Genomic DNA, 138,492 nt, shown 5'->3' with positions numbered 1-138,492 from the left:
AGTTCTCTTTTAATCAGTAAAAATGCTGATTTACCAAAGTACTCAGGAAGGAAATGCAAAAAAAGGAATCATCTCCCGGGAGAAGGACTGCGGTAGAGAAGCTTTTATTTCTTCTTTCATCATCTTTTGGGAACTGTTTAAATTTTCTAAATGTGTGCATACATTAACTTTATTTTTTAAATGCCACTGGGATTATCTGTGCAGTGGCATTCCAAGCCATTTTTCATTTTCTTCATGTTTTTCCATATTGAAAAAGAAAACCTTGAAAAATCTCCTGCACTCCAGACAAATGTGTGATGGTTCTGTGCGTGTGTGTGTGTGTGTGTGCGTGTGTGTGATGAACTGCTGTTGCCCATGAGAACCCTCGTAGAATCCACACCCTCCCTCTCTGGGCCTGTTTCGCATCCTTAGGGAAAGAGCTGGGGGAGGTGGGCTGGGGGAAATGGGCTGGGGGAGGTGGGCTGGGAGTACTGCTGGCTGTAAAGGCTAGAAGCTGTAACTTCACTGAGCGCCTGAAGCTCTCTCCAGAGGCAGCCCCATACCGGTCTTGGCCGGCCCCCCTGGTGTGAAGCCAGCTCCTATGCGGCAGGTGAGCTTGGAGGGGGGCTCCAGGTGAGATGGCAGGAGCAGGTCCACTCCTCTGAAACAGTAGGAGCGCAGATGGGGAGGGCTTTGAGCAGATGCTCTGCTGGTGTGAACCAGCTGGACCGAAGCCCACTTTCTAAGTGAGGGCTGAAGGGGTCTCTGAAGGTTGGTGACCCCTGGGCCCAGCCCTTAATAGTCCCCTGGAGCAGGTCTGGAGTCCGGGAACCTGTGAATACGCTCCCATAGGTGTTTATGGCTTACAGATCTGTGTTTCCCGCATGTTAGAAGTAGCACGTGACACGCCCATGTCTGCATCTCCTCCCTCCCTCCCGCCTCTCTTCTTTCAAGATCTGTATTCCAGCAACGACCCCTTCTGGGGCAGAGGCACCAGGGTGAAGAAGATGCTCCACTCCAGGGAGGGTCAGGAGTCCCCGGGGGCACTCTGGAGGGCTTGCCACCTTCCTCCCGGGACAATCCACAAAACTGGTCCTGGGAGAACCAAAGAATTGGCCAGGGTTAGTGGGCCGCAGGCGGGGCGTGGCGGACCACGCTGTGAGTGTGTTTGTTTGTATCCACTTCGCACCTGCGCCCACCTGGGTGCTTGTGTGTGTCTGGGTGTGATGTGGCGAGTGTACGCCTATGGCTGTGGAGTGTGTGTCCCTCCACACGTGCAGCTGCAGGACATCCCGAGAGCATGTGTGCTGTTTGTTGCTGGCCCCCTGGGGCCCTCGAGTGACAGGCCAGCCAGCTGTGGGCTAATGAGATGCTGTGGCTGTGGAGTGACTTCCCTCAGGGCCCATCCTCCCTGGTGGAGCCAACTGCTTCTAGGAGTCCAGAGACGGGAGCAATGATTTCCTTCCACCCAGGGTGTCCAAACATCCCCACTGCTCTCCAAAGGCCCTGCCAACCTGACAAAACCTCTTAGGTCTTGCCTGCGGGGGTGTCTTGGTAGGGTAGGATTCTGTAAAAAGAGGCCACCAAACACTCAGCACAAATAACTTAGTTTATTTCTCCAGCAAGTGGTAGTGTGGGAAGGTGGTCCAGGCTAGCGTGGACGTTCAACAGTGTCCCTGAGCCCCAGGGCTCCCCTTGCTCGTCAGCCACACAGGACACAACCTGAAAACCCTCTTGCCCACTCTTTTGGCCTCAGGTCCCAATCTGGTCTGCCCCAGATCTTTGTTCTCTCACCAAGAGGCCACATGACTTTCCAAACCACAGAGCAAGCTCCCTGAGATGAAGCTCGCCTCTCTCAAAGACACAGGACCACGGTGTGCACTTATCCCCTTGTTATTATTAAATATTAACTGTTTCTCTTTGTGGCTATAGGTTATCTGTCCTCATCCCCAGCCTTGGGCAAAGTACTTTATTCTGTGCCCCCAGTTTCCTCATCAATTATACAGGGATAACCATGGTTCGACTCCGAGGTTTGCTGTACGGATCAAATCCTAGGTTTGCCTCTAGGATCAAATGAGCATAAAGCTTTTAGAATTGAGCCTAACATATGCTCCGTGATATTTTAATAATAATCAGCACTATTATCTCTTTGGATTCTCTCCATCTCTCCATGGGGTGGAAGGGCAAGCATCACTTCATCTTGAGACAAAGAAATGAAGGACCAGTTGCCCAAGGCCACAGCGCCGGCAGGCTGGTGGCTGAGTCTGGACTTAATCCAGATCTGAAACTCAGCGACCTCATGATAAACTTGGGGTTATGATGGAGCCCCCTGGTAGTATTAGGTTGTGAGAGTCCAGTGAAAGTGAAAAGGGTTAGTTGCTTAGTCGTGTCCGACTCTTTGTGACCCCTTGGACTGTAGCCTGTCAGACTCCTCTGTCCGTGGGATTCTCCAGGCAAGAATACTGGAGTGGGTAGCCTTTCCCTTCTCCAGGGAATCTTCCCGACCCAGGGATCAAACCCAAGTCTCCTGAGTTGGAGGCGGTCTGTTTACCATCTAAGCCACTAGGGGAGCTCTGAGAGTTCAGTGCTATCATGCAATCAGGTGACAGGAACGAGGATACCTTTCAAACGTCTGTGCCCTTCCCCTTCATGGGGACCCCCAACCTACAGGCCCGTCACACCTACGCTCTCACACAGCCAGCAGGAATCCCAGCCGCCCTGTGCCTGGCAGCCCTGGGGTCAGCTGCTTCTGTGTGCTGGGTAGGGCAACTGGGCCGACAGAGAAGCCCATTGTCTCTATCCTCTGGGGCTCTATTGTTGGGGCCTCCTCCCAGGGCGCAGCCCCAAGACACTCAGCTGTTGCCCAGCTAGTTCTGGCTTCCCGAGGTGGAGGAGGTGTGGATGTGCAGATAAACAACTGTACCCTGAAGAGTGGATCACCAGTCTGGTTCTACTGATAAGGACACGGAGGCTCAGAGAGGCTGAAGGACTGTGTGCGGAGCGCTTGTCTCAAGTCAGAGCTGCCGGACGAGGCTGGGCAGTGGCCGTGGGGGACCTCGAGGCAGAGAGGTCATGCATCGCATTAGGTCGGAAATGTCAAGGCCAGAACACCCGGGTCCGACCTCACCTCGCTAGTGGAGACAGAGACCCTAGAGCGCAGACGCTCGCCCAGCTGGGGTCGCGGTCACGCAGCCACTCCGCCTCCGAGTCCGCCCGGAAGCCGGGCGTCCCTAGCTCCCAGGATCTCCCGGCCTTGGGACCGCGAAGACAGGCCGGGAGGCCGGGGGCGGGGTATAACGTGATCCCGCCCCCCAAGGGCGGGGCGATTGCTGCCGTTCCAGTTCTGCGACGAGCGGCCCTCCCCCTAAGGGGCGCGGCTTCCGAGCAGGGAGAGATCTCACTGGATGTTTGCCTGAGGAAGGCGGGACTTGGAGCTTGAAGGGCGTTGGGGGCGTGGCCTCCGTCCGCGCCGCCGGAGAGCTCGGCGCGGGACTCCGACCCTCTGTGACGCAGGCCCGAGTGGGGGCGGGGCGGGGCCGAGCCTTCTGAGCTCCGCCCCCAGCGGAGGCGGCCGAGGCCGGGGGCGTGTCCTGGGCGGGGCCGCGCTCCGCCCCGCCCGGTCGCGGAGCGGTGGCGGCGCAGGGAGGGCCCGGCCCCGGGATGTGAGTGTGGCGGGGGCGGGGGCGGGGGCGCGGGCTGGGGCGCCGGCCAGGCCGCGGGGGTTCCCAGGGGTCCCCGCGGGCGGACGCACCGGTGCGCGGGCGGCCGGGCGAGCCCGCCAGGTGCGGGCCCAGGTACGGCGGGCGCTCGGGCCGCTTGGCCCGGGTCAGCGCCCCGCGTGCCGTGGCCAGCCCAGCGCCACTCATCTGCGGCGCACGGGGCGCTGGCCGGGCGGGGGCCCGCGACATGCGCGGCTTGGCGTCTGTCCTCGGGGCCCCCCAGCAGAGCGGAGGCCCCCGCGGTGGCAAGCCAGCTCTCTGTGCCCTGTGCGGCGGCTGCGGAGGTGTGATGGGGGTCAGCTGGCGCGGAGGGCCCGAGGTGACCCCATTCCTGGCTGCGGGTTGGGCCGAGGTGACCCCATCCTTGGCTCCGGGTTGGGCCGCAGCCTGCGTGAGCCCTGAGCTGCTGCTTCTGGGAACTGTCCCCCTCGATCGTCAGGGATAGGGCGCTTTCTGTGCTCCGTTGTTGAGTGCGTTATCTCAGTCCTCCCGACAGACAGCCGCACGTTTTTGCAGCTGAGAAAAGCCAGGCCTAAGGCCACACAGCTGTTGGTTGTAATTGTTGTCATGTGGAGGTGAGGTGCTGAGGCTTACAGCCAGACACACCTGGTCCACATCGGCTGCTCCACAGACCCGGGTGACCTTGGGGTGCCCCTGGTCCCCTCTCTGAGCCTCTGGTGGGATGGTGGTGCCTACACCACCCGGGGCTGCTGCAAGGATTGGGCCCAATGGTTCAGGGAGCTCAGTAAGGAGCCGCTATTTTAGTGTTGTTGCTGTGGCCCTTGTTCTGCTGCCGAGGGAGCCAGTGATGCTGGGTCAGGGCTGTGTGCTCGGTTCGAGCCTGCTGGCGCCAAGGCACAGCTGCTCCCGCACTGAGGCTGTTCGTGTCTGTGCCTGTCTGTCCCCATGCCCACGAAGGCCACACCCAACCCAGCTGTACCAGCATGTGCCGGACTCACGCTGGCCCATCGTGTACTCGCCGCGTTACAACATAACCTTCCTGGGCCTGGAGAAGCTGCACCCCTTTGACGCAGGAAAATGGGGCAAAGTGATCAGCTTCCTGAAAGGTATGGAAGGCCCCACCGGGACCTGCATCTGCCCCCTGCAGCCCCCCGGCTGCCACCACCACCCCCTGCTGCCTTTCCCTCGAGCAAGCTTCAGACCCTCCCCGCTCCAGTCCCAACCCTCAGACTGCCTTCCACCCGAGCTGTCACGAGGATCTTTCCAACACAGACCTCTGAGCTCGACCTGGCCCCATAGCACCCCTTCACTGGCTCCCGTTCCCTGGGGACCTAAGCTCTGTCTCTGCCCCTGGAGACCCAGTAGCAGGGGAGCTGGTTGCCATGGAGCCAGGGAAGCTGACGTTTGGAGGGATGCACTGTCCATACCCCACAACGTCCGAGAATCCTGGAGCTGGACCACCTTTACTCCAACCCCACTGATGAAAAATCTAGGAAACTGGGCCCAGAAAGGTCTGGACCTCAGAGCTCTGGCCTCATCCCATTTATGGCTCGTCCCCTGAGTAGAGTGATGCTGTGGGGAGTGCACTGTTTCAACCGTGGTTTCTAATCCAGGGATGAAAATTCAACCATCACAGTAGACTGGTAAAAAAAAAAAAAGATATTCCAGTTTCCTATATTGGGGGTTCTTTAACTGAGGGAAGTAGGAAGTGTTATGTGAAGTGTTACCTGGCATAGGATGAAGCATTGAATATCTGCATCACACAATGCCTTTGATTACGCCCTGGGGGATGTTTCATTCTGGGGCTAGCCCACCTTTAACACCTAAGCCCATCTCCCTCTTTAACAAATCTAGAGCGAGCCTCCAGCCCTGCACCTTGCAGACAGGAGTCACATTGGAGATGACTGACACTGTTGCCTTTGCAGTTTTTGCTTTTGTTTGTTTTTAGTTTTGGTTACCTTCTGTATTTGGCAGGCGATACTGATTTTCCACCTGCAATAGCGACCAAAGTGCTTATTCAAAGAGAAAGATTATGTAGAAAAGAGGACAAGTGTGCAGCCCTGGGAAGAGCTCTGGTGGGGGGGCGGAGCCAGCCAGCCTCCCCCTGACTGTTCTCTCCTGGGGGTGGAAGCTCGCAGCTGTAACCAGTGCACCTCCAGGGAGTTCCCTCGCCTCCCTGAATGAGGTCCTTCCCTCTCTGCTTCCAGCGGGCCTGAGGCGCTCCGCAGATCGCCCCTTCCTGGGCTCGCGCGTCACCCTGCGTTGCAACTGAAGGGTGCCTTGTCCCCACCACTCTGAGCTGACCATCTTCCCGACTTCGCTTCTGTCTCTGATGAGGATGTGGGTAGAGAGGAGGCAGGGCCACGTGGGGAACGGCCTTGGGTGCTGCCAGGAACAGGGCTGGTCCTTTGGGGGAAGGCAGTAGGGAGCCATGAAATGTTCCGGGCAGGGGGATACTTGCTCTCCGTGGAGCTCTTTGTGGGAAGTGTATGGAACCAGGTGGTGTCTAGGGTCTTCCCAGGTGGCTCCGTGGTAAAGAATCTGCCTGCCAGTGCTGGAGACACGGGTTCGATCCCTGATCTGAAAAGATCCCCTGGAGGGGAAAATAGCAACCCACTCCAGTATTCTTGCCTGGGAAGTCCCGTGGACAGAGGAGCCTGGTGGGCCACAGTCCGTGGGGTCGCAGAGTCGGACATGACTTAGTGACTGAACAACAATAGCAAGCTGGTTTCTAGCAGGGTCGGTTTCTGAGAGTGACACATTAGCACAGGTCCCGTAGATTCTGACCTCGTCCTTCAGTTTCCCTAGGACCAGGGCATCACGGATCCGTTCTCACAGTGCCCTAGACAGAGCACTTCCTCCCCTCTGTCTCATTTCTTCTGTTGCAAAAAGGAGGGAATTTTGTGTGGTGTGTGTGTGTGTGGGGTGACGACACAGCGTGGTGTTTCCCAAACACTAGTCGTTGGGAAACCACTCTTGGGACCTTGCCAGCAACTCATACCACCTGTTCCATTATTTACGTCAGAGGTTTTTATCGACCTAGCCTTCATTTTTAAAAACTTAAATAAGCCTGTTTTAAAAGGGAACATTATGTCATCTCAATGGAAAAAGCCAGTTTCACTTGCCGTAAATAGAAGGTCACGGTAAAAAAAATAAATGCATTGAAAGTAGCAGTGTATTCCAGCTCAGGCAGCTTACTGTTGTGACAGACCGTGAAAGTGATCGCTGCTTGTGAGGGGGTTACAAAAAGGGGGAGGAGCAAGGATCAGGCAAGTGTTAAAAGAGAGGCCCCCGCACACGACACCCCCGTGACATCACCCCAAGGTGGAGGAGACTCAGCCAGGAGAGTTTTTCTCACCTGCATTGATGACGCAGCATTGATGACCCCCGTGCCTCCTGCCTCTGCAAGTTGCCCAGCCACGCCTGAGCTTGCCCCCTGGCTCTCAGTGGCCTGGGCACAGGAGGATCGCTGAGCCCAACGTCCTATGCCCTGGCCCGAGGTCCTGGCGGCTCTCCACACCGGCCTGTGAGGTGGCCCGTTCCGAGACCACCCACAAGCCAGCAGGGGCCGCCTTCTCCTGGGGCTGCGGGAGGGGCTGGGGCTGGATGGAGGCGGGCAGGATTGCACGGTGCCCGCTTTGTGGTTTCAGAGGAGAAGCTGCTGTCAGACGGCACGCTGGTGGAGGCGCGGGAGGCCTCGGACGAGGACCTGCTGGTGGTGCACACGAGGCGCTATCTCAACGAGCTGAAGGTGCGGGGCCTGGGGGCTGCCAGCGGGGGCGGGCCGCAGTCTCGGGGGTCTCCGCTTCTGCCCCTGTTCGGGGGTGGGGGGGGGCGTGTGCGTCTGCGGTCCCCACCGGGAGCCAGGGGCCCTAGGAGGGCGGGCACCAGGGATGCGCGTGGCTGCTTCTGGGGGTCGTGAGCCCCCACCCCTGGGAGTATGAGAGCACAGATGGCCCCTTGATGGGGATTGAACCTGCGCCGGGGTTCAGGTTCAGGGCTTCTGCCTCAGTGACTCGCCATCTGGGCTCTGTGGACAGGCCTCCAGGACCCCTGCTGGGGTGATGGGTGGGGGACCCCAGCTCCTTGTCCCCCTCCAACCACATCTGTTCCACCTTGGCCTATATTGGGCTGAAGTTGAAGATTCTGTTTCGAGGGCTTCTCCTGCTAGAGACTTGTTGGAAACTTGGGCTGAAAGCTAGTTTTTGCGCCCCAGGGCCCAGCTGGGAACGTGCACCAGTGGTCAGGTGGGTGGTGGGTGGTATCGGGGCGAACCCGAGCGCCAGCCCCGCCCAGGCGGTGGCTGCCACCCAGCTCCTCCGTGGGCCTGGCTTTCAAAGAGAAAAATCCAGATCAGTGGGTGACGGCTCCTGATTTCTTAATGTAGCAACTCATGGGAAGGTGTGTGAGTCCGGCCTGCAGGTTGCCTGGGACGACCTCTTTCTAGAAGAGCCACACGGTGCTTCTGAGGGCGGAGGCATTGTTGGGCCCCTTTGTCGGGGCGGAAGGCAGGCAGGGCTGGGGGCGGTGTCAGAACACAGTGGGGCAAGGATGCCCGAGGTTCTCTGCCCCCGGGAGCGTGGGACCCTGACATGTACCTCTGGGCTCCCAGCAGCACTCATCTTAGAGCCAGGGTGGACACCTGAGGTCACCAGGCCCCGCCCCCCCAGGTGGACAAGCCTGCAAAGAGGCCACACCTGCTCACGGCCACCCGGGAGGTCCCGCAGGCCCCGGGGGGACCCCAGACAGGCCTCTGGGCTCCTGGTCACGCCTGCACACCAGCCCAAGCTGTGAGAATTCTAGATGGAGCCGTGGCAGCATGCGTTCCTGAAAGATTACCAGGAAGATGGTGAAACCTGGCTCCCGGGAGAGCGAGCTGTGCGAGGCTCTGGCAGGAAGCCCAGCGCTTGGCTGCCCTGGTTTCCTGGGGCTGAGACATGCGTGGTCACAGTCTACAGCCCAGGGGTGGGGCCAGGAGGACATGCCGGCCAGAGTCCAGAGGGTGAGGGTAGGGCCAGGGAGAGGCCAGGACAGAGGGGGGCCGGGCTGGAGCCAGCACCCGGAGAAAGCTGGGTGGAGCCTGGGCTCCAGGGCCTCTGTTTGGAGGTCCTTTCAGGGAACCATGTAGGGCTGACCGCATGCCTGACCTTGGGCCCCCCAGCACCCCGAAGGCAGCTTTCTATGTGCTACGTGATAATACGAACAAGTATTCACAGGCAGAGTCTCAAGTAGAAAACTGACGTCAAGGGCAGGAGGAGAATTCAGATGTGCCAACGTAACTAAGAGGCCACAGCCGAGCTGCATATCTGGAGCTCCCTAGTGGCCAGAGCAAGAGGAGAAGCATGATGATTTCCATATGACCTGCTAAGGTGAAGAAGTATTCAGTCATGTAACACATCTATATGGAATTCTGACTGTGTGCTGGGTGCCAAAAAAAAAAAAAGCAAGTTTCCCTGCTGCCATGGATTTGCATTTCCTGGTGGAAGACTGAAAATAAAGAAGTAACAGTACAAAAGCATTTCAGAGCACCAAGTGCGACAGAGGGAAAAGAAAGAGGGTCAGTATGCAGAGGTATGCTTGTGGAGTCTGAGTAATCAAGGAGGGCCTCACAGAGGAGGCGAGGTGTGAGCTGAGACCAAAGAGTGGTGAGTAGGTGACACTTGTGGCATTTCAGAGGAAGACGGTTGTAGAGACTCAGGCCTGGAGGGGGAGGGGGTTTCAGCCTCCCATAGGGGAGAGTGGGGGAGTGGGCTGGGCTGGCATCTCGGGGAGGGCATTCTGAGCAAGCAGGAGGAGCAGGGGCAAAGGCCCTGAGGCAGAAGTGTCCCAGCAGCAGTGACACCCCTGGGTTGGAGGGAATGGAAGGGAGATGGTAGGAGGTGGGGTCAGAAAGTGATGAGGGTCAGGACCACTGAGGGCCTGTGGTCACTGCAACTTTGCTCTGAGGGAGCTGGGAGCCCAGGAGTGTTTCAAGCAGGGGGACGTGAGCTGATCTAGGTTTCCAAAGCTTTCTCGGCAGCTGTGATGGGAATAGATGATACCTGGCTATCAGGACGAAATCAGGAGCCCAAGAGGAAGCGGGTGGTTGCCGTGATCCTGGTGAGGGAGCCTGGGCACTTGGACAAGGCTGGAAGCAGCCGTGGCTGGAGGCGGACATGGCAGGACCCGGGGTTTGTTGTGACGTTGGAACAATAGGACTTTCTTGTGCTCAGGTTGGGTGTGGGATCTGGAAGCCAAGGATGTCCTGGAAACTGTGGCCGGAGCCCCAGGGAGTCTGGGCGCAACTTGGGCCTCTGCCGCCCCCACGGTGCCCTGAGTCTGTGAGGGCAGAGACACAGACCCCCGTGCACAGATCACCTCCGGGGGTCCCTAGGAAATGGGACCCCCAGGGTTACAGGAGAGCGTCTCCACTTCTGCAAAACAAACAAACAAACCAAAAAACGGAATTGGGATTTGGGTAGTGATTATGAATCTGTAGATGAATTAGGAGAGAACCACCATCTCACAAGGTTAGGTCTTCCAGCCGACGGACACAGATGTCTTTCCCCTTATTCAGATCTTCTTTAAGTTCTTTCAGCAGCATTTTGTAGTTTCCACTGTACAAGTCTTATACCTGTTTGGTTAATTTATTCTTTTTGATGTCGTTGTAAATGAAATTGCTTTCTTAATTTCCCTTTGGGGGCGGCGGCTTCATCGTCTTTCCTTCTCTGTCCCCTGCTGGCTTGCTGGGAGTGGGAGGGAGGCAGTGGTCAATGTTTTCCTTCAGGGGCTGGTCGCTCCCTTCCAGGGAACAGTCTTCCCTGCTTCCCACATGCTGGGCTGCTGCTGGGCTGGGGTTGGTGTGACAGACAGGTCGAGCCCCTGCCTTCCCATTTCTGGGTCTGCCTCCCCCACACACGTGCACACATATGCCCCCGCTCACTCACACGTGCATACACATGAACATGTGCATATGCACTTGCACACACACACGCGCGCACGCATGCAGCTGTCCAACCAGACCGTGTTCTCCCTCCCCCAGCAAAGCTGTCACATTGCAGGTCAGCACCTCCCCACCAGGCTGCTGTGTGTCCGTGAGGACAGATCAGCTCCATCTCTGGGCCTGGCACCTCCCCAGGCTCTTGGGAAATATCCACCAGGTGCCAGGGCCCCTGCAGAGCTCTGCCTAGGGTTGGTGGAGAGCAGGGTCTGGATCGCGGGTGTTCCCAGCCAGGCAGGAGAGGTCCAGGACCGGAGTGCATGGACACTTGCCCAGGGCCCGGGAGGTCGTAGGGAGGCTGTATCCTGACCTGGGTGCCCCAGGCCCTCCTGCCTCGGCAGCAGGGGACAGACGAGAGCATGCGGCCCCATTTGAAGGGACGGCTGACTCCTGGCGGATGAAGGGGCGTGCTGCGCTGGGGGAGCAGCAGCCCTGGCTGTCCAGTCCCGACTCTGTCGATGACTCGCTGTGACCTTGTGAAGAAGCATCCTCCTTCCTTACCCTCTCTCCCTGCCCCCGCGGGGCCTTGTTGCCCTGGGTGCAGGCCAGGCGGGTTCTGGCTAGGCTCCGCGGTGACCGGTCATCCCCTGCAGTTCTCCTTCTGGACACAAGAGGGCAGCCGAGGGCCTTGGACCATGAGGCCTTTGCGCTGACTTGACTTTGAGAACACGGTGTTGTGAGCATCTCTGTGCTGAGCCTGAAGTTCAGCCGTGGTGTGTGTCGGGGGGGTGGCGTTTCTCACCTGAGGAGCCGCACTTGCCCACAGCCCCCCAGGCACCCGAAGCTGGTCCAGAGGGAATCACTGCCCGTGGGCCCGTGGGGCAGAGGGAGGCCCAGCAGCCCGCGTCTCTCCCCACAGTGGTCCTTTGCTGTCGCCACCATCACAGAGATCCCACCGGTCATCTTCCTGCCCAACTTCCTGGTGCAGAGGAAGGTGCTCAAGCCCCTGCGGACCCAGACGGGAGGGACCATAATGGTAGGTGGGGGTGGGGGGCAGGGGCTGGGCGGGAGCCCCCAGCCCCGGCTCCCTCCCTCTCTGGGCCTTTGCCCACCTGGGGTCTTCCCTCCAGAATGCTGAGTAGTTGAGCAAAATCATAATGTTCTTCAAGGCGGCAACAGGAATTCTTTCTTCCCAAGCTTCTCCCATAGAAAACACTGCTCCTCCCCCAAGACCCCCTGTTAGCGTTACCGTGTTTGCTGGTGTGTAAGAGCTGTCCTTAACCAGCCACAACCCCCACCCAGAGTGTGTCCTAAAACTGTGGCTCTGAGCTTCTCACGTTTCAGATGAAACAAACCCCTGTGACCTCAGCGGTGTATGGCGTCCCCCCCTCGGGGTGGCCGTCACCAATGCTCCAGGCAAAACTGGGCTTCACATCATGTGTCAGCTCAGTTCAGTCACTCAGTCGTGTCCGACTCTCTGCGACCCCATGGACTGTAGCACGCCAGGCCTCCCTGTCTATCATCAACTCCCGGAGTTTACTCCAACTCATGTCCATTGAGTCAGCAATGCCATCCAACCATCTCATCCTCTGTCGTCCCCTTCTCCTCCCGCCCTCAATCTTTCCCAGCATCAGGGTCTTTTCCAGTGAGTCAGCTCTTCTCATCAGGTGGCCAGAGTATCAGAGTTTCAGCTTCAGCATCAGTTCTTCCAATGAAAATTAGCCACAGACAGTGAGGAAAAGAAGCGGAAATGATTGAAATGTACAGTGATCTAACCCAGACCTGGATCAACACTGGCTGACCCTTCCTAGCTTTGCAAATTTGTGCACTTTTAAAGTTTATTAGAATATTCCTGCTCACCCCAGAATGATGAGTTCCTACAAGATTTCAGGACTAAAGCAACAGTATTTCCATGAGCAAAATTTTGTCTGTTTTCCCTTCGAAAGCCACGTGAGAATCCTTGCCAGCTCGTGCAGAAGCCTGAGAACAGAACTTCGGTTCCCTCCAGTTCCCCCCCCACAGTTACACAGGAGTTTACACCTTGCAGGTGGCTCGGTGTAAAGAATCTGCCTGCCAATGCAGGAGCCACAGGAGATGAGGGTTCGATCCCTGGGTCGGGAAGATCCCCTGGAGGAGGGAATGGCAACACACTCCAGTATTCTTGCCTGGGAAGTCCTATGGACCGAGGAGCCTGGTGGGCTACAGTCCACAGGGTCACAGAGTCGGACGCGACTGAGCATGCACACACTGCACTGCACGCCTCATCAGTCAGCCAGTCGGGGGTTTGCCGGGTGGGGGCGGGGTGGTGCCCCCTGTACCCCACCTCACAGCACATCCCCACCTGGGAGCTGGCTGCAAACGGTGTTCATGGAGCCGTGAGTCAGCGAATGAGCGGGTGAAGGGATTGGGCACCTGCCTGCCTCACACTGTGCTTGTTCTCCGAGGCGGGGAAGCTGGCGGTGGACCGTGGCTGGGCCATCAACGTAGGTGAGTGCCCCGGGGCCAGGCCTGGGGCCTGGGGGTGGCCGCTCAGGTGCCGTGACGGCAGAGCTGCCCCCCAACCCAGGGACCCAGGGACCCAGGGGCCCAGGGGCGGTAACCTGCCCCGGGGGGGGGGGGGTCCGTTTGCCTGGCCAGCCTGGAGGCCCAGAGCCGTCCCTGGGAGGACGGAGGGGGCACCCGGGGCGTGCCCTTGCCCGGCCCTGCCCACTCCATGACTGTCCTCGCAGGCGGCGGCTTCCACCACTGCTCCAGCGACCGGGGCGGGGGCTTCTGCGCCTACGCGGACATCACACTTGCCATCAAGGTGCGTCCGAGTGCACATGGCGGGCAGGGTGGGGGGCGATCGCCTCCAAGAGCTTCCCTGGAATCCCCCCCCAGTCTGGTGTTCTCACCCCGCGTTGTCACGGAGGGATTCGAGGTCCGGAATGGGAGAGAGCTCGCCTGGGTCCCTCCGCTGGGCTGAGACTCAAATGCAGATGTGACACCTGCTCTTCTGTGTTGCCTGTGACGGTCCAGAGGCGACAGCCTTCTCCAGGGGCCGGGGACGCCGCTAGATTATTAATAGGCGACGGGGCTTTGCTCCAGGAGAGGGGGGAGGAGACAGGAATCATGATCTTGATGGTGGCGACAGCGGCCGGCATTTGCTGAGGGCCCAGCCCTGTCTGTGGGCCTCACCCCTTCACCCTCAGGGAACGGGGCCGGAGGGGGTGAGGGCACAGCCCGAAGGGGCAGCGCTGGCCGTGACCTCTGCAGCTGTCAGAAGCCAACGCTCCGCCAGCACCCGCGTCTGGGCTCAGGCTGGGGGTCCACGTGGTCCCTGAGGCTCCTGTCTGCACACAGCTTGGAAACGGATGGGGAGGAGGGGGCGGCAGACCCTGGCCATTTGGAGAGGGAAATGCCAGGAGACCTGGCGGGAGGGGAGGGCAGGCGAAGGAAGGGCTTCCCTGAGGAGGCAGCTTTAGGGCCAGGCCCTGTAAGAAGGCAGAGATGGCAAGACGGAGCTCCGGGTGCAGCCGGGAGGGGGTCCCCGCTGCAGACACACACAGGCTCCTCTGAGCCACACGGACCTCCTGGCGGCCTGGGGTCTCCCACAAGCACGGAGGCGCTCCCAGCCCACCCGTCACCTCCCGGGGCCCCTGGGGGGCTGCACCCTCTGGCCCTGGGGGGTCCTCACCTCTCCCCTCTCCTGCCCTGGCCAGTTCCTGTTTGACCGAGTGGAGGGCATCTCCAGAGCCACCATTGTGGACCTCGACGCCCATCAGGTGAGTGCCCGGCGGGGCTGGGGTCCCCCCTCCCCAGGCGGCCTCTGACACATGGCCCCACGTGGTGGGGTTACCTGCCCCCAGGAACACCGCTGAGCCCCAGGCTGGGCACCCCCCGCCCTGCCCAGGCACAGGGGCGTTCCCTGGGGAGTGCTGGGGGGTCCTGGCCTGGCCCCAGGCACCTGCCTGCCATGAGCAGCTTCCTGTGCCCCCCAGGGCAATGGGCATGAGCGCGACTTCATGGGCGACAAGCGTGTGTACATCATGGACGTGTACAACCGCCACATCTACCCCGGGGACCGCTTCGCCAAGCGTGAGTGCCCCCCACCCCAGCGCACCCCCCTGGACTGGGCTCTGTCTGCGGGGCCTTTCCCGCGTGCCGGGCCCTGCAGACATCACTTCACTTCTTGATCCTCAGCGTCCCAGGGAGGGGGAGGCTGTCCCCACTCTCAGGAGACTGAGACTAAAGGGGTCGCTTGACCCACCAAAGACCACGTAACCGCCCCCCACCCCGATAAACACACCGTGAATCCCGCTACTGGGGTGACCACCTGGAGAATAAAGTAGGATTTTCTCCTCGCTGGGCAGCTGTCCGGTCAAAAGCAGGGAAGGACAAAAAAGAAACAGAAAAATATAGAAGTAGAAAATGCAAGATAAGATGGCAGAAATCAGTTCAAACATGAGAGTTGTTAAATAAATGCAAGTGGGTTAAACTCATCAATTAAAAGGCAGAGACTCTTCGATGAAGCTTTGAAGAAAGGGGGACCTGCCGAGCTCGTGGGGAGGGGACGTTTATGCAGGAAGTGCCTTTGGGTCTGCTGTGGGTGACTCAGCCACTCTGTGGCCCCAGGGACCTGTTTCTGAACTGAATCTCGAGTGGACTGGATCCGGACCGGATTCGGACCTGAGGGCACATGGGGTACCCGTGTCTCCGGGCGAGTGCTCGTGGAGGCAGTGAGCTCAGGCACCCAGCGCGGGTCCCTGACCCCCCAGGGCAGTTTCATCTGTGACCCCTCCCCCGCCCACTGTCCTTTGGGCCCCTTGCAGCTCTCACGCTCTTTTACCTTAGTTTAGGGCGGATGAGCAGCTGAGCAGTGCTAGACTCAGGTGGGAGAGCAGGCAGTCCCCCCCAACCCCGTTTCCCGTCTGCACTTTGGGGCATCGCTGTCTCCCCCCGCTCCCCAGAGGCCATCAGGCGGAAGGTGGAGCTGGACTGGGGCACAGAGGACGATGAGTACCTTCAGAAGGTGGAGAGGAACCTGGAGAAAGCGCTCCAGGAGCACCGCCCCGACGTGGTGGTGTACAACGCAGGCACGGACATCCTCGAGGGGGACCGCCTCGGGGGGCTGGCCATCAGTCCGCAGGTGCGTCCGACCCTGGGGCGGGGGCGGGCTCCGCTCTGGGGACTCGGCAGCGACCGGGGAACGTGGCGGCGTGGGTGTTCCTCCTGAGGCCAGAGGGGCTGGGCGGCAGCAGCGTGGAGCGGGGTTCCATCCACAGCAGGACCTCTACCGCCCTGAGGGTCCGGGCCTGCCTGAGCCCGCCTTCCTCGTCCCCCCACCCCAGGGCATCGTGAAGCGGGACGAGCTGGTGTTCCGAATGGTCCGTGGCCGCCAGCTGCCCATCCTCATGGTGACCTCAGGCGGCTACCAGAAGCACACGGCCCGCATCATCGCTGACTCCATCCTTAACCTGTACGGCCTGGGGCTCATCGGGCCCGAGTCCGCCAGTGTCTCGGCTCAGAACTCAGACTCGCCTCTGCTGCCCCCCGAGGTGCCCTGACCACGCCGCCCTCTCGGGGGCTGCCTGCCTGCTGCCCGTCCGCCCACCCACCGGCCCCCCAGCACGTCTCCTCCTCCAGCCAAGGGGCAGGGGGCGCCTCGCGCAGCTCCGCTCACCCCCCGCCCCCCGGGTGTCGGGGGCTCCAGGCCCCTCTGTGAACGGGGCAGAAGGCAGGGCCTGAGTCCCGGCAGGACCCACAGGGGCACGGCCTGACCAGACCCTGCAGAGGTGGCGGTTCTCCCAGGAGGGAGGAGGCAGGTGAGGCTCCGGGTGCAGGGGGTGCCCCCCACGGTGGGGTGCTCTAGTTTTCAACACAGCACGGCCGTTTCAGACTGAGGAGGCTTGCAGGACCTCCCTCCTGCCTCTTCTCCGCCCTCTCCCCCTCCCGCCAGGGGTGGGACGTCCAAGAGGGGCTCAGCCGGTCTCCCAGGCAGCAGGGAGGAGCCCGGGTCCTGGATGTGGGGTCACAGGTGAGGGCGTGCAGGCTCAGGTGGGCTTTCCCGTCTGGCTTCTCCATCAATAAAGGAAGGGCTGGACCCGCTGTCCCCACGCCCCTCCCCGCTCGTGCAGAGGGCGAGCCTGTTCCCCCAGCGTCTTGCTTGTCCAGAGGGAAGGGCAGGCTCGGGGTGGGGGCAGGGGACGACCTCTGGGCTCAAGGACAGGGCAGGCCTGAGCTCTGGAGGCTGGAGGAAAGCGAGGCCCAGCCCAGGAGACCAAGGAGGGGCAGGTGGCCCAGCGGGGTCCTGCAGGCCCCGAGGCCCAGGTGGGGACGCGGTGCTGGTGACTCCAGGCTGGGGTTGCTGGGGGCAAGCAGAGGGTCTCCATCCTGGCCTGCAGTGGGTAGGGGTTGGTGCTGGGGTGGGGCCCAGGTAGGGCTACAGCCTCCACCAGCCTCCGCAAAAATGCCAGGCCTGCCCTGCGCCTGGGGTCCCAGGTGGGCCCTGATCTTGTCCCCGGCTCTACCCTGAAGGGGATGCTCAGGACCCCCCGGGAAGCTGAGGGTGGGCGAGGCATCCAGCGCTCCATGGCCTGGGTGTGTTCTCAGTGATCAGAGTGGGGGGAGGGAAGGTGGGCCGTCCCTGATCAATCCCCTCTGGGACTCTGCTCCTCGCCACTTGGGGTGCCCTGAATTCTCCCTCCTCCTCCCTCACACTCCCTCTGCTGTGGGGGCAGAGGGCGGGTCCCAGGATGACCGAGTGTCACAAACACTTGGACGCCCCACTGCCCCACCCCGCCCCCCGGGCCCTGCACCTGACACCCCTTCTCCTCCCACACGGGCCTGCAACCCCGGGGGGCAGGCGGCGACGGGCTTGTGTCCACGGAGCCTCTGTTCCAGAGAACCATAAAGGCCCTTCCCGATGCAACCCGGCTGCCGTGTGTTCTTCAGGGGAGGAGTCCGTCCCTCCTAAGATCAGAGGAAATAAAGGCTGAAAGTTCACACAGCAGGGGGCCCGGGGCAGCGGCCTGGCGAATGCTAGTGTTTTATTCTGTCCTCAGAGTCCTCTGGAGAAGGAAGGTTGCTGTGCCCACTCTACAGAGGCGGCAACTGAGGTTCACCGAGTTTGCCCCAGGCTGCGCATCTAGTGGGTGGTGGAGCCAGGCTTGACCCCAGCCCTGCCAGATCCCACAGCATGTTCTCAGCTGCCCCTGATTTAGCAGGGGTGAGCGGGGCTGCTCTCCAGACAGAGGGATTTCAGGGGCGGGGGAGGGTGGGGATGGGAAGGTGCCAGGCAAGGAGCGAATGTGGGGATGAGCTGAGCGGGGGCAGAGGGGTTGGGGCAGGTGGGGAGCAGGACCTTGTCCTCAGCCTGGCAGAGCGGCCAGGGCGCCCCCCGTGTCAGGGGCACAGCCTGGGCGGGCAGTGGGTGGCCCCTCGAGGGTCAGTGCCGGGGCAAGGACAAGAGGTGGAGACCTCGGGGTGGTGGGTGGGTCCCGGCGTGGCCTGTGCTGGGTGTGAGGCGGATGCAGGCTGGCAAGGCCGTCATCTCTGTTTACAGGTGTAGATGCGGAGGTGTGCGGTTGGGGGTCGGGGGGTTGCTTGCTCAGAGCGCAGACTGGGAGCTGCAGGGGCAGGAATCCCACCAGGGCCTTGGCTCCGGAATCTGCAACTCTTTCCTCCTCTGTGAGATGGGCCTCGAAGGACGCAGTACTCACCCGGAGGGTGGGCCCAGGACTAAACACCTGGGGGATGTTCGGGACCGTCCGTGACCACGGTGGTGACTCTGCTGCGGGGCAGGGAGGAGAGTCCGGGCTGGTTCCCGTGAGGTGTTTGGGGCCCGTTCTTAGGATGTGTGCTCGTTGCAAATGATCCCCCAAGTTACGAAACCCCAAGGGGAACGTGCCAAGCCCTGGCCAACCGGATGGGCCAGAATGGGGCCAGGCTGGGAGGTCTGAGATCAAACGCATGCTCGGAGGAGAACCTGGGGTCCTGGCAAGCTTGGAAAAGCTCCTGCAAAAAGGAGCCCACGTGGGCGAGCGTGATGCCTGGTGTTGGTGGGAATTTCTGAGCAGGCGGCTCCAGAGCGTCCTGAAGATCTGACCTAAGAGGACCCCCCGCCCCTACCATGCCCCATGCTGGGGAGTGGGCAGGCCCCCGGGCCCCACACCCACCACGTAGGGAGCCCCCCGGGGCCTTCGGAGCCTCCGTCCTCAGCCCTCCTGGTGGCTTGTGTCCTGAACTTGCGAGGCTGGGTGGGCTGTCCAGGGTGACTCTGGAGCCAGCTCAGAGCCAAGCCCCACGTAGCTGCTGCGTGATCGCGTGCCCCCATCGTCCCCGAGACCTCAGCGCCAGGCCCGGCTGGAGGCCTGCGAGTCCTGGGAGATCCTCGAGAGAGAGTTCAGAGCCCCGATCTCGGCTAGGGGCCGGTGTGGGCTCTCAGGCAGCACTGCCCGCCCAGGGCACCACGCCTGAGGCTGGAAGGAAGGGACGTGCCCAGCCTGCCGCCTGGGGTGTAAACACAGGCAGGGCACTGGTAGAGCCCCTCAGCTTCGCAGGACTCCCGGGCAGAACTGAAGGAGATGTGATGCCTCCCCGGCTCCTCCAGGGCCGCCTGCCCTCGAGCTGGTTTCATTTAGCCCAGCCAGCCGCGGCTGGGGACGCCCTGCCCCGAGCCCAGAGCCACCGCAGGGAGGCTGGGTGCCATCTTGGGAGAGATGCCTTCCCAGGACCGTCAGCCAGGCTGCAGGGGGGCAGCGGTTAAGCCGTGAGCGCCCGCCCCTCACTGGTCAGGCCCCGAGTCCCAGCCCTCTGCCCCTGGCTAGCTAGGTGCTTTTACCTCTCTGCCTCAGTGTACCCATCTGCAAAGTGGGAATGATATTCCGCATGGAGGTGGGGGGGTTGTCACGAAAACTCAAAGAGCCAGTATTTGTCGAGCGCTTATAGTGGTATCGAGCCTGGAGCAGACACTCCGTACTACTTACCCATCAGCAGCTGCGTCACTGCCTTACGGACGAGGGGGTCGAGACTCAGAGTGGTCAAGTGACTTGCCCAAGGTCACATGGGCAGCGGAAAAGCCAGGGAACGGACCCGAGGCCGCCTGACTCTGGAATGAGCCCTCCCCACCCCCCAACCAGACTGTCTGGCAAAGGCTCGGAATGACCAGGGTGCAGGAGGGGCAGAGCTGTTCTTTGTGGAGGGACCGCTGGGACACCAGCTCAGGGCTGGTGGTCAATCTGGAAACTGACGCCCCGGGGGCACTGTTAAGGAGCCTGGTGGCCAGCTGGGGACCAGAGCCCAGCCTCCTGGCTTCCGCCCACTGCAGCTTTCCGATGGGGAGCCGGAGAGTCCTGAATGTCACCCCGGCCACCCCCCTGGGCATTTCTGTCCGCACACCTGTCACCACCAGGGTCCAGACACGCTGTCAGGGCACAAGGGAGCCCTGAGCTCTGCCGGCAGGGGCGCGGTCTCTGGAGGAAGGACGTGGGCTTTGTGGCCGGCCAGCCTTGGTCTGAACCTGCTTCACCACTGGCCTCGGAGGGACCCTGGGCAGATGCGTCCCCGCCCACAGGCTGGCCCTCCCTCTGCAGAGGCCCGTGTGAGGGGACGGAAGTGGCCTGGCCTACACGCTCCAGTCACTTGAGGGCAGACTTAGGGTCCAGCGGGAGAGCGTGGGCTGCCCTCCTGGCCTGCTCCCCAGCCTCTTGCTGCACAGACGGGAAATGGACACCTAGAGAGACGGGGCCTCGCTGCACGCGGGAGCTGACTCATCGGGAGGTGGTGGACACGGTGGTTGGAGCTGGACTTTTTTGCCAGCTCTGCGGCCTTGAGTAAGGCCGTCACCATGCTGAGCCCCGATCTCCTCCCCCAGAAGATGCCCTGGTGTCGGCACGTTCTCAGTTAACATTGGCATCCTTCAGGAGGGCACCGGGCCGGATGTTCTCGGGGCCGGGGCATCCGAGATCGTCTCATAGCCTCCGTGCAGCTTCTGGGTTTATGACGCGGGGCGTGCACAGGCGTGTGTTCACTGGCTTCATTCTCAGCACAGCTGTGTCCATGGAGGAGGACATGGGTGCAGAGAGGGTGGGTCTCCAGACACGCCCCCCCGCTCCCCCAGAGCCTGCACCCCGTGTGCTGAAGTGCCCACCCTTGGGTGCCCCATGCCCATGACCTCCCCTCCCAGGTGGGGTGCTAGCGAGGGGGCCTCGGGCATCCAGCTCCGTGGCTCAGGGACGTCCCACCCCTTCCTGAGATTCCCGTTGGGTGCCCTGGCCTTGGAGCTCTGGGGAGGGCTCACACATGAGGGTGCTCCTGAGGGGCCAGGAGGAGGGGGCGGTGGCCCGACCAGAGACCCCTTCCCTGCTGGGACCCCCGAGCCGGGTGCTCACAGCCCACCGGTCGTCGCGGTAACCGATACCCGGGCGGCCAGACGGAGTTATGGTGTGCGGCTGGGAGGCTATTTTGTCTAATACGCCGAGAGGCCTTTGGAAATTCCTGGAGCCCATCTGGTCCTAGTTACTCCACAATATTGCTGTCTCTTCAGCTCGCAGACAAGGGAACACTTTTATTTCTCCTCTCGGAGCTCAGGAATGTGCCGAAAACACAGGCCGGCGGATGCCCATCTGGTTCCCGAGGTCTTCAGTCACGTGAGGACCCGCCGTCGTTTCAAAGGCTGTGGCTCCTTCCCCAGGAATCTTGCGATGCTGCGGGGGGTGAGGCCTGGGACAGGGTGCCGGCTGTGTGATGTGTTCCCGGACCCCAGGCTCTCATCTGCGCGGCTGAGATGGGCGCGCCTGGTGGTGGGGCTGGGGGGCACGCTAGCCTGGCACGTGGTGGGCATCTAGCAGTGCTGGCTTCCCCAAGAGCTCCTCGAAGCTGAGACAGTTCATTGACCAATCCGAGCGCCGGTAGCCTCTGTCCAGTGGAAGCTTCAACTCTGACGGATAAGTCATTCTTGACAGCCCGGCCTGCCCACAGCCAATCCCAGAACTAGAAGGCAAGCAAATAGAGAGGGTCCCTGCCTAACCCATCCCTCTGGAGTCCAGGCCAGACCACTCCTGCTCTCTTGCCTGGGCTGGAGCCTGACTCTTGATTCCCGGAGAGCTGGTCCCCGGGGGTCCCTTGGGGCTCCCGCTGCTACCGCACCCGGAGCCTGGTGAGGCTGTTCAGTGCCCCCGCTCACACACCCCTGCCTGGCCCGGCTCCCTCTTGGCTGCGGCCCCCGACGAGTGTTTAGAGCGGCTGGCACCCTCCTCCCCTTCCTAGAGGAGCTCCCACCCCTCCAGCCCGGGCTGTAACAGTCACGGTCCCCTGCCCGCCCCCCGGCCTAGCCCCCACTGTCCCGAGACTACAGTGTGATCCAAGGTCAGATGCTCCTGGAGGGTGCACCTCTCCACCCCTCAACTTGGACGTGCCCACGGACTTGCTTCATGAACCGTGAGCTCAGTGCCTTGCGTGTCTCCCGGGGACACTTTCCCAGCCAGTGGGCGACACTCCGTGTGCCTCCCTCTTGCAGCGATGGCAGGAACATATTTTGAGCTGCGGCATCTGTCAGTCTGGGTCCCTGAAAGCCCCAGGTGAGCAGAGCCCCCTGGGCAGACAGGGGTGGATGTTCAGAGTGAGGAAGAAATAAATCACTGCTGAGGTTCTACATGGCGCGTTGCGTGGCACGACCTTGCCCATCCTGACACCCATCCCCTGCCTCTGACCACGGAGAAGGTTCAGTGATGCAGTGTGACTCCGGCTGGACCAGAGTCCTTACCTAGACTTTTATATCTGGGGGCAGGAGGGGAAGGGAATTTGTCTCACAAGTCACAGAGCAGCCTGATTTCAACCACAAGGATAAAGCCTGTCTAAGGTCCCAGAGAATGACATGGAGGGAGAAAAGGATAAAACATGATGGAGACACGAGGAAGCCTGGTGGCGTCGAGATGGGTCGTCATGGACAGCTGTGCAAGTTGCGCTGTTCACGGGGGCATCAGGGTAGATGTATTTGCCAGGATACTTTTCCAGCAGGTGGCGGTAAAGCATCTCAAGGAAGTGGAGCCTTGCTGCACTCGGCACAAAACTTCATCCAGGCTGGCAGCCTTGCGGTGTCAGATCCCTGATTTCCGTCCTAGAGCCCCCAGAGCGTCCAGAGCTCAAGGAAGTCTCGATGGCGCTTGTTCCCGCCATGAATTCCCCTTGTTGTTAAGCCCTGCTCACAGCAGAGTCATCCATGGCCCATTCACTGGCAAGAGGCATCGAGCTTGTCAGCCGCTTTCCAAGCAGAGCCTGGGTGCTTCTAGAAGCAACTCAGCTATGACAGGAGAGGAGACAGAACAACCACTAAAGGGAAACACAAGAGGAGCAACAGCCAAGCAGCAGTTTGGGGCCATTTGTGTAGACGCGAGTAGCCCTCGCTCCCTCCATCGGCACTAGGTGCTCTGTTGTGCTGTAGCCTGGACTCGACTGGCTGGCCTGGTCGTTTTTCTGTAGGGTCACAGAGGAGACATTGTGTGGGCTTCACTTCCTCTTGAACGGTTAAGTATAACTGTGTTGTTGCTTAAAAAGGACAGACCAAAATTATCCGCAGAGGGTGTATGTGTGTGTGGCTTGAGCTAGGTAAACAATGTATCATTGTAAAAGGATGCTGTTGGCCGAGGTCCAGCCCCTCAGCTGTCCCCAGCACAGGAGGGGGATGCCCCCTGGCCAGGGCCCTAACCCCACTCTGCCCGGCTCATGAGGACTCCCTCCTAGGACTCGAAATGCAGGGAGTTTCAGGGAAAGGTTTGGGAGAGACAGTGGGTCTTCCCTGATGGCTCAGCGGGTGAAGAATCCATCTGCCATGCAGGAGACACAGGAGATATGGGTTCCATCACGGGGTCGGGAAGATCCCTGGAGGAGGAAATGGCAACCCACTCCAGTATTCTGGCCTGAAAAATCCCATGAACGGAGAAGCCTGGCGGGTTACCGTCCAACAGTTCGCAGAGTCGGACATGACTGAGCGACTGAGAACGCAAGCTTGTAGGCTGACGTCGGACCATCAGGGTGCCCGGGGGGCAGTCTTGGCATTGCCTTTCCCGGCGAGATGACTCCAGACAAGCCCCTGCCCCTGCCCATTCGGTGCTGCAGCGACCAGGAGTGGGAAAGCTGACACCCACCTGCGGGGTCCTCAGGAGTGTCCAGTGGGCGTGCGAGGGGCCCAGCATGTGGGGGGTGCTCAGCACACCACAGGACCCAGGGTGTGGCTGGTGGGCGCAGGGCCCAGGGCCCCTGACGTGGGTCCCCGCGTGCCCATGGCAAGTTGCTTCACCTCTGGGAGCCTGGGTTTCCTGGTCCGTCAAGTGGTGGCTTCCCAGGGTGCAAGGAACAACCAGGCCTTTTCTGCTTCCCTGCCGGGCAGCAAGGGGGTGGGGATGGGGGAGTCTGCGTCCCCTGCATCAGCCCCAGAACAGGGCCTGCAGATAGGCAGTGGGTCCTCCGGAAGCACTGCGTTTGTGTTCTGGTCTGCGCCCCCGGGCTGCAGGAGATGGGCTGGGAGCGGTCTTTGCCAGGCCAGCCTAGAGACCCCCTCCCCACCCCCCATCTGGGAGGGGGCCCCCTGGCGCCCCCGAATCCTGAGAAAGTGCCCCATCCCCCACCCCCGGCCAGGCCCTCCCCAGGGCTCCCCGGCAGGCTGCTTGGCACCTCTGGTGCAGGGAGGGGGAGCCCTGGGCCCCGCCAGCAGCCCTGGGCCAACACCACAATTGTTTTTCCACCTGGAGCTTCCAAGGGGCGGCTGGCAGCCAAGCGGGGGGGGGCTCGGGTGAGCCGCCAGCGGGCGCGGGAGGAGCTGAGCTTCAGTTGCTCCGTCCACAGAGAGAAGTGGATGGTGCAGGTTGGCACCCACTGTCGCTTGACCCGGGGTGCCTGACCAAACCGCCCTCGGCTCTCCGTTTCATCCGTGAAATGGGGACATCTCAGCCTGGCTGGGGGGCCCCATGCAAAGGCCTTAGAACAGCGCCTGGCCCTGGACGAAGGCTCCAGAAATGCGTTGCGTGATCCTTACAGTTATAGAGCATCATTCCTGCGGGTTGCTGTCCTGATGCTGACGCCGCGTCTGCGGTGAAGCAGGTTGGTCCCGTCTCTGAGCCGCTGTGTGTGTAGGGAAGCCGTGAGCCCACAGACACCCCTGCCATCCCACCGGTCCCTTCCCCTCTTCCTGCCTTTAGCCTGGAGGCTGCCCCCAAAAGTGTAAGAGACAGGCCACCTGCCGGCCCCTCTGCTGCAGACGTGGGGGACCTATGGATATCTCCACATCCCAGCAGCCTCTGTTCGGATTTCGACATCCAGGCCAGGGCTGGGGGCAGGGCGGCCCCGCAGCTGTGAGGTCCAGTGGGGCTGAGGGGCGGCCACTCAGGTCCCCGGGGCCCGGCTGTGAGAACAAGCTGTCCCCACCCACCTGGCCGCCGTCCCTCGCTGTTGTTTGGAGGAGACACAGGTCATCACATGCCGGTGGCCCCACCCTGCCTGCCCCTTGGCTCCCCCAGCCCCTTGGCCTGGGACAGCCCCTGGCTGACCGAGTCTGACCCTGTGGTCAGTGATGCAGGCCGGGCACTCTCCCCCGGCCTCCTCGTGGAAACCAGGGGCATGGAGCCGTCGGTCTCCACGTGCCCTCCCAGCTCCGGGCCTGGGAGAGGAGGATGGGGTGTGGGGGTGGGGGCCGGGGGAGGGGGCACTCAGGCTGTTATACTCCCGGTGGCATTTGAGAGGCCCTTTTAGGGAAGAAGATGCGCAGGTGGGTGTGCACGTCTGTCAGTGGGATGTGCCTCACCCTTCATCCATCCTGACCCAGCTGGGCCTAGGCTGAGAAGCAGCTGCCGGGCTGTGGAAGAACCATGCACCCCAGAAAGGGACGAGGCCTCAGGAAGGGGAGGGGAGAGTCATTAATACTGGCCGGGGGAGCTTGTCCCAGGCCAGTCGGATCCCGGGGAGGACCCCACCGGGGAGGCAGGGGCATCTCCAGGAGCCCGGCTGCAGGGCTTGATGATGAACACGACCCAGCAGGGAGATGGTAGCTGCGTCTGGGGCCCCAGGGTCACTGGCTCTGCGGGGCCCGCCTGCCGATGGGAGGAGGCGCAGGGCCCAGGCAGGGAGGGGCCGACTTGAGGGGCGTTGCAGAGGCCAGGCCCTGGTTCCAGTCCTGCCTGGACCTCGTCCCAGCTGTGTGACGGTGAGCAGGGCCCTTCTCCCCTCTGACTCCCCGCTCCTCGTCCACAAAGCCGAGGAGGAACGCCCCCAACATGTGCAACTTGGCCCTGGCGTTCCCCAGCGGCCGGCAGGCAGGCAGGGCTCTGAGCCCCTGGCCGCCTTGGGCCTCCTGCTTTGTCCAGGAGGCTGGAGGATGCGGCCCTGGGCACTGATTGCACTGGCTCCAGCTCCCAAGACCCTGGAAGCCGCCAGGTCAGTTCCAGGATGGGTGCTCTGCCCATGGGAACTTGGGTCCATCCCAGGAATGAGAGGGCAGAGCTCTGCCAAGCTCCCTCTGACCCGGGACGGACAGTGGGCCCTGCCTGCCTGTCCAGCGCCAGCGGCTGCCAGCCAGGGTCTACAGCAGACAGTGGTCCTCCACCTCGAGGGCTGGAAAGGGGAGCCAGGGAAGCCTGCAGGCTGTGAGCAAATGTCTCCCCAAAAGACACCTGGAACTGAGCTGAATCGGGAGCTCCCTGTGGCGGCTGGACACATGGACCGGGCGGGAGGGGGGCACCCGCTGGGAGTGAGGAGGGGGCGTCCCGCCGGGCTTGACAGTCAGGTGCAGGGCCAGGGGGCTGGGGCCAGGTATCCGGGGCTGGGGCCATGGCTCCAGGGGCCAGCCTGCGGCCCCTCAGAGCCATCTGAGATGCCCGCTGGGAAAGGGGGGCCCCGCGCAGACACAGCAAGCAGGCTCAGGATTGGTGGGGGCACGCCCCCCGCGCCCTTGTAGACGCAGCTGCCCCATCTGTCCTCAGAGCTGGTGCCTCCCGGGAGTCCGGATAGGCAGCCCCCTTGGGGAGAGGCTGGCTCCCAGCACTGCCCTTGAACTTGACCTTGAGCCCCTCTGCCCTCACCGGTGACTCCAGCCTTTCTCTGACACTGTGACTCCAGAGTGCCGGGCTCTGCAGCCCCAGGGCTGGATGGTTTAGGACGTCGTGTGTAGACCAAGGCACCACCCGAGGGGAGTGTTCCCTGGAGTGAGATCAGGCGGGGTCCCCGTGGGCGACCAAAGGGACCGCTGGCTGCCCCCACAGACACCCGTGGGCTCAGACCGGGGTGGCCTGCCTCCTGCAGCCTCCTTCGACTCCCCGGGGTGCTGGGGAAACCTGGCCCCCTGGTGCCCCAGCTCCCCTCCTCCACCCAGGCAGCGCCAGGCTGAGACAGAGTGCTCCTCCCTCCATGGCGCCCCGGGGTCTCTGAAGAGCCCCCCACTTTGCAGCCTGAGCATCACAGATGTGGGGAGGGCCCTCCACTTTTCTGCACCCCTGTTTCCCTAACTTGAGCTCCAGCCAGGCCATCCCTGGCTGGATGGAGGTGGGGTCCAGGGGCGGGGGAGGGGAAAGCTGAGCTGGAGGAAAGGTGGCCAGCGGCCCAGGTAGGGACAGGGCTGTGCCTGCCTCGGGGAGACACCCGCTGCCTGCCGAGGACAGCTTCCTGCCCAGCCGGCTCCACAGGGAGGGCATCATTCCAGAGATAACACCGTGGAACCCAGGTCAAAATCTCTAATTGGGGGAAGCTGGCAGTGCGGCCAGGGATACCCGGGCAGCCGTCCAGCAGGGCAATCCCCCAGTGGGCCTGGAGCCAGCGCCTCTTCCTGTTGTGGGTCCTGGGCTCGGGGGTCTCAGGCGAGGACAGACTCTTCCTGGGGTCGGGAACGCAGGGACCCTCGCGGTGGGCATGTGCATGCGGTCATTGTGCTCTGCTTCCCACCAATACTAAACCTGGTGACCCTCGTTAAGGGTCCTGAGAGGAAAGTGAGGCCCGCTGGGTGAGCGTCAGCGTCACACCAGGTAAGGATGCAGAGAGCCAGGGAGAACGCTGCTGGCTCGGCGTGCCCAGGGACGCGGTGACACGGGGCTCAGAGAGTCCCCAGGCACCAGGGCCTGGGGTCCAGGCTGGAGGATTGGAGACATAGCAGGAGGCACGTGTGGACAGCGGGGGCCCCATCGTGCCAGATCTGTCCTGGGGGTTAGAACGCCTCTTTGTCCAGGAAGTGGGGTTCAGAGAGTGTTAGTCGCTCAGTCGTGTCCGACTCTTTGCGACCCCATGGACTGTATCCTGCCAGGCTCCTCTGTCCATGGGATTCTCTAGGCAAGAATGCTGGAGTGGGTTGCCATGTCCTCCTCCAGGGGATCTTCCCAACCCAGGGATGGAACCCTGGTCTCTCACATTGCCAGTAGATTCTTTCCCGTCTGAGCCACCAGCGGGGCTCAGAGAGGTCAGGAGCAAACCCAGACTTGTGCGGCTGGTGTGTGGTCGTGAGGAGCAGCCCCCCTTGGGTGTGACACCAAAGCCCACGTTCGTGACCTCGCCAGCATTTTCCGCAGCTTAGCCCGAGGGCTAGCCGGCACAGGGCCTGGCAGGGGTCGATAGATGCTGGGCAGGCAGCCTCCTTCCTCCCTGGCCGTGGGGAAGGCCGAGACGGGGGGCCAGGGGCGAAGGCAGCCGAACAAAGGCCTTTTATGTGCCGGAGGGTTTCTGGCCGGCCCGTCTGAGCGCAGGATTGGGGTCATCAATTTGGCAGAGCAGGCACGGGTTGGTCCAGGCTGCCTGCTGGGCACAGCATCCCGGCTGGGGCGGGGGCTTGTCTGCCAGGTCACGTCTCCTCAGTGGTGTGCTGAGGCCATCGGGGCTGGGGAGGTCAGAGAGAGACAGAGAGCATGACAAGCATCTTTCTGGGCTGCGGGCAGAGCCAGAAAAGTCTTCCTCTCCGAGGCTCCCCCTCATCACGCCCTGCCATGCCACGACTCGGAGCGGGGGCCCGGCGGTTGCCCCAGGTGGGACAGAAGGTGAAGACCCTGCTGATCGGTGGCCCAGCAGGGGCACCCAGCAAACCCAGAGAAAGCCTACAGCCACAGGGCCTGAGCGCTGGTCCCGGGGCGAGGCCTGGCAAGCAGGACTCTTTCCAGAGCTACTGACTTGCCAGAGCCATGCAGAACGCGGCGGGCTGGTAGGAACAGCACCCCCACCCCCGCCCCGGCGCAGCCAACATGGGGGCCTTGCCTGTGCGTGAGTTGAATCAGTCATAAAGGCGGTCTGCTTTTCATGATCACCGTGCTCCAGAAATTCTGCAAAGTGTTCTGGATAAAGCGCTTGCCTGTGTTAAACCATCGCTGTGGGTACGGTCGCTGATGCGCGTGTTTTCATGACGCACCTTTTCATAAGCATCACGTCATCTGTGGAATTGAACTGAACTCCCTGCGATCCGGCTGCCCTGGCTCCTGAGGACTCAGCTCCAAGCACGTGTTTGGAGGGTTAAGTCGGTGACGGCTCAGCGCCCTCAGGACACGTAAGGTGCGTTTGGGGTCTCTGCTGTCCGCCGTGCACCTACTCCTGCGTTTGGTCGGTGGATTGGAAATAATCAGGTCCTGCACCGTGATTATAGCGCTGCGAGCGATAGAAGCTGACTCATCTCCATTCTGCGTGCAGCTTTTATCCGGATCTAAGGTCTCAAACTGTGGGATGAAAAATGCAGATTCTGAGAGAAATGCTTGCACTTGGCGGGTGCACATTTTTGTTCAGACATAAAATATTTCCATTTCATGATTAAGAGTGAGGTATTCAGCAGATATCAGCACACCCACATCTACAGCAGTATTCTTCACAGCGTGTTGTTTTCAGTCGCTCAGGCGTGTCCAGCTCTTTGTGACCCCATGAATCGCAGCACACCCGGCCTCCCTGCCCATCACCAACTCCCGGAGTTTACTCAAACTCAGGTCCATTGAGTCGGTGATGCCATCCAGCCTTCTCATCCTCTGTCGTCCCCTTCTCCTCCTGCCCCCATTCCCTCCCAGCATCAGGGTCTTTTCCAGTGAGTCAACTCTTCGCATGAGGTGGCCAAAGTATTGGAGTTCCAGCTTCAGCATCAGTCCTTCCAATGAACACTCAGGACTGATCTCCTTTAGGATGGACTGGTTGGATCTCTTTGCAGTCCAAGGGACTCTCAAGAGTCTTCTCCAACACCACAGTTCAAAAGCATCAAGTCTTCGGTGCTCAGCTTTCTTTATAGTCCAACTCTCACATCCATACATGACCACTGGAATAACCATAGCCTTGACTAGACGGACGTTTGTTATGTGTATTTTACTACAATTGTGTGTTGCGTATAAAATGACTACAAGTTAAAGGCAGTGGCCATGAAGTTCCCCATGGGCGCCGGGGCCAGTGCTACCTGCTCCCAAAGCCCCGGGGCGCCCAGCGCTGCAGCGGGACTTGGGCTCTGCATGCACGGCCCACCTGCCGGGGACCCAGCGCTGCTCTGGGAGGTCTGTATGGTGATGGACCCGGCCGGGAGGTGCCCAGTGAGCTGCTGTCTGGGAGGGCGATCGGGGTTGGGGGTGACCCTAGACACTGGCGTGGCTTGTCCAGCAGCTCTGCCTTCAACCTGCCGCAGTGGAATCGATACATTCCCGCACTTTGTCTGGTCACTCTCCACGCCAGTCTGCGCGAGGACATTGCCTTCGTTAAGCCCTGTTCTCGGCGCCCCCTGAGACGACGGCATGGCCTCTCGTGTCTCTGTCGCCTCGGTAACGGGTCCTCCTGCCCTCCAGGCTTGCGTTCCTGCTTGGGACACGCTCACATGCGATGCTTCTCTCTGCGGAGAGATGCTTCTCTCTGGGTTTGCTTTGCTCGCCTTTGTTCGGGACCTTCGCGTCCGTGTCTCTGGATGAGGCTGGCCTGTGCTTGTCCTTCCTCCTAGCTGGGGGTCTTCCATTTCTCAGCCCCCTCCCCTGCCCCGGCCCCGGCCACGATCTCACAGCTCAGCCGTCTAAGCCCTCAGGGCTCCAGGACCGAGGTGCAGGCCATCGCTGGGGGTGCTGCTCCCGGGATCTGGGGGGCCTGAGCCCCTCTGTGTAGCCTGGGGGTCCTGGGGTGGCGGTCCTGTTGTCTGAGGATGGTGCCCACCAGCAAAGTCACCAAGCGGGCAGAGGCTTCCTCAGTTTGCCGGGCATGTGGGGGTTTAATGGGGGGGCTCCTGCAGCTGAGCGGCAGCCTGGCGCCCCACGAATCCCCGGTCTCCTCCTTCACGAGGCCCAGCTTCCTAATTCACCGCCACTGGCTCAACGAGCATCCTGCACTCCTGGGCCGACAAGGCGGTAAGTTATTTTCCTTCCATCCTGGCTCTGCTGGCTGGCTGTTCCCTGATCCCCACCTCCGGCAGAACCTAGAGGGGTCAGCCGAGGAAGACGGGTTCAGGACACCGAATCTCCTCCGTCGTGTGCCCTCCCGGGTGGGACATGGCCTGTGGCCTGTGGCCTGGGACAGGGTGTGGCGGGTGCGGCCTCCTCCCCCTGTCCCCACCTCCTCTGTGTCCAGCCCGCGAAGGCCGGAGGTTGCAGGGAGCAGGCCGGCGCCCGCCTCTGCCGCCCGCTCACTGCCGTCTCCGCAGCCCCCTGGGCTGCCCTGAGCCGTCAGTGTCCCTGGCATGGCCTCCGTCCCCACCATCGCATTCGTGGGCACGTGAGAACCTTCCAGAAGCACTGTTGGGGAGAGGCCCCATCTGCGGAGAGCGCTGACCCGAGGGCAGCTTCCCCATCCTCTCCGATGCTGCCCCAGCAGGGTGCCCCGGGCCAGGCGTCCCTCCAGCGTGGGGAGCTGACCTGACGGCCCGAGCCTGGCCCCTCTAGCGCTGACCATCGCGGGCACCGGTGACTGCTCTCTGCCCTCCTCTCCCCTGCACACCTGGGCCTGGGACCCGGGGCTGCCGGGATCCAACCGGGAGTCACAGGCCTGTGTCCTGGCAAGCCCACACGGTCTGGAGATCCGGCTCTGGAGGCAGGTTTGGGGGTTGCCTTGACTTCTGGGGAGGGGAAGTGTGGCTCATGTCCTAACAGCAGAGCCCTCCCTGGTTGTTGAGCCCCCAGCCCCGCCATCCTCCCGCTCCACTACGGATTCAGATGCGTGGTGGGTGCTCCTGTGCGGATGGCGGGGCTGCGGCTTTCCGGCTCTCTTTAGAATGGGGTTTGGGACTTCCCTGGGGGCCCAGTGGCTAGGATTCTGCGCTCACTCAGCCGAGGGCTTGAGTTCAATCCCCGGTCGGGGAACGAAGACCCCACATGCTGAGTAGTGCGGCCAGTATAAAAAAAGAAAGAAAAATATGCAAGAAATTCATAATCTGAATCTATCATAGAACGTGGGCTTCGACGGGCTTCTTTGTCCTTCACTCTGGGTCCTGGTTACTAGTTTCTGCAAAAGCCGCTGTCAAAAAGCAAAAGCTGCTCAGATAAGGTGGTGACTCAGCCCTGGCACATGCAGTCTCCTGATTAGATCTGAGGGGCCGCCTGCCTCCAGATTCCCAGATAGGGTAATCCCTCTGGCCGCCCTTTTGCTCCACATCTAAGGACACAAAAGATGACTTGGAGCAAGGATTCAGGCAGGAGGGGTGACCCAGAAAGCTCAGAGGGGGAGGGGAGGGGGAAAGTCACCAGCAGGGGCGCGAGTCACCCCAGGGTAACTGGGGCGCAGCCAGCCAGGGCCCCCGACGTGACTGCGCAGGGCACTCCTGAGAACTGCTCCGGTGGGCACCGAGGAAGCTGGGTGTGTGCCTCAGCCCCTTGCTGGCTGAGGTTAACGCCGCAGCACTGGGGTGGCCCTGCACACACACACGGGCCAGGTGCAGCCCTGAAGCCAGAAGCCACACGTGTGTGCAAGGCTGACCACGGGGGCTGCCGTGACCTACTGCACGGGCTGAGGACTAAGGCAGGGTGTTGTCTGCCATTGGGCCACTCCACTAACCTCTGGAGACCTCGTCAAAACTCACATAAACAGAGCTGGGGGGAACATCCCAGCTCCTACGCGATCCTGTCTTGGGGTAACTTCTTACGCCCCCAGCATCAGGGTGTGCTTGCTGGATTTTCATGAATCACACAGACTCATGAAACCGGCCCCCAGGTTAAGATTCAGAACCCAGGGACTTCCCCGGCGGTCCATTGGCTGTGACTCTGTGCCTCCAACACAGGGGACACGGGTTCAATTCCTGGTCGGGGAACTAAGATCCCACATGCCATGCGTGTGACCAAAAAAAAAAAAAAAATCCAGAACCCAAGAACCCTTCAGAAGTCGCCTCCGTGCCACCTCCCAGTCCTAACTACCCTGAGGGTCCCGCTCCCAACTTCTAGCCGCACAGATTAGTTTTGCCTGTTCCCGAACCTCATGAAAAAGGGCCTCCTCTGCGTGGTGTTTGCGCCTGACTTCTGGGGCTGCGTTCCTGAGTGATGTCCATGTTGTCCCATGTGTCTGGGAACTGTTTGTTTTCACCGTGATACTGTCTGCAGCTGTGTGGACACGCCCTGACCCCGTATCCATCCGTCTGCGGTGGGCATGCGAGTGACTTCCAGTTTGGGGAAACAAGGGCGGCGCTGGTGGGGACCGTCTTGTCCAGCCGCTGGTGGACACACGCCCGCCTCCTCCACAGGGGAGTTTCGGGTCATCCAAGTTCAAGTGCTCAGCTGTAGCCAATTCTTCCAAATGGTTTCGGAGATGACCCTACTGCGTGAAGCTCCCACCGGCGGCGGACAAGGATTCCAGCTGCGGCTCCTCCCGCCCACACTGCAGACTTATGTCTTCGTCCTACCAACCTAGTGGGCGTGGGGCTCATCCAAGGGACCCCGTCCTTCTGACCCCTGCCTGCCTCCTCCACGTTTCAGAGACGAGACGGAACAGAGGCCCAGAGAGGGAGGCCCCGGCCCCACGTCACACAGCGTGCAGGCAGCCGGCCGGGGCTTGAGCCAGGCTCTTGTGGGACGCCTTCTGCCAGCCGGCAGGAGGCGGGTGGAGGGGACGTGGGTGGAGGGGACGTGGGTGAATGCTCGGCAGATTTCCGGACATGAGGTGGTGATCGGGACTGAGGCCCACTCCTCCCCCGGAATCCGTGCAGCCAGCCGGGTGATGACAGCTGCCCCTGCCTATCCTCTGATCAGCCGACAGGAGGGCACTGTGCCCCATCTTCCCAGGGCAGGACCAGGGGAGGTTGGGTGGACGACATCCCCGCCCTGGCTGCTGAGACCCCGGCAAGGAGCCTCCGGGCAGTGCAATGGTTTGCAGTCCAGCCTCTGCCCCTCTCAGCAGCATCCCAGGACCTCTGACCATGACCTCCAATCCTCTCTAGTTCCCTGTCCGCTCAGCAGGCCATGGGCATGAGCCCTGCATGTGTCAAGGCGGAGAGCACGCCTCCTCCAGCGCCCTCGGGCCCACGGGAGACTCAGACAGCGGGGCCTGGAGGCCGAGGGGGGCTGGGGCGCTGCCCACCAGCAGCCCCTCCCGCCGCGTGTTGGCACGTAGCTTTGCTCAGCTGCAGCCAAGCTGCTGAAAGAGCCCAGAACACGGCCTCTTTGATCCCAGGTCTGCCTGCCCCCCGAGACTGAAGTTGTGGGCCCGACCTTGGGCTGGCCACCCACGGCATGACCTGTGATGAGAGGAGAGACGGGACACCCCTCTGTGAGACGGGGAGACACAGAAGACAGGAGGGTGCCCGCAGAGCTCCTTCCGGGAGAACCGGAACCCAGTCCAGTGCCCGCCCCTCGTCCAGCCTGGCGGCCCCTGGGTCTCTCCCGGGGTCTCCGTCCGTGCCGCTGCCTCCTTAGACGTCCCCAAGCTGCCCCTGTCCATCTGAGTCTTCCACGGAATTTTGCTGATCTGCTTCTGTGCAGCTACGTTCCCACTTAGGAGGCATATACTTGTGAGCAAAGCGGTCATGCTCTTGACCCTCGGGGAGTCCGCTGTTCAGTGGCACAGGCTCATGAGCCTGTTGACAGTTATGGCACAAGAACAGTGCCTGGAGACAGGCCCAGCGGCCCCACCGTCTGGGTAGGGGTGGACGGAAGCCAGGAGGGCTCCCTGGAGGAAGTGATGTTTCAGCTGAGACGCGAAGGCCGAGAAAGAAGCAAGCAGGTAAGGAGGTGGGGCCGGTGGGGAGAGGGAGGGTGTTTCTGGCAGGCGTCACAGCACGAGCAGGAGCTGGGAGGCTGCAGAGAGCAGGGTGTGGACAAGTAAGTGGATACAGCCCCATAGGCGCAGAGAGGAGGGGAAACTGTGAGGAGAGTGAGAAATGCTCGGCTCCTACTGAGGGTAGACGCTGATCAGAGCCCAACCGCTCGAGAGCCTTGCCGGCCTGGCCTCGGGCGTGGGCTTTGCTCCAGGGCCCCCAGGGAGCCATGGAAGGGCTTAAAGGCGGGGAGTCACATGGCCAGACTGCGCTTTACAAATCAGTGATTGCGGAGAAGAAAACAATATTTTGGGGGGGCGAAAGGCCTGAGCGGAAACTTCACTGAAGAGGAGATGCAGACGCCTGGCAGACACGTCAGAATCCTCATCCTCATTAGTGACCAGGGACATGTAGATTAGAGCCACGCTGAGACACCATTTCACACCTACTACACGGGCCAGCGTTAGCAAGGGTCGGCAAGGGGATGCGGCGCCCCCGCCGCGGCAGCAGCTGGCGGGAGCCTGTGTGGGTGCAAATACTTGGAAACAGCAGTTTGGCTTGAGCTGGTGGACTTGCAAACGTGCACACCCGTGACCCGGGCTGGACGCTGGCCCTGGAGGACTAGTACAGAAGTCACTGGAGCAGCCAGAGCCCCGTCACGCGTAGCAGGGAAACCAGACCACAGCCCGGAACATCCAGACAGCAGATTCAGCCTGTGTGCTCACCCAGGGGTGGTGGAATATTACACAGCGCTGAAAGGAAGCGCAGACCGCCTGTGGACTAACATGCGCATGCTAACTGATGCAAATAGGGACGTTCACAGGGTGTCTGTTTAGGTCCAGTTCAAAAACAACCCAAACGGCATAACCATTTAGGGATGTACCCAGAGCTGGCCACTGCGTTTAAGGAAACCCAGGGAGATGCTGCAACCGGGGAGGGGCCTAGGAGAGGCTTTCTGGATCTGGTCGACCCCGTCGTCCACAATCCCCCCCTTCTGGTATTTTCACAAAGTGGGAATCAGCCACTGGGCTCGTGTCACATTCCCTCCTGCTGGCTTCACATTTTTGCAATGGGTGTAACCTGCTTGTTTTATTATTAGTCACCAGCCGCAGGCGACGGCATTCCTATCAGGCCCACGTTTGTTTCCACGGGGCTGCCGGGGTTCCTGGTACCCAGTCCAGCCGCAGTCAGCGACCATGTGAGAGGCAGGAATCTCTGCGCTCTCATGGGCTGGTGGCTCAGGGCTTCGTTGGCTGAGAGCCAATTGCTGATGAGCTTGATGAAGTCCCCAAAGTGTCTGTTGGGGATTTTACAGAGAACACGCTTCAGAAATGTGTGCTGTGGGGGATTTTGCAGAGAACACGCTTCAGAAATGTGTGCTATTATCTGACAGCGTCTGAATCGAATGCAGAAGAAATCAAGTTCAAACCCCAAAATGCAAATGCAGTCACCCTGTCAGGGTCATTCACGGATTCCTCTCCAGGATCTGGCAACGGCCCCCAGTTTCCATTGAGAGGCTCACTCCCACACCCAGGCTTTTGGGAGAGTATGATCGGGGCTGAGCCAATCACCACAGCATGTTCCTCTGGCTGCAGTGATTGGTCCAGGGCTGAGCATCCGACTTAAGCCCCTCCATCGGGAGAGAACCTTAAGGCCAGTGGACTATTGCTTCATTTTGTCTAGACGTGAAAGGTTGTGGGCTGGAAATTCTGGGAATTTTGGTCAGCAGGAGAGATGCTTTGGGTGGAAAGTGGAGGAGAGGAGGGAAGAGCTGAGAGATGAGGGGGAGAAACTTGTTCCTGGAGACATTTGGGCACCTGGATCCAGCGATGCCTGAAGTCCTCCTCTCTATATTGTTCCATTATGGAATTCACTACCTCCCTTTTTTCCCCTCTTTTTGGCCCCTGTGAGTCAAGTGTTCTGTGACTTGCAGCAGAAAGTGCGGACCAGCACCCCTCCCAGCTCATCAGTGACACCTCTGGGACCAGAAACCCGGGAGTCACCCCCACCCCTCCTTCTCCCCAGCTCCCAGCGTCACACTAGCCGGGGTCGTCTCTCTCCTCCGTCTCTCTCCAGTCCTCCCACGTCCTCACGCCACACCCCTCATCCGAACCGCATCATCTCCCACCTGAGCTCTGGTACCCAGCTTCTCAGAGTTTGCGTGCTCAGCTGCTTCACTCCTGTCTGACTCTGTGAGACCCCCTGGGCTGCAGCCCGCCAGGCTCCTCTGTCCACGGGATTCTCCAGGCAAGAATACTGGAGTGGGCTGCCATGCCCTCCTCCAGGGGATCTTCCCAACCCAGGGATTGAACCCACGTGTCCTGCATCCCCTGAATTGCAAGAGGATTCTTTTAACTGCTGAGACATCAGGGAAGCCCCAACCTTCTCAGGATCTCCCATTAAAATCCTCTGGCAGTTCCTCATAGCTCTCTGAATAAACACCACATTCTTCTGACAGCCCCCTGGGCCTGTCACCACCCTCTCCTCTCAGAGGACTCCTCAGCTTTGTATGGTCAGCTGGGCAGCTGAGGGACACTGCGGTCACTGTGTTGGTGCTTCAATACGGTCACCCTAAATAACTGCCTCTAGCGTGGGTCACATCACCTGAGGTCTAAAGGTTGGAATGTGGAAGGTGAAAATTCTCTTTGGACCGTGTAGACAGCCTCTGGCCCAGCCCCGGGAGAGGGCCAGGCTGAGTTGGTCACAGGGTATTGGAGGAGGTGGGGTCGGTCAGCTTGGAGAACAGGCTCCTTGGAGCTCTGACTGAGGAGTAGCAGAGAGGTCTGCAGGGACCAGAGGGCAGGGCCGGGACCCAGGAAGGAGTCGCCTTCCTGTGTGAAGAAGGCATTGCTCTCCACACCTAACAGCCCAGTTTCTGGCTCCTTCTTTCGGATTCAGCTGGGACAGGAGGATCTGGGCTGCTCTACTCAGGGAAGGGCGTTCTGGGCCCTTTCCCCCGGCATCGCTATAACCACCTGGGGTCCAGGGGTCTCAGAGCTGGAAGAGGAAACCCAGAGCCTGCTGGGTTGTGTCTCTGGACTGGGAGACCTAGACTCAAGGGCTTGGGACTCCGGGGTGCGGATGGGGTGGGCACAGAGCTCACATGAGCTTCCTGGTGGGAAAGAGAGAGGCGGGTTTGCATCCAAGCTCAGGTCTGAGTCTCAGCCGTGTGGTGGAGAAGGCCGCAAGAGAGGTGGTTGTATCAGAGGTTCATAAGCTACATGAGCTGTGGACTGTGTTTTTTGTTGTTTGGTCGCTAGGTCGTGTCCGACTCTGCAACACCACAGACTGTAGTCCACCAGGCTCCTCTGTCCATGAGATTTCCCAGGCAGGAATACTGGAGTGGGCTGCCGTTTCCTTCTCCAGGGAATCATCCCGACCCGGGGGTCGAATCCACGTCTTCTGCTTTGTAGGTGGATTCTTTATCGCTGAGACAGCAGGGAAGCCCGTGACTATCTTAATTACTATCTTTACCATTGTTCCCAAAAGCTTCAGCCAGGACGAGGGAGCCCTCAGCCACTTTCTGCTGGGGGAGTCCTGGGTCTTGCTGGAGTGATCCTGCGTGAGGCGTTCCCAGGGCCACTGAGAGCATCACCTCCCTAAACTCCTCGGTACCCACGGACGGGTCGGGTGGGTGGAGCCCTGCTGGGTAACTGTAAGTTATTTGGAGCCTCAGAGGCCAAACTTAATGATTTAAATAGAGATGTGTTTTCCCTCCCACGTTCCCAGAAGGGGAGGCTTCAAGGAATTACTGGAAATTCCTGTCCCTCAACAAGTCATTGTGCTGAAGGCCCAGCCACCAGGGATGTGGGCTAGGGCGGCCAGAGACCCAGGGGTTAGATATGAGAGTAACAATGGATGAAGCCTGGATGAATTAAAAAAGAGCGGGAAGAAAGCACAGATTGCTTGCTAGTCCCTCTTAGAATGGAGAAATCCTTCCGAAGCACAAAGGAAAATACTGGAAAGTTGTTCTACATCAAACTTTACAAGTTAAAAAAAACTTGACAAGTTCTACGTGTTAAAAAAGAAACAAGCTTAAAACAGAGGTGTCTGCAGCAGGTACTCGGCAGACAAACGGCCAGCACTCCCACTATACAGAGAACTCTCAAAAATTATTAAGATGAACACCTCAATGGTGAAAGCAAATGAAGAACAGGTTCATGGAGTTCTCAGAAGATGCACAATCATTTACAAAGGTGATCAACTTCAGATGGTGGGAGAACGCCTTCGCCTGGCAGAGGGCCTAAGACCTCAGAAGATGGGTGGTCCCCAGACGTGGTGACTGGGTGAGAAGCAAGCATCCTCACGCAACTGGGGGGAGGAAATCTGTGTGACTTTCCGGGGATCCTTTGGCAGGATATATCGCAAGCATGTACATGTCTGCACACCCTTGCAACTTCTGGATGGTGGACGAGTGCCCCAAAATATAGGTTTGAAGATATTCTTCAAATCATTTTTCATGATAAAAAAGTTGGAAATGATGAATGGAGGATCAGATCAACCGCGGTTACAGCACACAGCGGAATACTGGGAAGCTCTTGACTGTAGTTCAATAACCTCAGACATGCAGATGACACCACCCTTAGGGCAGAAAGTGAAGAGGAACTAAAAACCCTCTTGATGAAAGTGAAAGAGGAGAGTGAAAAAGTTGGCTTAAAGCTCAACATTCAGAAAACTAAGATCATGGCATCTGGTCCCATCACTTCATGGGAAATAGATGGAGAGACAGTGGAAACAGTGTCAGACTTTATTTTTTTGGGCTCCAAAATGACTGCAGATGGTGACTGCAGCCATGAAATTAAAAGACGCTTACTCCTTGGAAGGAAAGTTATGACCAACCAATACAGGATATTAAAAAGCAGAGACATTACTTTGCCAACAAAGGTCCGTCTGGTCAAGGCTATGGTTTTTCCAGTGGTCATGTATGGATGTGAGAGTTGGACTGTGAAGAAAGCTGAGCACCGAAAAATTGATGCTTTTGAACTATGGTGTTGGAGAAGACTCTTGAGAGTCCCTTGGACTGCAAGGAGATCCGATCAGTCCATCCTAAAGGAGATCAGTCCTGGGTGTTCACTGGAAGGACTGATGCTGAAGCTGGAACTCCAGTACTTTGGCCACCTCATGCGAAGAGTTGACTCATTGGAAAAGATCCTGATGCTGGGAGGGATTGGGGGCAGGAAGAGAAGGGGATGATAGAGGATGAGATGGCTGGATGGCATCACTGACTCGATGGGCATGAGTTTGAGTAAACTCCGGGAGTTGGTGATGGGCAGGGAGGCCTGGCATGCTGCGATTCATGGGGTCGCAGAGTCGGACACGACTGAGCGACTGAACTGGACTGAACTTGACTGTAGTTATGTAGATACATGTTTTGATGTAGGAAATGGCCACAGCAGAAAGTGTGTGTTAGAATTTGAGTGTGGGCGTACATATGGACTGGCTTCCCAGGTGGCCCTAGTGATAAAGAACCCGCCTGCCAATGCAGGAGACACAGGAAACTTGAGTTCGATCCCTGGGTCGGGAAGATCCCCTGGAGGAGGAAATGGCAACCCACTCCAGGATTCTTGCCTAGAGAATCCCCGGGACAGAGGAGCCCGTGGGGTCTACAGTGCACAGGGTCACAGAGTTGGACATCACTGAAGCGACTGAGCATGCATGTATGTGTACATACGTACACTCATTCACGCAACTACTAGTATATATAAAACAAAAGGGGTTGGAAGAGTTTCTCTTGTGAAGGTAGATTTGCTAGTGTTGAGTGTTTTACTATGCATTTCCTAACTTAGTAAAATCAGAACCAGCCTCTCCCATTTCACAGATGGGAAAACTGAGGCTCAGAGCAGACAGGAGACTTGCTGGGAGCAGCCTCCCGTCTTTGGGCTGCCCCAGTAGGGAAGGGGTGCTGAGACCTAGCTTTCCAGCCCTCCAGGGAGGTCCTAGCGCCCCGAGCAGAGCACCCCTGGCCCCTTCCCTCCCCTTCCCCCTCCCAGGAAAGCTGGCCTGATGGGGAGACTGGGCCAAGTCTTGTCTAGGGTGACCAGAACTTTTCAGAAGTGCCAGAAATTTCATCACAGCAGGCAGAGGGATGGGCGGGGGTGAGTCACGAATGAGCTAGGCCACAGGAGGTAGGGTCTGGCCATTCCCAGATGGGAGGCGTCAGGCCGGGCCGCTTTCCTGGAATCAGCAGACGGCTTGGGAAAATGGAGAGAAATCCTAGAGTGGGAGAAGGATTGTGAAGTCTTCCTCCAGCTCCTCTCTCCACACAGCCCGCTCCACACGATCCAGCGCCTCCAACCACTCTGCCAAGGGGTCCCCCGGCCCCTGCTCAGCCCCGTGGGTGGGGAACCTGCCGCCTGACCACTGGGTGCTCCCCCCCTGCCTCTGGGAGGCCAGGGAGAGCGTGCAGACGCTGCGCTCAGACCGCGCTGGGCTGGGGCCTCAGCTGTGCCATCAGGCCTCGGTTTCTTTGTCTGCGAAACGGGGGTGATGACACCTAGTCCTTCAAACACGACTTTGAGGATCAAATGAATTAATCAGTGTAGGGTTCCTGTTAAAGTCCTGCCGCTGCTGTTGAGTTACTAGGTCGTGTCCGACTCCTTGTGACCACATGACTGCAGCGCGCCAGGCTCCCCTGTCCTTCACCAACTCCCGGAGTTTGCTCAGACTCATGTCCATCAAGTCGGTGATGCCATCCAACCATCTCATCCTCTGTCGTCCCCTTCTCCTCCTGCCCTCCATCTTTCCCAGTTATCAGGGTCTTTTCAGATGAGTCAGCTCTTCACATCAGGTGACCAAACTATTGGGAGTTTCAGCTTCAACATCAGTCCTTCCAATGAATATTCAGGACTGATCTCCTTTAGGATTGACTGGTTGGATCTCCTTGCTGTCCAAGGGACTCTCAAGAGTCTTCTCCAGCACCACTGTTTGAACTATTAAAGTATATGATTAACAGATTAATAAACAGAGTTTATTTTTCATTCCAATCAGTGTCACCTTCATTTAAGGCAGAGCATCCTTGGAAATCATGAAAAACAGATTTCTGATGGCTAACCAATCCAGTGTCCTAAGTGGGCCTGGCCACTGCTGGGAGGTAATGCTGCCACAGTGAAACACAGGCTATCAGCTGAGGCTCTTGGGTGCAAGTAATAAAGCCCCAGTTCAGATTGGCTGAAGCCCCAAAAGGCACTTAGTACGCCCGGGAACAGGGACTGGGCTGGCTTCAGGGCTACAGACCCAGGGCTCAGCGTATCTGAGAGCTCATTTCTCTTGCAGGTGAAGGGCCAGGCCAGGTTCGGTGACTCCACGAGGCTCAGGGATGCTTCCACCCCAGCGTGACTCCCCCTGATAGACAAGGGGCCGCTCCAGCTCTGTGCCCAATCCCAGGCCCTCGCTTCAGCCAGCAAGAAGGGGAGAGGGTTCTTGACCTTCTTCAGCCAGAAGAGTGGGGCCACACAGAGGCCGCGCACGATCAGCTTTCACTGGGTTGACGAGTAGGATGCTGGGGACACAGAAAGGAGCGCAGATGGGCAAAGGGGCTGGAGGGACGGGTGGAGTCCAGAGCAGAGAGGGCTTGAGCGGGGCTCCAGGCCTGACTCTGAGCCCAGACCTGAGCTCCGTCCAAGCTACCTGCCAGCAGCGGCCCTCGGCCACCCCCTGGGACTGGTGTGTGTCCACCGCGGTCACTCCTAGGGGCAGACCGTGGGACTCGGCGGCCGTTTCAGCAGGGGATTCCAGGGCCTGGGGTGAGGCACGGTGGGCTCCAGGCGGCAGGGACACAGTTCTGCCAGAAGGCTACAGGGAGCCTGTGTTTTCCCCCACTTGGCAGCACCTCCAGGCAACTGGGACTTAAAAAAAAACAACCCTAGCACCTGGCTGCACCCTCCGGAGACTCAGATTTAATCATTCCAGAGTGGGGTGATTCTAGATAGCAGCTTTGTCCTAGAGCTGAGTTCCCAGGGGTGGGGCCACCCTGGGTCTGTCAGACAGAAGTCTGGCAGGCAGCGCCACTCTGGGGAGGGCCTCTGTCTGAAAATCACTGTCCGTCCACTTTGAATATCTTTCCCGTCTGTAGGAAATATTCTGGCTGGGCCCGGACTCTTCAGTGTCTGTGCTGCCCAGTCACTGCGAACGTGAGGCCAGAGCACTGAGAAAGCCGGCCCAGTGCAGAGCTCAGGCTTGGGAAAAGGAGTGGGCTCCTCGTGACCCCCAGAGGCAGCAGCAGGTGGATCCTGGGGGGAGTGAGCAGCCCCCGCACCGTCGGCACACAGGGGTGCAGGGGGATGGCGGCCGGCTCAAGCTGGTGCAGACTGCGTGCAGCTAGTAACAGCAGACATTTAATTGAAGGCTCATTCACGTGCCAGACACACCGTAGGCATCTTCAAAACAATCCCACGGGGCAGGAACTATTTTCCAGACGAGTCCATCAAGGGCGGAGGGCTGAAGCCACCATGAACGTCACGCAGGCAGATGTGGCTTTAAACCTACCCTTCGGCTGCAGACACCGTGCGTCCAAACCTTCGTGACTGTTGTCTAAGGTTATCACTGTGGGCACTCTCGTCTCTCACGCACCAGGAGAGTCACGGGACCTCCTCCTGCCTACGCAGCAAGGATATAGACCCAGCAGGCTCAGTAGGCCTTCTCCGCCCCACCGGGGCTGGCAGAGGGGTTCAGGTGAGCCCCCCACACCCGCCAGCCCTGGCGCCTCGACGCCCGGGAGATCGTCACTGATGTGAGCCCCCTGCGCACTCTGAGCATTCTGTCTCAGCCTTATCAGCCCAGAACTTCCTCTAATCCTGTCTTGGCTGGGCCCCGGGCCCCAGATTCCTGGTGGGTGATGTGCACTCTGTTTGCGATAACAGCCCTGGCAGGACTCTGAGGGGCCGGCTGCCTTGGCTCATCTCCAGCTCAGATAACAGGGAGGTATCTCCGCTTTATCTTCTGGAAAGCTGGCCAGGCCTTGGGGGCGGGTTGGAAGGTGAGGCCCAACCTCACTGCCGCCCCTCCTGGCCTGGACACCTGGGGAGGAAAGGGAGTGCATCGGAGTGCAGAGAGCCGCCCAGTGCCTTCCATGGCTGTCTGCCGACAGAAGGAAGGATTCAATTCACCACTCACCCGATCAATGGATCGCCAGATATTTACTGAGCTCACCCCTGGGGCCAAGCCCTGTTCAAAGTGCTCTTGGATTTCAACTCTAATCCTCCCCAGAAATCCCACGAGATTGGCCCTGATGTCATTCGGCTCATTTGACAGTTGAGACAATCAAGGCCCAGGGAGGTCAAGCAACTTGCCCAAGGTCACACAGCCGGTGGGTGGTGGAGTCCTTACCAGGCTAGCTTACCTAGAGTTACTTATAAACGGACTTTAAAAAGGCATCCAGGGACAAGAACTCTGAGGAATAGAGCAGGCAGAGAGGGACGGAGGGAGGGGCAGTTGCTATCTCTGCTGGGGTTTCAGGGAGGGCTCCCTGGGGGTGGGGGGGTGACATCCCATTGTATGGGGATCTGGGGGAAGGGCATTCCAGGCGGAGGGAACAGCAAGTGCAGAGGCCCCAGGCAAGAACACGCTCCAGGGGAAAAGGGCCTGCAGAGAAATGGCCTGGCGGGGTTATGTGGGAAGCCACCGGCCTGGCCCCAGGCTCTCAGCACAGATCTGGCCCCTCCATCCGGCTCTGGCTCCTCTGCAGCCGGTCCTGCCCGAGCCCCTCGGCACTCTCTGGCTTCACCCCCTCCCAGCTGGGTGACCCTGGGCAGGCAGCTTCCCTTCTCTCTGCCTTCGCCCTTGGCTGCCTCACCCCAGTCTGGGCTCTGCGGGCCCCTGGGGTGGGGGCAGGGCCCACGGCTGCTGCTCAGATGTGAGGCGGCGAGACCGCTGGACCACATGTCTCCTGGCAGGGACGGAAGGTGCTCCCAGAGGTCGCTGGGCTGAGAGAGCCACAGAGATGAAGGACAGAGTCAGAGGGAGATGCAGAGACCGAGAAGGATAGAGGAAGACAGAGACACAGGCGGAGACGCAGAGAGGAAGAGACAGGGTCGGTGGGGAGGGGGAGACGCCCCCAGAGAGCCTGGGAGACCCGGGCCATCTGCAGAAGACACCCAGAGACATAGGGAGACGCTGACCCACAGCAGCAAAGAGAGATGGAGATGGGTGCGCTAGCAGATAATGAGAGAGAAAGCTGTGACTGTCTGGTCGCCACTGAATGGTACTTGCCATGGTGAAATTTCATGCTCTGTAAATTTTACAGTGAAAAGGGAGACAGCGATGGAAGGACAGAGTTCTGGGATCCTGACTCTCTCTGGCTTACGTGGGCTTTGGGACGGGGTTCTGAGCCTTTGGCCAGGAGACAGGGCCTGGGAGGTCTTGGGAAGGCAGCCTGTCCCTGTAGGTCCTCTCACCAGGCTCCAAGGCTGCCAATCCCAGTGAGTGGGAGGCCAGAAGATGCCCCCTGCCTCGGCTGTGGGGGTCGGCGTCAGGGCACTCAACCTTCTGACAGCTGGAGTGCTCACTGCCTGTCGCACCCGGCCAGGAGGGAGGGCATAAATTGGGGTTCTCCGTGGCTCCCCACCAACAGCCCAGGATATGACTGCTCAAGAGATGAGAAGCCTCGGCTCAGAGAGGTCAAGGGCCTTGGCTGAGGTCACACAGTGGCCACAGGCAGCCGTGTGGGCTGGGGGCTGGGACCGGGGACCGGCAGGCCAGGGGTGGTGTGGGAGCCCCCAGGACGGGTAGCCAGCGGGTGAGAGGCGGCCAGGCCCCTCCGGCCCTTTCAACGTGCTCGGGGAGGCCGGCCCATCTTCCCGGCGGGGACACTGAGGCCCAGCTGGCCGAGGTGGCCAGGCCAAAGCCCCCTGAGGGCTGCAGGGCCAGGGCGGGGACTCCGCGCCGAGACGGGGCGCGCCCAGGCCGCTCGGGGCTCCAGGCGCACGCGCGGCGCGGCCACGTCCGGCCCCGGGGGCGCGGCGGGGCGGGGAGCGGCGGCGCGCGCTCGGCCCCCTCCCCGGCCGCGGCCGAGACCCCGCCCCGGAGGCGGAGGGGGCAGGGCGGCCCGGGGGCCCGGCGCCCGCTCGGCCCGCCCCCCGGCCCGCCCTCCGGCCCGCCCCGCGCCGCCGCCGGGCTCTCCCAGCTCTCGACGCGCCGACGGCTGGACGGACGGACGGGCGGACGCGCCGGCGGCCGGGCAAGCGGAGCGCAGCGCGGTGAGTGCACGCGGACCCCGGCCTGCGCCCCCGGGCGCCCCGGCTCCCCCTCTGCCGCGCTCCCCCGCCTAGTCCCGCCCGCGGTCCCCGTCCCCGGAGGGAACGGGCCCTGGTCGGTCGGCACCGCTCTCCTCCTCCGCGCGTCTCTCCACTGCGGGCGGCCCAGGTTCCCCTGCTCCCGCGCACGCCCACCCCGGACCCCCTGCGCACGCCCGGCCCCTCACACTCTCTCATGTCTCTTGTGTGCGCGCAGGCTTCACCCACACGTGCCTTGCACACGGGCGGCCCCGGACACGCACGCCCGCCTCCACCCCGCTGCCTGTGAAGCGCGTGTGCCTCGCCGCCGTGCACGCGGGTGTGTCACACACGTGTGTCTGTCCCACACGCCTCTCCCGTGTGTCACATGCACACCTGCGGTGGTCAGCAGTTCCCCCCTCCCACACACGCACCATGAATGCCTGCACAGAGCAACAGCTTCCCCCTTGGGGGACCCCGGCCACCCCATCCTCGTGGGCACCCTGCTTCATGCCCTCCTGACCCAGTGGGGGCCCAGACAAGCCCTCAGAGGCTTTGTTGCTTGTGGGGTAGCCTGGGTGGCTCCCGGGAGCGCAGGCCGGGGTAACTGACCCTGCCGACCTCCCCCTCCTCTTCACCCACCCTCCACCCCCTCCCTGTACCCTCTCCTCCCGCCCACTCTCCGGGCAGGGGTGCCCGCTCGCCCTTTGGGGTCACAGGGTCTCATTCCCACCTCAGTGTGTGCCCACCACTCGGGCTGGTCCAAAGCTGGCCTGAGCCAGCAGGTGTCGCCGTGACCGGCCAGACTTGGAAAAACGGAAAGAACGTTTGGGTGCTGGCCGTCACCCGGAGCCCCTCGGGTCAAGGTGCTGCTGCAGGGCCCTCCTGGAGCCAGCCGGTGCCTGGGCCTGGCCCGAGTCTGTGGCTGAGTGACTGGGACTCTGGGCGTCTCCGTCCCCACGTGCAAACAGGGGTGAAGATCCCTGCCCCCCCTGCCCCCCCAGGAGGAAGGGAGGGCCTGGGAACTCCTGCTGGATTGACTGCCCACCCCCCACCGGGTCCAGAGCCTTGGGAAGGGCAGTGGGCAGGGCGTGGATGGAGTCAGAGGCTCGTACGCGGGAGGCGCGGACTTGCCAGCCCCCACCGAGCCTGGCCCTGGCTGTTTGGTTTGGCGCTCACCATGTTAGTATTATTTTTAAAAATTTAATTAGCTGTCAGCATTTACAGATCGGTGAGCTTCACAGAAAAGTCCGGATTTCCGTCTTGTGAGAAATCGCAGGGTTCCGGAGGCTTGGGACCCGTGTCGCCGGGGGGTTGGTGCCCTTGGGTAGTTTGGCTTGCCTGCCGCCCCTGGAGTCGGGGCTGGGGCCCACTTGGCCGTAGTCCCCAGCTGGCCGCTTTCACATTTGCGGCTGCCCCGCAATCTGCTGTATAAACTGAGGTGTTCTGCAGCAGCAGCGCCCACCCCAAGTGGGCCTGGGCTGGTGGACATGCTTCCTGCTATGGCCTTGCCGTCACTGTGACCCCGGGACCACCAGGCTGAAGACCCCGAGTCCCCCAAGGCTGCAGGGCCTCTGGAGGACCGCGGTGTGTCCTTCTGGGCATCAGGATTCCGTGTCTGCCTTGCACTCGGCCGTGGCGGGGAGCAGTTTTTTCCCTTCCCCACCGTTGGCCGGCCTTGGAGAAGGAGGGCATGCTCTGCAGGGCGGGGCTCGGGCCTGGGGACAGGCTCCCAGCTCCCACTCCTTGGCGGCCTCTCCCTGGGTGGCGTGGGGTGGGGCGGTGGCTGCATTAAGGCCTGGTTGCTGTGACTCTCTGCTCTCTTTCTGCCACATGGATGCAACTCAACTCCTGCGAGCTGAGTGTGCCTGGGATGGGTGGCCTCCTGGATGTTTGCTGACTGACTGACTGAGGGCCGGCCTTGTGGGCGGCACGCGGGACTTGGGGGTGGAGGGCAGCCCCGGCCCTGTCCCCGCACCTCCCGAGGTTCCTGTTCCTGCTACGGAGGAGGGTGCCAAGGGCCTGTTCCGCCCTTCTGTGGCCCTGTGTCTTCTCTTCTGTAAAGCGGGTTCTGGCTGATGGCTTCCCAGGGCTCACGGTCCTGAAATGGGGTGTTGGGGAGGGGAGCCTGCAGCCCACTGCCCAGGAGGTGGCTGGGTGTCTCCCCTCTCTGGCTTCTTGAACCCTGATGTCCCACCTCTCATCGCCTGCCCCCGCACCAACCTGAAGGCCTGGCCCTGGGATGTAGTTCCAGCCTACCAGGTGGGGTGACTCAGGCAACAGAATTGAATTGGGTTGACTTCAGACAGGGGTAGTTGCTGTGAGGCGCTGCAGCCGGCAGCCCAGTCGGCTGGGAGGAGAGGGTCCTCGGAGGGGGGGGGTCTCTGAGCTGAGGTGGGAGCGTGCAGGCGAGGGTGCAGCTGGTGCAAATGGCCTTTGGTGGGGTCTGCGAGGCTTGGTGTTCGAGGGCGGAGGCTGGAGCCAGAGGAGGGGCAGGGCAGGGAGTTGGAAAGCTGCAGGGACGTGTTTATCCAGGGAGCCACGAACTCTAATTGCCATTTTAAGGCAGCCTTTCAGGTGGTGTGATCTGGAGGCTGTGTGCCCCCACCAAGAGGATGCTAGCAGGAGCGGGGAGGCCCTGTCCCGGCCTGGGCCCGAGGGCAGGTCTCCCCCTTGAGAAGCTACCGGGTAGGTGAGGAGACAGGGCCGTCGACAGACCTTTGAGATCCAGGGTGATACATGCTAGTGAAATAGGTGTTGGTGCAGCCTTCCGACGGAATACTATGCGGCTGTAAAAAGGAGGCTCTGATCCTCGAGATGGGTTGAGAGACGAGAAGAAGGTGCTGAAGTGTGTAAAATGCAGTGTTTCTTGTGTAAGTAAGAGCTGTGAATCCGCATTTGCTTATATGCTCGTAGGCAAACGCTGGGAGGAAGCCCTGGGGTGAGTTACCTGTGCTTTACCTGGAGGGCGTGTGCAGGTGGGGGCCCAGGGTGTAAGATCAGGTGACACTCCCACTCTGTGCCTTGTGTTTTTGGATTTCGAGCCATACCACTGTGTTCACTGTTTAAGCATCACATTAGAGTCAGACGCAGCTGAGCAGTTGGTGGGTGAGTGAGCATTTGTGAGTTTTAAGTTCAGTGTTTAGAGACGGTTTCTAGGTTCCTTGCTTTACCGAACAGACTGACTTCTTCCTGGCACAGTATACAAAGGTTTCCACTGCAATTAAAATTAGATGCGAGCAAAGTCACGTTTTGCAAAGTTTGGCAATTGGACAAAAGAAAAAATGCCCCCCTTTTCTCTGCCCCTTTTCCTGTAGGAGTTTTCGTCTCCAGATTTGACTGCTGGCTCTTCCTGGGGTGGGCACCATGGTGCTTAGCGCCCCATCTTCAGCCTGCTTCCGCAGTCTGCCTGCCAGCCGGGCCAGAGCTCAGCAACAGGTCCAGACCACGGGGGCCTGCTGGGCACAGGGAAGTCCCCGCCTTGGCGACGCGCAAGGCTCAGATCCCACCAGGCCATGCTTCCTTCGGGACAGGACCCCCTCTTGTCAAATGGTGTCATAACCCATCTCTTAGGGTTGTTGGAAGGAGGAAGGAAGTGATACCCAGTGGGTGCTGGTTGCTTTCCTTGGGGAAAGCAGTGCCAGGACCAGCTCCTTTGCCCCCCAGAGAGCTCGCTGTCTCAGGGAGACAGATGGATGCTCACTGTGAAGTCCCGAGCTGGCCGGGTGCACCCGGGACCGGGCTGGGGGTGGGGCTGCGTAGGTGGGACGTCAGCGGAGGCCAGTGGGGCTCGGGGCAGGGGGCACAGCAGGGACACATAACCCGGAGCAGCTGGAGGAAGGACCCCCGTGAGCACGGGGGTGGTCAGATCTGGGGACACAGGAGGGCTTTCAGTTTTACCCTGGCTGTGATGAGAAATCAGGGTCAAATCCCGATCTGATTGGGATTTTCAGGGTTTTTTTTAACCTGGCTGCTGGGACTGGGGTCGTAGCCTGCCCCCGGGAAGGTTGGGAACCCAGGGTGGGGATTGTGTGGGAGCATCTGGGAGAGGCTGGCCGGACTCGGGGTTCCTTTGTATGAGGGAACTTGAGTCCCCTCCTCACACAGTACTCAGGATGGCCTCTGGTGTGGGCCGGCCCGTGGCCGCTCCTGTAGCCATCCTGAGGGCCCCAGGGACCCACGGAGGCAGTTCTGAAATGCTTCTGTCAGAGCAGTCCTGGGGGGAGCCCGGGGCCTCTGGGCCTGGTCAGGGAGGGCTTCCTGGAGGGGGCGATACTTTCTCTGTACTGTGAAGGCTGACGGGTGGACGGGAGAACACTGGTCCCTCTCGGATGAGTTGGGGGGGAGGTGGGATGTGAGGCTGGCCTCACGCCCTGGACCAGACAGGGAGGACCTTAAGTCCTGCTCCGAGGGTGGCGGGTGGGCAGCCTCGGGTGTTTCTGAGCGGAGCGGCGGGGCCCTCTGGCAGCGCAGGGGTGGGACTGGGGGCGGGGGTCCGCCGGCCAACAGGAGGCCTGGGCGGGCGACAGGGCAGGGCAGCAGGCTCAGCGTAGGTGGGAGGCTGGCTGCAGTCACGCAGCAAGTGAGGACCAGGGCTGGGCGGAGGCCAGGTCTGTCCACCTCGCGTCCTGCCCTGGGCGGGCCGGCCCTGGGTTATGGGGTACCGTGGCGCGCACAAACCACTGATTCCTTTCCTTCGGGCTGGTCCCTTCCCGGGGCCCCTGTGGGGTCAAGTCATGCGTCATTTTGTACCATTGTCCTCGGGGTTGTTGGAATCTGGAAGCATTGCAAAAATGCCCGTCTTCTCATATATGGAGATTATTGCAGAGAAAGTCCTGCTTTGGGGAAAGGTTATTTCCTTCCTCCAGGGTGGGGAGCCTGGCTTTTCGGGGGGGGTGCTGTAATGTGGGCGGCCGGGGCGCCCCCACCTGGGTCAGCATCGGTGAGGAAATGCTGTGCCTGCCCGCCGGGGGTGGGGGGCGGTGGTAGTTGGCGGGGAGCGTCAGGAGCCTCTGTGTGGCCAAGCGGGTGGGGGCCAGCAGCCCCCACGTGCCCAGGCGTGGATGCCTGCCTGCGGCCATGGAGGCCCTTGCCTTTGAGCAGACCCTGCTGGCCTCAGGCCGTCTCGCCTCCTAGGGCCTCAGTTTCCTCGTCTGCAAACTGCAGACAGCCCTCCTGGCTCTGCTGACACCGGTGCCCAGGCACGGCCTGCAGTGTGAGACGAGGGGTCTGAGGTGCTGGGTGATGGTGGGGGTGAGGACCCCGCCCGGCCAGGGTGCCGACACATCAGTCTGGGCCTGGAAAATGGGGAGGTGGAGATTGGGGGTGAGGCTGCAGGGTCCTGACCTCCAGCCCAGCCTTCCTTACTCCACGTGGTCAGGACTCCATGCACAGGGCACAGGGCGGGCAAAAAAGGCAGCTGTCACCGCCCAGGAAAGATTTCCTGGCAGAGGGCATGCTGAGCTGGGTCTTGAGGGTTGAATAGGAGTTTGCTCAGGCCAGAAGTGTGTGCCTGGCAGCGGGCCCAGAGCAATGGGCAGACCTGAGGAGCTGTGAGCCTGAGAGGAGCTGAGGCAGGTCCTTTATTGAACGCCTGTTGCTTGCCTGGCGCTGTGCTGCGGTCTTTACATCGCCTCTGGAGTCTGCCCTTGTTGCTGGGAGGCTGTTGTGTTTGGGCTCCTGAACAGACAGGAGCAGGTCTGCTCTGGGATCACATGCTCTGAGCCGCCCACAGCCTCTGGGGAGCTGGGCTCACATTTGAACGCTGACCTCCAGGGTCCAGGGCTTGATCCTACTTGCTGCCCATCTCTGCTCCAGTAGGGTTGGCTGACAGCCTTGGGGGCCCTTTGGGGATAGCTGTAAGAAGTTTCTAAATTTCAGGGCTGTGCAAATAGACGGGGGTGCTGGCCTGGCAGAGGCTCCAGATGGTCACAGAGCCTCCCTGGCTGCCCCACCTTCCGGACGCTGATGCTTCGGAGGGTGGTCCCGGAGCCCGGGTCTGCTGGGCTGGCCCCCTGCCCGTCCACTTCATCGTACCTCCTGCCCATCCCTGTCTGTCTGTCTGTCTGCCTGCCGCTGCTCCCCTCTCTGTCTCTGTGTCTCTGTCTGTCCCTGCCCCCCACCCCCAACCCCAGAGTCCATCCCTGGCCTCCGAGAGGCTCAGAGGAGGACCCAGGAGACGGGGCTTCTGTGTGAAGGGTGGACACTCACCGGTGGTGGTTATGGTATGACCTCCCACTTAGCCAGTGACTTGCCAGGTGACATCAGGTGAGTTTTCCTCCATTGCTGGAGGCCCTTCTGGGATGAGTATAGGTGACACTCACATTGAGGACGCAACTCATATCCTGAGCTGGGGCTGGTCAAATTAATCCGGCCACCCGTCCCCACTCTGCTGCCCACCAGCAGCATCAGGGCTGAGCAGGAGAGCCGGGTCCCTGCCTCCGGTACATCCGTGGGAGAGGTCAGCTCCCAGCATAGGGAGGCAACCTGCCCGCCTTGGCCCCGTGAGCATCTGGCCCGTCTGGGCAGAGGGGAGGTGGTAGCAGAACCAGCCTGTCCCGGGCACCACGGGAGCCCGGAACGCGGCGATGTGGGCAGAGCTGCCCGCGCTGAGGTCAGACAGGACGCGGGGTGCGGTAGGCACTGACACCCCGGTCACACGAGTGCAGCTGGGAGCCCAGTGGACAGGGGTGCACGGGCTCACACTCACTCACGCGTACTCCTGCATGCTTAAACGTGCCTCGGGGCACACACCTGCCCACACGCGTACTCAACTCAGATTTCACGTGCACACAGATGCTCTTCCCTCACGCCCCTCTGCCCCAACACTCCTGCTCACATGGACCCGCATGTAATGGACATGCGTCTCTCGTGGAGGGACCCTTGGTCTTTTAGCTTCCCTTGTAGATATATGTCGCATCCGAAGGAGAAGGAAAACAGGAAGCCGGAGGCGGTCTGCGTGAGCCCAGAGGTAGGGGGAGAACCGGGTCCTGGCCCCACTCGGGGACTCCCCTCTCCTCCTCCAGTGGTTTCTCAGTGTGCACGGACCCCGGGAGCCCAGGGCCTGGAGGAGGGCCCGTGCCTGGTTTGGGAGGCTCTGGAGGAACGGCGGGCCCCAGAGTCGATCTCCTACCTTTGCGTCCCTTTCAGGGGAGAGACACTGGGCTCCCAGGTGGCTCAGTGGCTGAAGAGTCCGCCTGCCGTGCAGGAGACACAGGAGACGTGGGTTCGATCCCTGGGTCGGGAAGATCCCCTGGAGGAGGGCATGGTAACCCCACTCCAGTATCCATGCCTGGAGAATCCCATGGACGGAGGAGCCTGGAGGGCTGCAGTCCGTGGGGTCACATAGAGTCATATATAACTGGGCATACACGCGCACAGGGGAGGAATTAAATCCCTGTAAAGGCCAGTTTATTCTGTGTGTGTGTGGGGGTGGTGATGGGTGGACCCATTCTTGACGCCTGGCACGGAGGGACCCCTCCAGTGGGGACCGAGTAGATGATCCGCTGTACCAGCAGCAGCTGACTTCTCTCAGGGCTTTTAATCACGAAATGTTGAAGATTGAGTACCATCCATTGAAAGGATCACATAGAATTTGTCTTTTAGGGAATTGCCTTGATTTTTCAGTGTTGTACGGCGCTTGCATTCCTGAGGTAAACCCTGTTTGGACACGATGTATTATTAGCCCTGTAATATGCTGCTGGATTCAATTTTCTGATATTTTACTTAGGGCTTGGCAGCTGGATTCATAAGTGAGGCTGGCCGGTACCTCGCTCTTGTCGTGTCCACGTCTGCTTTTGGTATCAGGACTTTTCCTAGTCTCATAAAACGGGAGGAGGAGGCCCCATTCTTATTGTAGGCGCTGGAACAGTTTTTAATAGAGTGGGAATTATCGTCAGCTCTGACTGGACCAGGCCTTGGGCTGGCCTCTGCAGCTACGTTTAAATTTCATTCCACAGCACCCTGCGAGGGTAGCGTGTTCTCCTCGCTGGATGGATGGGGAAAAGGAAGCTCAGAGAGTTGGAGTCTCTGGTCTGTGGTCAGACGGCAGGAGGTGGCTCCGCTGGGCTGTGAACGTGAGCCAGCCTGACGCCTGCCCCGAGCTTTGCACGCTGTTCACCGCAGTGCAGGGGAGCCGTGGGCCTCGTTCTGGGTCTCCCAGGGAGGCTGGGAGGAGCGCTGATGGAGCGAGAAGTCCCCTCACTTGCTCACAGTGAGCACCCGCCACCACTTGCTCACTTGCTGGCCTCACTTGCTGGCCCACCCGCCATCCAAGTATCCGCTTGTCTGCTGACCCGTTCCCTGCCCAGCCAGCCCGTTGTCCTTCAGCCGTTCGTCCCCGTGATGCCCCCACTGTTAACCCACCCTCCCATCCACACTGCCTGCATCTCCTCACCCATCTTTCCACCCACCCGCTTGCCCATCCATCAGACATTTATCCACAGGCTGGTTACTCCTCCATCCACCGATCCATCTTCTCATCCATCTGTCTTCTATCTGCCACTCATTCACCCAGCATCCCTGATCGGACCACCATCCATCAGACACCTGTCCATCTCTTCATCAGCTGTCCATCCACATGCCAATTCACTTACCATCTGCTGGTCCACCTTCTCATCCCCCTTCCAGCTGGTGCCCACCCACTCATCCATCCACTGATTCATGCATCCATCTATGCCTTCATTCACACATCCATTCATCCATCCATCGCCCTTGGTCTTGGCCTTAAGGTTAGATTTGGGTGTGCAGAGATTCAGGAGGGAGTTTGGGGTAATGATTTGTTTGGGGTAATGATACACGCCAAAAAGAGCGGTTGGGAACCAGAGTCTTAGAATTTAGCGGGGATTACGTATGTGGAGGGCAACTGAGAGAAATGCAGTAGGAAAGATAGGTGGGAGTTGGACGGTGAAGGACTTTGAAAGCTAACCTTAGGAGTTTTCACTTTATCCTTGCGCCAGGGATATTCAACCCTGGTTCCATGAGTCCCAGAGAGTCTCTGAGACCCCTAAAATGATAGGCATCAGGTTTTTTTTTTTTTTTTTAAATATAAGCCCATATATCTGTTAAGACTTTTGGTTGCAAGTGATGGAAAGCTTAAACAAAATGGGTTCATGACATTGCAAAGTTCAGCTTATTGGTTAGCTTCAGGTATGGCTGGATCCAGGAGCTCGCCAGCTGTCACTGTGACTCTATTTCTCTTTTTCCTATATCTTGGCTTTTCATTTTTCTTTTGTGTGTGTGTTGACTCCAGCCTGACAGTCTCCATCTGATGACAAGATGGCTTCAGGGACCCTCAGTGTTAAATCAGTTCACATCTAATACGGTGGGAACAAGAGAGGCCGTTTGCCCAATGTCTCACCTGAATTGGGCCTCATGGGCTCAGGTCAGCCTGGTGTCCATCCCTGGGTCAGGCATTGTTGCGAGAGGAATGAGAAACACTGGTTGGCGTGACAGTTGAGTGCTGTGGACCCCGGAATGAAATCCAGGGGCCCTTCTTGGAAGGAGGGTGAGTGTATGATGGGTGATGAGAAGCCGTCCCATGTCCAGTGAGTGCTCAGCTCTGCTCACATTTTGCTTCTGTGGTGGAGGTGGGTGGATTAACCAAGAGATTGGGGGTGATAGAGAGCCATCAGAATTTCTAGCAGCTGGGAGGCAGTCGGGCAAGAAGTCCTCGGCGGGTAGGACCACGGGCAAGCTGGATGCCTGTCTGTCTGCCTGGGGCCGGGTGGAGGGTGTGGGGACGCAGGTGGGGAGGGTGATGAGCTCAGCCTTGGCCGCGGGCAGGGCCATTTCTCACCGCTCCGCCCAGTGTGTTTCCTCTCTCCAGAGTCGTGACTCCTGGGGAAGGAAAATATCAGCTCCGTCCTGTGCCAAAAGCAGCATTTTCTTTTCTTGAGGGTTGATTGTAAGTCACGGGTGTTCATCTTTGTCATTTTTCACCTACTTATGTTGATAATGAGATTAGCGATTATATATGAAGGCTCAACTCTCACTCCGGATTTAAGGAGGTTTTAATCATTTTACTTCCTTTTTTTTTCTCTTTATGAGCAAAGAGAGGGAAGGGAGGGGAAAAAGTCTGGCTGTTAAACTGGAAGGAGGATCTTCCCGGTGTTTGCACAAGCCCACCCGGGGAGGGTCTCCAGGGCCATGAGTGTGAGCACATGGACCCCAACACCCACTGTGCCTTCCACCTGGGCCCCCCTGCTGTCAGCACGTTGCACCCCGGGTTGGCCCGAGACCCGGGGTCCCCTGCACTCTCCCTCTAGTCCCCCTCCACCTTGGGGGTGGCAGGCGAGTCCCCTGTGCCCTCAGCCTTGCCCATTCTCCCCTGGCCAGACTTGTCTTTTTGTAGATGACGGCATCAATTACTGAGATATCTTCCCATGAGAAAGGGAAGGAATATCAGCCTTTAAAGATGGAAGCCAGGCCTAATCACTTTTCTTTGGGTGATTTGTGACTATTTCTCATATCTGTCCACTTCGGTCCATTTCTCCTGCCAACAGCTCTCTGTTTCCTTTTTCTGGACTGTTACAATAGGCTCTTTTCTTTTAAAAGTCTCTTCCCTTGTGAAGAAACACACATACCAAAACGTACCAAAGGGTCCATGAAAGCCAGCATACAAGTGAATAAACGCTCCTGTGACCACCGCCACCTCTGGCCCCGGAGGACAGCCCTTCCTTCCGTGGTCCTTCGCCCAGCCCCGCCCAGCACCCAGGTACCCACCAGCCTCACTGGGCCTGGCTGTCTAGCCGTGCCCCCTGTGCTTGCTCGCCCTCCTTGATGAGGACACAGTTTGACCCGGCTCCCTGCTTCCTGTGGCTGGAATCTTCCTCCGGCTTCCTGACGACTTCCTAACGTGCTGGGACCCGCCACCCTGTTGGAACAGTGTCCACAAAGACACTTTGCCATGTTCCCTGGGGCCCTGGGCATGGGTGACTGACTGGCCTCCTCTCTCACCTTCTCTCCGTCTTTAATTTTCACACCCTCACCTCTTTTCCATCTTGCTGTTCCCGTCACGTCCTCTCCTTTTGTTCTTTGTTTCCCTGCATGCCGGCCACAAGGAGTGTAGCTGGCTCAGGCCACAGGGCCTTTGCACGTGCTGTTATCACCTCCTGGCTCGCGTCTCCCACATCTTAGCCAGGAGACTGGCACTTGTGCCAGGCGACTCTCAGCCCAAGCGTCGCCTTCTCGGTGAGGCCCGTGCGGCCCCGTCTTGCCAGGGTCATCCCTCACAACCTCCTTGTTCCCGCCTTACACGTTACTTGTCTCTTCCATCCACCAGGATGTTGGCCACACAAGATCTTGGCCGCTGGGGTTCTTGTTCGTGGCCGCGTCCCAGTACCTGTCGTGGGGGCTGGCAGGTGGCAGGTGGGCAATGAATTCCTGCAAAGTGGAGGACCCAGGCTGTGCTCCCTGGCCAGGTGGATCTACCTTCCGATATCTGAACCATCTTTTCCTGGTGGTGTCACTGTGGGCCCGTGTGGGCCCGCGTTTCCTTATCTGTCGAGCGTGGTTAAATAAGATCAACACGCTGGAAGTTCTCAGGCCAGTGCTGGGCATTCTGTTGGTGCTGAGGAAGTAAAGGTTAATACGAACCTGATCAACAGCTAAAATCCCTCCTGACTTTCTGTGCCAAGAGCACGTTTATTTTTCCCAGAGAATTAGATGACTTCCTCTTATCAGACAAGGAGCACCGGGTCATCCTCCAATTTCCCTTTTGGCCTTGGCTGCCAGGAAGCTTACTACAACGGGGAGGTCTCGGGGGCACCCTGGCTTCCTGTGGGTCTTAAGCGCAGCACTTCTTTTCCTCTGCTCTCTCTGCTCCTTGACTCTGCACTTTGGCTCCATAGCGCACATGTTTTATTACTTCTGACTGTAGAAGACACATATAAAACTGGCCCACTGAGCCATTTTTGAATGGACACCTCTGTAGCGGTAAGTCCCTTCCCACTGTTGTGTGACCGTCCCCGCCATCCTCTCCAAAACCTTTCATCTTCTCAAACCGACACTCTTCCCCCTTAGACACGCGCCCCTCCCACCCCCCGCACCCCCGTCTTGCTTTCCGTCTCTGGAACTGACTTCCGTAAGGACCGCACGTGAGCGGGTCGTGCCGTCCTCGTTCGTGCGTCTGACTTGTTCACTGAGCGCAGTGTCCTCCGGGTTAATCCGTGTTGTCACAGGTTTCAGAACTTCCCTTTTACGGCTGGATAATACTCCGTTGTGTGTAGGGAACCATACAGTGTTGATCCATCTGTCTGTTGATGGATGCCTGGGTTACTTTTCCCTTTTGCCTAGTGTGAATAATGCTCCTGTGAACATCGGTGTGCAAACACTATTTTCAGGACACTTGGTTGTTCAGTCGCTCAGTCGTGTCCGACTCTTTGCGACCCCATGGACTGCAGCACGCCAGGCTTCCCTGTCTTCCACCGTCTCCCGGAGTTTGCTCAAACTCGTGTCCATCAAGTTGACATTTTAGGACATTACTTCTTACCTTTCTGAGCCTGGGGTGATCCCAGCCCAAATTATATAGAAATTGAAGCTAGGTTTGGGGGTGGTTTCTTGGATTAGGCTCCCTGACCTGCTCTTGTGCGCACGCACGCGCGTGTGTGTGTCTGTGTGTGCGCGGCAGAGCCTGTGGTCCCCGCTGGTGCCCAGGCTGCTCCTGCTCCTGGCTCACACCTGCACCCTCTCCAGACGCTCACCCTTGGCCGACAGTGTTGCCCGCCCCATCCGCAGGCCCAGGAGGTGATCTCCGCTGTCCTCCCTCCGCCATCGTCAGCCCATGACCCTCCGACGTGCCTGACGGGGGCGAGCTCTGGATGCTCCCCGTGGAGTCAGGCAGATGTCAGACTTGGGCCGAGACGACTCCATTGCCATTGTGTCTCCTTTGCCCTTCTCCCCAGGGTTCTTCCAGTGACCCCGAGCTCAGAACCCCACCTCAGGCTCCGCTTCTGGGAGGCGCCCGCGCGTCACTCCTGCCTCCCCTCCCATGCTCGTGCGTCTCGTGTGGCTGCGCGGGTGATGTCGGAGTCTCACACCACTGACCTTCCAGGCCGCCTGGGTAGGAGCGGGCTCCTTGGTTGCTGTTCAGTCGCTCAGCTGTGTCCGACTCCTTGCAACCCCGTGGACTGCAGCACGCCAGGCCTCCCAGTCCTTCAGTGTCTCCCAGAGCTTGCTCAAACCCATGTCCGTTGAGTCGGTGATGCCATCCGACCATCTCATCCTCTGTTGTCCCCTTCTCCTCCTGCCTTCAGTATTTCCTAGCATCAGGGTCTCTTTCAGTGAGTCAGCTCTTTGCATCAGGTGCCCAAAATATTGGAGTTTCACCTTCAGCATCAGTCCTTCCAATGAATATTCACGGTTGATCTCCTTTAGGATGGACTGGTTGGATCTCCTTGTAGTCCAAGGGAGTCTCAAGTCTTCTCCAACACCACAGTTTGAAAGCATCATTTCTTCAGCGCTCAGCCTTCTTTGTGGGCCACCTCTCACATCTGTACCTGACTGCTGGAAACACCATAGCTTTGACGATACAGACCTTTGTCGGCAAAGTGACGTCACTGGTTTTTAATATGCTCTCTAGGTTTGGAGGCTCCTTGGAGTGGACTTCTTGGAGTGGGCACGATTCCCTAGCTTCCACTTAGAGAAGAGACAGTTCCTAGCCCAGAACACTAGGCAGTTCAGGTAGAGACTCTGGGCCGGAAGAAGCAGGGACCCCCACCTCCCCCGGGAGGAGGAGCCTGTGTGTAGACAGGAGAGGCCCGGGAGGGTTCCAGGAGATAGAGATGGGGCGCCGGGAGGAGCCCCATGATGTCAATGGACAGTGAGCGTGGACCCACCGTGGACCACTGAGGCCCCGCTGTCAGGCCCAGCTTCAGGTTTTCCTAGAGAAATTGGAAATCCAGGTTGAGTGTAAAATGTTCTGATTTTATGTGTCGTAACATTAAATCAATTAGGTAAATTAGTAACACTGCAGTGTTAATAACAACAACTAATTTCAGAAGCACCATGTGGGTTCCAAATACACTCCGTGGACGGACGGTGGGGTGACTGGTTGGCACTCACCCACTGCTTGGACTCGGGGGCAGTGGGCCGTGGTCTGGACAGGCTTCTGGGAGATGCTGGGGCCAGCGCTGCTCTGTGAGGGGGCGGCCAGCAGGCCAGGTGGTCCCGATGACTCGCGTGCCTGTAACTGGTGTGTCTACACGGGTCCTGAGTGTTTATTTCCCTTCTGTCATCCCCAGCTGCTTGAGAGCCTCAGCGTTTGGCTGTGTCTGCCTCGGGTTTAAAAGAAAGATGCCCCACAGATATTTTTAAAGTTTTGAAGCCACACCAGCGTCAACCTGAGACTTTGTTCTCCTCTGGGGTTGCCTGGTAAAGATGTAGGATGCCCGGTTACGTTGTAATTTCAGAGAAAGGATGGAATAAGTATCTCCCAAATATCGCACAGGACTGACTTAGTCCCAAACAATGATGCCTTGTTTATCCGAAATTCCTCTGTAACTGCATGTCTTGTATTTTTATTGGCTCTCTCTGGCAAGCCTGTTCTTGTCAGAATCGGAAGGCTCAGCGAACTGGAGAAAGGAAGAATGCCCTTATCTGTGATTCACTGTCTGTCACGTGAGGCCAGACCCCACGCTCAGTAGTGGTGATGAGTCGATGCCCCGCGTGGGGGCATCCGGGTGGTCTTGCCAGCTCAGGGAGTGTGAGTCCGGGGCTTCTGTGGATGGGTGCGCTGTGGTCCATTTATGGGGGTGGGGGTCATCTGAATGGAGGAATGTGTGTCTGTGTTTGGGGGGGTGGGTAGCAGTCAGGGTGGCAGAGACAGGAGCTCGCAGCTGGGCAGTGAGGGCAGCAGGGGTGTGGTCAGTGTCACCAGCCCCACGTTCCCCGGGCGCCCTGTGGATGCGGGGCTGTGGGATGGTAGGCACGTCTCCCTGGACACCCTTGGACGAGAGCCTTGCTGAGTGAGCCCTGGCCCCACCCTGCCCACACCCCGCTTGTGAGACCCTGACCCCGAGGCTGCATCAGAACCCCTCCCTGGCAGAGCTGTGGTCAGCCCCGGGCCACCCCACCTCCCCGCTGCTGCCCCGAGCCTGTCCTGGGCCCACAGGGTGGGACGCCCCCAGCCGAAGGCGCCTCCCGTCTTCCCTCCATTCCCTGTCTTGCTGATGGAGCGTGAGGCCCCGAGAGGACGCCCAGACGCCCATCACCGGCCATCGCCGCGGGTTGCAGATCCCTCGGCGGGGGGGGGAACCCCACGGGTCAGGAGAGCCCGGCGCCCGCCCCGCACGCACGAGTGCCCCTTTCACGGTGCCCGCTCCAGGGCTCACGTAGGCTGGCTGGCACTGTGACAGTCGTAGTCTTATTATCATCACCGTGCGTGCATTGCCCAGCTTGGCTCGTCTGCGGGTGTCGGGAGAGCCTGGGGGAGCCTCACCCTGTGTCTGCCTGGTGCCCGATGAGTGCCTACCTTGGGCCCGGCCCCCCCCCGACCCCAGCCCAGCCACAGGCACTGTGCAGTCGGCCACAGGCTCTCCGTGTGTCCCCCCACTCTCTGGCTGCAGGAGGTGAGGAACCCTTTCTCAGCCCCTCCCCTCGTGATTCCTCTTTTTAGGTTGGAAGGGGGTGCCTCTCTGCAGAAGTCAGACATTTGGGGGGCTCTGTCCAGCAGGGGCCATGGGAGAACAGCAGCGGGCACCCCCGGAACGGCGCATTTGGATCCGAGAACCAGCCGTGTAGAGATTGTGCCCTCCCAGGCCTCTCTCGCGTGTGGGTTCGCGGTCAGTGTGCTCGTCTCCGGGGACGGGGAGCTCCCTCTGCTTCCTGCAGCCCGGTCTGTCTCTGACCCGGAGGGGCTGCCTTTGTCTCCCCATCTCTGTGGTTTGTCCTGGGGATCTCGGGCCTCCATGCTGTGGGGTCTTCCACCCTCCTGAGCGGACGTGGGGGTCAGCCCTCGCCCAGGGGCTCCCTGGCTTCTGGCCCCACCCAGCCATGCGCCTGTCCTCGGCCTCATCCTTCCCGTCCTCCCCTGGACCATCTCTGGGCTTCTCAAACTCAGCCTGGCCCAGTCTGCCCTGCACATCCATGGCCCTCCTCCATGATCTTCCATGCCTGAGGAGGCCCCAGCTCCATCCATCCTTCCAGACGCTCAGACCCAGACCTCCGCTTCTCCTGGACTCCTTACCCCCAGCCCAGGCTGTCAGCTGGTCCCGCCCCATCCTCTCCCCTGCTGCCCGTCATATGCCCAGCTTCCTGCTCTCAGTGCTGCAGCAGAGGAACGCTTTAAGTCGAGCATCCCGTCGCATCTTTCCGGGCTCCGGGGCTCATTGGCCGTTAGCACCCTGCCTCCTGGTCGCTGGGCTCCACCGTGGTGGGTGGACCCTGTGGGTGGGGGGAAAACCCTCCCCCTCCCCCGCCCCGGTCCTGCTTCAGGATCTTTGCACTCGCTGTCTCTGCGTCTGCCGAGCTTTGCCTCCGGAGAGGGACGGGGCTCAGGCCTCCGCTCAAATGTCACTTCCTCAAAGAAGTCTTGCTCGACTTCCCTGGCCGACACAGCCTCTCCCCCACCCCGGCCTCTTCCTGTCCCATTTCCTGGCTTTCATTCATTTATGTCTCCATTGTCCTCACGGCTGCCTGGCGTTCAGTAACCTCCAGAGTTCCTGTGGGCTGGCACCTGCCTCCCCACACTGGGGCCACAGCGCTGGCGAACAAGCCCTGTCCTGGAGGGCGCCGGCTTGGGGGCCTGTGCCCTCAGCCCTGGCTGACTGGCCGCGGACGCAGGCTGCTGCTCCTGCTGTGTGGCCGCCGCGCCGCTCTGTCGCCGCCCCGCTGGACGGGCCCGTGTGCCACCGTCGTGTTCTCCTGTGTAGTCATGGCGTTCTCCCGTCTTCTCTCATGGGTTTCTCTCATGGTGTTCTCTTACCGTGTTCTCCCGTGTTCTCTCATCTGTTGTCCCGTGTTCTCTCACGGTGTTCTCCCGTGTTCTCTCATCTGTTGTCCCGTGTTCTCTCACGGTGTTCTCCCGTGTTCTCTCATCTGCTCTCCCGTGTTCTCTCATGGTGTTCTCCCGTGTTCTCTCATGGTGTTCTCCCGTGTTCTCTCATCTGTTGTCCCGTGTTCTCTCATGGTGTTCTCCCGTGTTCTCTCATCTGCTCTCCCGTGTTCTCTCACGGTGTTCTCCCGTGTTCTCTCATCTGTTGTCCCGTGTTCTCTCACGGTGTTCTCCCGTGTTCTCTCATCTGCTCTCCCGTGTTCTCTCACGGTGTTCTCCCGTGTTCTCTCATCTGCTCTCCCGTGTTCTCTCATGGTGTTCTCCCGTGTTCTCTCATGGTGTTCTCCCGTGTTCTCTCATCTGTTGTCCCGTGTTCTCTCACGGTGTTCTCCCGTGTTCTCTCATCTGCTCTCCCGTGTTCTCTCATGGTGTTCTCCCGTGTTCTCTCATGGTGTTCTCCCGTGTTCTCTCATCTGTTCTCCCGTGTTCTCTCATGGTGTTCTCCCGTGTTCTCTCATCTGCTCTCCCGTGTTCTCTCACGGTGTTCTCCCGTGTTCTCTCATCTGTTGTCCCGTGTTCTCTCACGGTGTTCTCCCGTGTTCTCTCATCTGCTCTCCCGTGTTCTCTCACGGTGTTCTCCCGTGTTCTCTCATCTGCTCTCCCGTGTTCTCTCATGGTGTTCTCCCGTGTTCTCTCATGGTGTTCTCCCGTGTTCTCTCATCTGTTGTCCCGTGTTCTCTCATGGTGTTCTCCCGTGTTCTCTCATCTGCTCTCCCGTGTTCTCTCACGGTGTTCTCCCGTGTTCTCTCATCTGTTGTCCCGTGTTCTCTCACGGTGTTCTCCCGTGTTCTCTCATCTGCTCTCCCGTGTTCTCTCATGGTGTTCTCCCGTGTTCTCTCATCTGTTGTCCCGTGTTCTCTCACGGTGTTCTCCCGTGTTCTCTCATCTGCTCTCCCGTGTTCTCTCATGGTGTTCTCCCGTGTTCTCTCATGGTGTTCTCCCGTGTTCTCTCATCTGTTCTCCCATGTTCTCTCATCTGTTCTCCCATGTTCTCTCATCTGTTGTCCCGTGTTCTCTCACGGTGTTCTCCCATGTCCTCTCATCTGCTCTCCCGTGTTCTCTCACGGTGTTCTCCCGTGTTCTCTCATCTGTTCTCCCATGTTCTCTCATGGTGTTCTCCCGTGTTCTCTCATCTGCTCTCCCGTGTTCTCTCATGGTGTTCTCCCGTGTTCTCTCATGGTGTTCTCCCGTGTTCTCTCATCTGTTCTCCCGTGTTCTCTCATCTGTTCTCCCGTGTTTTCTCATGGTGTTCTCCCGTGTTCTCTCACGGTGTTCTCCCGTGTTCTCTCATCTGCTCTCCCGTGTTCTCTCATGGTGTTCTCCCGTGTTCTCTCATCTGTTCTCCCATGTTCTCTCATGGTGTTCTCCCATGTTCTCTCATGGTGTTCTCCCGTGTTCTCTCATCTGTTCTCCCGTGTTCTCTCATCTGTTCTCCCGTGTTTTCTCATGGTGTTCTCCCGTGTTCTCTCACGGTGTTCTCCCGTGTTCTCTTATGGTGTTCTCCCGTGTTCTCTTATCTGTTCTCCCGTGTTCTCTCATCTGCTCTCCCGTGTTCTCTCATGGTGTTCTCCCATGTTCTCGCGTCTGTTCTCCCATGTTCTCTCATCTGTTCTCCCGTGTTCTCTTATGGTGTTCTCCCGTGTTCTCTCACGGTGTTCTCCCGTGTTCTCTCATCTGTTCTCCCGTGTTCTCTTATGGTGTTCTCCCGTGTTCTCTCACGGTGTTCTCCCGTGTTCTCTCATGGTGTTCTCCCGTGTTCTCTCATCTGTTCTCCCGTGTTCTCTCATCTGTTCTCCCGTTTTCTCTCATCTGTTCTCCCATGTTCTCTCATGGTGTTCTCCTGTGTTCTCTCATCTTCTCTCATCTGTTCTCCCGTGTTCTCTTATGGTGTTCTTCCTTGTTCTCTCATCATGTTCTCTCATGGTGTTCTCCCGTGTTCTCTCATGGTATTCTCTCATCGTTTCTCCCGTGTTCTCTCATGGTGTTCTCCCATGTTCTCTCATCGTTTCTCCCGTGTTCTCTCATGGTGTTCTCTAATCATGTTCTCCCGTGTTCTTTTATGGTGTTCTCCCGTGTTCTCTTATGGTGTTTTTCCTTGTTCTCTCATGGTGTTCTCCCGTGTTCTCTCATCTGTTCTCCCGTGTTCTCTCACGGTGTTCTCCCGTGTTCTCTTATGGTATTCTTCCTTGTTCTCTCATGGTGTTTTCTCATCATGTTCTCTCATGGTGTTCTCCCATGTTCTCTCATCTGTTCTCCCATGTTCTCTCATCTGTTCTCCCGTGTTCTCTCATCTGTTCTCCCGTGTTCTCTCATGGTGTTCTCTCATCGTGTTCTGTGTTCTTTCGTGTTCTCCCACATTCTTTCATCGTGTTCTCTCCAGCTCAGCCAGGAGGCGGGCAGCATGAAGGCTGTTTCCTTTCTCTGTAAAAAACTTAATAAAGTGAAGTCCATATCATTATATTTTTTAGGTGTGAAATTTACAAACTTAAAATACTAGCGATGTCCCTTCATTGTGTGTTTCCAAATCAGAGAACTTTAGCAGTGACTGACGGCACAGCTTCGGGGCGGGGAGTGGGTGGAAGGGGACCCCTTGTTTCTGACCAGGAGCATGCGCCCCCGAGTTGCGGCAGGTCCCAGGGCCGTGGGACCAGTGACCTTTGTGAGGATGGAGGTGAGGGGACGAGTGAGGACCCCTGAGAAGGTGACATTCGAGTAGCTTGTAGAGGAGGCTGAGGAGGGGCTGTGGGGGTCACGTGAGGGCCCTGGAGGGAAGGTAGGGGCGGCTCCCACAGGGAATCCAGGCCGCTCCTTGCTGGCCAGGAAGCCGTGGGGTCAGCTGCTCTCAGAGCACACTGGCTTTGCAGAGAAAGGGATGAGGGGAGGGAGGCGGCAGGCGGCTTCCAGGGTAGCTGGTGGGGGCGGGGGGTGTGCAGCTAGAGCGGGTGGAGAGGGGCAGGCAGGGGCGGGTGGAGAGGGGTGCGAGCAGGGCTGTGATGGTGGAGGGGGGCGAGCAGGGGTGGGTGCAGAGGGCGGCGGGCAGAGACGGGTGGAGGGGCCGGGCAGGGGCGGGTGGAGAGGGGCAGGCAGGGGCGGGTGGAGAGGGGTGCGAGCAGGGCTGTGATGGTGGAGGCGGGCAAGCAGGGGTGGGTGCAGAGGGCGGCGGGCAGAGACGGGTGGAGGGGCCGGGCAGGGGCGGGTGGAGAGGGGCAGGCAGGGGCGGGTGGAGAGGGGTGCGAGCAGGGCTGTGATGGTGGAGGCGGGCGAGCAGGGGTGGGTGCAGAGGGCGGCGGGCAGAGACGGGTGGAGGGGCCGGGCAGGGGCGGGTGGAGAGGGGCAGGTAGGGGCGGGGCTCTGTTCACAGGGCCCCCTGAATGGACAGCATTGACATGCGTGTGCGTGTGTGCGGGACAGTGTACGTGCAAGGCGAATTCTGCGAACGACAGTAATGTCTGCTGAGGAAGTTGGCAGAAGGCTGCCCTGCAGCTAAGCTTGCAGTCGTGGGGGGTCTGTGGGGGTTGTTCCCGAGCCCTGGGGTCTGAGGGTCACAGTGGTGGGGGGCTTGGCTGCTCTGTGAGACCTGGGAGGGCCTGGTTCCTGCCCCGTGTCCACCTGGCCGTGTCCTCTGGCTGGCCGCCCCAGGCCTGTGGGTGTGTGGCTGGGGATCAGCCTGGATTTCGGGGGGAGATAAACTGGGTGCTGCGTGTGCACATGCCTGGGACCATGTGTGCAAGGCCGCCTGTGGTGTCCCGGCACACGGGCGAGGCTGTGGTGGGGCCTCTGCCTGCCCGTCACGTGCCTGCCTGCCGCTGTGTGCCCAGTGAACACGTGTGACGTGTGTGTGTGCGTGCGCGCACATGGGACTGGGGGCAGAGGGTCCCACTCAGGGACGTGTCCGGAAGGAGGTGAGGGTGGGGGCCGCGGCCCTGAGTTGGGTGCTGGTGACCCTGTACATCACCCACGTGAGAACCGTGGTGACCTGTCCGTGCAGCGTCCGAGCAGGTGGGAGTGTGTGTGAGGGGACGTGGGGCGAGTTGCGCGTGTGAACAGACGGTGAGGCTGCCCAGCCATGCCCCCGTGCTGGAGGTGTGTGCTGGGCGTGCACGCGAGTCCCCCCTCCGCCCACCCCCGCCACTGTGCGGTGCTGACCGCTGTCCTTTCCGATTCCCCCAGGGCCTCGCGGGAGAGGACAGTCCGTCTGGAGGCTGCACGTGGCTGGCTGCGGGGCATGGCACGGCTCGGGGAGCCCATGGGAGCCTGGCTGGCGCTGGCCCTGGCCCTGGCCCTGGGCCTGAGTCCCGGCGGCGCAGCGGCCCCGGGGCAGGACTGCACGGGCGTCGAGTGCCCCCCGCTGGAGAACTGCATCGAGGACACGCTGGAGCCGGGGGCTTGCTGCGCCACGTGCGTGCAGCGGGGCTGCGCCTGCGAGGGCTACCAGTACTACGACTGCCTGCAGGGCGGCTTCGTGCGCGGCCGTGTGCCCGCCGGCCAGTCCTACTTCGTGGACTTCGGCAGCACCGAGTGCTCCTGCCCGCCGGGCGGTGGCAAGATCAGCTGCCAGTTCATGCCCTGCCCGGAGCTGCCCCCCAACTGCATCGAGGCCGTGGTGGTGGCCGACAGCTGCCCGCAGTGCGGCCAGGTGGGCTGCGTCCGCTCCGGCCGCAAGTACGCCGCCGGCCACACCGTCCGCCTGGCGCCTTGCCGGGCCTGCCACTGCCCCGACACGGGCGGCGAGCTCATCTGCTACCCGCTGCCCGACTGCCATGGAGACGCCGCCCCCGGAAATGCCTCGGACGCCGAGGAGGCGGACCCTGAGCGGCACTACGAGGACCCCTACAGCTACGACCAGGAGGTGGCCGAGGCGGAGGCCCTGGCGGGCGAGCTCCAGGCGGGCGCTGGGGGCCCGGCCGCTCTGGGAGGCGGGGGTCAGCCGCCTTCGGCCCTCCAGGCCACCCCCTGGACGGCCGCCCTCCCCAGGCCCACGGCGGCCGCCGCCCTGGGTCCCCCGGCCCCTGTGCAGGCCAAAGCCAGGAGAGTGACAGAGGATGGGCAGGAGGACAGGGAGGCACCGGCCGTCTGGGAGCAGCTGGCCGCAGGCAGCCCCCAGGGGCTGGACGGACGGCCCACGGCAGGCCCGATCCCGGGTCACCCTGTCCGGGAGGAGGGGGCCGAGGCCAGGGCCGGGGTGGAAGAGAACCTCATCCCCGACGTGCAGGTCACACGCAGCGCCGGGCCCCCTCCCACGCTCAGCGTGCCTGACATCCTCCCGACCGAGACCACGCAGGGCCCCCCCGAGGGCCCCACGGAGCCCAGTGCCCGTGCCGCCCTGACCACACATCACCAGGAGACAGCCCGCACCCCGCCCACCCAGGAAGTGCCCAAGCAGCCGGCCGGGCCCCGGTCCCGGCTGGAGGAGGAGGAGGAGGACCCCAACTCCGTGCACTCTGTCCCGAGAGGCGGCCTGGAAGGTAAGACTCTTCCCTGGCGCCCCCAGGGGCGCTCGGCCAGCGGAGGGCATCCTTGGGGCCTGGTGCTGGCCCAGGTCTGTGCTCAGCTAGAGAGGAGGATGGGGGGCGGTGGTCTGTGGCCGAGGCCCACCCCTCTGAGGGAGCCATGGGGACCTGTTGTCTGGAGACCTCTCTCCACGGCAGGGAGTCCACGTCCTGTCACATCCTGGGTCGTTCTCTCTGAAGACCCTCACTGGGCATCAACTGTGGGCAGGCCCTGCGGGACCCTGGGGAGGCAGGCATGGGCCCGGCTGACCCTGGTCCATGGGCTGTGAGCAGGCCACCCCTGGGTGGGGTCCAGGAGGGTTTCCTGGGGACCGGGGGGCCCGTCTCTCCAAAGCTGTGGTCCTTGCCGGGCGTCCACGCTGTGCTAAGGCTGAGACTGCAGACCTCCCCGGCCCGACAGCTCCTTCCCTCCATCTTGCTCCCAGTGGACGGGCACAGAGCTCGCCCTCACCAAGTGCCCACCCCATCTGTGGCTCGATCCCCCCACAAGTTGGGCACTGGGCTCCTTCTGATTTTCAGCTGACCAGGTCGAGGGTGGAAAGGTGTGGTTCGTCGAAGCGGGTCGCACGGCGGGAGGTGGCAGGTTGCCACCAGGGCAGCAGGCTTCTGGGGGCTCCTCCTCACCCAGGCCCCCGGGCCTGCAGGAGGCGGGGAGCGTAATGAACTCCACGTGTGCCCGAGCGGGCGGGCTCGCAGGCCTGGCTCCCGAGTCTGTGCCTGCAGCCTCCGGGGTTTCCAAAATAGACACGGCCCCCCACCCCCTCTGTTCGCTGCCAGAGGCCTCTCTGTGGCTGTGGGCCTTGGAATCCTAGAGGGTTGCTTTGTTCTCGGGAGCCCCAGGTTTTTTCCTCTGCCCGGGCTTTCTCAGATGGGCTTTGGGGTGTGGCTGCTGATGCAGTCGGCCGGGGGGTAGGGGCCCCTGACTCAAGGGTTGTCCTGGCAGGGGACAGCGGAGGGCGCGGGCAGGGCACAGGCTGGGTTTCTCTGTGCTCCTCTGGGGAGAGAGATGTGGACAGTGGGGGGGCGAGCGGGGTGAGTTTCAGTGGGACCCAGGAGTTTGGCCCTGGCCGCGTGAACAAGAGCTGACCGCTGCCCATCGCCCCATCTGTCTCGCCGCCTCCTCCTCACCCTGACCCCTGACCCCTCTCCTGACCCCTGACCCCTACCAGTTCTCCCGCCCTGTAACTCAGGTGGGTACCACTTTGTGGCTCGCTTTCTCCATCCATAAGCTCAGGGAAGGCCCTTCATCGGGGGTGGGGGAGGGTTCGGAGGGTTAAATGAAGTGCTTCGTTCAAGCTCGGAGCGGGGCTCAGCCCTGCTGAGTGATTAAAAATGCTCCCGGTGATTGTTCACCATCTGTCTCTCGATCCGCCCACTCAGTTCCTACAACAGACAAGCAGGGAACAGCCTCTCTGCACCAGGGGTCGTGCTGGTGAAGCTGGGCGGGCACAGCCTCTGCCCTCTGTGGTCTGGTGGGGGCAGAGGGCGTGTGTGGACAGGCACATGGAGTTATCCGTGGTCACCACCATGCACTCAGCTTGGGGGCGGAGAGGCCTGGGAGGCGGGGGTCAGGGGTCCGATGGCACCTCGCCGGGGCAGCCAGGGCCTCGGCACCTTCTGGCTGCTGTTGCGGGGGGCGGCTGGGGGATCCCGAGGGAAGGAGGGGCCCTTGGGTGAAACTGGGGAGCTGGTAGCTTGGTCCTGCTTGCCCGTGGGACCTGCTGAGAGGTGGGTCACGGGGCAGAAATGATCCTTGGCCATGTTGCCGAGGCAGCCTGGGTCTGGAGAAGGTGGTGCCAGCCATTGCCCCAGGCCCGGCTCGGGCAGGTTTCCGAGCCTTGCCAGGGTTCCCGGCCACCTCTGGGCATGTCCAGATGGAACCTGATGGAAGCCACATGCCCGACTCCCCGGCGGGGAGAGGGTCTCTGACGTCTCCTGTCACTCGGGGGCTGCTACCGCTGGGCTGGCAGGATGGAGGGACCCGGGGACCACCCCACCCCGCCCCCCTGAGCACAAGGGAGGGAGCCTGGGGTCAGGGTGGCCCTGCTAGAGGCAGCCCCCCTCCTGGAAAAGGACCCCAGCGAAACCTGTGGGCCCCGGGACCCTGTGGGAGGAGGAGCCCCCCACCCCTGTCAGGGCTTCACGCCCCCAGATTCTGCCAGGCAGGGATGTGTGAGCGGCTCGATGTCCGGTTAATAGGGGAGCTTTGGCATTGAGATGGCTCAGACACCGTAGCATGCTCATGGTCTGTGCCTGCACTGTCGTAAGCCCTCTGAGATCAGAGGCCCCTTCAGTCATCACGGCCGCCCCCTTGGCACACGGCGGAGGAATCGGGGCCGCTTCCCCACCGACACATGTGCAGGAGGTGGCGGGCCCACCCCACCCCCCGTTTCTCCACGTCTTCACCCCGACAGTCACTTCCAGTGCCCGGCCTGCCCGGGGGCTGTGATGCACGCCAGATGTACAGTGTTCACCAAAACCCAGCGCGGCCCTGCCCCCGGGACTGTTAGGTTTAGCGGAGGAGAAAACCTGGGCGTCGTGGGAGCGGAGCAGATGTGATCTGTGAGCCTGTCCGGGGGATCTGATGGCCCTGGAGATCAGGGAGGGCTTCCTGGAGGAAGGGCTGTTTGAGCAGGAGGGGCTGTTGACTGGGTGGCAGGTGGGGAGCAGAGAGTGTGTCCGGCAGAGGCCACAGCAGGTGCAGAGGCCCTGCAGGTGGAGGGGAGGTTGGGTTGGGATGAGGCTGTGGCTGGGGTGAGAAGAGGCCCAGGAGGGGCAGGGACTGGGCCCAGGGCAGCTGTGTTACCCTCAGCACGAAGACTGGGGCCTTTCCTCTGGGGCAGGAGGCGTCCCTGCCGGTGTGAGGCAGGAGCTGGTACAGTCTTACTTGGATCATGGAATGCTTCCTCTGGGTGCAGGGGGCAGAACGTGGGGCCTTCAGCATCTGAGGTTCTCCGGGGTCCACCAGAGTCACTGGATTATGGGTCCAGGCAGCAGAGAGACCTGCCCAACCTCTCCCTGGTCCCTGGACGATCGCCATAGACCGTTCCCCTCCCGTGTCCGCTCCAGCCCGGGCATGTGGGAGGTCTGAGAGGTCCCCTGGCACGGCCAGGGGACCCGAGGGAGCCAGGCTAGAACCTGGACAGCTGAGCCCACGTACTCTGCCAGAGCGCCTGGCCCTCCCGGAGCAGCCTGGAGAGGGGGCGTCCCCCCCCACCCCAAGCTGAGCTTACAGGCAGGCCAGGTGGCCCTGCCCTTCCTCAGCCCCGGCTCAGGGCCGCTGAGAGCCGCGCGAGGGGCAGACCAGGGACCCGGGCCGCCCCCAGCCCCTGCTCGTCCACTGTGAGGCCCCGGGTGACGCTCTGCCTCGCTCCTCGTGTGACCTGAGGCCTGGGATGGCGCCTTTCTGAGCCCCAGGTTCCTCACTGACCCCGGGCAGCCGGGGCCAGCCCCCGCCCCGTGTTGTTTTGTTCAGTCGCTCAGTCGTGTCCAAGCCTTTGTGATCCCTTGGACTGCCGCACACCAGGCTTCCCTGTCCTTCCCCATCTCCCGGAGTTTGCTCAAGCTCCTGTCTGTTGAGTCGACGATGCCACCAGCTGTCTCATCCCCAGTCGCCCCCTTCTCCTCTGTCTGCTGTTGGGCTAAGGGTGCACGCCAGTGTCACGTGTTAGCGTCTTTCTGCAAAGCATCTTTGTCAGCCCTCGAACCTTGTTGCACACACTTAGAAGACATCATGTGAACTTGAGCTTCCTGGCTTTTGTTGGAAATTGGCAGCTGTGGGCCCACCAGGCCCCTGTGTCCTGGGGCAGGGGATCTGAGAAGGCGCTGCGTGCCCGTTGGGGTGCACGGGGAGAGCTGGATTGTCCTGGGCCAGTCTTCCTAGGTTTTGTCACCAGCTTGGCCGCGGTTGGCAGCTGGGGGATGGATGGGTCCTCTGCAGGGGGTGCCTGTCAGGGCACTGAGATGTCCTGTGTGGTGACCTTGGGAGGGTCTGTGTGGTCCTTCTATCCCATGGAAGAGGAACTGGGGTCCTGAGAGTGGAGGGGATGGGAGCTGCTTTTCTAGACGTCATGGTAGAGCTGAGCAGGCGGCCCTCGTCTCCCAGGCGAGGGGTGGGCTCACAGCTCCCATGGGGCAGTGGAGGCAGGAGGAGGGGGCCCCGGCTTTGGCTGCCCCAGAGCCCATGGCACTTGGAGGAAAAGGGCACATTTCACAGCCGCTCCCCAGAGTGAGGGTCTGGGGCCAAGGGCTGGCCTGAGTGGGGGTTTCTTGGCTTTAGAAAAACGGTTTCCTTCCTGCCTGCCTCCCTCCCTCCCTTCCTTCCTAGACAGCTTTATGAGACATTGTTCGTGCACCATTAAGCCTCCCATTTAAAGCGTACAAATCCAGCAGGTTTTGTCAGGGTTGTGAAAACATCATCGGAATCTAATTCTAAAACATTCTCATCACCCCAGAAAGAAAGCCCACACCAGTAGCAGCCACCTCCGGCTTCCTCTTCCCAGCCCCCAGCAGACTCCGGTCTCGTCCCCGTCTCTGTGGATTGCGTGTGCGGGACATTCCTGGACGTGGAATCACGGAGTACGTGGTCTCTGGGGACTGTCCCTGGTTAGTTACTCAGCGTGACGCTTCGGAGTCCCCTCTGTGTTGCAGCGTGAATCGGCTGCATTCCTTCTCGCGGCCGACATTCCAGTGTGTGGATGGGCCACGTCTTTGTTTATTCATTCACCGGGTGGTCAGCACTGTTGGCACCTTTTAGCTCCTGTGAGTACCACTGCTCTTGGTATTCATTACGTATCTTTGAGTGGACATCTGTTTTCACATCTTTGGGGAATGTACCCAGGAATGTAGTATTGATGAGTCATCCGGTAACCGTGTGTAACTGTCAGATGAAACACCGAACTGCTAACCCACAGCGGCTGCCCCACTGTCTTCACCAGCACTGGTTGTTGTCTGTATTTTTAAAGAAATATTTATTTGGTTTTTTTTTTTTCTTTTCGCTGTGCTGGGTCTTAGTTGTAGCACATGGGACCTGGTTCCCCAACCGGGAATTGAACCCCAGTGCCCTGCATTGGGAGCTCACAGTCTTAACCCCTGGACCACCAGGCAGATAGTCCCCGTCTATCTTTTTGAATGTGATGTGTTGAAGTGTTAGGTGATATCTCACTCATTGGCATTTCCCTGAAGGCTAGTGAGGTTGAGCACCTCTTCTCGAGTTTAGACGGCCCTGAATACGAAGTCTGCATTCCGTTAGCCATCAAAGCGATGCCATCATCACTATGTCATGTGGTTTCTGGAAGATTCCACCGCCTACTCGTAGGAGAAGGGGCACGAAGGAGGCCACCACTGTTGTTCTGAGAGCAGGCTTGACCCCGTGGCTCGGTCTCAGGGGCCCCAGGGCTTAGGAGCACGTCTGGGAACCACGGTCTGCCATGCCCCATGTGTCAGGGGTGCCCACTGTTTTTCACAGATTCAGCATCACGTGTGCACCTTTCTGTCCTCTGCTTTCCTCCGTGGACGGCCCACCTTGGGGCTGTCTCTGTTGGCACGTGGGAGGAGCTCAGCTCTCTGCCCGTTGCCGCAGTTACTCACTGTTCCTGCTGGCCGATGCTCAGTTGTCTCCATCGCTGCAGTGAACGTCTTCCTGTCCTGGCGGGAAGTTGCCGGGTCCGTGTCCACATGGGTTTCTCTCTTTTCCCTTGGTGAGCTGTTTATCCGATATAGTCAGAAGACCCTCTCGGAAGCATGCTCCAAGTCACTCAGGCGTGTCCAACTCTGCCGTTTGCTCCTCCAGGGCATCCTCCCGACCCAGGGACTGAACCTGCGTCCCCTGTGTCCCTGCATCCCCTGCCTCGGCAGGCGGGCTCTTCCCACCGCGCCCCCTGGGAAGCCTCAAGAGCTTGCAGCTCAGTGATACATCTCAGAGGTGAACGCCCGCCTGCCCAGCACCCGGATCGTGAAGCATCATCCCGAGATGACCATGGTCCCCTCATCTGTGTCCTTCCCCAGAACCGCTGCCCTGACCGCAGACAGCTCTGGGGGTTTTGTAAACGGGGCCGTGTGGTCCACTGTCTGGGCTGCAGACCTGCGCTCAGCACAGCACTTTCAGGCTCGTGGGTTGTGGGCGCCGCGGTTGGCACTTTTTGTGAGTTTAGACTCAGAGGTTAAGACTGAGAGCCGCCCCATGGTGAGGACAGAGCCCGGTTTGGTGGTTCCTTCCCCTGCCGAGGGCCGTGGGCTTGTCTCCCGTCTGGACCCTTGGGGGGAGGGCCGCTTTGCACATGCCGCACCTGTGTTTTGATGGCCGCCTGCACGCTCTTCTCCAGGGAGGCGCCAGCCGGCTGCCATGGGCTCTGCTGGAGAGACCGTGGGCTGTGTACTTCTGACCGGCGCCTGCCAGCTCCCCTCCACCGACGGTACCAGACGGTCCTCACACCTGCCGTGTTTGAGAACGCCTGTTTCCCCAGGTTACTGAGTCAGCAGATATTTCTGAGTGCCTCCTGCACATTTCTAGGTGCCAGAGAGACAGCTGAGATCACAAGTGAATGAAGTTGGCACCCCTCCCGGGCCTTCCACCCTGTGGGAGGGGATGCCCACAGCCAGCCGTGAGAACACGTCTGATCTGTGTCGGATGCTGAAGGGCGTCTAGGGGAACACTGAGCAGGGCTGGGGGATGCACCTCGGCTGGAGGGACGTGTCCCTCAGGACCGCTGGTGTGTGCACGACCTCCTGTCTCCCGTGCTTTGGCCAAGGGCCCCCCGGGGGGTCTGCCTACACGTCTGCCAGCCCTGCGTGGGGTGTGGGGTGATCCCTCTGCCATCTCACCAAACCGGTGACGGTCCTTCCTGCAGGGGACGTGCCTCAGTCACGGAATGAATGAATGTGTGGTCTGTTGCCACAATAGTGTGAGTGGCGGGCGACTGCGGAACCTCTGTGGTGCACCGTGGGCATTTCTTGCCGATCCCAAGACCACAGGTCGGCCCGGCTCGCTGCCCCAGGCTGGGCGTGGCCGCTGGGAGTGGGTGCTTTGGGAGTGGTTGTTTCAGGACGGCCCCCACCAGGGCAGCTGCCTCCGCCCCACACGCTTGTTCCCGTCGTGGAAACAGGGCTCCCAGGGAAAGATGAGACGCGCACGGGGACTCTGAGACCAGGCTTGGAACTGGCTCAGCCACCGCTTTCTCCATGTCTGCTGCCCGCTGGGCAGGACGCCGGCCTGGGCTCAGGGGTCTCTCCTGATGGATGTTCTGGGGGCTATGTGACTTCAGGCAAACCGCTTCTTGTCTGTACGGTGGGCTTCCTGAGGGCTGCCTGCTAGAGAGCGTTCTCAGCTGGGAGGAAGCCGGTGCCGCCTGCGGGGGTCTGCCGCGTAGCAGGCTGCTCTCACGCCGGTGTCCCGGGCTCTCCACTGGGAGGGCAGCCCCGCTGAGCTCCAGACTGCTTCCCGTTCACCCACCGAGTGACTCTCCCGAGGCTGAGCCAAGCCCCCTGGGCCTCCTGCACCCCGAACCTTCCAGAGTCTGGGAGCCCCTGTGACCTGCAGCTCAGAGCGTGGGGGCGGCAGGCTTCCCCGGGGGAGTGTCAGCCCCATCATCCTCCAGCGCCTCCTGCAGGCGGGGCCGGGGTTGTGCAGCCTCAGGCCCCTAGGTCCTCCAGCGTCTGGGGCCTCGAGGAGGAGCTTCCATCCGGCCGAGGTCAGCTGTGCGTGGACCAGGGGTCTACTGGGCCCTCCCTGCCTGCTCCGGGGTCTCCGCGCAGGGCAGTCGGGCATGGGGCCAAGTTGTGCTGGCCGTGAGTCAGCTTGGCCCTCCGAGGGAGAGTCCCTGGGTGTGGACCCTGCCTCTGAGGCTCTGGCTGTGTGACCTCAGGTGATGGACGCACCCTCTCTGAGCCTCAGTGTTGGCATCGGTGAGACAGACGGGTAAGCTCTCCCCACCGAGGATCCCTGACCGGAGGAGAGAGGGGATGACCGCCCACCCAGAGCGGCTGCGTGGCCTGAGCCCCGTTCTTTCCCTGCCCCAGGGCCTGGCATTCTGGGCGGTGGGCTGCGGGTTTGTTTTTGCTTAAGTGAACAGATGTGGCCTTTTCTGGGGCCAAGACTTGTCCCTCTGGCGACGAGGCAAAGGGGCCGGGCCTCGTAGGGTTGGCAGGGGGCATTCAGCGGCTTACTGCCTGCTCCCGCCCCCAGTTGTCCCTCCAGCCGCCCCAGATGTGTAGAGACCACCCCCGCACCCCCCACTGGGCTGGCCTCTGCACTGCACCTTCGTTCCGGTGCCCGCCCACGGACTCAGCCCCCGTCCTGGGGCGGTGGGGGGGGGGTCCCACTTTCAGTGGCACAGCCTGGCCCTGGGGCTCACATCCCAGAAACGGGGAGCGTCCCCTCCTTCAGCCTCGGTCGGGCCGTGTGCGCGTCCCGTGGCAGACGCTGCGGTCCTCCCTGGACGTGTATCGATTGGGGTGTTACCGCCCGGGACGCCCGTGGCGTGGGGGGCCGTTGTCCCCATGTCAGAGCCGAGGCGCGCGAGGCACAGGGAGGTGAAGTCCACGTTCAGGGTCGCTGAGGGCAGTGAAGCGGATGTTTGCCGACCAACCGCCGATGGTGCCTCCTGGGGTTCGTCCAGCTGCCTGGCCTGGGTGGGGTGGTTCTCCCCATGGTCAGAAGATCGAGGCTCCAGGTCCCCAGCTCCAGAATGCTGCAGAATGACGGGGGATGAGGAGGCATGACCTCTCAGTTTAGATTTTCCAAAAGATGCCTCGGATCTGGAATTGTGAATCAAGTCTGCAGATCTGTAAATGTATATCAAGGCCCCAGCACAGCGTGCAGTGGGCACCAGCTTGCTGCCGTGGTTTAGACTCAGAGAGCGCCAACTGCCCCTAATTATACGTCTGGGACACACAGGCTGGCAGGGGGGCTGGCGGACTTCACAGCGAGCTCAGAGGGTGGGGTCCCCAAAGCTCCGACGCCCGGCCCAGCGGAATCCAAGTCCAGAAAACAGGCTCTAGGCTCCTGGAGAGGGTGACCGAGGGGGCTACAGAGTGAGGGCACCGCAGTGGGAGCAGTCATCGCCGGCCTGGAGGGGGGCTGTGACCTTAGGCGGAGGCGGCTGTGCCCGAGCGGGGACCCGGTCCGTCTGCAGGGAGCAGGCTGGGCGGTGGGTCTGGGACGCATGGTGCTAGGTGGCAGGCTTGGTGGCATCAGGGCCAGCTGGACGCCGCCTCCCAGCCTGGGAGCAGCGTGTGCTTCCTGAGACTGGCGCCCCCGAGTCGGTGGGCCAGGGTGGCTTGCGGGTGGAGGAGCTGCGGGAGTCGGAGCGGAGGCCTGGGCCAGAGATGGAGACGCTCAGAGAGGGGAGCGGCCGGCCGGTTTCTTTCCCGCCAAGTTGGCCCCACCTGGTGAGGCAGGCGGCCTCGGGGGTGGTGGGTGGTCGCTCAGGGAAGGTCCTGTGATTCCTTGTCCATCACCGCCTGGCCCCCGAAGCCTGGAACCGGAACAGAGAGGCTGAGGGTGTTGTCTGTGGTGGCTCAGCCCGTGGGAGGCAGAGCAGGGTTCTGACTTCCCAGCTCCGCTCCCAGTGACGTCCAGTTTAGGGTCCTCAGTAGGGGTGGGAGTCTTAACCCATCTCTCCCGGGCCCCTTCACTTTGAATATTCGCCAGATACTGCAGACTGCCAGGGATGGGGACAAAGGATGGAGATGTTAGCTGGTGGGGTAGGGAAGAGATCTGGTCAAGATCTAGGTCGGGTTGGCCACATGTATGGGTTACGAGAAACGGAAAGTCGCTGGGCGGGGTCCCTGGGAACTTGGTTCCAGAAGGACCCCAGCCTGGCCCAGTGGCATCCCACTTGGGAACTCTGGAAACCTTGCGGCCCCAGAGCTTGCCCAGTATGCGCCCCCCACCCCCACCCCACTGCCTCATCTGAGGACGGACCCCAGGGTGCCCGCTGCCCCCTCCCCAGGCAGGACTTTTCATCACTCTGCTGATGCCCTGCTTTCCGTTTGCATCTCAGAACAGAAAAAAACTTGTCCAGTTTTTTATGTGATTTTTTTAAAAGTGTTTTTGACAAGTCAGTTTTATTAAAATGGGAATTGAAATTATATTTACATTTCTCTTAGAGTAAATACTGGCTGGGGAAAACCCAAATTGCCTTATAGATAAACATCTTCTCTTATTAAACTGTGTGCATGTACGATGAACTGGTAATTAAACTATCTGGAAAGAACAGGAAAATACAATGATGCCGTTTACAAGGTTTCGTCTATAAAACGAAAAGCTATCCCAAGAACCAGAATGCCATCAGACTCTAGTTTGAGCCAAAGCACCGTCTGGGGTAGCGGCCGTTTCTGAAGCTCATAATGAACAAGAGCGAGTTCACAGTTCTTTCTAAGGAGGAACGGAGTCCGTGTCGGATGTCTTGGTTTTTCTGCAGTGTGAGTTACACTGCAGGCCTGTGCTGGGGTACAGGGGTCTGCAGAAGCCTCTAGAAGCACAGCAGGAGTGCCCCCACATCTGGTGCCACCAGGAGCCTCGGCAGGGGGTGGGCTGGCTGGTGGCCGAGGTGAGCCTGGGTCTCCTTCCAGACGAAGGCCACTCTCATGGGCATCCCGCCTCGGTCACGTGCCCTGCGTCAGAAAGAGGCTTGCAGTGGTCTGCTCCTAGAACTATCTCCCGGTGACTCGTTCATTCTTAGGGCGTGCGCTGTCCACTCCAGCGTCCAAGTGCTTGGGTCTCTTTGTTCTGTCCTTGTTTCTGGGAAAGTTATCTTCTCAGAACACGAGGCTGGTCCCGTTCCGTTTGTCAGCATTTGCCTGCAGGTTCCGTGTGCCCGGTGGCCCTTTCTGGGGTGGCATCCGCTGACCGCGGTCCCGGGGCCGCGCGCCCCTCTTGAACAGAGCAGAGCCTCTCAGGAGTGTCTGCATGGCCCCGGATCGGGGCGGCTTTTCTCTTTTTCCAGGGCGTTGGCTTCCCATCGATAGTGAGGGTACCAACAGCCCTGGCTGTTTAAAATGTCCATGACAGACTCACACCCCTATTCCCTGGGAGGCTGGGAGGGTAGGACTTGTGCTGGTCATCCGACCACCCCCCAGCACCTTCCAGAGTGTCCCAGGACTGGCCGGAAGCCTGACACGGCCCGTCCACATCAACAAAACCCACCGTAGAGCCTGCAAGTAACTGTGGCTCTGCCAGCCACAGCAGCCAGCATCTCAAGTGCCACCTGCGACCCCAGCCCCCACCAGGCAGCTGGGACAGACCCTCGAAGCGGCTTGGGCTCGGGAAAGAAGTCTCAGTCCCGTAATTGTCCAGGGCTTGTTCTTCTTTCTCTGGTTTCAGTTACAATGTGCACACGCGTGTGTGACGGACCCGGTTCAGTCTGGCACAGCTTGTTGCAACTGAGAAATAAAGACGTCTCTCGATACGTTGCTGCGTGCTGTGGTCCTCCACCTCACACAGTTGCTAAAGCCCTACTGTGTTACTGCTTCTCCGGGGGTCCCCACAGTGTCGCCTCCAGTCCGTTTGGTAAAGTAGTGTCTAATCAGGGACGATGAGATCTTTTCCGGTTCATGTTGTTTTACTTCTTGAATTTCCTTCTTTCTGAAAGCTTTTATTAAAGAATACCGTAGAGGGTCTGGAGCATCTTTTCATCTAGATTAATTTAATAGTGCTCCCTTAAAACTTTTTTATGTCTTACTATATAGTTTTATAAAGTATTACGTCTGTAAAGCACACGGATCTTCACAAAAAAAGCTCAGTAGGTTCCAGGCAGCTCCACCCAGATCGAGACTCAAAACATCTCGAGCGCTCCAGAATCTTCCCGGTGACCCTTCTCGGCCAATTCTGCACCCCCCCCCCCCGCCCCACCCCCACCATGGAAGCCACAAGGCTGACTTATCACCATCAATGACTCTTGCCTATTCTTGAATTTACTGTGTGTAATGGGAACCATATGATACGATTTCGCTTGCATTTAACTTCTTGAGCTCAGGACCGTGTGTTTGAGAGTCATCCAGACTGCTGCGTGTAGCAGTAATTCATTTTAAAACGCTGCTCTTCATTACTCGTCGTAGGGATAAATCATAGTTTATTGATCTGTCCCGGTGCGGATGGAGGTTTGGGCTGTTTCTGGTGAGCAACTGTAGTGAGGACCATGGCTATGGACATTCTGGGCATTTCTGAAGGGTGTTCACCCAGCAGAGGAACTGCTGCTTCGGAGCCGTGGCCAACCCTGCCGGTTTTCCAGAGTGTCACCGGTTTCTGTCCCCGCCAGCCCTGAGCGGGGCTCCAGCTGCCCCCGTCTTTGCCGACACTGGATGTGGTCTGTCTTGTTTCATCATCGCCATCCTGGTGGCCTTGTAGCTGGAGTCTCGCGGTGGTTCTGATTTGCATTCCCTCGCGTCTGATGACGTTGAGCACGTTTTCATGTTACTGTCGCGCGGTTTGTTGTTCCTTGCCTGTTTCTAAATTAGTTTCTGCGTCTTGCCAAGGTCTAGGAGTTCTTGAGATGTTCCGAGAATACGTCTTCAGCTGGGTCACAAATGCCTCATCTCATTCTCTGACTTTTCTTTCCACTCTCATGATGACATTTTCTGATCGGCACATTGCAGATGCTGTCTCCTGAGGAATGAAGACGTCTCAGTTTAGTGAAATGCAGTTTATTGATCTTTGCTTTCATGGTAACATATTTTTTTGCCCTTTTCAAGAAATCTCTGTCTACCCTGGAGTCATGAAAATATTTTCCTTTGTTGCATTCTGGATGTTTTAACTTACTTCACCGTCCACATTAGATCTCGTGTGTTTCTCTGGGTGGCGTGAGGAGGAGTCAAAATTCCTTCCTTTTTCCGTACAAAAGCTTTTAAGTTTAAGTAGGTCCCACTTGTTTATTTTTGTTTTTATTTCCGTTACTCTAGGAGGTGGGTCATAGAGGATCTTGCTGTGATTTATGTCATAGAGTGTTCTGCCTATGTTTTCCTCCAAGAGTTTTATAGTTTCTGGTCTTACGTTTAGGTCTTTAATCCGTTTTGAGTTTATCTTTGTGTGTGGTGTTAGGGAGTGTTCTCATCTCATTCTTCTACATGTCACTGTCCAGTTTTCCCAGCACTAACTTACTGAAGAGACTGTCTGCCCCATTGTCTATTGGTGCCCATGGGTGCGTGGTTTTATCTGTGGGCTTTCTATCTTGTGTTTATTCACTGTCTTGATTCAAATGGATGTTCAGTTGCCCCCAGTCTGGGTGTTGAGAAGCCCGTCTCCCCGCCACCCCCGCCCGCCGCCCCCACTGCACTGCTTCCTTAGTCAGGATCAGGTGCGTGTGAGTAGGTTTTTTCTGATCTCTCTTTTCTGTCCCGTGGTCAAGCTATCTTTGCACACTGCCCTGAGTTACTGGAGTCCCTTGGGAACTTGCTGTCTGGCCGCCTGACTGCCCCTGGCTGGGCGTGTGGTTGGACTGCTGTCCGCTCACCTCTAAAACGGGGCTGGGGAGAGGACCCTCTTCCTAGGGCTGGAAGGAGGGGGGCCGTGGCTGCAGGCTGGCGCCCGCCAGGCCAGAAATCTAGCCCGTCAGCTGGGGAGGCCGGGCACCTCCCAGGTCAGGCTGGGGTAGTCAGCCGGTGGGTGGGGTGCTGACTCAGGTGGGGGGAGGGAGTCAGTGGGCATCCCTAGGGAAGCTAGGCAGTGAGGGGTGCAGTGGGGGGTTGGCGGTGCTGGGGGCCCTCCTGCCCTGGGTGAGGGATGGAGGCATCTCTGAGGGGCTGGATGGCCTGGGCCTGGCAGCTAGGCTCAGCCCAACTGCTCCTGCTGGTTCTCAGCCATCGTGTCCAGGATCCTGGGGCGGGAAGAGAACGCTCAGAGTCCTGTTTCTCTGTCCATCTTCAGTCGTTGTGAAAGGCCTTAGGCACAGCCAGGGCCTGCAGGTGACCCCTCCCCCCAAGAACACGGAGCATCGGAGCCGCAGCATCCCCCGGGGCTGTTTGCTCAGGCCCCGCAAACATCCTGTCCAAACAGGGCGTTGGTGGAGGTGGCCGCCCATCACCCTGCAGGTGGACATTTTTCTGCAGCATTTCCAAAGCCACCGTTCTCTAGGGCTCTGCTGTCTGGGAGAGGGAACCCTCTGGAGGGGTCACGACCTCCGGGCTGGATTGTTCTAGCCTCCCCCCCCCCCCCCCCGCCATTTCCTGTGATCAAAGGAGGTTAGAGTCCCCAGAAGCTCAGGGTCTTTTTTATAACAGCGCTTTTCTTCAATAGGCAATACCTGCCTGTGATAAGGAAAACACATAAAAAGCACAAAAGAGGCAGACAGTGAATGACAGGGTGCTGCCTCCCCGCCAGGGCCAGGCCCCTCGCTGGGGCACGCACTCTTATGCCTTCCTGAAACCCTCCATGTGTGTCCATGTCCCTTTAAAGTCGTGCTAAGCCGTGCCTGACTCTCTGCGATCTCATGGACTGTAGCCCGCCAGGCTCCTCTGTCCGTGGGATTTTGACAGGCAGGAATGTTGGAGTGGGGTGCTGGTTCCTCCTCCAGGTTTGAAGAGGTCAGCAGTGGCTTACCAGACACCGCTCAACGTGAAGCCTGTCTTCTTCGCTCTTTGTCGTCTATTGGGAAATTGCTCCATGGAGTTGCATGAAGATCTAACACCGAACGTGTCCTTTCTGACACTCGTGTGCGATGTGGCGGTCATGACACCAGCTGTTCCATCGCTGCCCCGTTGGTGGGGTTGGCTGGGTCTGCGTCTTTGCTGTCATGCATTGCGGGGCGGCTGGTGTCCGGGACTTGCACGTGAGTGCCCCCTGTAGACCTGTGAGCTGTTGGATTTCCCAGAGGGGAGGCGCTGCATCACTTCTTGGTTTTTACGTGGCCGTGCGTTACTTTCTTCCTATTGTGGTAAACAACACACCGCGTAGCACTGGGCGTGTAACTGATTTTAAATGGACGCATCAGTGGCATTAGCTGTGTCCCCCGCGTTATGTAACCATCACCACCCTCCCCATCGTCCAGCTCCCGAGCGTATTCTCTTCTTCCCAAATGGAAGCTCTGTCCCCGTGAAACACTGACCCCCCCTTCCCCTCCACCATCAGTAACCTCTTCTGCTTTCTGTCTCTGGCAGTAGAATCCTATGTAAGTAGAATCCTCTGTGTAAGGAGAATCCTATCACACTTGGTCTTTGGTGTCTCGCTTGTGGCACTTTTGGGGACAAAGTTTTTCAAGACTCTCTGCATCTTCAGTCTGAGAATTTTCTAGCCAGAGGATCTTTTCCAGTAATGGCTTTGTTACGGGGTGTTTGTGAGGGGAGTAGAGCATGGGGCACTTGCTGGACGGTGGCGGAAGGGCTCAAGGCGGGTACCACCCATCACAGCATCAGCTGTGGGGGCAGAAGCTGCGGCCGCCCTGCCCGCCGGCCCGGTCACCGCCTCAGTGGGCACTGTGCTCATCTGGGGGTTGGAGTGTCCCCTGAGGGGAAGCTCAGTGTCTGGCCGTGACGGCGGCTCCCTCGAGGCTGTGTCTTCGCATAAAAAGAACCGTGGACGGTGCTGGGCAGCACCAGGCTGGGCCCCCGAGCTGATCCCCCACCAGCTCCAAGTGGGTGGCCCTCCCGGCCTCGGGGGTCACGCCCCTGAGTTCCTTTGTGTGAGAAAGGGGGGAAGCCAGCGTGGGGAAGGCCAGGAGAGAATGGTGGGAAGGCTGCCAAGTGCGGGCTGGGACCTGGCGTCTGCTTGGGGGTGCAGGGGGGGCGGGGGTCAGGAAGGGAGCCCGCTCCGTCCACAGGGCAGAGAGCCTCCTCCCGGGCTGGCGCTGAGATTTGCAGACAAGGGCCTCCAGGATTGGCTGCATCAAGCTGCCCAAGCGCCCAAGTGCAGAAGCTGAGGCCGAAGAGGGGAAATTGAGGCATGGGACGCCCGGCTCCCCGCCTGATCTCGAGTGGGCCTGACAGCGGTTCCCACCCGTAATAAATGCCTGTGGAGATCAAAGTGCCTGACTCCCGCCTGGCTCGTGGCTGGACCTGCGTGCATTCCAGCCGTTAGTGTTACCCTGATACGGCGCCCGTCTCCTGCCATCTGGCTGAGCCCCAGGGGTCTGTTGCAATCTGCTAATCTTTAAGGCTGTCTTGCAGAAGGCTTAGGGAGAAAGAATTCAGTCCAGTGAAAGAAAGGACACTGTGTGCTGAGCTGGGCGGACCGGGACAAGCTGTCTGTGTGGAGTGAGCTCCCCACCACCAGAGGTGTCCAAGCGACTCCCACGTGCCTGGAGTGTGATGGGAGAGGATGGAGTGTGGATGATGGTATCACTCTCAGGGGTCACAGAGACTCAGGTCCCTGCTCTGAGGGGACGAGACAGACAAGTGGAAAAGGAAGCTCATAAATAACAAGAGGGTTTCACATTGTGATAAGCGCTGTGAGGAAATGGGAAAGTGAGTGATGTAATAAGATTGGGGCTATGTTTTACCATCAGGTGACTTCAACTTTTATCCAGTTGCTTGGATGAAGGTTTTCCTTTTTGCCTGTGGATTGTATTTTCTTTTTTTCCCTAGCTTTATTAAGATGTCTTACTGTTGTTCAGTCTGTGAGTCGTGTCCAACTCTTTGTGACCCCACAAACTGCAGCACGCCAGGCTCCCCTGTCCTTCACCATCTCCCAGGGTTTGCTCAAACTCATGTCCATCGAGTCGGTGATGCCATCCAACCATCGCATCCTCTGTCGTTCCCTTCTCCTCCCGCCTTAAATGCCCTCCCTGTCACCCTGGGCAGCGGTTCTCTTCCGTCTGTCTGGGTTTGTTTTTGCGTTTGTGTGTTCGCGCACAGGGTACATTGGTAATTTTCACGCAGTCTTTCCAGCTCCTGTTCCCGCTCAGCGCCCTGTTCCACGCCGCTCCCTGTCTCCGTGTGTATACGTGTCCAAGTGCAGTGTCCTGCAAACATCTCGTCTGCTGTTTCTGACAGCCGTGGGGTCCTCCGTGGAGGACGTCCGCATGTTCTGTTCACGACTCTCACAGTGACGAGCGCTCAGGCTGCCTCCCCACCGCTTCCCTAAGCCTCACTGCAGGGAGCGTCCTCCTGCTGGTGGAATGTCGGTCTGGGCGATGACGACTGTCCTGCCGTAGACACCGGGAGCAGGGCCGCTGGGCCCGGGACGCCGACGTGTCTAACTGTGTCCCAGGGGCCAGGTCTCCGTCTGGGCTGGCTGCTGAGGTCACCTCTCCTGCCCCCAGGGCACCAGGGCTCCCGCCGGTGCCTGGCGTTCATCACCGTTTCCCATTTTTCTGGTTTCACAGATACTCTACTTTGGGGGTTGGCTTTTTTCATGTTTATTTCTAGGAGGTTACTGTATTTCTCAGTAGCAACTCTCTGTCAGCGTAGACGCTCCAAAAACACCTCCTAACCTGTCAACAGTCTGTTGTATCTGTCCACAGAGTTCTTGGTTATTCAGGGAATGTTGCTTCTGAGGTAGGAAAAGATACCCATGTTGTAACCTGAGGTCTGTGCCTTTAAGACCTCCTCCCAAGCCCCAGCCCCTCCCGCCCTCCGCAGTCACACACGTCCTCCCCGAGATCGTTCCTCGATGGTGCTGCTGCCTCTTCTCACGTGTTGGCGTCTTATCTGGTCCCTCAGAGGCACAGTCTGGGTTGGAGGTTCTCGGGCGCATTGTGGTTCGTTTGGAGAAACTGCCCAGGGCGGGGCCCAGGGAAGGAGCTGATGATACTCCTGGTTCCACTGGGCTGTCCCTTTGGGGATGGAGTGGGTCCGTGGACCCCGCCTAGCTGGTGGTCGGCGCGCCTCGGCTGGACTTACCCGCCCAGACAGCTTGCGAGCTGCGGGCGGGCGGCGGCCCGCGTGGGCAGCAGGTGGGCGAGGCCCCAGCCCAGCAGCGGACAGGGATCTAGTCGGGCGCCGGCAGCCTCCCGTGCTGCCCCTCCCACGGCGGGCCCCTCTGGATGCTGACTCTGCCCGCGTTGCCGCCCACAGTGTCCACGAAGGACCTGATCGAGACGTGCTGCGCGGCCGGGCAGCAGTGGGCCATCGACAACGACGAGTGCCTGGACATCCCTGAGAGCGGCGCCGAGGATGACGTGTGCAGGTAGGACGGGAGCCGGCTCCGCGGCCCAGTGTCCTCAGCCCCGGACCCCGCACTGCCCCGGGAGCCCGCTGCACCCACATCAGCTGCCCGCAGGCGCCTAGAGGTGGCTGCCCGGCCGCTCTCCAGGTGTGGGGAGGTCCAGACGCCCTGAGAGCCAGCCCGCCGTGCAGACTGGCAGCTGACCGGTGAGACGTGGGCAGCTGGGAGCAGGTGACGGGCCCGCCGCCACCCGGGAGCAGCCGGCTGCTTCTCACTAGCTGCTGCTCCTGGGCCCTGCTCAGCCTTGAGCCTTGATCGCTTCTTCTGACGGTTGTTCTCGGCAAAGGAAGCCTTTTACCCACGCCCTCCCTGTGCCAGGCCCAGGGCACGTCCTGTCAGACATTCACCCCCTCTTTATTCCTGGGATGCGCCATCTCATCCAGCCTGCTCCTCTTTCTACATAAGGTTCAGAGAGGGCATATGAATCACCCCGAGCCACGCAGCTCATTGGAGATAGACCTGGATTAGATGCCGTGTTTCCTGCTGTCCTCGTGGCTCAGATGGTAGAGAATCTGCCTGCTCATCTGACAAACACACACACTTTCCTGCTGTCCACCCACCATGCGTCTGCTGGGTGCTGAGTCACTGAGTCGTGTCCCACTGTGTGTGACCCCATGGACTGCAGTAGCCCACCACGCTTCTCTATCCATGGGATTCTCCGGGCAAGAATGCTGGAGTGGGTTGCCATGCCCTCCTCCAGGGGATCTCCCCGACCCAGAGATTGAACCTGAGTCTCTTACCTCTCTTGCATTGGCAGGCGGGTTCTTTAACCACTGAGCCACCTAGAAAGCCCTCTGTTAGAAACATTCAAATTCTAGCCTTGTCCCTTTGTTTTTGGGCTGCCTAGGAGTTAGGGCATGCAGTATTCATGAGTCTTGAACCTAGCGGTCTAGTGCTTGCTTGCATTCCTCCTGTGATGGGGACCTCGCTGCTTCATAGGCAGCCGTTTCTGTCACCGGATGGCCCTTGCTGGGACATGGCCTTCCTCAAGCGAGGCCGAAGCCTGCTTTTTCATCCCCCCTGTCTTGGGTGCTGGTCCATCGGCTCTCTCAGCCTTACAGTTACTGGAGGCAGGACCAGGGACCCTGACCCCCGCCACTGGTCAGGGACACCAAGCCCGGAGCCCCGGGGGGCCCAGGCCCGAGTCACCCTGGTCAAGCTGAGAACAGAGCTCGTGTCACTGGGCGGGGATGTGCCGTGCGGCTGCTGCCTGGCGCCCACAGGGCACCTCGGCGGGGCTTCCCTTCCCTGAGCCGAGCGTCCCCCGGTGGGAAGCGGGGTCCCTGGAGGGCGGGGTGCTCGGTGGGGCTGAGGTGCGGCTCTGTTGCAGGACGGCCCAGAAGCATTGCTGCGTGTCCTACTTGAAGGAGAAGAGCTGCATGGCCGGCGTGTTGGGCGCCAAGGAGGGCGAGGCCTGCGGGGACGAGGACAACGACACGTGCGGCGTCTCCTTGTATAAGGCAAGCTGCCCCGGGGCTCGCGGCCTGAGCCCGCAGGTCCTCGAGGGTGGAGGGAGTGGGCAGGCCGTGGGCCCCACTCCTGGGGGCGGCGTGGGGGGCGCCCTGCACCTACACAGGAAACATCGCCAGTTACCGATGGACCCATTCATTCGGGAACATTGATGGAACTCCAGTGTGTGTTGGGCCGTGTGTCACGCGTTAACAGCACAGAAATGGACAACACAAAATTCTCCCTGCCCTCACAGGGCTTTCTGTTCTTTTTTGGTCTGTTTGTGGCTGCTATCAGCCAATGGCTCTGCTGGCTAGATCTAGGATGGCTGTCGCTGGGACAGTGTTTCTCTGCTCCATGTGGTCCCAGCATCCAGCAGGCTACCTTGGGCTTGTTCAGGTAGTGGCTGGGCAGGTCTCCAACACAGGGAATACAGGTGTGCAAGGCCTTTTGCAGTCAGGGCTCAGAGGGCACTCCATCACTTCTGTCTCCTCTTGTTGACTGAAGCAAGTCGTGAGGCACAAGCAAGAGACTGGGAAATGAACCCTCTCTTTCAGCAAGAGAATCTGCACTATCACACTGCAAAGACAGAGGACACAGTGAAGAGTGAACAACTGGGGCTGTTACTGCAATCAGTCTGCCACAGTAGTTTAAACAAATTAAAGGCTTTGATTTTGGAGGCAGGCAGTCTGGCACAGTGAATCTAGAAATATCTTTGAGCACCCAAGCTTCTGTATTTCTGCTTGATCCTTTTTAGCTTGTAGTTTCCATCTTTAAGGTCACCTCACGACACAAGATAGCTGCTAGAGCTCCAGCCATCACATCTGTTCCAGAAAGGAGGAAGTAGGAATGCAAAAAGATGTATTTTCAAGTTGAGTTAACCCCAGTTACGAGCTCTCCTGAAAACTTCACCCAGAGACTGCTGTCTCTAACTTCAAGGGACCATGGGAAGTGCTGTCTTTTAGGTAGCCAGAATAGAATTGGAGCCTGCTGGTAAATATAGAGACAATTAGTGGGTGTGACCAGGGGTTAACTTGTAGCTCTTTTCATAAGAAGTCATTTATGAATTATCACAAAGCACTTGCACTAGCTGAGCCAGACGCAGGACCTGGGGACGGGTGGCACTTCTGTCCCTGGAGAACACGTCCTGGGCAGAAGAAACAAGAGGAGGGGGAATTCGCTCCTGTTTATCAGCCCCTCCTGTGAGCCTGGGGGCCCGGCGTGAGTCCCGCGGGCTCTCAGGCCACGGGAAGGCCTGCAGGCTGGGCCCTGAGCGTGCGTCTCTCTCCAGCAATGCTGTGACTGCTGCCGCCTGGGGCTCCGCGTGCGGGCCGAGGGCCAGTCGTGCGAGTCCAACCCCAACCTCGGCTACCCCTGCAACCACGTCATGCTTTCCTGCTGCGAGGGCGAAGACCCCCTCATTGTGCCCGAGGTCCGCCGGCCTCCAGAGCCTGAGGCCGTGCCACGGAGAGGTGGGTGCTGCTCCCCAAGCCAGGCATGGGGGCCGGTGGGCAATGGGCGAGAGCTGCTGGGGCTTCTCGACAAGGCTGGTGCCCTCTGGCCTTCTGTGGGGACCTCGGTCACCTTCCTAAGGTCTGCCCTGGACAGAGTTCTTCTGTGGCTTCCCATCATAGACTCCTATTATTTTCAAGATGGTGGTCTCATTCACTTTGCTATTTAGCCATACATTCTGCACAACTGCGTACCATCCATCTCCCTCCCCTCTCCATCCACCCACTCCCCAATTTGCTTTTTCACCTACAGGTCCATACTTCTTCCTCCCCATCCACCCATCCATTTCACCTAGCCCCCGCCAATCCTCTGGTCCATCTTTCTACCACTCATTCCCTCATCCTTTCATCCACCCACCCCTCCATCCATCCACCAAGACAAATACTCACCTCTCCATCAGCCTGTTCATCTGCCTGCTCATCCACTTACCTATCCACCCACCCATCTACCTACCCCTCCATCCATCCACCCAACCCTCCATCCACCCACCCGTCCATCCATTCATCCATCTACCCACCCACCCCTCCATCCATCCATCCATCCCCCCATTCATCCATCCACCCACCCCTCCATCCATCCATCCATCCATCCACCCACCCACGCACCCCTCCATCCACCCACCCCTCCATCCATCCATCCACCCATCCACCCACCCCTCCATCCATCCATCCACCCACCCCTCCACCCATCCACCCACCCCTCCATCCATCCATCCACCCACCCCTCCATCCATCCACCTAACCGTCCATCCACCCACCCATCCATCCATTCATCCATCTACCCACCCACCCGTCCATCCATCCACCCATCCATCCCTCCATTCATCCATCCACCCATCCACCCACCCCTCCATCCATCCACCCACCCACCCCTCCATCCATCCACCCACCCCTCCATCCATCCATCCACCCACCCCTCCATCCATCCATCCACCCACCCATCCACCCACCCCTCCATCCATCCATCCACCCACCCCTCCATCCATCCACCCACCCCTCCATCCATCCATCCACCCACCCCTCCATCCATCCACCCACCCCTCCATCCATCCATCCACCCACCCCTCCATCCATCCATCCACCGACCCCTCCATCCATCCACCCACCCCTCCATCCATCCATCCACCCACCCCTCCATCCATCCATCCACCGACCCCTCCATCCATCCACCCACCCCTCCATCCATCCATCCACCCACCCCTCCATCCATCCACCCACCCGTCCATCCATCCACCCATCCATCCCTCCATTTATCCATCCACCCATCCACCCACCCCTCCATCCATCCACCCACCCACCCCTCCATCCATCCATCCACCCACCCCTCCATCCATCCACCCACCCCTCCATCCATCCACCCACCCCTCCATCCATCCACCCACCCCTCCATCCATCCATCCACCCACCCCTCCATCCATCCACCCACCCCTCCATCCATCCATCCACCCACCCCTCCATCCATCCATCCACCGACCCCTCCATCCATCCACCCACCCCTCCATCCATCCATCCACCCACCCCTCCATCCATCCACCCACCCGTCCATCCATCCACCCACCCACCCCTCCATTTATCCATCCACCCATCCACCCACCCCTCCATCCATCCACCCACCCACCCCTCCATCCATCCATCCACCCACCCCTCCATCCATCCACCCACCCCTCCATCCATCCATCCACCCACCCCTCCATCCATCCATCCACCCACCCCTCCATCCATCCACCCACCCCTCCATCCATCCATCCACCCACCCCTCCATCCATCCACCCACCCCTCCATCCATCCACCCACCCATCCACCCACCCCTCCATCCATCCACCCACCCACCCCTCCATCCATCCATCCACCCACCCCTCCATCCATCCACCCACCCCTCCATCCATCCATCCACCCACCCCTCCATCCATCCATCCACCCACCCCTCCATCCATCCACCCACCCCTCCATCCATCCACCCACCCCTCCATCCATCCATCCACCCACCCCTCCATCCATCCACCCACCCCTCCATCCATCCACCCACCCCTCCATCCATCCACCCACCCATCCACCCACCCCTCCATCCATCCATCCACCCACCCCTCCATCCATCCATCCACCCACCCCTCCATCCATCCACCCACCCCTCCATCCATCCACCCACCCCTCCATCCATCCATCCACCCACCCCTCCATCCATCCACCCACCCGTCCATCCATCCATCCATCCATCGACCCCTCCATCCATCCATCCACCGACCCCTCCATCCATCCACCCACCCCTCCATCCATCCATCCACCCACCCCTCCATCCATCCACCCACCCCTCCATCCATCTACCCACCCCTCTGTCCATCCACCGACCCCTCCATCCACTCCTCCATTCATCCACCCACCCCTCCATGCATCTACCCACCCCTCTATATCCATCCACCCACCCATCCACCCACTCCTCCATCCATCCATCCATTCATCCATTCATCCATTCATTCATCTATCCATCCATCCATCCATCCATCCACCCACCCCTCCATCCTACATCATGCTGTCTAGCTGAGCACATGGAAGGTTCTGGGGAGGACCTGATGAGATTTCCTGAGGGCCTGTGGTGTGGTCTCCGCCTCTCGCTGGGGCCGGCCTGGCTCTCATTAGGGGCATGGACCCCCCGCCCCAGTTTCAGAGGCGGAGTTGGCGAGCCGGGAGGCCCTGTCGCTGGGCGCGGAGACCGAGCTGCCCAACAGCCTGCCGGGCGACGACCAGGACGAGTGCCTGCTGCTCCCCGGGGAGCTGTGCCAGCACCTGTGCATCAACACCGTGGGCTCCTACCGCTGCGCCTGCTTCCCCGGCTTCTTGCTGCAGGGTGACGGCCGCACCTGCCGCCCAGGTGAGGGCCCGGGCGGTGGGGGCGGGGCCGGCCCTGCCGGCAGGGCGTGGGGCTCCTGGGATGGGGGTTGTAGTCCCGCCCCTCCCACCAGGCACAGGCGGGAACCCACAGTTGCCAGGGCTCCCGAGCGATCGGTTTGTGAGCCCAGGCAGACGGCTCCTTCCTGGAGCTCCATCTACAGCTCCATCCATCCCGCTCTGGATTCAAGCTCAGGGCCAGGACCCCGGCCACAGAGGAGGCCCGCATGTCCCCAAACTGTGTCCCCAGCACGGGGCCCGCAGAGGTCAGGTCCCAGCACCCGGTCCAGGAGGACTTTCTCCCTGCCAGCTTCCAGGGTAGAGTCATCTGAGTCTGGAGACCCTTTCCCCTCCCTGCCCCCGACTCTGATCAGCTGTGAGATGGATCTTTCTTGCCTGAGATGTGTTCCTCTCTGAGCTTCCGTTTCCTCTGCCTTGGGATGGGCAGGGGGTGTGTGTGAAACGACCCCACCCCCACTCGAATGCCCCGAGTGACCTCTGTAAGGGCCTGAGGTTGACTGCAGACTTGAGATCCCCTCGCGTGTCTGCTCTGCCCGTGACAGATGGCGGCGCCCCCAAGCCGGAGGCCGCCGAGGAGTCTGCACAGAGGCCCGAGTCCCCCCAGGCAGCCCCCAACACCATCGCGCTGCCTGTGCCGCAGCCCAACACCTGCGAAGGTAAACCCGGCCGCGGGCGGGCGGGGAGCCCTCCGGGGCTGGGCGTGAGCAAGGTGGCCCTGCCCAGGGCTGCTTCTGCTTGGGGGGTTGGCTGACCTTGCTGTCTGTGCTCTGAGAGGTGAGGTGGGGGACACGGCCTGGGATGAGCACGTGTGGCCTCCGGACGGCCCGTCAGCTGCCTTCAGCCTCAGTTTCTGTAAAACCAAGAGCGTAGAATCCCCACCTGCCCGGGCACCCTGCGGCCTGCGTTCAGCGACGCGCGGGAAGCTCTCTGCATCCTCCCCTCCTCCCTCCCTGTGTCCTTCTCCCTGGCATCCCCTGGTACTTGAGGGAGGGGTGGGGAGTGGTGGCAGAGCCCAGACACCAGCAGGGTGTGAGCAGGGAGGGGAGACCTCGTGGAAAGGGTCAGGAGTGGGGTTCCCTGGCTCCTGGCCTCTCCACGTGTAGGCTGGAGCCGGGGGTGATGAGCTGAGTGGTCTCTGACTTCCGTGTGGTTTCCTGGCAGACGGTAAGGTGTCTGCCTGCAGCGCAGGAGACCCAGGCTCAATCCCTGGGTCGGGAAGATCCCCTGGAGGAGGGCATGGCCACCCACTCCAGTAGTCTTGCCTGGAGAATCCCATGGACAGAGGAGCCTGGCGGGGCTGCAGTCCGCGGGGTCGCGAAGCGTCAGACACGCCTGAGCGACTGACGCGGTCCCTCTCCTGGCAGACCACGGGCCCTGCCAGCAGCTCTGCAGGGTGGTCGGGGACGCTGCTGTGTGCTCCTGCCTGCCCGGCTACGCCATCATGGCGGACGGAGTGTCCTGCGAAGGTGAGTCCCCGCCGCGCACCCGCACACCTGAGCGGCCCCGGCTGGGGGAGGTGGTCCAGGGCCGAGCCCTGCCGTGCCGAGAGCGGGGAGCAGGCGCGGCTGCCGCGACCGCTGGCGGCACGGGGAGCGGCCGAGAGCGCTGTCACCCCGCGGGCCGGCTGTGCGTGCAGCCCCGGTGGGCACGCGGGGTGACTGCAGCCCCCCTGCTCCCGGGAGCGCGCCTTCTCAAACTTCACCGTGCAGCCGGTCCCCTGGGGGCCTGGGACCACGCCGATCCCGAGAATGCCACCTGGCCACAGAGATCTGACCCAGTAGGTCTGGGGAGGGGCCCGAGGCCCCCTGGACCCACCTCCGACTGGCTGTGTCCTTGAGGGCCACCCCGCATGAGTGGCCTGTCTTGGCTTGTGACCGCCTTGCCCCTGTAATGGTGAGCACTCCGGACTCCGAATCCAGCAATCCGAGTCCGTATCTCGGTGGGACCTTTCTTTTAGCCCTGCTGGTGGCTCAGACAGTAAAGAATCTGCCTGCAATGCAAGAGGCCTGGGTTCGAGTCCTGGGTTGGGAAGATCCCCTGGAGGAGGGCATGGCAACCCACTCCAGTATTCTTGCCTGGAGAATCCCCATGGACAGAGGAGCCTGGCAGGCTACAGTCCATGGGGTCGCAAAGAGTTGGACACGACTGAGTGGCTAACACGTCTCCTCTTGCTCACAGCGCCTTTTCCAGTCACGGGTGAAGCCAGGACAGCGGGCAGTGCCTCCCACTGGCCGCTGTGGGGAGCAAGGCCGGGGTGGGGGCAGCCGCAGCTGCTGGGCCTGCTCCAAGAAATCACAGAGGCGTGTGGGTGTCGGTGACGCTGCCTTCACATGGGGCTGGAAAGGGTCTGAAAGCGCGTCCCTTTCTCACCTGTGAACCTGCTCAGTCTGGGTCTGGCACCGAGGCGAGGGGTCTGCCCTGTGGGCTGGGCCCTCCCTCTGTGAGACGGGGTCATCAGGGCATGGTTCCCACAGTGAGCATCCCCTGGAGCCCCTCCGTGTCTGGAGGTGGCATGGGCACAGTGCGAGCCGATGGTGTCGGAGGTGCTTTAGTTCACGTTCAGGAGACGCTGGCGGGGGTCCTGGGGGGTTATGTCTGTCTGGGAAAGACCCCCATCCCTGTCAACAGCCAAAACCTGCCTCCAGCCGCTTGCCCGAGACCGTTCTGGTGTGGGCGGAAACCATCCACATGCCCAGAAGGGGCAGGAGGCTTGCCCAGGGTGCCCAGACGGCAGTGCCTGGCAAGCCTTTCCCTCAGATGGTGGGGGCCGAGCTGGCTCTGCTCCCCGTCTCCCGGGACCTGTGTCTCTCCTGGGCCCGTGTCCCTGCCCCTCCAGGTCCCCGCTTCTCTCTGCAGGGCCCCCAGCGGTGAAGGCTGTGGTGTCCAGGTCAGGGGATGCATGCAGAGCATGTTCCGTGGGTGCAGCCTGCCCTGGAGGGGAGTCCTGCTGGGCTCCACCCAGTTTAAAATCATCCACCAAGTGACCAACAGTGACAGCTCGAGAATTGTTTTTAAGTGTCCAAATTTCAGGTTTTTCTCGGGTCTGTGTAACATCCGTCTTTGTGATATCAGAGCCCACAGCCCCGATTCCCCTTTGGACAGAGCAGGCAGTGCTCTGCAGTGCCCACGGAGCCCCCTCGGCCCCTGCTCTTGTGGGTGTCCCCAGCCTGGCCCCCTAAGCACTCAAGTTTGCAGCCCCCAGCATCTGTGACTGCCCTGGCTGCCCGTGGAGGTGGAGTGTCTCCGGAGCATGGGTGGGGGACAGCCTCTGGTCCCGCCCACTGTGTGACCCCAGACAGGCTGTCTGCCATCTCTGAGCTTCAGCTGGCCACCTGTCCTTACCAGGGCTCCTGCTAAGCCCAGAGGGACCGCTGATGGATGGGCTGAGAGGCCCTGGGCCCCATCTGTCACCGGAGGCCACACCTCTCTAACGGCCCTTCTGTTTCTCCTCCCGCGACTTATCACTAGACCAAGACGAGTGCCTGCTGGGCGCTCACGATTGTAACCGGCGACAGTTCTGTGTGAACACCCTGGGATCCTTCTACTGTGTCAACCACACAGTGCTCTGTGCCGAGGGCTTTATCCTCAACGCACACAGGAAGTGCGTGGGTAAGCCGGAGCCCCGCCCGCCGCCACGGCCCCCCGCTCTGCTCCACGCCGCGCGCTCCATGCCCACAGCCACATGCTAAAGGGCCCGACCTTTGCATGTGAGCTCTCAGCACGACCCCCACGCTCCGTGTCCTGTCCTGCTTCTCCACTGACCCCCTGGGAAGCTGCTATCCCCAGGGATGGGCCTGAGTCAGAACTGGAGCCGGTGTGTGACGGGGCGGCTCCCTGAAGAGAGAGGGATTGAGACGCGTGGGCAGCAGGACAGGATGTGTGGGGTCTGGGGCAGGGAGGCCGGGGTTCAGAGCAGGACCACCTGGGATCTCTGGGGTCTCGAGCTTCCTCTCGAGCCTCTTTCATCATCTGTGAGAAGGGGGTGCTCAGGGCACTGCTCCCTCTTTGGCGATTATGTGACATGTGCGTGACATAGCCAGAACACAGGGCACAGTGAGCATGTGACCTCAGCTGCTGAGATTGCACTCCGATGCGGCCAAAGTCCCTTCCGAGGCAAATGGATGGAGCTGGGGTCTGGATGGTCCGGATCTGGATACCCCAGCTGGGTGTTCATTTGCTATGTGACCCTGAGCCATGGAGCCCTCCTGTCTGGGCAGCTGGTCTCCCATGGCTGGTGGAGGGGGGGATCTGAGGTTTTCTCGCAGGAAACATCATGGACCTGACCAGAGAGGGACTCAGGGTAGCGGGGCACGGGGCAGACTGGGAGATGCTATGGCGGGGGCACAGGCTGAGGGGGAGGCCGTTCCAGCCGGCAGCATGTGGACACCCTCCCTGGAGAAGGTGGCAAGGGCACGGGTCGCCAGGGATGGCAGGGACGCAGGAGATGAGAAGGGCATGCAGGGCGGAAGAGCAGCTGCAGGAAGCACGTGGAGGTGGGAACGGCTTGTGCCCAGACCCCCCAGCCCCCGTTGTCTCTGTGCTTGGGGACCATGCCCAGCCTGGGCATGTCCGCTGTCTCACCCGCTGCCACTGGGCAGCCGCGTGGCCACTGCAGACATGTTTGCCCCCGGCCATGGGCACAACATGAGCCCTGCGGAGCCTGCTTGTGTGTGTCTGGGAGGATGGTCCACGGGGCCTGCGAGCACCCTCCCAGGATGCGGTGTGCAGGTTTTCCTGGCGGCCTGGAGAGACGACTTTGTCCTCAAAGGGGTTGCCGGGCGGCTGGAAAATGGGTTTTGGGGTTAAGAGCAGAGGTGCCTCCATTCAGCAAGGTTTATGGTCGTTCCCTCAGTCTTCCCCTCCTTGTCATCCTGCCCGGACCCCGGCCTCCTCTTCATCCTTGTTCCACGCACGTGTTCATCTCGTCTGTGAACACTCATCCTTTGCATCACTTGTCTGTCCACAAACGTGTTTTCTGTGGTGCATTTGTAAGCTCCAGGCGTGTTCTGTTAACCTCGGCTGGTGAGATGGGAGATGGGTGCCTGGGTGAAGAGTGTAGACTCTGCGGCCAGACCGCCTGAGTTCAAGCCCTGGCTCTGCCACTTTCTATTTGTAGGACCCAAGACCAGTCGTTTAATCTAAGACTCAAGTTTCTTCACCTGTGAAAAGAGAAATAGCATCCACCTCCAAGGGTCATTGTGCTGGTTAGATGAGTCCATGTAAAGAGTTTGCTAGAGTTTGATGTCATAGTCATGACTCAACAAATGTGTTATACTGAGGCAGCCTGCGTAGGTAGTGAGCTCCCCGTCACTGGAGGTGTGTAAGCCAAAGTGGGACAGGACTGAGGGGTGCCAAGTCCAGAGGACTTCTGACAGGCTGGTGACCTCTGTGGGGGAACCCGCTGTGCTTTTCTGTTGGCCTCTTGGGCCCTGTCCTTTGAGGAGTGTCGTGGGCCTTGGGGAAGAATGTTCCAGGTGGGCCGGGCTTTGGGAAGATGGGAGCCCCGGCTCTGTGGCCCACTGTGCGGGGTGAGGAAAGGGCTGGGCACTCTGGGCTCTGTTCTTGCTGTTGCCACGTGCAGGCTGCGAGACTGGTCCAGTCCCATCCCCTCTGTGAGACCTGTTCCTTAGCTGGGAAGGAGTGTTCAGGGTCATGGAAGGGCTTTCCTCTAAGCCAGCGGTCTGCACCCTTTTTGGCACCAGGGACAGGTTTTCCATGGGGAGGAGGGGGATGGCTCAGGCAGGAACTCGAGCGATGGGGAACGGTGCCCAATGGGGAACGGAGCGGTGCCTGCTTGCCCACGGCGCACCTTCTGTACGGCCCGGTTTCCGACAGCCTGCAGACCGGTGGGGTTGGGGGCCCCTGCTCTCAATCACCGGATCCCTAGTGAGCCCTGCAGTCAGCGGTGTCTGCTGTCATCCCTCAACATGCTTCCTCCCAGGCTCCGGAGCAGGGTGGGGATTGGGGGGCCTCCTGACCCATGACATTTCTGGGGTCCTGAGAAAGTGTCAATCCAGCCTGTAAATCAGAAGTCTCTATCTCGCCAAGCCAAGCCTTTCTTGGAAACTTTGGGTCCAGAACCCCTTTTTCTTCTCCCTCATCCCCACCCAACCAGGCTTGGCTCGGCTTATACACCAGTCGGCTCACGGGAGTTTGGGAGCATTTCTTTCCCGGTGGCTCAGAAAATAAAGAATCCACCTGCAATGTGGGAGACCTGGGTTCGATCCCTGGGTTGGGAAGATCCCCTGGAGAAGGGAAAGGCTACCCATTCCAGTGTTCTTGCCTGGACAACCCCGTGGACAGAGGAGCCTGGCGGGCTGCAGCGGGGTCTCCGAGTCAGACACGGTGGAGTGACTAACACACACTTGCCCCACAGCCCGCTACCCCTCCTCTCCACCTTGCCCCCGTCCTGCTTGTGGGATCAGCTCTGACCTCAGTGTCCCCCAGAGCGACCCTGACATTCCCGCCCCCGAGCAGGTGGTGCTTCCGAGACCGTGCCGCCTCCCTCCCTGGTGTCTCCACCCACAGCTTGGGGGCCGAGGCTGTGGCCCCCACACGGCCACGCCACCTGGGCTTAGCACAGAAGAGGTGCTCATTGAGGTGTGTCCAGGGAATGAATCAATCAGCAAGGTCTACTGCGCCTCCGCGGCGGGGTGGGGTGGGCACGCGGTGCCCTCCACGCGTACTTAGCACCCGACTGCGGGACGTCTGCGTTGATCACCGCTCTGGGTCCCCTCTGCCCTCCCCCAGGCTGCTTCTCTGTCCGTTCCTAGCATCTCCCCACCACCTGCTCCTCCCAGGAGTTGGTCCTTGGCCTCTGCTGTGCCTGTCCTGTGCCTCAGGTCACCTCAGCACCCACCACTCCCAAGTTCTCGGCTTCACCAAGACCCCTTCTGTGAACTCCGAGGCAGGACCCCGACTGGCCCTTGACCCTCAAACTCAATGTCACCTCCAGCGCTCCCAGCCTTCCCCTGTGAGCCTGCTCCCCTCAATGGCCCCATCCTCACCTGCCCAGCTGCTTGGCCAGGAAGCTTTGGCAAGACCTCTTGGCTTCTTTTTTCCTCTCTCCGTCATCTCATCTGTCATAGATCTGTCCATTTGACCTTCACACAGTTTTTGGAACCTGACTGCCTGTCCCCCCCTCCGCGGATGGCAGCCTCAGCCCCTTCATCTCCTATTCTGTGAGCCCCTCATCCCTGGAGTGTTCACACTCAGCCAGGGGCCCCTGTTACAGACAAGTCAGTCCGCTCCCCTCCTCTGCTGGAACCCTAGATGGCTCCCGCCTCCCCCTGCGTCTCCTGATCCTCTCCTCTCCCCACACTGCACCATTTGGACCCTACCCTGAGCCTGCCCCCTCTGCCTGGGATGTGTGTTTGGCTTGTCCTGGCGTCTCCTCAGATGATTGCTCAAGTGCCCTCTGCCCCAATGACCCTTCGTGCCCCCCATCCCCACACTCCTGGGCTCCTCCACCCCACTGTTTCTTCCGTGAGACTCCGGACCACCCTCCCTCTTACGTGTATCTGTTGGGCTTCCTCCTCTGAGTGTCCCCCATGACAGGGCTCCTGTCTGTCTTGTTCACCAGGTACCCTGGGGCCAAGCACAGTGCTGCTGGCGCCAGGCACGTGCTCCATAAATCTTTGTTGAATGGGTGGTGGCACAGAGCCTGCTGCTCTCTGGAGGGCGGGGCTGGTCGGCCAGCGCTGTCCCCAGGACCACCCCGCAGCCCCTGACGGCCTGGCCCTCCCTCCCCGCAGACATCAACGAGTGCGTGACAGACCTGCACACGTGCAGCCGCCGCGAGCACTGCGTGAACACGGTGGGCTCCTTCCACTGCTACAAGGCGCTAACCTGCGAGCCAGGCTACAGGCTCCAGGATGGCGAGTGCACAGGTGAGGAAGGCTGGCTGTAGGCCCCGCCCCTCGCCCTGCTCCGCCCCGCCCCTTACCCTGGCCCCGCCCCCTCGCTCTGGTAAGCCCCGCCCCTTACCCTGCTCCGCCCCGCCCCCTTATCCTGGCCCCACCCCACCTACCCCCTCGCCCTGTTAAGCCCCGCCCCCTTACCCTGCTCTGCCCCGCCCCCTGGGCCGCCCAGAGCTTGCTCCCTCTGGAAAGTTCCAAGCTTCAGGGTTTCTGGCCAGTTAAGAGACCCCACAGATGATGGTGTTTGGGGGCAGAGGTGGCCTCCAAACTGGTGGCTGGGGGGAAGGGGTGAGGTAAACGTGTCAGGGACACGTTACTCTCCTCCATGCCTCCGTTCCCACAGAAGGGTCATTTCTGTCCTTTTTAACCAGAAGATTCTAATCTCAGAAGAGAGAGAAGTTCCACTGAGCCATTTCAACAGCTGCGTCCCCAGCTTCGTTTATGCGCCTGGCAGGGTTCTGGGTGGTGGGGGTGCCGTGGGCTGTGTTTCCGTGTCTGGTCTCTTGACGAGGGAGGCGGGGGCTCACAGGCACACCGGGATGGCAGGGCTAAGGCTGGGTTTTGCTTTGGGTGGGGGTCCAAAGAGTCCTGCCCCCTGTAGGGGTGATATCTAGCCCCCTACTGTAGGGGACCTACAGAATGCAGAGCCCCTGGGAAGGGTGCCAGGAACACAGGTGCCAGCCCTTAGGGGAAGAGGAGGAGGGGTCTTGGTACAAGGAGCAGAAGGGAAGTCTTGACTGAGGGCATACTGCCTGTGGAAGACGGGTGCCAGGTTGGCAGGCCCAGCTAGGCAAGGACTTGGGAGTCTATTTCACACATGATGGGTGGCAGTTTACTTTTAACTGAAAATGTCCAGAAGGATGTCACCCAGGAGGTGACCCCCAGAGCAGTCCTCCACTGTTACAAACCCAGAAAATTCCGATGGGATGCCACTCAGGTCAGGCGTGAGCTCAGGGAAGCGGCTGACCACACTCTGTGCCAGGCCCTGAGCTGGGCTCAGAGCAGGGGTGGAATGAGAGGAGAGGAGCCCAGATCCCTTGCTGCACACCTGTGCACACCCACGCGTGCCCAGGGCACACGCAGACCAGTGGCGAGCCCCCTATAGAGAACCCTGAGCCCTGGGGAGCGGTCCTGCCTCCCTGGATGCCGGGCACCCCTGGCCTTCTGCTCCCAGGTCCGCCTCCTCAGACCAGAGCGGCTGGGCAGAGGCTGTGTCCTCAGGCTTCCGGGGGTCCTTGGAGGGGGTCCTCGAACCCAGCATGGGACCCCTAGAGACTGGGCTGCTGTGGAAACCAGAGGGGGTGGACGGATGGACAACAGACGCACGAGGTGGGTCTGCCATCAGGAGGCCGACGGAGTCTCGGCCGTGCCACGAGCCCTGCCTGTCGCCTTTCTGCTCCGTCCTCGGCTTCCTCATCTGGGGAAAGAGCCCGCCGCGCCTGCTGCGGCAAGGGGTGGGGGGCACAGGCCGGCGCTCTGTAAACTGTGGGTGCTGGGCAGTGGCGGGGGGTGGACTGTGACTTGCTGGGGCCGCACGGCAAGTGGGGACAGTGGAGACACGCAGTCTGGCAGCTCCATCCTTGGAAGCCCCAAGCCCGGCGGCCCGGGAGCAGCGCTGAACTGTGCCCGTGCCTGTTTCCCCCGTGCGGGGTCGTCTTGGCCCCCGCCCTGGGTTCCCGTGTCTCGGAGTGCCCTGCAGTGAGAGGGGTGATGTCATCATCACCGCTGTGCGGGCCACGGCAGCCCTCCGCGATGCGGGAGACCTTTGTAATGTCGGGGTCGTGGCGGGGGTGTGCGGGCGGGTGCCCGCCAGCCCCTGACGTGCGGCCTGGTCTCTCTGGCAGACGTGGACGAGTGTGAGCTGGGCACGCACGACTGCCAAGCCGGCGCCGTGTGCCACAACACCAAGGGCTCCTTTTACTGCCAGGCTCGGCAGCGCTGCCTGGAGGGCTTCCTGCAGGACCCTGAGGGCAACTGCGTGGGTGAGCGGGGCCTGCTCGGCTGTGTCTGCTGGCCCGGGACGGGGGTGGGGGTGGTCTTCGGGAGGGGTGGTTGGGGGGATGGGGTCTGAGGGCTTTAGGGATCGGGGAGGCCTGCGTGGCCCTTCCCTCCCCCAGTCTCCATGCCTCCTGTGAATGTCAGTGCCTGGGCCCCAGAGGCCTTTGCAGACAGAAGCTCCTATAACCCCGAGTGTCTGACCATGGCCGAGTTGCTTCTCTCCTGGCCTCAGTTTCCCCCATCTATGGGACTGGTCTGGATGAAGGTGTATCACATCTGTTTTGACCTGGTCAACAGCGCCCGGCTTCTGGGAGGGAAAGTCTTGGGTCCTGGGACAGGCACTGGGGGGTCTGACCTTCTGGCCCTGACCTGGGCTGGGCTGGGGCTCCGAGAGGTGCTGCACCCGGCTCCCTGTCACCCGCACCCCGTCCGCAGACATCAACGAGTGCACGTCTCTGTCCGAGCCGTGTCGGCCCGGCTTCAGCTGCATCAACACGGTGGGCTCCTACACGTGCCAGCGGAACCCGGTGATCTGTGGGCGCGGCTACCACGCCAGCCAGGACGGGACCAAGTGTGTGGGTGAGGCCTGCCCTCCCCCCCACCCCAGCCTCCGCCCTCCCCCCCTCCCAGCATCCGCCCGCCCTCCGCCGCCCCCAGCGTCCGCCCTCCCCCACCCCAGCGTCCGCCCTCCTGGGGCCCTGGGCGTGGCGGCTCCTGCAAGGGGCGGAGCTCGGGCCTCAGCGTGCCCCGCTGGTCTCCCCCTGCTGGTCTCCCCCTGCAGACGTGAACGAGTGTGAGACGGGCGTGCACCGCTGCGGCGAGGGCCAGGTGTGCCACAACCTCCCCGGTTCCTACCGCTGCGACTGCAAGCCTGGCTTCCAGCGGGACGCCTTCGGCCGCGCCTGCGTCGGTAGGTGGGGCTGGTAGCCGGGACGGCCCCCGGTGTGTGCCTGCCCCAGGCCCCAGCCAGCCTTGCTCTGACCGCTCGCCCGGCCTTGTCCGGGCGTCTGCCCAGCTGAGGCTCCCCTCACGGATCCTGTCGCCCTTGTTTCTTGCCCTTCGGCTGTGTCGGTCCGTGTGTCCCTCCGTCTCCTGCCCTGTTCCCCCCTCCCGATCGCTCCTTGCGGTCCCTGGGTCCCTCCTCTGCCCGGGGTGGGGGTGGGGGCTGGCGTCCAGGCCCCTCTGCCCGCTGAGGCCCCGCGCACCTGCCGCCCGCAGACGTGAACGAGTGCTGGACGTCGCCCACGCGGCTCTGCCAGCACACGTGCGAGAACACTCTGGGCTCCTACCGCTGTTCCTGCGCCTCCGGCTTCCTGCTGGCGGCCGACGGCAAGCACTGCGAAGGTACGGCGGCCCCCCCGCGCCCCTGCCTCAGCTGCCCGCCACTTCCTGCAGGAACCCCGCCTCGGAGCCGGGGGCTGGCTGGCTGTGCTGTCTGCACGCCCAGAGGCGGGAGTTTCCCTGCGTGCAGGGCCGGCAACCTGGCTTCTGCCCCTTGTCAGGCTCTGGTTCCCGTCACCACTGCGGTGCCCTGGGGTCCGGGCAGGGAGCCGAGTGAGCGAGACAGGAGACAGGCTCGCAGCCACGGAGCACCCGGGGATGCCACCCGGCCGTGTGCTGTCCAGGCGGCGTCATGGCTTTCAGATCGCAGCACCCGAGATATTTATCATGCATGAATCCTGCTGGGTTTTACACATTGCTGAGGTTGAGGGGGTGAAGGGGTTGTGGGGTCTCCAGCCCCTCCTAGCTGGAGGGTGCTCTCCCAGCACCTCCCCCGGAGGTGTTCTCCTCACTTCCCTCCTGGAGAGGTGAGTTTGCTGAGATCCCCAGGAAGGCCAGGCCCCTCTGTCCGATTGCCTGGCCTGGCTAAAGAGCCGGCCTCCCTGGGACAAGTCCAGCCCCGGGGGCAGCCGAGCGTCGCCAGGCCTGGCTCCACCGCACAGCACTTGGATGGGCTCCCAAAACAGACCCTGTTGCTGCCGTTCATTCGCTGGTATTCCCATCCCCTTTGAGCCCCTCTGTCTGGCCAGGTGGGCGCAGAGAGCTGTGGGGGGCAGACCATCGACCCCAGCCCCGTGGTGGTCCATTCTGCCTTCACCCACCCCCCATCCCTGCCTCAGCCCACTTCTCTCGGGCTGCAGAGCAGAGACTCGGGGATGGAACCAGCGTGGGCTCGGAGCCTGGTAGGGGGAGATCAGGCATTTATGCGTGCATTCGTGCCTTCCGTCATTCCGTGTGAAAGCGGTGTATGCGGAGAAGCCGTGAGGATCACGGGTCAGGTGGTGGCCTCAAGGGCAGTGCGATGTCACCCCCACCCCCACCACGGGTCACCCTGCTCTGATCCCCAGCGCCCCCTGCTTGTGCGCAGGGCCCCCCCAGCCCAGAGCCTGTGCTCTGTCTATGCCTCATCAGCTCCATCTTGTTCGGGGCCATGTCTCCAAGCTCGGCACAGACCCAGCACTTGTCAGAGCTTGGCAGGTCTTGGCTGGATGAATGAGAGACAAGTCCCTTCCTGCAAGGAGCTTGGGGTCCAGCCAGTGCTCCCCTCACTGTCCTTCACTCACTCCCTCCCCGTCTCCCGCAGACCGGCCCTCGCTCTCCCTCAGCCCCACAAAGGGGGTCAAGGGGGTCGAGGGCAGGTCCCTGTTAGCACCTAGGTGACACCTCTCAGAGCCACCTGTTCAAGCTGCCGTGGACCCTCAACAGGGTAGCGTCTGGTTCCCCGCGGGGGGAATCTATGTGCCGCTGTGGCTGCCTCCTCCAGGCAGCAGGCCAGGACTCCACCATTCCCGCCCCTGCCTCAGTGCATGTCCCCGGCCGACCCCTTGCCTTTTTCTGTACCCCGGGTTTCCCATCAGCCCCAAGGGGAGGCTGGAACTGATGGTCTGTCCGAGAAGGCTCCACGTGAGCGAGACCTCGGTCCCGTCTCTGGTCCGGGCGGGCGCCTCCGTGACCTCCGGCCGTCTGTGTGCAGACGTGAACGAGTGTGAGGCCCAGCGCTGCAGCCAGGAGTGCGCCAACATCTACGGCTCCTACCAGTGCTACTGCCGGCAGGGCTACCAGCTGGCCGAGGACGGGCACACCTGCACAGGTATCTCTCCCCCTCCGCCCAGGGCCCCCCCACCCCGCCGGAGGCACCTCCCCCTGAGTGTCAGGCTCGAGAGTCCCCGCCGGGGTCGGGGGAAACACACCGGCACACAGAGGCCTCAGCGTCGGAGCAGCGGTCCCATCCCAGCCGTGCGGTTTCCTGGCACCTGGACAAGTGCTTCCCAAGCCTGACTTCAGGCGCCTTCCCTGCAAAGCAGAGACGATGGTCATGACCTCAGCGGGGTGAAGGGTTAAGTTACCCAGTTGACCTTGAACCCTACAGGGCTCAGGGCCTCCCCTCCCCTGGGGTCACGTGTAACTTTACAGCTCGTCCTCTGTATCCGTGTTTCCACATGGGTGACTGGCCCGAGGGTGGATCGCACCGTGTTTATTGAAAAAGGTCCCTGGGTAAGTGGACGCACGCAGTCCAAACCCGTGTCGTTCAGGGGTCACCTGTGCCTGGTCCAGGCTGTGTCTGGTACCTAATGGGCCCTCCGCCAGCCGCAGCAAGCCCAGAGCGGTCCTGGGGGCAGGCCCCGGCGTCAGGACCTGGCGTGTAGGTCCCGTGTGGCCACGGGCAGCTCTGTCTTCTCTCAGCCTCGTCCTCATCTGCAAGAAGGGACCCCAGGCTACCTGGCCTGGGCAGGGACGGGGTGACCTGGGGTTCCTGAGGGCTGACCCTCTCTCTGCAGACATTGATGAGTGCGCCCAGGGCGCCGGCATCCTCTGCACCTTCCGCTGCATCAACGTGCCGGGGAGCTACCAGTGCGCGTGCCCGGAGCGCGGCTACACCATGACGGCCAACGGCAGGTCCTGCAAGGGTAAGTGTGGGGTCTGCACCAGCAGGGCCTCGGGCAGCCCCCGAGCAGGTGCAGAAAGCCCTTCACAGCTTGCCGTGTGCCCGGAGCCGTGACACCCAGTGCGTGAGCACAGAACAGCTGATGCTGCTGGTGGCCACGTTCACCGAGGTCCATGCCTGGGATGAGGAAGGTGGCGGTCTTTCTGCTGCTTGACCCAGCTGAGAGTCTTGGAGGCTTGGACTCCGCTCCGGGCCCTGCCTTGCGAGCAGGACAGGGATCCCAGGGAGTGGTCCTGAAGGCAGGAGACCTATCCGGGGAGAAGCCTGCAGAGGGGAACCCCAGGGCTGGCTGGGGCTTCCTGGCTGCAGAGTTTTTACTATTATTACTATTTTAATATTATTAATTAAAAAAAAACAACCAGTCTGGATTCTGTAAAAGGCGAGGATGTCTCCTGCCGTAAACAGCCAGGTGGGAATAATAACTTCACGTGCCTGGAGTGTGGTTTCATTCTGGAAGCCGAGGCCGTGTCTGCCTGATGGCGGAACCCAGAGGGGCATCTCTAAGCTCAAACGCTGCAGTGACTCTGGCTCTTGAAGGCTCTTCAGGCTGGACACCTGTTTCTATTCAGACTGTCTCCCCCGAGCCTTCCTCCCCGATGCCAACCCCACAGAGGCTCCGGGCCCTGACTGCTGTCTAGAGTGGACAAGATGGGGGCGTGTGAGCTGTGCGCCCACAGGACCAGCTGCTCCAAGACCCAGGCCCCCAGGGCCCCCGTAAACCCACCCACTGCCTTCTGTTCCCCATAGACCTGGACGAGTGCGCGCTGGGCACCCACAACTGCTCCGAGGCTGAGACCTGCCATAACATCCAGGGCGGCTTCCGCTGCCTGCGCTTCGACTGTCCTCCCAACTACGTCCGAGTCTCCGAAACGTGAGTCGCCCCCCGCACCCCGCCCCCTGCGCCAGTCCCGCACTGCCCGGGGCAGAGGCCAGGTGAGCGGGGTGCCTGCCTTCACTGCCTCCTGGTCTTCACGGGCCCCTCTGTCTGGCGTGTGGTCTGACCGACCGTAAGTGGTGCAGAAAAAAGCGCCTTGCAGGAAGTCTGGAGCAGAGAGAATGAAAGAAAGAACTCACACACATAAAAAAACCTCCATCTCGCTCTCAAACACATACACACGTTTATATTCTGCTGTGTAACGAGTTTTTCCCAACACGTAGCATCTTAACAACTATGACGAGTAGCTATCATCCTCCACGGTGTTTGGAGGGTCGTGATCCAGGAGCAGCTGAGCTGGTGCTTCTGCTCCGGGCCTCGTGGGGCCACATCCACTGGAGGCTTGCTGGGGCTTCAGGGTTCCGCTGCCCACTTGTGGCTCTGGGCGGGCAGCCCTGGTGCCTCACCACCTGGGCCCGGAGCGCCCCATCCCGGGGTCACTGAGAAGGCAAGTGATGGTCCTTTGTGACCCAACCTACTCTTAAAACCGACGCATCATCACTTCCGCCACTGGCCACACAGTCCAGCACTGTGGGTGGGGGTGGGTAGGTGTCACCTGGAAGGTGACCCACTGCGGGAGGGGGGTGTGGGGGCCGTCTCACAGGCTGGTGACCACATTCCCTCGTGACGATTCTTGGCATTTTGTCGTATTTCCTGTCTTCTTACTAAAGAAGACAGGGCTTCCCTGGTGGCTCAGATGGTAAAGCGTCTGCCTGCAATGCAGGAGACCCGGGTTTGATCCCTGGGTCGGGAAGATCCCCTGGAGAAGGAAATGGCCACCCACTCCAGCGTTCTTGCCTGGAGAATCCCATGGTCGGAGGAGCCTGATAGGTTACAGTCCATGGGGTCGCAAAGAGTCAGACATGACTAAGCGACGTCACTTTCCGTTTTCTTACTAAACACGTTTCCATAAAGTGCTTGCCGGAGCATCCAGCGTCTCTCCTCCGCGCGGTGCTGCCACGCAGACGTGCCCGGTGGTTCTGAGCTTGCTTTCTCTGCTCTGCCAGCCTCTTTTGCGTCTGTGCGCACAGCCCGCCTCCGGCGGCCCTTCCTGGCACGTACACGCCCGTGGTTTACTCCCTGGCTGCCCTGCTGACCCTGTCGCATGCTCTCTAGCACACAGTGCTGGGGGCGGGGCGGTGTGCAGGCGTGGTTGGGGTGTTTAGATGAGTGTCTAGGCGGCCGGTGGCCTCCCTTCTCTGGGTCTCAGCTGCTCCGCCTGCAACACAGGTGATGGTAGCGCCAACCCCGGGGAGTGTGAGAGCATGTAATGAGCAAAAACACATCATGAGTTTCACAGGGCGTGACGTGGCCTGTCCTGCCTGCTGTGGTTCCCCCCCCCCCTCCCATTCGGGAACTCTGCTCAGAGCATCCCCTAGAACTGGTGCCCATGCTGGAAGCACTGAGCTTTAAGACCGGGGTTTAGTGATGAAACAGACACAGTCTCATTGCGCCAAGAAGAGACCAGCTTATTGCTGAGCTTAGAAATTGAGCCGGGGGCCCCATGGGGTTGGGTCGTCACCCTGTAGTGTGGCCGGTTCCCCGGCTTCCTGTGGAGCAGGTGTGACTCAGAGCTCTCTGATACTCGGAGAGGGACAAGGGCGGGCCATCGCAAGTCAGTGGATGAAACTGCTCACAAGGAGAGTCAGTCGCGGGAGAAGAGGGAATCTGAAAAACGATTAGAGTAATAGGAACACCATGGCCAGGGAATCCGTGCAAATAGTGTAGGAAGGAAAAAAACTAGAGGTAGGGAGGTAAGAATGAAGGCAGACAGGAAGGCGCGCGGGACCAGGGAGAGCTGCTCCCAGACGCTGTCCGCACTGTGCTGCGCGCCGCCTGTTTTATAACCCACCTCCTTCCGCCAGTGACACCGCGCGGCTATTATTAACCCATCCTGCAGACGGGAAAGCTGAGGTCCAGGGGCGTCAGGTGACCCGGCCGAGGCGGAGCTGCGGATGGAGGCTGGGCGGGCGTCGGGTGGGAGCGGCGAGCAGGGGCCCCCTCCCCGCTGACGCCCCCGCGTGCGCCCTACAGGAAATGCGAACGCGCTCTGTGCCACGACTTCCTGGAGTGCCAGAACGCGCCCGCGCGCATCACGCACTACCGGCTCAACTTCCAGACCGGGCTGCTGGTGCCCGCGCACATCTTCCGCATCAGCCCGGTGCCCGCCATCGCCGGCGACACCATCGCGCTGACCATCACCAAGGGCAACGAGGAGGGCTACTTCGGCACGCGCCGCCTCAACGCCTACACGGGCGTGGTCTTCCTGCAGCGCCCCGTGCGCCAGCCGCGCGACTTCGCGCTGGATGTGGAGATGAAGCTCTGGCGGCAGGGCTCCGTCACCACCTTCCTGGCCAAGATGCACATCTTCTTCACCGCCTTTGCCCTGTGAAGCACCGCCTGCCGTGGACAGCGCGTGGAGCCCGGGTCCCCCCGCTGGTCCGGCGCCCCGGCCGCGCGCCCGCCTCCGCGCTCCCGCTGGCCGCGTGGGGGTCCCGGCGCCGTGGCCGCTTTCCTCCGACCCTGTAAATTAATTTTGCTGACGTCGTTCTTCGCATTCTGGCCTCTCCTGGGCCCCAGACGGAGCTTTGAGGGCAGTTACAGGCCATCACTGGTGCCCCATGGAAGGGGTCGGAGGATCAGAGCCTGGACATGGCGACCAAAACTGGAAACAGCGACCACGTTGGAGCTTTGGACTCAACTGGGTGACCTGTCCCCGACGATGATATTCTGTTTCATGTTACACTGTGATTAGCTCTTTCCTTTTTTTTTTAAGATCATTTTTGTGTTTTTGTTTAATTATAAAAGTAGCACATGTATATTGCAAAAATATATATATTCAAATAGTTCCAAAGGGTTATAAAGTAAAAAAGTGAAAGAAGAAAACCTGCTTCCTTTTGTGAAGTGTTTGGGATGATGTTCGTGAGTGTCCGAGGTCCCCAGCCTGGCGCTCACCTCTCGTCGTTGGAAGGATGGCAGTGGGGACACGCTCACTTCTGACTCTCCTCCTCCCGACCCGTTTCCCACTACCCACCTCTCCTTCTCCCAATGTGGACCTTACCTGGCGTGTCACCCTGGACATCACCCAGGAACTGGACATCTCTGTATAGTTTTGGGACTTCCCAGGTGACGCTAGTGGTAAAGAACCTACCTGCCTATGCAGGAGATGTAAGAGATGTGGGTTTGATCCCTGGTTCAGGAAGATCCCCTGGAGAAGGAAATGGCAACCCGCTCCAGGATTCTTGCCCAGATACTCCCATGGACAGAGGAGCCTGGCGGGTTACAGTCCATGGGGTCGCACAGAGTCAGACGTGACTTCACATACAGACGCATGGGACGTATTACTTTTTTGACCTCAACCTACCACTGTTCGCACCTTACAATGAACGTGTGTGGGACTGTTGAGCAGAGAAATCAGCTAACGATTAGGCAAGTCCAGTTTCTCTCCCGGGCCAGCCATTTTCCATTGGTGTCTTCCGTCCTTCAGAAGCTGTGGCTCAGTGTCCCCGTGTGTCTGACCGTGTCACTGCGTTAGAGCCTCACCAGCGGCACCAGGGCTACTGGACTCACGGCGTAGGTGGGAGTCACCTGCAGAATGAGACTGAGGCTGGGGTCCCAGCTGTCATTGGCGATTCACCCACCGCATCGCCTTGTGTGACCACATGTCCGCCGGGTCCCCAGCCTCCTTCCACCTTGTCAGGTTCCAGAGGTAGGCGTGATCTTGGCTCCCCGCTTTCAGACATCTGCCATGATGGAGCTGAGAGATGACATCGTCTCTTTGTCCAAGCCCCCTGAGATGGTCACGCAGTGCTGGGCAGACGTAATACTGCGTTTCCCTCTTGCATAACCATCCTTCCTCTCCCCTTGGCTGCGACTCCCCGTTTGTACCCTGATTCTTCACCTCTGGAGTGGACATCGCCTTGGGCCACGGTGCTGGTCTAGATCAAAGGCAGCAGTGCCTGTCCAGCAAGCGCCTCCCCAGGTCCACTCCGTCCCTCAGGGTCGCAGACACAGAGGCAGGGGTCATCTCGACTAGCGGGCGACATGGCTGCAGTCACTGTCCACCTTGGTCTTGCCAGAGGGGTTGAAGGCATCGCCCAGCCGGTCAGGCCCTTTGGAATTCTGCCACCAGGGTTTAAAGTCTTAGTTTCTTGCTTAGGAATCAGGCCACTGTTGCAGCCTTGTTCCTGGCATTAGATACAGAAAAAGAAGATTGAGATAACAGCATGGCAGTGTCCTCCCGCCGTGGGAAGAAGTGTGCACTTGTAACAGCATTCCCTGCCTCCCCCTCCATTGCTCCAGATCACCTAGAAAAACCGAGGAATCCGTTTAGCAGGGACCTGCCTCGGTCCCCCAGGTGTTGAGCGTGTACTCAGGAAACCTTGAAAGCCGGCACTTCACGGCTTTATCTCCCCCACGCCATGTTAGACAGCCAGTGTTTCGGATGCCAGTCTAACTCTCTGTCTAAGCAGCATTCCAAGAAGCAGGTCTCTCTGCCTGTCATTGACACTGTGGCTGTGATGTGTGAGCCTTGGTCTGAAGAAGCGCGATTGGGTGGTTCAGATTGGCACACTCTCCTGTGCCCAGGCTCTTATAGTATCTTGAACATGTGCGTCTACCACTGGGCTAAGTCGACTCAGTGGCCACGAGTCTGAGCAAACTGGGAAATGGCGAAGGACAGGGAAGCATGGCATGCTGCAGTCCGCGGGGTCACAGAGAGTCGGACAGGACTTACTGACTGGACAGCAGCAACAACTTTTAGGCACCCCTCACTGGGCTTCCCAGGTCCAGCGGTAAAGAAGCTGCCTGCCCATGCAGGAGACACAGGTTTGATGTCTGGGTCGCGAAGATCCCCTGGAGAAGGAAATGGCAACCCACTCCAGTATTCTTATCTGGAGAATCCCATGGACAGAGAAGTCTGGTGGGCTGCAGTCCAGGGGGTCACAGAGAGTCAGACACGACTGAGCAACTGGACACACAGTCTCCAGTCCTCATAGTGATTTCCGCAGGGCATCTGTATGGCCATCTCTATAGTAGACGGCATTACTTTGCCGACAAAGGTCTGTTTTGTCAAAGCTATGGTTTTTCCAGTGGTCGTGTATGGATGTGAGAGTTGGACCATAAAGAAAGCTGAGCACCAAGAATTGATGCTTTTGAACTGTGGTGTTGGAGAAGACTCTTGAGAGTCCCTTGGACAGCAAGGAGATCAATCTAGTCAATCATAGAGGAAATCAATCCTGAATATTCATTGGAAGGAGTGATGTTGAAGCTGAAGCTCCAATCCTTTGGCCACCTGATGCGAAGAGCTGACTCATTTGAAAATAGCCTGATGCTGGGAAAGACTGAAGGTGGGAGGAGAAGGGGATGACAGAGGATAAGATGATTGGGTGGCATCACCGACAAAATGGACATGGGTTTGAGTGAACTCAGAGATGGTGATGGACAGGGAAGCCTGGTGTGCTGCAGTCCATGGGGTCGCAAAGAGTTGGACACGACTGAGCAACTGAACGGCATTGTAGACCAGGTGTTCATTGCCCTCTGCCTGACTGTATGGGCCAGGCCATTGACCACTACCCGTGAGTCAGTGAAAAACCCAACATGGGGCCAACAGAGTGGTCTCAAAGTATCCAGCCAGTAATTGTCTCAAGTGGAAAGCCTCTGGTCCCAAATCCAAGTTTGGCACATTGCACAGTTTGAGGGAGCAATCCCCTCACCACTGCCCTTGCATGTCGGTCAGAGTAGCTTAGAGAAGCAGAACCTACAGTATATCTGCGTGTGTGTGTATAGATAAAATAGAATTGCTTCCACAGTTACGGAAGCCAACAAGTCCCACCTGCCGCCCGCACGCTAGCAGCCCAGGAAGGCTGGTGGGGTGGTGCGGCGTAGTCTGAAGGCCTGAGGACCAGGCACATGAGAGGCAGAAGGTCAGCATCTCAGCTCAGACAGTCCGGCAGGGAGTGCTGACTTCTCCCTTCCTCTGCCGTGTTGTTCTGCTCAGACCCTCAACGGACTGCACGAAGCCCATCCACAGTGAGGAGGGCAAGCGACTTTCCTGCACCTTCCTGTTCAAATGCTCATTTCTTCCAGAAACACCACCCCCCCCCCCCGAATGTATACTCGGGAAAAAAATGTTTAGCCAAATATCCAGTCAAGGTGGTGCATAAGTTAGCCATCACATCCTCAGACACCAGCTACAATATCCAAGGACCGCACTCACTTCAGATCAGCTGCTAGCTCAGTCTGTGCTCCCTTCCAGTTCAATAATTCGCTAGAATGACCCACAGAACTCAGAAGAGCTCTATACTTTGCAGCTTTGTTACAGCGAAAATCAGCTGGGGAAGGAGGCACACAGGGCACAGTGCAGGGGCGTCTACACACAGCTTCTGGTCATGCCTGCCCCGTGGAGTCCGGGTGCATGATAACCTCCTCCCAGCCCCAGTGTGGGAGCGTCGCCCAGCGGGAAAGCCCCCGACCCCAGCCTTGAGTGTCCAGCGTCCAGTGCCGTCCGCCTGTGCAGGTGGTGTGTCTGAGCGCCCCTCGTGGGTGCCCCAGGCTTGCTTCGTCCGAGTCACTCAGCTCCCCCACACTGGGGCCCCTCCCAGCAAGCCAAGGGCCCACGTGCTCCATGGCATGACTAACACCATCTTTAGAAAAGCTTTGCAGCAACATGTAAACGTTGAGAGTTTTCACCCAAACTTATAGGTTTTCAGCTTTTCTGGAAACCCCAGGCTTCCTCCTCCACGTAATTTCCCAAGGTAAAGTTGTTCTTCTAAAATGTTGATTTGGTAGCCCCTGTGGCCCCTCATGACCTCATTCAATTCAGTTCAGTCGCTCAGTCATGACTGATTCTGTGACCCCATGGACCGCAGCACTCTAGGGTCCCTGTCCATCACCAACTCCCAGAGTTTACTCACTCATGTCCATTGAGTCAGTGATGCTGTCCAACCATCTCATCCTCTGTCATCTCCTTCTCCTCCCGCCTTCAATCTTTCCCAGCATCAGAGTCTTTTTCAATGAGTCAGTTCTTCGCATCAGATGGCCAAAGTATTGGAGTTTCAGCTCCAGCATCAGTCCTTCCAATGAACACTCAGGACTGATCTCCTTTAGGATGGGCTGGATTGATTTCCTTGCAGTCCAAGGGATTCTCAAGAGTCTTCTCCAACACCACAGTTCAAAAGCATCAACTCTTCGGTGCTCAGCTTTCTTTATAGTCCGACTCTCACATCCATACATGACGACTGGAAAAACCGTAGCTTTGACTAGATGGACCTTTGTTGGCAAAGTGATGTTTCTGCTTTTTAATAAGTTGGTCATAACTTTTCCTCCAAGGAGCAAGCGTCTTTCTTGGCTGCAGTCACCATCTGCAGTGATTTTGGAGCCCAAGAAAATAGTCTATCACTGTTGGCACTGTTTCCCCATCTACTTGCCATGAAGTGATGGCGCCTCATCTAACCTCATAGAACGTCGTGGCTCCTGCAGAACCGGCCACAGCAGAGCTGTGACAGCCTGCCTGTAGGTGGTGAGCGCCCCGTCGCAGGGGGTGTGCAGTTTGGGCCCAGAAGGCCCGCTGGGCATGGATGGGTTCCAGGAGGTTCCAGGATTTTGTGAGGTAAGTGCTCTCCCTTCCTGCTGCTCTGCCAGCCGACGGGATGGAGGCGGCTCCTTCCAGCAGGCCGGACATCCCAGGCACGTCAGCCGGGCAATGGTGCCCCCTCGTGGTTGCAGCCAAGCCCGGCAGCGCTGCCCACAAGCCGTGGAGCGAGATGGGTTTGGACAGGTGGGGTGGGGGAAGGTGTTTCTGGTGGCGGGGGGTCCGTGCTGGCTCATGGGGACACACGAGAGGCCCTGACCACAGCTCTGTGCGGCTGGAGGGGGCTGTGTAGTGTTAGTGGAGGCTGGAGGTCTGGGGGAGGTCAGATGGGGGGGGCCCGGATGCAGAGTGAGGGGTGGTCCTCGAGGGATGTGGGCCTGGGTAGCGCCCGGCAGAGTGATCACCCTTCGCTTGAACAGCAGGTGTGTCCCCCGGGCCAACGCTGAGGTCTCCCGGGGTCTGCTCATCTACTGTATCTCTGGGACCAAGAATTCCCACCCGCAGGCATCTTCCTGGCAGACGGGTTTGCTGCCCTGCCGTGCCCTGCCACGGATGGCACCACCGTTGACAGCCAGGTGCTTTAATGGAGGAACTGGGGGCAAAGGGTGCCCCCCAGAGAACTGACATGCCTGGGCTCCACCAGCATCTACCCAGAGGCGCCGCAGGGCTTCAGCCTCTGTGCTTGGGGCTCTGCGTCGCTAAGATTGCTTTTCATCCCGCTGTGGCCTGTGAGGGAGGGCTGCTACGCCCGTGCCACAGAAGTGGAAACTGAGGCTCAGAGAGTGTGGGCCTGGCCGAAGGTCATACAGATTCCGACCCCGCGTGCCTGACTGCAAAAGCTCGTGGCTCAAGAGAACCAGAGGACAAGGGACAAAACGCTGGCAGAAGACATACGCAGAACAAGGACAGTTCTCTGAAAATACGGAGAACTCAGAAATCAACAGTAAGAAAATGAATAACCTAACTTAAAAATGGAAAGATTTGAACACACACTTCACCAGGAAGACCTACAGATGGCAAGGAAGCAGGTGCAAAGATGCCCTGCCGGGGTCCAGCCTCGGCAGGATCCAGGGGATACCCTTAGGATGAACGGCGTCGGCGAGAGAGAGAGGGGGAAGACACGTGAGACCAGCTTTGATAGGGCCAAGTCTCAGGATGACGAGAGAGAGAGAGAGAGAGAGAGTGACCAGACGGGGGTGTTTACAGCAGGGTCTGGCAGAGTCTGGCAATGCTTTATTTTTTACCGTGGCTTTTAAACCCTGAGTTAGTACATTTCTAAGGGGAAGATAGTTTAACATTACATCAGCTTGTTCTTCACGAAACCAGGGTGTTTTCTGCATACTTCTTTGTTTATGAGGGTCTTGTCCATTATCTTCTGGCCTTGGGGCCTATTAACATTTTATGCAAGTCAGGTGAATGTAAACCTATTTTCTCTTTCTATGGTGACCTTAACTGAAAGGTAGCAGTCTCACAGGGCAACAGTGCAGAGTAGAAGTATAACCTTGTTAACATAAAAATTAATCCTTCTGCAGAAGTTGTCAGTTGCGTTTATCTAAGAAGTTTACCCCAGACTGACTCTGCAGCTTCGGTGAGGCAGCCTCTGCCTAGCACTCCTGGCTGACATTTAGCAACCATCTCATTGGTACCACACTAGGGCTAAGTTCTTATTTCTCTAGATCTTTAACTATATTAACAATGGTTTCTATAACACAACCTTAGCACATTAAAAGCAAAAACACAGCAAGCAAACATCAACCCAATAACCACCTTTAAAATAATTTTTCTTATGTTTTCTAATAGGACTCCTTCACCCCTCAAAAAGGCTCTATTAGGGCTTTTATATAATCAGGTTCTTTATGCTACTTTATGATTAGGATATTATAAGCAATCATGCATATTAGTACCAAAGGCATAAATGCATTTGGCTAACAAACTACCAGCAAAGGAGTTTAAATTAAAACACTCCTTTCACCCTGGATAATCTCATAAAATACCACCACCTGGGAAACTTATTGATTAAAGTTCTAAATTGATTCTTATTTGGGAAGAGATTGGGGAAGGCCTTCTGCCTGTGTCACAGAAATTAGGGAGTAGTCTATTGAAGCAGGCATCAGAAAGACAGATATCATCTTTAAGGTGAGCGCCGGGGGCAGCTTTTCGAAATCCCTGAAAACCTGATCTGCCTTGCCTGTCAGGCTTTCTCCTCGTGACCTTGTCATGGGTAGGGTCTCGTGTGTTGGCTCCCGGCAATGCCCCACTTTGTATGTCATCAGGGAACTACAGATCAAAACGCGGAAGCATCACCACACACCTGGGAGGATGGCTGAGATCTTGTGCAGGTGGCGCCCCATTCTGGTGAGCTTGTGGGTGATCAAGCTTTCTCAGCCCCTGCTTCTGAGAACACAGAATTGTGCAGCTACTCAAGATGCCTGGCAGTTTCTTTCAAAATTAAAAATACTCTTTAGCATACAAGTCAGCTGTCACCATCCTTGGTATTTACCCAGCTGAGCTGAAAACTTGTGTGCACACAAAAAATGCAAAGATGGATATTTATAGCAGCTTTATTCATACTGCTCAAAACTAGGAAGCAACCAAGATGTCCTCCCGCAGGTGAGTGGATAAATAAACTGGTGCCTCCAGACAATGGGATATTATTCAGCACTGTAACGAAATGAGCTATCAAGTCATGAAAAGACAGGCAGGGAGGAACCTTCAATGCTTGTGACTCAGTGAAAAAAGCCAATCTGAAAGGGCTACAGACTGATTCCCACTCTGTGACATTCTGGAAAAAGCAAAACTGTGAAGAGAGTGAAAAGATGAGTAGCTGCTAAGAGTTAGCAGGGAGGGAGGGAGGGGTGAACCGGTGCATTCTGGAGGATGCTTCAGGGAGTGAAACTATTCTTTATGACATTATAACGGAGGACACGTGTCATTATACATTTTTCTAATCCAGAGGACGGGCACCACCGAGTATGAACTGTGGACTTTGGTTACTAACAGTGCAGTGAAATGGGCTCATCAATTGCAACAAACACCCCACGGTGGTGGGGCGTGCTGATGGCTGGGGAGACTGCACCTGTGTGGAGGGAGGGCGGATGTGGGCACTCTGCAGTTCCCAGACAGTATTTCCATGAACCTAAAACTGTTCTGAAAAAGTGGTCTATTTAAAAAAAAGAAAAATCACCGCATTTCCCTAACCAGCTCCTGGAAGGTCCCAGTCTGGTGGGAACTGGACACAGAAATAGGTACGACTGTTCGGACAGTCACTGCAGTGATGAGGAAGCCGCGGGGGGCGGGGGGCGGGTGGGCTGTGAACGCTCAGAGGAGCTGTTACACCGCATCAGGGAAGGCTTCCTGGAGGAAGCGTCGGTGAGCTTTGACAGCCCAGCTGCAGTAGCAGGGCCGGCGTTAGGGACGCAGGGACCAGCACGCAGGAAGGCGTGGGGGTGCGAGGTGTTGGGGGCACAGCAGAAGTTCGGGGTGCATAATGTGTGCGGAGTTGAGTCGCAGGAGGCGCCCCCAGCCTGGAGGTCAGGTCTCTGGGTTCGTTCTCTGGCTTCTCTGGGCCAAGACGTGTGCGCGGCGACCCCTGGCGGTGGCGCGGGGGACTGCGGGCGGCCGCGCAGGCGCAGACCGCGGACAGTCTGTGCCGACCTGCGCGGGCAGGCCTGGGCAGAGGGCCCTGCGGGGTCGTGGAGCAGGAACCAGGGGCATCTGCGAATACAGACGTGCAAAGATGACATGCTTTGTTTGTCGCTAACCTCGACTGGAAACGGAGCGTTTGCTTTCGGTAGGAGCGCAGGCAGGAGACCTCAGTAGCATTAGCCGTGTTCCCCTCTCCTCTCGGGTATCTAAGAATAGCGCCGTGGCTCATCAGTACTTAGAAAAAATCACCACCTGCCGCCCGATCGTGTTATTCGCGGTGCTAGGAAGCAGGCCCACGTTGTGCCGTATTACAGACTTCTTTTTAGTGTTCTGAGAACTATAATTTCAATCTAAATTGGCGTTTTAAAAACCAACAGGCTCCTCTAGACTGCCAGAGGCGCTTCTGGGACACACGTGCACACACAAACACGCACGCACAAACACGTGCCCACGCAGACACACACACACACACACACACACACACACACAGTGTTTGAGACCCGCTTCCCAGGAGGAAGGACGACACCAGCGAGGCATGGCTGTATAATCGATCGTCTGGATCTGCACTTTGAGGGAAATGGGCGCAGCGGGTGGGTGCATGGCCTCCCCCTCGCACGGAGGGCTTAAGGGGCGTCCACGGTTGCGTCTCTAGGTGAGTGAGCCTGAGTGTGGAAGCAGCAGAGAGCATCTGAGGGGCGTGCAGTGTGTGTGTGTGTGTGTGTGTGTGTGTTGGGGGTCTGATCTGGGGCCTGGGCTCCGGCAGCCGCCTGACCTGCAGCCCTGTGTTCAGCCAGTCGTTCTCAGATACCTTGTCCGGCTGTCCCCAGGGGTGGTGTTGGGAGGGGGTTTCAGCCCTGCCTCCTCTGAGAGAGACGGACGGACAATGTGTGTCACCTTCTTGCATCACCAAACTCATCCTTCCTCCCGTGAAAGTGAAAGTCGTTCAGTCGTGTCTGACTCCTTGCGACCCCATGGGCTATATAGTCCATGGAATTCTCCAGGCCAGAATGCTGGAGTGGGTAGCCTTTCCCTTCTGCAGGGAGTCTTCCCAGCCCAGGGATCAAACCCAGGTCTCCCGCATTGCAGGTGGATTCTTTACCAGCTGAGCCACAAGGGAAGTCCAAAATATAGAGATGTACATTTTGGCATAAATTTATGCTTGGTGGTGGTTTAGTTGCTAAGTCGTGTCTGACCCTTGCAACCCCATGGACTGTACCCCGCCAGGCTCCTCTGTCCATGGGGTTTTCCAGGCAAGAGCACTGGAGTGGGTTACCATTTCCTTCTCCAGGGGCTCTTCCTGCCCCAGGAATTGAACCAGGGTCTCCTGCACTGCAGGCAGATTCTTTACCAACTGAACTACGAGGGAAGCCCAAGAACACTGGAGTGGGTAACCTATCCCTTCTCCGGGGGATCTCCCTGACCCAGGAACTGAAGCTGGGTCTCCTGCATTGCAGGTGGATTCTTTACCAACTGAGCTATCAGGGAAGCTCCTCCTGTGACCACCCCCATTTTACAGATGCAGAAACTGAGGTCCAGGGAGGCTGAGTGTTTTTGCGCAGGCCACACAGGAAGCACAGCTGTGGACGACAAGGGGCGGGTCCTCCTGAGCCTCCGCATCCCTGCCTCACTTTGGGAGAGGGGGCTGTGAGGCTGGGCTGGAAGGGGGCGCTTGGCACCAAGCTCTGTCCCGTGCACACTCCCACCCGACTCCTCATCCTTGTCCTCCCTGGATTCACGTGCACGCTCCACGCCCGCTGCCGCTCTCAGCCCACCCCGGTGCTCCCGCCGCCCCAGCCCCTCTGTCCTGTGTCAGGAGTGCCCGGCGGACCCCCTCGGCCTGCGGGCTCCGCCCCGCCCACCACACACAGAGGGGCACGTCCTGCTCTGCACCCCGCGGCCTCGGCACAGCCCCTCTCAGGAGAAACCCCCACAGACACCATCTCCTTTTCCCCAGCTCTCAGCAGCAGGCAGGCACAGAGCAGGCTCTAAGTAATGTTTGTTGAGTGAGTAAACAAACATCTTTGTGCGCCACCCCCACCCACCCACCCAGGAGAGAAAGGCGGGGTCCTTCCCGTCTGTTCGGGTGCTGATCAGAGTTCGCCCAGCTGTCCAGGCTGAGTCAGAGCTGCAGGAGGGGCAGGGACCGCTGGGATGGGGTCCCAGGCGGGGGTCCGTCTGTGAGCTTCATGGCCCCCCTAGAACCTGAAACATGGGCTCCAGGTTCCCATCAGCCTGATCTTGAGAGGGGGGTTCCCCCCGAGGGTCCCCCAAGGGCTTGGCCCTCAGTGGCTCTCTCTCAGCCCTAAAGGTCAGCGCTGGGCCCCGCCTCATCCTCTCCTCGGTCCATTTATCAGATCGGAAGCTCAAGGCTGGTCCGGTCCAGCTGCACCCAAGGTTACGTGCTTGTCCTCCGCACCCAGCTGCCCTGACCCTGGGGAACTTGGCAGGAAGGGCGGGGACAGGAAGGGGACAGCGGGTCTCTGCGCCGGCCCGGGATGCTGTCAGCCGCCTGAGGATTTATGCCTGAGAGCTGGGCAGCGGGCTGACGCCGCTGGGCTGACCCTGGGCCGTCCCTGCAGAGAGCCTGGCCGGGCCTGGGCGCTGGGACTTGGCCTGGAGGATGCAGCAGCAGCAGAGGGGTCCTGAGACCCCCAGGCGCCCGGCATGCTGGGCCCAGCCTGGGCCAGCTGAGACCCTGGGTCTCAGTTTCCTCAGCCGTGCCTGGGCGTGAGTCTCCGTAGGCACTCCTTGGCCCCCTCAGACAGTATGTGTCCACTGGCCGTTGCAGGGGCGCTGGCTGTCTGTGTCTGCCTGGGGGAGCCCCTCCTTGTCCCAGCCCCCTCGTATCCCTCCGGGGGTCTTCACTGACCACCTTCCTGTCCTTCCCTCAGACGAGGGGGGCCGATGTAGAAACCTTGTCATCAGGGGTCCTCAGGCACTGGCGGTGGATCAGGTGTTCAAGAAGTAAGGGGGAAGGGGGTTTTGGGGGGCTGCTGGCTGCAGAAGTCACAGCGGACGGGAAGAAGGGCCCGGTGAGCCACAGGAGGATCACGGGGTGCACGGGAGGTGGCGCCCCAGGCCCCCTGGGGTGTCTAGTTGGGGACCCAGAGTAGCCGGGCTTCTCTGTGAGCCCCGGCGTCCGCGCTGTCAGAGTCCTGCCTGTGGACCCTCGGAAAGTCCAGAACCCCACCTCCTCCGCAGCGGCCCCCTCGCCCGCCTCCCCCTGAGCCCTGCCCCGCCCGCCTGCCCAGCACCTTCTCCTCACCCTAAATAACATGCCGGTTCTCGGTTCCTTCGGTCCCTACCCGCGCCCCGCCGTGGGTGTGCCATCGCCCCCAGGAGGAGCGCCAGTTCCTTACCTGTGGCCTCTAAGAGGCTCGGAGTCCTGGCCCCCGACCCCCGCCTGGCATCACTTCTCTCAGCCTTTTACATTTTCCATCACACCGCATCACTCATGCTGTTTCACATGTTCAGCTGTGTGATCGCCGTCCGGGGTCCACACCCGCAGACCCTGTGGTGTGATGAGTGCTTTGCGGGGGGCCACGCGGAGCAGGGTGCGGACCCTCTCCAGGCCTCAGTTTCCCCTCTGCACCCGATGGCCTGGGCCCTCCCTCTGGCGGCGCCCTCCGCCAGGGGGTGTCTGTGGGTAATTCTGAGTCTCCGCCTTGTCCTGGAAGAGGGGTTGCCATGGAAACAGAGGCTGAGGCTCCAGCGCGAGGGAGCCTCCCCCGCCCTTTGTTAGACCCGGAGCGGGCTGCCTTGACGGGGCTGGGGGGGGGGGGGGGGGGCGGTCACTGCCTGGTTTCGGGGAAGAATGCCGCCTGAGGTCTGTGCTCCTCGAGGGCCGGGCCGGCCACCCTCCTGACCGACCCTCCCGCCGGTCGCTCGGTCCACCAGGTGACCCCCGATGAAAGGGCAGACGTCCCCGGGTGGGCGGGGGTCCAAGGCATCAGGACCCACCCGTGTGTTCAGGCGAGTCGGGCATTTCCATCAGCTGGCTGCACGTTGAAGATGCACCCTGAGCCCTCGGGAAACCCGGCCCTGCCTCCTGGCCGAGCACGCGTGGCCGGAAGGTCCCCGACCTCCCGGGCCGGTCTGGGGTGTGACTGCAGGTCTTCCTGTCCCGCCGCTGCCCGGCCTGGGGGGGTGGGAAGCCTGGGCCCCCCGGAAGGGCTCCCCCTGCCCCCTGCAGGTGGCGGGGCTGGCACTTGGAGTCATCCCCTCCCGTTGTTGCCCGGCGCCCCATCCCTGCTCTGCCCTCGGGGGTCCCTGCTGCCTGGCACCCCGGTCCCCCAGCCTCTCCCCCCACCCCCGCGCCCCTTGTACCGAAGGAAAGTCGGAGCCGATCGGCCAGACGCCGCCAGGGGGCGCTCTCACCCCAGGGTCTGGCCGCTCATCGCTGCCCGCGGGGACCCCACCCCCAGGCGGCTCAGAACCCGACCGACTGGGCGCCGTTTAGAGGAAGCAGCCCCGGGGCTGGGAGGGACCTCGCGGCGTCGTGGGCCGCTTCTCTGAAGGGCAGGTGCGCCCTTAACTGAGGTCTCTGGGCGCCGACGTGGTCCCGGAGAGCTGAAGGCTGAGGTGTAGAGAACACCCCTCAAAGGAAATCTTTTAAGGACTTCCCTGGCGGCTCAGCTGGTAAAGAACCCGCTTGCAATGCAGGAGACCCTGGTTCGATTCCTGGGTGGGGAAGATCCCCTGGAGGAGGATAAAGAACCCGCTTGCCAATGCAGGGGACGTAAGGGCCACGGGTTCGATCCCTGGGTTGCGAAGATCCCCTGGAGAAGGGAAAGGCTACCCACTCCAGTACTCTGGCCTGGAGAATGCCATGGACTGTATAGTCCGTAGGTTTGCAAAGAGGTGGACACGACTGAGTGACTAACACATACCCAGTGATGGTGGGCAAGCCCGTAACTTCTCTGTGCCTCAGTTTCCCCACCTGGGAGATGGGCACACACCCACCTCTGTCGAGCAGGGCTTACTGCCACTCATCACAGCGTGACTGACTCGTGGGCTCAGAAACCGGAGACACAGCTGCAGGTGCAGAGAATCGGGAAGCTGAGACAGAGATGTGGAACCCGTTGGCGGGGGCCAAACGCAGACTTTTCTCCTTCTGGGAAGAGAAGGGCAGAGAGAGGCCCCAGCAGGTGGAGGCAGGGAGGGTGAAGTCTGCGTGGGGCCCAGACCGTGGCCTGGGGGACGCCGGCCAGCTGGGTGCTGTGGGCGCCTTTGAGGAACCCCGAGCCCGTCTCCCTGCCGGTAAATGGGGTGCAGACAGCTCTCGCGCGGGTCGGAGGAGGTGCGTCCGGGGCGCAGTGTGGCCCGCAGGAGGGCATCAGTAAATGTGGGCGGCTGCCTGCCCCGGCTCTGCCACACCCTTGGGCTGGGGCCCTTGGGAAGATGGGGCCCAGGGCGGTGGGGGAGTGCCCGGATGTTAGTCACAGCTGCCCCGTAACCCGGGTGAGCATGCTGAGACAGCCAGCAGGGAGGATCGCTCACGCAGCTGTTGGATCAAAAGCCATTATTGAGCACCTACTGTATGCCAGGCACTGGCGCTGACATGAGTTTTTGCTGGAGGAAGCACAGTCGGCAGATAACCAGGGTGTGATGGCGGGTGGTGGCAGGCATGAAGATGAACCGCAGAGCGGAGTCGGGCTGAGAGAACGCGGGCGCCTGGGTTACCGGGCGGAGGGGTCGCAGGGCCGGACGCCCAGAGGGTGAGGAGGTGCTGCCGGGTGAAGGCCAGACGGGCCCCGGGCAGAGGCCCCCACGAGGGCGAAAGCCGGGGAGTACAAGCGTGCTGGTGTGGCTGGGCTGGGTGAGGCTCGAGAGAGGGGCTGAGCCCCACGCCCCTGGGTCCGCTTGTTGTCTGCCCAGCCACACCCCTTCCACGCCCCAGCGGGCTCCGGGACCCCAAAACTGTCTCCCAGAGGCTGCGTTGACGCCTTCGGCCACACGAGGGCAGCAGAGAACACCAGTGGGAAAGACCCCGGCGGCTGGGCGGCCGCTGAGCGCCCTGTGGGCTCTCGGAACCCGCTTTGGGAACCAGGGCCGGATCCCCCACCCCCGCCTCTGTGCTCCCATCCTGCTAATCTCTTCCCACGCTCCTTCCTTCTGACCTGCAGGACACATGCTACAGCGGGGCGTCAGCGCTTCCGGTGCGGGGCAGGGGGTCCCCCTGGAGCCTGGAACCCGCATCTCTGAGACCGGAACAGAGTCCCACCTCCAGGGGCACGGCGGTCGCGGTGACGGAGTGTTTGCCGTCACACGTGCCGCGGCCAATGAGCTGCGTGGCCTTGGGCAACCCGCTGGCCCTCTTTGAGCCTCAGTTTCCCCGTGTGTGAAATGGGGATGGTGGCCTCTGGCATAGGAATCTTGTGCAGGGAAACTGACAAACCGCATCACGCGCGCCGGGGACTCTGCACGGAGCCCGGCTCTCAGTAAATACGCTCCATGGTGACAGCTGGCCATGACCAGGGCGTTCGTGACTGGGGAGAGCCCAGCGACCCTCAGGTCAGATCAGAAGCTGGAGCTTGTCAAGAGGAAAGGTTTACCCAACGTCACTCGCCAGGAGCGAGGCCGAGAGCCCCCCAGGACTGCCCGTCGGCCTGTCCAGACCAGCCTTTGCCCACCCAGGACGGGAACGTAGGCCGCCTGCTTTGTGGCCTCAGCTCGCCGGCTCGGTCCGGAGCCTCCGCCCACAAGGCCCCTGTCCCCAGCCTCTCGCGCAGCCCTGGACACTCCTTCCCGCGGTGACCGTCGGACCCTGCTTGTACACCCCGGGAGCTCACCTCCCGCCCTGGCAGCCGGTGCGGGGGTCTCTGTAGAACTCCAGGGAGGAGCTGGCGGGGCAGAGGGTGCTTTTCAGGCTGTGACCCCTGGATTCATGGTCTCCCCAGCCTCCCCTGTGCCAGACTGTGGGGGCCTCGAGACTGGGAAATCTTGGAATGCCACGTTCTTGGAAACCTGGTCCCTTCCAGCCTGGGAATTCTTCGAGCTTCCTCTTAGGGGTGGGGCCCTTCAGTTTCCCATGGAGCTTGTGGGGGGCCGCCCCTTGAGTTTGATGTCATTTGGGGTGAAGGAGGTGTTTCCGGAGGCTGGGCCATCAGAGGGGGGGCGGCTGAAGGTAGGGGTGGGAGCTGGGGCAAGCGCAGGAGGGGGTGTGGGGAGCACCGCCTGGACCCCCGCGGGGTAAACCCTCCTGCCGGTGGGCGCACCTCTCCCCGTGGCGCGGAGGTGGGGAGCGGTCTTCCGAGCCCCCTTCTCTCCACCTCCTCGTGAACCACCGCAGCCCTCGTGGAGTAATTCCTCTGAAACCTCGAATACCTGCAGCGTCTCCCAGGGTATTTTTCTTGTGGTTAAGGTGGTATTTACAGTGAAAACAGCTATTGAAGCGAATCGCGAAAATAATGTCAGTGTTTCCACTTTTGACAAAAATGGGAAGGCAGGTGGTTTCTTGTCTGTGATAAGCGCATCTGCTCCTGCAATAATTACTATTTGAGATAATTATGAAAAAGAATTTAAACACTTAAGGCATGCACAGGGGCCAGGACAACTTTCTTTCGCCTTATTCATAATTTCTCCTGCAAGTCGGAGTCTTGTCCCGACGCGGGCCGAGGGAGGGGCCCTGGGAGGCGGAGGGCCAGCGCTCAGACCCTCTACCCCTGCCCCCCGCTGGGGCCTGCTCCAGAGCAAGGGGCAGCTGGGGGCAGGACCCCTGGGTTGCAGCTGGATTTGTCAGGGGAGGGACTGTGGACAGGTTCCTCCAAGCCTCAGCTTCCCTATCTGTGTTAAGTCACTTCAGTCGTGTCCAACTTTTTGCAACCCCATGGACTGTAGCCTGCAAGGCTCCTCTGTCCATGGGATTCTCCAGGCAAGAAAACTGGATGGGTTGCCATGCCTTCCTCCAAGGGATCGTCCCCACCCAGGGATCGAGCCCACATCTCACGTCTCCTGCATTGGCAGGTGGGTTCTTTACCACTAGTGCCACCTGGGAAGCCCTTCCTTACCTGTGAAACGGGGCTAGCACTTGGGCGCGCCTTCGAGGACAGTGATGAAGCAGCCCTCTGTATGGCACACAGCAGGCGCCGCGCAGGCCAGGTCCCTCCTTGCGTTGTGGGAGGCAGCTCCCTTGCCTACATGGCTGGCAACCAGTCCTTGAGAAGCCCCGCTGAGCTGGCGTTGCCTTCCTCTACTGTCCTTCGGGAAGCAGACGCTCAGGAGCTTGGAGCGGAGCGGCCTCGGAGAGTCCTGGTCTCCATGCCCAGGTGAGCCCGGAGGGTCACCCGCGTGGCCCAGTCGGAGCTCAGCAGAGCTGGCCTGAGCTGGGCTGTCGGGGAGGAAGTTTCTCTCTGTGACTTGGGGTGTCCCCGCAGGACCTGAGTGACCATCTGCCAGGGTGGCCAGGGAGGGACAGGGCTTGGGCTGGAGGTCCCCTGAGGACCTCTGGTCTTCAGATTTCAGGGTAAACCAGAGCCCAGGAGCCCTGGGTCCTGGGGGAGACTAGAGAAGGCAGGCGTGGAGGGTAGCGGCCAGGACTGACCAAGCACACGGGGGGGGGCCTTGCCCAGGTTCACGGAGGTGCCCTGGCCGCCCTGTGCCTCCACCCAGGGCTGCCTCTGGGGACCTTGGGATCACCGCGGGTGAGAGTGAGACAGCAGGCTGACCTGGGCAACCTTGAGGGGAAAAGGTCTTGGGACCCGTTAGAGCAGAAACCAGAAGAGCTCATAGGAGGACAAGGTGAGTGCTTCACTTCACACTGGTCCTACCCTGACTCATCTTCTGGCCTTGCACAGGTCCATGCCTGACTCTAGTCCACTCGCCCCCATCTAGGCAATGAGAGGGTTGGACTGTAAATGAAAATCCCAAAGAGCAATGACTTAAATAAGAGAAGTTTCTCTCTCTTTCATATTTAAGCCTAGGAGTATGTGATACAGGTTGCATAGGAATCAACCTACTTCTAGCTCCTGGGTGCACCAGACCAAGGCAGAAATCTGGTTCTTCGGGTCCAAGAGGGCTGCCAGAGTTCCAGCCATCACATCTGACTTCTAAGTAGGAAGAAGGAGGAAAGAGGGAAAAGGGGGCAAAGTGTGGGTATCAGATATCTTTTAAGAAAGGCTCCTGGGAGTTGATGCTGGACGCTCTTATATTCCACTGGTCGGAGCCTAGATGTGCAGAGGCTAGGAATGGGATCTTTGTGTTGGGAGCCCAGCTGAAAATCAGAGAGAGAAGGGGAGGTTGGTGCTGGGGGCCGCCAGCTTATTCTGCCATGAGGCGATGTGGTGCAGCCTTTCTGCTTTGACTCTGGAGGGGTCTGTGGGTCTGGAAGTATGTAATCTGCCTTGTCTCGGACTTCCAAGGAAAGGACATGGACTGATGATAAGTTTTCAGAATTTTGAGATTCTGGCATTTCCAAATGGAGTGCGCGCGCGCGCCTGTGTGTGTGCGTGCGTGCGCGTGCTTGCGTGTGTGTGTGTGTGCGTGTGTGCCCAGGTGCCCAGGAACAGGGCTCAGGTAGCAGGTTCGGACGCTTGGGGCCGGGGCTAGAGGTGCCCCACGGTGGGCAGCCTCTGCGCCCAGCGGGCTGCTTCTTCGGCTCCTGGAATCCCCTCATGCTGGCCTGTCTGCACACGCGCCTCCTGCGCGCCGGAGGCCCGGGGCAGGGGCGGCGGGAGGGGGGCGCCCAGGAATGCCTGCTCTTTTTAAGGCCGAGCTGTCCCTGCAGCCTTCCTCGGTCTGGCGCCGCGGCGGGCTCCGGCGCTGGGGGGCGCCCGAGAGCCAGCTCCAGGCGCCCGTGGAGTCCGGGTGGGGTCAGAGGGGGCGGACTCAGGTGTGCTTTGCAGCGGCTCCAAGTGAGGCTCCGTCTCAAGCTCCGGGCGCTCCGCAGAGAAGCCGCCTGCCCCCCAGGGAGCTGCAGTCACTTAACAAAAAATAGAAGTGCATAAATGGGAGCCAAGCCAGCCGAGGAATGGGGAGGGAGGGTTGGTGACCGTAGGGACTGCAGGCTTAGGTCTGGGTGGTCAAGGAAGGTGGGATGGTGGCGCTTTTGCAAAGACCTGAAATGGAGGAGGGGGTGAGCCCAGCAAGCATCCAGAAGCGGGCGGGTCAGAAGGCACAGCCTGAGCAAAGGCCCTGAGGCAGGAGCCAGGTCAGTGGGCCTGGAAACCAAGATAAGGACTTTGGCTCTTGCTGGGTGTGAGGCAGGGGCCATGGGAGGTCTGAGCAGAGGAGGGTCACTGTCTGACCTAGGTCCTCATGGGGTGGCCCCTGCTGCCATGGGGAGAATGTGGCTGAGACGCTGGCGGTAGGTTTCCCGCGGGCTGTCCCCACTCCCCCCGCAGCACTGAGCTCCGTCTTCCCATCCTGTCGTCTCCTGAGTCTTCCTCCTCCCGGGCCCTCTGCCTTCTCTGCCGCCGCTGTTCCAGCTCAGGCCTCAGCTTCTCTCACCGTGATTCTCTTGCTCCTGCTGCCTTCATTTGTCACCCCCCTCACGATGGCAAAGTGGCTGCAGGGGCTCCAGGCCTCACATGTGGGATTTCTAGCAGAGTCAGCAGAGGTTCTGGCCTTAGCAGGGATTGGGCCACTTCTGTGCCGATTCGCTGGGCAGGAGGATGCCTTGCTCTGGCTGTCCTCAGGGATCTGGATCAGTTGTTGAGGCAAGTCCCATCGACCCTGGTCCTCCTCTTTCTTCTCCCTTTTTGAAGGACTGCTGTGATTAGTTGTGCCCACTTGGATAACCAGGATCATCTCCCCTCTCTCCATCCATAACGTAACCATGTTTGCAAAGTCTCTTTTGCTGCGTGTGATAACACGTGCGGGGGCTCCAGGGTTGGGACGTGGACATCTCGGGATGGGGGGCATGATTTGCCTGCTGACGACCATGTCCTCTCAAGGCCAACGTGTGGACCCTGCCCACCACTGGCTGTGGTTCTCAGGGGAGTATGGGCTGGTGTGAGTGAGGTACATGGTGGAGGGTGTACCCTAAGCAAAAGGCACGGGACCCAGGATGGAAAGGTTGCCTTAACTGCCCCCCACCTCCTCACAGCAGAGCATCCAAACTCCAGTCTGACTTGCTGTGTGGCCTTCGGCGCTCCCTTGACCTTGCTGGGCTTTGGTTGGCTTCCCCTCTCGTGAACAAGAGAGGGCAGGTGGCATGTTCTTTCAGAGGGTCTCCAGCCGGGCCCTGAAATGCAGTCTTGAGCTTTGCATATATCCCTCCCAGAGCATCCACGGTCCCGTGTGTACAGTGAAGTCCTTGGTCCCCACACCTCCCCTTCACTTTGTTGCTGCTCAGAGTGATAACGGGCCATGTCCTTGAACATGCTTTATTAAACTCCAGGCTGAAGCATCACTGACTCAATGGACATGAGTTTGAGCAAACTCCAGAGGACAGTGGAAGACAGGGAAGCCTGGAGGGCTGCAATCCACGGACTTGCAGAGTCGGACTCAACTTAATGACTGAACAACCACGGCCCGAAGGGAGCGTTTACTGAGCGCCTGTGTTGCCAGATGCCGTGTTGGGCGGTAGAACCCCACGGCCTCTCTGTAAGCTGGATCCATCACCCGCATTGACATGCAGAGACCCAGAGCCCCAAGGTGGCCGTGTGTGCCCCCTGGGCAGGAGATGGGCGCGGGGTCTGGATTTGTACAGAGACCATCTCCTCCCACCGGCAGATAGCGCAGCCCCGGGGGGCCGCTGGGCAGGAGAACCGGTCTGCGCCCCTTGACAGTCTCGGGGTCACCTGCAGCCTGGCTCCGACCCTGACTCCCTGCCTGGGAGCATGAGGCGGGTGGTGGGTCCGTGTGCCCCTGGGGAGGGCCGCCGGGAGGGGCGACAGGAAGACACGGGGCCTCGGGCCCTGCCAAGAGGTATTGATTCCAGGCACCAGGCGCTGCGCTGGGGCTGAGCCAAGAGATGAGGTCATGAAGGACAGCACGGTGACTCCAGGGGCCGGCGTCCCCACCGATGACGTGATCGCTGGACGTGAGGGATCTCTCTCTGCCTGGAAGACGCAGGCCCGCTCCTTCCTTCTCCTTGACAAGCCCCGGACTCCAGCCTGCGGCGCCGGGGAGGGCGGCCCGGGGACCCTGCCTTGCTGCTGGGCTGTGTGACCTTGGACAAGTCACCTGCCCTCTCTGGGCTTCCTGCTGGGACCCAGGGCTCTGTGAGCTCCTGCCGTGGACAGTTTGATCAGTTCCCACTGAAGATCCCCAGGCTCTGCAGGGTCAGGCAGGGAGACCGGGGTGCCCCAGAAGGGGGTGATCAGCGGCTCCCAGCACCCACCCACGGCTGCCTCCGCTTCCTCACCGAGTCCTTGGGGGCATGAGGTGGCTGTCTCCCCAGGGCCCTCTCACCTGTTCACATGCTGGAAGCTGGAGTGTGCCTCGGGGCTGGAGCCCCCAGCCCTGCCTCCTCCGGGCTGTGTGGCCTCTGAGAAGTCGCTTAACCTCTCTGTGCCTAGAGCCCCATCAGGAGGCTGTGGCGAGAGCTGAGGGGTGTTGAGTGGACACCTGGCTGTAAGCTGACCCTCTCGGCCTGTCAAACGTGCTCACAGCTTGAATTTGCATCCTGGCTTTGGTGCTGCTCAACTGTGAGACCCAAGCTAGGTTGGTGCCTTTCTCAGAACCTCAGTTTCCTCATCTGTAAACTGGGGACCACAGTGTCACCCAGATTGGGTTGCTGGGGACACAGGGGAGGCTGTGTGGGGCGAGCTCTGACCCAGGGCACTGCCCTGTGGGTGCTGACCACTGAAGTCCTGGCCGCACCCCTCCCCTCCCCTCGGGTCTGCTGGGGGCTCCCTAAGAGGGTCCTGTTTGAGAGCTCACCTGGGGGTCACCGGCCAGGGTTGCAGATGGTGGACTGGGCCGTGGAGGTGACTGCTGTGTCGGTCATGTCTCCCAGCTCCCACCGGGTGTAGAACCACAAAGCTCTGCCACTCTTTGCAGCTCCCGTTCTAACTCAGGGGAATTGAAGGAACCCCACCGGGGGAAAACCCCAGATAAACAAAAGGAAGCCAAGAAAACTTGCATGCAGTTTCCTCCCCAGGAGATGGCCAACGGCATTTCCAGTCTCTTCTGCTGTGCCTGTGTGTATCTGTATTTAGAAAAAAGGGACCCCCCCCCCACTCCGTTTTTCCTTTTAATGAAATAAAGTGCCTGTCTTTCTGTGTTGGGAACCATTTCTCCGAAGCATCATCTCACAAAGCCTTGATGCTGTGTCGTGATCCACACAGCCAACCCATCGATGGACACAGAATGTTTACCAGATCGCTTCCCCTCTGCCCCGGCTGTAATTAAATGTGTCTGATCCCTCTTGCAGCTAAAATTGCCTGGTCAGAAGATGTGCATTATTAATGTTTGAATCTTGATACCAGTTCGTATTCCCAGCAGCTGCATGTTCTCTCTTACCCGCACAATGTTCTGGGATCAAAAGCGATTGTGTTCTGTTTGTTTCCTCCTTCAAACATGATCTCCCCTGCTCTGGGAGGATTGACGCTGCCCGGGAGGCAGACTTCATTCCTGGGGATCCTCCCAGTCTCACGCTCTCTGCCCCTTCTGGTTCTTTCTAGCTATACTGGCCGCCTTGCTATTCCTCCAAGCACATGCCTGCCTCAGGGCCTTTGCACCTGCTTTTTTTTTTCCTCTCTGGATTCCTTTCCTCAGACAGCCATGATCCATCTCTTCCTCAACAACTTGGATTGTATTTTCTGCAAGGCCTTCCTTGGCTGTCCTAGGTAATAAATACGTGCCTGCCCTCATCTCTTTATTATCCTGTTTTTCCTCATCATAGCATATTCGCTTCTGGACTTTGTCTTTTTTAGGTGTCTGTTTTCCTTGCACAAGGGGCAGTTAAAGAAGGCAGCAGTGGACTGGCTGGAGGTCAGCCCAGGTCTCCCCCAAGACAGACAGAGCAGGGCCTCCCTTGTTCCCCTCCCCGGGGTCCCCCAAGAGCCCAGTGCCTGGAAGTGGGAATGAGGATGACCACCAGCCGGGAGGCGGGTGGGCAGTGCCCTGAGAGTGGACACTCTGGGCTGTTGTTCAGCAGGATGCACAGGGCAGTTTGAGGAGCGCGGAGGGCAGCTAGCCTGGCTCTTTTTCCGAGTCTCAGTTTCCCCAGCTGTAAGATGGGAATGAATAATCCTTTCTAACTACCACGTGCTTCGTGAGGCAGAAAGGTGGCCGCATATGTCAGGTGCCCGGCGCCTTCCTTTTCTGGTACCCAGGGGTGGAAACGTGCATGGTTCTGGGCCGTTTCCACGTCTGGGGTGCTGTTCTCTGCACCTGCCATGGGTTACCTCATTTCATCCTCAGAACACCTGGGTAATATGTGGTTCGTCCTATAATAAATATCCCCACTTTACAGCCAAGTAGACTGAGCCCAGAGAGGTCACTGGCCAAGGTCATGGAGGCTGGAGCTGGTATCCCACTGTGGAAAGCATCCCCGTTGTCTACCCACTACACAGCCCTGCCTGTTCTGTTTCTTATTTTCATTATATTAATTGTTTTACTTTTATTTATATTTATTTTAAATTTTTATTGAAGTATAGTTAATTTGCAATGTTGTGTGAATTTCTGCTGTACAGAAAGAAATTCAGTTATACATATATTAATGCATTTGTTCTTTTTAAACATTCTTTTCCACTGTGGTTTATCAAAGGATATTGAACATATTTCCTGTGTTTGCTATACAGTAGGACCTTGTTGTTTGTTCATTCTGTGTATAAAAGCTTACATCTGCTAACCCCAGCCTCCCATTCCATCCCCCCAGCCTCTATCCCCTTAGTAACCGCAAGTCTGATCTCTATGTCGTGATTCTGTTTCCGTTTCATAGATATGTTCTTTTGTGTGTTAGTTTAGATTCTTTGTATGAGTGATATGTTTGTCTTCCTCTTTCTGACGTGCTCCGCTCAGTATGATAATTTCTAGTTGCATCCACGTTGCTGCCAGTAGGGTTGTTTCGTCCTTTTTCACGCCTGAGCAGTATGCCATTCTATATACGTGCCACATCTTCTTATCCATTCATCTGTTGACAGACCTTTAGGTGGTTGCCTTATCGTGGCTTTCGTGGACATAGGGGTGCATGTATCTTCTTGAATTATCGTTTTGTCTGGACACATGCCCAGGAGTGGGATTGCTTTTAATAAATCATGGTAATTCTATCTTTAGCATTTTGAGAAACCTCCATGTGTTTTCTATGGTGGCTGGACCAGTTTACATTCCCAGCAGCAGTGAAGGAAGGCTCCCTTTTTTCCATGCCCTCTCCAGCATTTGTGATTTATAGACTTTTTAATCATGGCCATTCTGACGGGTGTAAGATGGTACCTTATTGTAGTTCTGATTTGCATTTCTCTAAAAATTAGCAGTGTTGAGCATATTTTCACGTGCCTTTTGGCCATTTGTATGTCTTCTTTGGAGAAATTCCTGTTTAGATCTTCTGCCCCCCCCCCCCCTTTTTTTGATTGGATTGTTTGTTTTTTTCTTGTTAATTGTATGAGCTGTTTGTATATTTTGGAAATCAGGCCCTTGTCAGTCATATCATTTACAGGTAGCTTCTCCCGTTCTATAGATTTTTTTTTTTTTTGCTTCTTTTGTGGTTTTCTTTGCTGTGCAAAAGCTTGTAAGTCTGATTAGGTCCTGTTTGCTTTTGTTTTCATGTCTGCAGCCCTGCATGTCTGGCGGTGGGGCCTTCCTGTGGAGGTGGCGTCTGGGCTGGCCCTTGACGCTCTGGGAGACCTTGGGTGAGGAGCCTGCTCTCCAGAGGCCTCAGTGTCCCCGTCCGCCCACACGTGCTGGTGGTTCTTGGGCAAGGAGTAGGGCTGAGACCTCGGGAAGCCTCTGGGAGATGGTGGGGGGGAGCTGCAGCCCTGAGTGTGAGACAAGGGAAGAACAGAGGAGGGAGAAGGAAACACCTGGGGGTGTTGAGGGTCGGGTGCAGCTCAGCCCCTTGCCACCAGGACGCTGCCCTGCCCTCTGCCCCCAGCGCCCCGTGGGCTGTGCCTCCTCTCCAAGGAGAGTGCCCCCATGCCCTGCCTGGGCTGAGCCACGGAGGCCCAGAGCCGTGGACAGACTCAGGGGTCGGAACGGTCTCATCACGCTACGGGGAACGGATGGGGCAAAGTGAGTTAAATTAGAAATGAATGTCAGTTCCAGCGCTCGCATCCCCACAGCACGTGGCATGTGGCTAGGATCAGAGGAGCTGGCTTGGCGCTGTCCATGGTGGTCAGGGGCTCCGTCCCTGTGCAGAGCAGACGAGCCCCGGGTCGTAGGACCTAAGGCAGAGAGCCTGGAAGGAGGAAGGTGGTTGCTGCCTTCAGCCTGTACTTTGCAGAATTCCTTAAGTGCTGCAGCTGAGATCCTTGAGAAGAGGGCAGGTGTAGGCTGGGGGTGTCTGGGGGGGCAGCCAGACAGTCATTCATCCATCTATCCATCATCCATCCATCTGTCCATCTGTCTGTCCATCCACCACCCATTCATCCACCCATCTGTCCATCATTCATCTGTCCATCCACCACCCATTCATCCATCCATCTGTCCATCATCCATCTGTCCATCCACCACCCATTCATCCACCCATCTGTCCATCATCCATCTGTCCATCCACTACCCATTCATTCATCCATCTATCCACCTGTCCATCCATCCTGTCTGACCATTCATCTGTCCCCCTGCTCACCAATCCATCCATCCGATATTTATCCACCCACTTTGCAGTAGGCTGGGGTCACAGCAGTGGAAACAGGCTCCTTTTCTGCCCTTGCAAAGCTCACAGTCTGGAGTAAAGACTGAACAGGTAGCCATACTGAGAGGGGTGAGTGTCGGGAGAGCAGGCGCTCTGACCGTGGAGGTGTGAAGGAGGGTGGAGAGACCGTTTGCTGGGGAGCGGGGATTAGCTGTCACACGGGAGCGGGGGCAGGATGACCTCGGGGTCTGTGTGCGGGAAAGGACCTGTTGGTGGAACAGACCGCATGGCTGAGCCCCTGAGGCCGTGGAAGCGTTGCTCCTAGGGATCTGTGTGGGTCCCTGGACACCACTGCTCGGATGCTCGGAGCAGGGCAAGGTGATGCGTGGATGGGTCCCGGACCCCCCGATTGCCTCTGCTAAAGTGAGCCGCGCTTTCTCGCACGTTGGGCGTTGAGCATCGGTCTGAGCTGTAGTTTGAAGTCGGGGTTTTGTGCTTCCCTGAGCTGGACCCCACATCTCTCTAGGGTCCTCTGTGGGTATGGTCTTCTCAGCACCCACATTGCCTTCTTGGGGGACATTTATTGTCTTTGGGGGATAATGCAAGTTGATGGGGGAGTGGATTGTCACTCCAGGCTTCAGACTTGAGCCTGAGACTCAGGCCTGGCCAATCAGAGAAGATCTTGACCACACCTACTGGGGCTCAGGGGTGGTCACGTGACATTAGACGCGTGAGGTCACATGGCGGGTCCGTCAGTGCTAGCGCGGAGATTCTGCCTGGGCGAGGGGTGGCTTCCCGGGACTTGGGGCTGGTGGCCAACATCTTGCCACTGCAGGGGACACCCTGCCTGAGGACAAGCCACACAGATCAAAATGGTGCTGCCGGGGGTGAGAGACCGCCCGGAGGACCCTTTGGGAAAGCGCCTGAGTCCGAATCCGTCACTGAACTTGTCGTTCACGTGCGCCAGTATTCTCCACATCTCCACTTCTCTGTGTTCATTTATTTTCCCAGCTCTGCTGAGGCATGATTGACAAATAAAACTGATGATTTGCTGAACGTGTCCATGGCGCCTCCCGTCTGGTTGATTCACACGCGGTCACCACACGCGTGCATCTCTTCCTGGTGTGTGTGTGAGAACATGGGAGTTCTTCAGTCTTAGCAGATTTCACTCACACAGCACAGTGCTGTCCACGCAGGCACCCCGTGCTTCGTGGATAGATCCTTGTTCATCTTCTGGCTGGAAGTGTGTGCCCTTGGACCACCCTCTCCCTAATTCCCCCATGCCCATCCCCAGGCTGCTTGTCTGCTTTCTGTTTCTGTGAGTTTGCCTTCTTTTTTTTTTTTTTTAAAGATTCCCCATATAAAAGAGATCATGTGGTATTTGACTTTCTCTGTCTGGTTTATTGCACTTAGCATAATACCTTCAAGGTCCATCCATGTCGTTGCGGATGGTAGGATTTCCTCTTTATCATGACTAATATTCCACTGTATGTATATATGTGTATATATCTATTAGTTCAGTTCAGTTGCTCAGTCGTGTCTGACTCTGCGACCCCATGGACTGCAGCAGGCCAGGCCTCCCTGTCCACCACCAACTCCTGGAGTTTGCTCAAACTCATGTCCATCGAGTCGGTGATGCCATCCAACCATCTCATCCTCTGTCGTCCCCTTCTCCTCCTGCCTTCAATCTTTCCCAGCATCAGGGTCTTTTCCAATGAATCGGCTCTCCATTCATACACCACACCTTCTTTATCTGTTCATCCATCGATGGACACTGACATTGTTTGCATATCTTGGCTATCCTAAATAATGCTGCAATGAACATGAACTGATAGTGTCTCTCTGAGATCCTGTTTCCATGTCCACAGCCATTTTACAGGTGGAAAAGCAGGCTCCAGGCAGAGTCAGGACTCTGCCAGGGACCCTCAGGGGGCTTGTGAGGCGGCCCTGGCTCAGGACTCCGGTTTCCTGCCTCCTCCCACAGCCTCATGCTCCAGGCCTGCCGTGTGACACCTGCCAGGCTCCATGCCCTCTCTGCGCCTCTGTGGGGTCACGTGGTCTCTAGGAGCTCTCCAGCCCCGAGATTTGCTTCCCTGGCCGCCTCCTGGGTTCTCCTGTGCTCACAGCCACCTTCAGCGAGGCAGGAAGTGATTTTGTCTTTACCGAAAGGACGGATGAATCAGAGGTTGATCAGCAAGGGGGGACGGCCAGCACCCCAGCTGGCTTCGTCACTCCTGTGTGCCTTGAATGAAATTCCTCTTCTGTACGTGCCTTTCAGAAAAAAAATAAAAAGAACATAGGGTAAAGAATTCAGAGAGATGAATTGACCCTGATAATATCAAACAGTTAATTTCTGAGCTCATTCCTGTGCTGTCAGGGGTCTGGAAGGCTTTCTGTAAGCCATAAATAATGCATTTTAATAACGGGGACTTTGATTCCTCTCTGGGGGCCGAAACCATATTGTGATTCGGGTGACGGCTTGTCAGGGCGCCCGCGCAGGGTTTCTCCGGGGCTTATTAAGAGATTACATATTTTGGGCATGTTCGGGTCTTCATGGTCTACTGGAAACCCATCCTGCTGAAAAAGCTTTTGACCCGAGAAAAAGGACTTGTGGTGGAAAACATTTTTTTTTCCCTCCCCCCTCCAGCTTTCAAGTTCATTGTTTGCCAGTTGCACCTGATTTTGGTTGAAAGTTATGGTGAATTATTTTCCCCACTCCCCTGACCTTACAGCAGCTGCAGGCCTCAGAGGTGACTCCGGACTGCCACCTCACTGGGACCCACGCATAAGGCTCCTGTGGATAATGAAATATCAGTGTCTCAGGGAATTAGAAAACCTGCCTTGGACAACCTTCATGGCTGAGATCTGTCCAGACCAGGTTCAGTCTGAAATGTAATCTTGAACAGATCCAGGCTCTAGCCGTTGCCCTGGATTTGCTGTTTGATCTTGGGCAAGTCACGTAACATCTCTGGGCCATCTCCTCCTCCGTGGACTAATGACTTTAAGCCCAGTGACCGTGTGGTTTGATGTTTCTGAGTTCTGGACAAGAGCTGCTTCCTCTCCTGTAAAGTAGGGATAATGCCACCTGGATGCAAGAGGCCGTTGGTTCGTCTTCAGGGGACGGAAGACAGAGCTACAGACATAGAGCTTATCGCGACCCTGAAAACTGCAGGCTCTTACGCTCCATTCCAACCTCTGTATGCTTTTTAATTCTATAAAGGATGAAAGAGAAAAACATGGATAACCGTGGCAGATAACTGCCGTGTCCCTAACCCATATCCATACCCCTCTTTTCTCGATAACAGGGCTGTGGTTTTGTTCAGAGCTGCACTGTGTGTGTGCTAAGCTGATTCAGTCATG

The 138,492-nt window shown here is 59.7% G+C and overlaps 2 protein-coding genes across 4 annotated transcripts; both read left to right on the top strand.

Moving 5' to 3' along the window:
* The first annotated feature begins 3,572 nt into the window (after positions 1-3,572).
* Positions 3,573-17,247, top strand: HDAC11 (histone deacetylase 11). Of its 2 annotated transcripts, none has more exons than XM_061128970.1 (10): positions 3,573-3,641; positions 4,617-4,765; positions 7,310-7,410; positions 11,526-11,614; positions 13,023-13,065; positions 13,308-13,384; positions 14,280-14,342; positions 14,559-14,655; positions 15,528-15,706; positions 15,909-17,247. In XM_061128970.1, the coding sequence occupies exons 2-10, from the start codon at positions 4,737-4,739 to the stop codon at positions 16,122-16,124; spliced, it is 894 nt and encodes a 297-aa protein (XP_060984953.1). In that variant the 5' UTR covers positions 3,573-3,641; positions 4,617-4,736; the 3' UTR covers positions 16,125-17,247. The 2 variants fall into 2 exon arrangements, with proteins under 2 accessions (XP_060984953.1, XP_060984952.1); XM_061128969.1 differs by having other exon boundaries at positions 3,579-3,641; positions 11,498-11,614.
* A 28,587-nt stretch (positions 17,248-45,834) lies between these two features.
* Positions 45,835-110,104, top strand: FBLN2 (fibulin 2). 2 transcript variants are annotated; one of them, XM_061128967.1, is made up of 18 exons: positions 45,835-45,888; positions 67,124-68,418; positions 86,407-86,518; positions 87,888-88,017; positions 89,298-89,478; positions 92,174-92,383; positions 92,964-93,077; positions 93,786-93,887; positions 95,890-96,030; positions 100,176-100,310; positions 102,185-102,322; positions 102,774-102,917; positions 103,120-103,248; positions 103,557-103,682; positions 105,313-105,429; positions 106,118-106,246; positions 107,032-107,155; positions 109,253-110,104. In XM_061128967.1, exons 2-18 carry the CDS (start codon positions 67,179-67,181, stop codon positions 109,608-109,610), a joined length of 3,630 nt encoding a protein of 1,209 aa, XP_060984950.1. In that variant the 5' UTR covers positions 45,835-45,888; positions 67,124-67,178; the 3' UTR covers positions 109,611-110,104. The 2 variants fall into 2 exon arrangements, with proteins under 2 accessions (XP_060984950.1, XP_060984951.1); XM_061128968.1 differs by lacking the exon at positions 95,890-96,030.
* The last annotated feature ends 28,388 nt before the right edge of the window (positions 110,105-138,492 follow it).

Source organism: Dama dama, chromosome 24 (genome assembly GCF_033118175.1).
Source record: "Dama dama isolate Ldn47 chromosome 24, ASM3311817v1, whole genome shotgun sequence".
In the NCBI taxonomy this organism is placed as follows: domain Eukaryota; kingdom Metazoa; phylum Chordata; class Mammalia; order Artiodactyla; family Cervidae; genus Dama; species Dama dama.
This window is presented reverse-complemented; position numbering and strand designations above follow the sequence as displayed.

What these genes read in the sequence shown, in the direction of transcription:
- HDAC11 (XM_061128969.1), top strand. An exon ending in TGGCTGGGCCATCAACGTAG is followed by an intron (nt 13,066 to 13,307) that starts GTGAGTGCCCCG and finishes CTGTCCTCGCAG; the next exon opens with GCGGCGGCTTCCACCACTGC. An exon ending in GGCTGGCCATCAGTCCGCAG is followed by an intron (nt 15,707 to 15,908) that starts GTGCGTCCGACC and finishes CCCCCACCCCAG; the next exon opens with GGCATCGTGAAGCGGGACGA.
- FBLN2 (XM_061128967.1), top strand. Translation starts at nt 67,179, where the DNA reads ATGGCACGGCTCGGGGAGCCCATGGGAGCCTGGCTGGCGCTGGCCCTG. An exon ending in GCGGCGTCTCCTTGTATAAG is followed by an intron (nt 88,018 to 89,297) that starts GCAAGCTGCCCC and finishes GTCTCTCTCCAG; the next exon opens with CAATGCTGTGACTGCTGCCG. An exon ending in CCAGGATGGCGAGTGCACAG is followed by an intron (nt 100,311 to 102,184) that starts GTGAGGAAGGCT and finishes TCTCTCTGGCAG; the next exon opens with ACGTGGACGAGTGTGAGCTG.